Source organism: Neolamprologus brichardi, chromosome 15 (genome assembly GCF_056152115.1).
Source record: "Neolamprologus brichardi isolate AB-2024 chromosome 15, ASM5615211v1, whole genome shotgun sequence".
Lineage (NCBI taxonomy): Eukaryota > Metazoa > Chordata > Actinopteri > Cichliformes > Cichlidae > Neolamprologus > Neolamprologus brichardi.
This window is the reverse complement of record NC_142118.1, coordinates 18,041,162-18,185,340: the sequence shown is the minus strand read 5'-3', so window position 1 is coordinate 18,185,340 and position 144,179 is coordinate 18,041,162. Positions and strand designations below refer to the sequence as shown.

Genomic DNA, 144,179 nt, shown 5'->3' with positions numbered 1-144,179 from the left:
GATAGAAGTAACTAGTAATGTAACTAAGTTACTATTTTAAAGTAACTTACCCAACACTGATTATTAGTCATTTCTTTTTCTTCCCCCCACCCCCACCCCCACCCCCTCTGTCCCGTTTGGTTCTTTTGCCATCAGAATTATTGTCTAAAGGCCAAGAAAGATGCCTGATTTACTTTATCAAATGGACCATTCCAGCCTTGCCGTATTGGCTCATTTACCTTTGTTTTTATTGTTTATTTTCGTTTATTTTCAGCTGTTACATATGGGACAGACATGACTGGGGGAAAGGAAAGGGAGAAAGAAAGAGAGGGGAAGGAGAAAAACAGCGGGGGACAAAAAAAAAGGAGGTGGGGGGCATAGATATATAGATATAGATAGATCAATATATAGCGAGAGAGAGAGAGAGAGAGAGAGACCTTTTTGACTTTTCACACAACTTTATTTACACCGAATTAAACAAAACAAAAACAAAAAACTAACACAAAAATGCTACCACATAATCAGTAACATTCATTGTACACTAGCCATTAACTAAAGTACCCAGCACACACACTTAAAAGTTAAGAACGAGTGTCCCATCTGCTCCTACTGAACACAAAACCCATCCAATCCCCCACATAGTTTCAAAGGAGTCCAGACTATTAGTCAGAGAGTAAAAAGCATGCTCTACTCTCAGACGGGATGCCAACAGGCCTTTTAGACTTTGCACAACATCAGTCCAACCCTGACCTAGCATCTGGTTCTTCCTAGTCTTCCATATTCCATACAGCTTGGCTGTACCAAACAAAAAAATAATCAGAACCAAGGTCCGTCTTTTCTGCACTGAATACTTAGGGCCAAAACCAAACAAAGGTACAGAGAAAGTCTCCCCCAGAGATTCCACCCACTCCTGCAACAAAGAAAATAAACCCACTAGCCACGGACAACAGACCACTAAGTGCTCCAGCGTCTCCCTTTCTGAGCAAAAAGGACAACCCTCTCCAGTGCTTGGGTCCAGGTGGGCTCTGTGTCTGTTTGTGGCTATTGCTCCATGTACAATTCTCCCCTGGAGGTCAGCCATCCGTTTTTCAACACGAGGCTTATACAGGACCCTCCACCAGCCTTTAGGGGTAGAATCCGAAGCAAAAAACTCAGTCCATTTTGACTCCCTGATTTCAACCAGAGAGCGGAAATTCAGCACCTTAATACAGCATAAATAAAGCTGCTTCTTCCCACAAGAGCTGAAACTATCCAGCACTGGTGTCCCCGGGGAGAGAAGCATGCCACTCCCCTCAGGCTGTTCCTCAAAGGCAGGACTGACCATCAATGAAGGAAAGACATATTCACTGTCATCAGCCCATTGATCAGCTAGGACACAGTCTCCAGCAAAGTCTCTCAGTGATGGTGACAGAAATTGCCTAATTTCCTCCATAATTCTCTCCAGCACTCTGTAGGAATTAATGCCTGTGACACCACCAATTGCACCCATTGACATCCTTGTAAGATGACCCAGTTTGATAATGCTAGCCTCCACAAACTTGGTCCTTATTGTAGCAGAAGAAAATATAGTGCTGGGAAAAAAGTCATTAAAAAACAGCGGCTCCTCAAAAAGCCACATCTCAGGTCTGGGGTCAGGAGTACGTGCGACCTTCAGCGTCCGCCAGGCGTTAACCACCGAGCTGTAAAATGGTACAAGTCCAGACAGATCCACTTGATCCAACTTCAGAAGAAAGAGTTGTTTATCCAATCCAAGCCGGCCCGCTCTCCTAAGCAGCAATTGAGCAGAAGTCATCCAGCTGTGACCACAGCCATACAGCAGCCATACAGCAACCTTTAGACTACTGTGCCGTCTGTAGTCTAAAGGTTGCAGTTCTGGACAAAACATCTATTAGGCCTTGTCCCCCCTTCCGCCACAGGAAGATACAGGGCCGCCGCACGAAGCCAATGCTGTCCCGAACAGACAAACTTCACCAGAAGCCGCTGCACCTCTTCCAGAAGACCAGGTGGTGGCACTAAAACAAGCAATCTGTGCCATAAAATGAGGCAACTGGATTGTTAGCTATTAGAACTCTACCCCTGTAGGACAGGTAGGGGAGCAACCGGTTCCATTTAGACAGCTTAGCCTCCACCTTTTCCCGCACTCCCTCCCAGTTCTGCTTCACAAGGTCATCACTCCCCAAGTAAACCCCAAGAGTTTTAATACCCCTTTGACCCCAGCAAAGGTTCCCAGGAAGCTTGGGAATAGTCGACAAATTCCACTGACCCACCAAACAGGCCTCACTCTTATCCCAATTAACCCTAGCTGATGAAGCGTTTCCATACAAAACCAAACATTCCTGCAATTCCTGCACATCCCTTTGATCCGTAATAAAAACATTAACATCATCAGCATATGCTGACACAACGACAGGAGGGCTCTGAACCAGATCTGGCAAAGAGAAACCCCTCAACTTGCTTGTCAGTCTACAGAGAAAAGGCTCAATAGCAATGCTATAAAGCTGTCCAGAGATAGGGCAACCTTGTCTAATCCCTCTCCGAACCGGCACAGGACAACTCAACCCTCCTCCCACCTCCTCCCACCTTCACAACACAGCAAGCATCGCTATACAACAGTTTCACCCAAGTCAGAAACCCCTGCCCAACACCAAAGGTCTTCAAGGTGGAAAAAAGAAAATCATGGTCCACACGGTCAAATGCCTTCTCCTGATCAATAGATACGATGCCAACATTAGCATTGTACACTTTACAAATATCAAACACATCTCTCATTAAAAATAAGTTATCAATCATAGACCTATCCGGAATACAGTAAGATTGATCTACACCAATCAGCAGCTCAATGACCATTTTCAGTCTGTTCGATAAAACCTTGGAAAGAATCTTGTAGTCTGCACATAAAAGGGCCGCTGGTCTCCAGTTTTTAAGAAGGGTTATATATAGTATCCCTTCTATAAAACATTCCTTAAACACGTCCAGTAGGTCCCAACCCAGAAGACTCCAGAAGTGCTTAAAAAAAGTCTGATGGTAAACCATCTATTCCTAGAGCTTTGCCTGAAGCCATCTGAGACACAGCTGCAGACAGCTCATCCAAGGTTATATCCCTGTTTAAGACGTCCCGATCCCGTGGACTCAGCTGAGGAAGCCCCTGCAGAAGTTCCGAAGCAGAATCCACATCCAGTGTTGGGGAGTAATGGAATACATGTACCGCCGTTACGTATTTAAAATACAAAATATGAGTAACTGTATTCCGTTACAGTTACCGTTTAAAAAGGTGGTATTTAGAATACAGTTACTTTGTTGAAATAAATGGATTACACGGCGGTACTTTCCTGTTTCATATTGTGGCGGGTCAGGACTGTTTGGGTTTTGTTTGACAGCTACGTTCTGTTGTTCCAGGAGGCAGCGTTACGGTTGCCATGGTTACAGGGTGACGCTCTCTCTCTCTCTGCGTGTTTCCTGGGTGAGAGAGCGCCTGTTGTTGTTGTGCTAAGCTAATAGGCAGAATGCTACAGGTATAGCTCTAAAGAATGTAGCATCATGGGCAGTGTAGTCCGTGCTGCAGGGAGAATGGACTGTCATACACGTTATGTGTCTGTGAGCAAGGGAGGGAGAAAAAGGAAAAGTACGAGCTGTCATCGAGCAGAAACGGGAGCTGGAAGCATGTAAATATAATAATAACCACTGCAGCCAAAAAGAGTGCCTGACGAGCCCAGTTGTAAGTAAGCTATTAAGACTCGACTGTACACCGTGTTCGTGTTTTCCTCCGAAACAATAAGTTCCGTTGGAGCAGCCTTTCAACGCCTCTCTCTGTCTCTCGCTAGCAAAGTTGACCCAGACAACAAAGTAAAGCTAGTTTTCAGCTACGAGCCGACACAGAACCCACAGTATTAGCCAGAGGTCCCTTTACTACGGTTCGGAGCCGCGGACCTTCAGTAACAGTAATAAATCACAGCAATAGTACATTCACGTAGTTGTAAACAGCATGATAATATATTAAGTAATCCAAAGTATTCAGAATACGTTACTCTCATTGAGTAACGTAACGGAATATGTTACAGAATACATTTTGGGGCATGTATTCTGTATTCTGTAATGGAATACATTTTAAAAGTAACCTTCCCAACACTGTCCACATCACAGCTATCCGCACTAAACAAGTCCGCGTAAAAGGCCACTGCATGCCTTCTCATCTCAGCCGGATCTGTGGTCACCTTTCCATCCGAAAGCTGAAGACACACCATTTGCTTTCTGTGAACCACAGATTTCCCTAAATTAAAGAAAAATGTGGTTGGAGCATCCATGTCCTGGAGTCTGGTGAAACATGCTCGAACGAAAGCTCCTTTAGCTCTCTCATGTAAAAAATGGTTAAGCTCTTGCCTTTTAGAATGTAGACAGTCATTATTCTGCTGACCTAACTGTGAACCAGAGACATTCTCCATGTGTGTTATCTCTTTTTCAAGTTCCTGCACAGAAAACTATATTGCTGACAAAACACACGAGGTAGGGCCTTTCCTACCTCCCACCATTGAGTAAGGGAAACAAAATCACCCTTCCTTGATCTCCAGTAAACCCCAAAAAACCTAAAATTGTCACAGAATATCCGATCATGCAATAATTTTATATTCATCCATCCATTCGCTTCCGCTTATCCTTTTCAGGGTCGCGGGGGGCGCTGGAGCCTATCCCAGCTGTCATAGAGCGAGAGACAGGGTACACCCGGGACAGATCGCCAGTCTGTCGCAGGGCTAACACACAGGGACAGACAACCATTCACACTCACATTCATTCGCACATTCACACCTAGTGACAATTTGGATTATCCAATTAACCTATCCCCACAAGCTGCATGTCTTTGGACGGTGGGAGGAAGCCGGAGTGCCCGGAGGGAACCCACGCAAACACGGGGAGAACATGCAAACTCCACATAGAAAGACCCCGGCCTGATGTTGGAATTGAACTCAGGACCTTCTTGCTGTGCGGCAACAGTGCTAACCACCGTGCCACCGTGCTGCATAATTTTATATTAAACCGCCAAAAAGATTTAGATTTTCTGGTGGTAGATAGAAACAGCTCCATTAAAACTAAGCAATGATCTGTAAAAACAACAGGAAAACACTGACAGTTAATAATTCGAGCAGTAATTGAAACAGACACATAAAACCTGTCTAATCTCTCTGCACTAATTCTGCCATCAGTCACTTTCACCCAGGTATACTGCCTGGATGAGGGATGCTTTATCCTCCACGCATCAACCAAGTTAATTTTCCGTAGGACATCTGATAAAGCAGATGTCCTACGCCCCAGTCCTATCCAAAGTAAAGTCAAGACAACAATTCCAGTCCCCACTCAACACAACACAGTCCCCTTGAGCAGCACCACTTAATTTTTCTTTTAATGTTTTAAACAAAATCTCACGCTCAGACCCTAAGGTTGGTGCATAGACATTAACAAAAGTAAAAATAAAACCTTCAATTTCAGCGTTCACCAAAAGGACTCTGCCCTTTACCATCTCCATGCTGAAAATAATATTTGCATTTAGAGAAGGAGAAAATAAAATAGCAACTCCTGTGCTAAAATTTGTCCCATGGCTAAGAAACTTCTGCCCTCCCCAGCACAGATCCCAGTCTATTTCATTTAAACTGTCAGTATGTGTTTCTTGGAGAAAGACTATATCTAATCTCTTCTGTTTGATCACCTCAGCTAATAGGGCTCTTTTATTTGCATCCCTGCACCCATTCACATTCAAGGAGGCCACCCTCAACCCCTGCACACAAGAGGAACCGATCAAGAAAGCAAACAGAAAAACCCAGCAGAGATGAAACACCCAGTGTTGTATGATCATAACGTTTTATCTTAAAAACTTTATTGTCTCTATCGATTCAGACGCTTCAACTGTTTCCTCAGACCAGTAACATGTTTCTTCAGGCGATAACGCTTTTTACCATCCAGTAAGTCCAACCCCACAACTTTCTGAAGAGTCATAGCTGACCGAATGAATTTCTCAACATCAGGGAAATATTCCCTAACATTCACCTTTTTACCAAAGGTGTCATCCAGAAAAGCAACGATTTCCTCCAAAGAATACAAATCCGCATTTTGAGAGACAATGTCTGCTACAGAAACATTATCAGAGTCAGAATCACACTCCATGTCATTTGCGTCGTTACCATAACAACCAGCAGGCGTCCTGCTCTGCTGCTCCTCCACCCCTCCTTCCCCCAAGTCAACAACACACTCTACACCCAACTCAGAGCTCCTCATTTCATCCCCATTCTGTGCCGTACTGACCGCAGGTCCAGCCTCCACCCTCTCTTTCGACTTGGTTGTAGTCATGCAATCACTCACCTCACTCCACACATGTTGAGAAACGCTGACCTCACCTCGCACCGAAGGCGCAGCATCCTCTCAAGATAGGGCAGTTTCACCACGCGCTGGAGGCACAGCTCCAGCCGGGTCAACAGCGGCTTCGCCCCGCACTAGAGGCACAGCCTCAGCCGGGGCAACAGCGGTCTCACCCCGCGCCGGAGGCGCAGCCACGTTTAGCGCCTGCTGCCCGCTAACCCCCTCCCCACTATCATCCACAGCAGGTCCCACTGCAAGCTGCCTGTGAGGACACATTATTTTCTTATGACCCACATCTCCACACTCAAAACATTTCATGTTCCCAGAACTAGCATACACCATGTAGAACCCTTCTTCATGTTTGACACGGAAGGAGACATCCAGTGTCTGTGTGGGGGAGTCTAAAAACATGAACACTTGCCTCCGAAGGGACTGAACATGCTTTAACTTGGCGTCCTTACAGCCCAGACTCACTGTCCGGAAGCCACTTGCAAATCTCCCAAAGCGCTTCAGCTCTTGCTCCAAAGCCGCATTGGGAATAAACGGAGGCACCCCCGACACAGTGATCCGAGTGGAGGGCACTGCAAGGGGTGAAACCTGCATAAATTCATCATTCAAATACAGGCCACTCTCTATAAGCTGATTGACAAACCCCTGCTCTTTCAAGAATATGACAACCACTTTATTCATACATGAAGCATACGAAATGTTTTCATGTCCCACCCGCTCACCTACAGCCAACAACACCTGCTCGACAGTGGTGCTTGGCTGCGTCATCACCCTGACTCCATGCTTCCAAGACAGGGTTAGCATCCCTCTGGACGCCATCCCTGTCAAACTGAAATACAAACTACACAACCACAAACAGCTATGAAACGATCATACAATAAACACAGCGAGAAAACAGGGGGAAAAAAGAACATTCAGTGAAAAAAATCACATACTGTCACTCAGACACACCAAACTCACCACCATCAAACTCCCAGCATGCAGTACTATATATATATATATATATATAGAGAGAGAGAGAGAGAGAGAGAGAGAGAGAGAGAGAGAGAGATCTATATATACAGTGGGGCAAAAAAGTATTTAGTCAGCCACCGATTGTGCAAGTTCCCCCACTTAAAATGATGACAGAGGTCAGTAATTTGCACCAGAGGTACACTTCAACTGTGAGAGACAGAATGTGAAAAAAAAAATCCATGAATTCACATGGTAGGATTTGTAAAGAATTTATTCGTAAATCCAAAAGGCCGCAAGCAGCAAACCAGTGTGTCTCATATGTTCAGAAACCGTGGCACTGATTAAAAGTGGCAATGTCTAACGCCACTATGAGGCAAAGCACAAAGCCTTTGAACAATCATACCCACCCAAGTCTGAACTCAGGTCCCAGAAAATTAGCAGTCTCAGAGCCCAATATGATCAATCCACAAGGATCTTAACCAGTTCTTTCACCGCCCAACAACGTGCTCATGAATGTTCCCTCAGAGTTGCTTGGATTTTAGGTCAACACAAAAAGCCCTTTACAGATGCAAGTGTTGTCAAAGAGTGCCAGCATCAACAGCCACAAAGAAAAGTGAAATATTAGCTCAGGATGTGCTGTCCCAGCTGGAAGAAGCTATTCATAAGACACCATGTGTAGGCTTGGCTGTAGATGAGTCCACTTATGTGTCTGACAATGCTCAGCTGTTAGTTTATGTAAGGTTCTTCAACAACGATAAAGAGTTCTGTGAAGACCTGCTAGGTGTAACTTCCCTTCAGAGCACTACAAGAGGAGAGGATATTTACCTGGCCATTAAGGAAATGTTAACAAAGCGAGGCAGGGCATTGGAGCGATTTTGGTCCATCAGAAGTGAAGTAGCAGCTTTCTTGGAAGAGCTGGAAAGTCAGAAAGCAAGGAGACTATGCACACTTCCCAACAGTAAAGGAACAGGTTCAGGGACAGCGAGATGTGTCCTCTTTTGTTGACTTTGTTGATAAGCTGATTGAAAACTTCAGCAAACGTTTTGATAGCTTCAGCTTTGGACAGCAGCTCACCATGTTCATAAATAACCCATTTCTCATCACTGATGTCAGAGGGTTCTCAAAGGAAGTCACACAGCACTTCAAGTGGGCAAATGCTGGGCCTCTTCAAATGCAACTGGTTGATCTCCAAACAGATGTGGCCCTGAAAGAGCAGTTTGGAAGAACTGAACCTGCCACTTTCTGGTTCCAAATGGTCTCTGAGACAGCTTTCCCAAATCTGAGGAAAGTTGCCCTGTACAACTTGACCATGTTTGGTTCCACATACAGCTGTGAGGCAGCTTTCTCCACAATGAACATAATAAAAACTATCGTTCCAGGCTCACCAATGAGCATCTACACATGTGTATGAGAACGGCCCTGACACCATTCCAGCCCAGATTTAAAATCCTAGTAGAGCAAACTAAAGCTCAATTCATTTTAAACAGCAGCCCTATATCTAATGTAGGCCTACTGTGTGTTTCAGTGTTAACAATAAATTTTGTTGAAATGTTTTGAACTTGTATTTTCATTGATTTGATAGTCTATTGTTCATACGTTCAGATATTGAAAAAAGTCTGCTTCTTTATCAAAATCATAACACAAGTTAGACATTATGATGTCCCGGACCTCTGCTTGAGAAAATTTTCTCCAACCGGACCTCCTCAAATTTTAGTTTAATACCCCTGACCTACAGGATGCATTGAATCATAAAGAGAGTTCAGATGATGAGGAGCAGTATGGGTCTCAGAGAGTGAGGCACCACCACTGCCAGCCTCAAGGGGATTCGATGGTGTCTGCACCTGCTACTGAACCTTGAAAAGGACCTTCAGTGGAAAAGCACTGAGCTTAGAGTGGACGCGGAAGAGTTTCAAGCAGATACGGTGAATGGACAGGATAACACTGAACATGACATCTCGGTGTCATCCCCATCCCCAGTGTAATAATAGCTGAAATAAGTCTGTCCCTGCTTTTAAAGGCAGTTAGATCTGCAAGTCATCTGCAAAACCGTGAAATGAAAGGTTGTACAGTGAGAAAATAGACCCCAGTGGCAACATATACAGTGCAAATAAGACAGGGCCCAGAATAGAGCCTTAAGTTAAACCATAATTAAGAGACGCTATGTTGGAGGTGTGGGGCCTCTGTTGACATTAAAAGTCCTTCCAAATAAGTAGGTCTGAAACCAATGAAGAGCAGACCCTTTTAGGCCAGGATGTGATTCCAGCTGTGATAGGAAGATATCATGGTTGACCGTGTCAAAGGCTGCTGTCAGGTCCAACAACAAGAGGGCAGCAGGGCTGCCAGAATGCAGAGTAAAAGGAACATAATTAAAACTTGTTAAAAGTGTCGTCTCAGTTGTGTGTAATGATTTGAAACCAGATTAAAAATTTTCAAAGATCTCATTAAGATCAAGGGAGGCCTGCTACTGTAAATAGACCACTTTCTCCAGAACTTTTGAAAGAAAAGGGAGCTTTGATATTGGCCTGTAATTAACCAGGACAGTTGGGTCCAGATCGTATTTTTTAAGAAGAGGCTATAGTTTGTTTAAAACATGATAGGACACAGCCTGTAACAAGGGAAGTGTTAATTAATCTCTGGATAAAAGGCCCAACAGTATTGAAAGTGTTTTTAAGCAGTCATGGGGGAAGACAATCTCCCCATGACATGATGTTAGGTAATAAACTACCACAGACAATTCACTCAGGGAAACAGACTCAAACTGCTTCAAGATAGTGGGTGACGAGACAAAAGATCTAATAGCTAAAACTTTGTGGGTAAAAAATGGCAAAAAAGTTATCACATATACTTGAAGGTACAGCTCCGACATTATCACGTGTACTAAAAATATGATTAAAACAATCAAAAAGTACCTGAGGCTTGTGACTATTTGTGGACACTAGATTTGAGACAAACTGAGTCTTTGCAGTCTTTACAGCCTCTTGGTAAGCAGAGAGACAGTTCCTAAGAATCCGTAAAGAAACATACAGCCTATCCTTTTTCCATCTCCTCTCAGCACGTCTGCAATCACGTCTTAGGGTGCGCGTATGTAGCAGAAGGGAACTACTTATTTATAAGTTTAAGTTCTCTCTTAGAAACCAAAGGATAAATAATGTTATTAATGAAGTTATTAAATGGTACACTAAATATGGTAGGTCTGCTTACCAAAATAAGACATATAAAATAACTACTTTGTTACACTGTGAACTCTGATCCTCATCATACCATTTCCAGAATATCATTTATCTTTTATGTGTTTGGGTGGCTATTTATATGTATTGTGGAATGAATTAAATAATGTTCATATAAAAAAATAAAAACTAGAACATCTCCCAGTGTTTTTTTTTCTTTGTGTCATGCTTGTTTAGCTCACAGGGCTGTAGTGAGTACATGCTTGCATGATTGTGTGGCATTTTTGGTCTTATCAAAGCAATGATGATGCAAAGTCCTTGCTGTATCAATATTAAGAGCTTGGTTACTTCCCCATAGTCTATTTCCTCTGCTCTTGCAACACAGAAAAACCAACAGTGAACAAGTCAAAAATAAGACAGCCAAAAAAGGGAAATAGTTGTTATTAAGTTTTTTTTTAACTTAAATATTAAAACTTTTTCCACTTTAGAACATTCTTTAATGATTTAATTAAAAATCTGTCCCACATTTGGATTTGTCCCATATTCCTAGAGGCATATTGTTAAGTGATTTTTTTAATCTATGGTTTTAGAGGTTCTATACTTTGTACTTTTTTTCAGTTCTTTGGCCACATTAACATTCTCCCACTCAGGTGAAATACGGGTACTTGGTGGAAAAGTTGAAAAATGAATGATGTACATTTCAAAGAGACAAAAAAGCAGCTTATGAGCAAGTAGTAGTACTTCCTCGGATGTTTTAAGAACTTGATTGGAGTCCACCTGTGGTAAATACAGTTGATTGGACATTTGGAAAGACACACACCTGTCGATATAAAGTCACGTAGTTGGGAGTACATTTCAGAGCACAAACAAAGTCATCATGTCCAAGGAATTTTCTGTAGATTTCTGAGACAGGATTGTATCCCAATGAACAGAGTGGCCTCCATCATCCATAAGTGAAAGAAGTTTGGAACCTGTGTGGATTCTTCCTAGAGCTCAACTCTTTTGCTTGAATGCCAGGGATCATGTCGGGAAGAAACCAGTCACCACTTATCACCTGGCCAATGCTTTCCCTACAGTGATGCAAGGTGGTGGCAGCATCACGTGCTCTGGGGATCTAAGGAGCTTGGAAAGAAAAGCATCTGGACTACTTTAAGTTTCGTTGAAGATGTTTCACCTCTTATCCGAGAAGCTTCTTCAGTTCTAGGAGCAACAGTTGGAGAGTCCCAGATTTTAAGCCCTATGGGAGTGTCCCCAAGAGGGTCACGGACCCCCTATTGATCCTCTACCTAATCACACGAGCCAAGATATGAAAATGGGTGTGGGTCACAATCAGCCAAGGTTTCGAGTGAACCCATTGTGAAATCTAGCTCCACCCTATCTTGTGATTTTTTTCTGAGGTCAAATGGCCCAGGATGTGAGTGGGTGTTAAGGCATCTGGGAAGGGATCTAGATTATAGATGGCAGACAGGTGATGTCATAAGCCACTGCCTCTGTTCAATCATGGTTGTTTACACTGGACATAGTGGACATACCTATGAAGCCTTAAAACAAGACCCCACAAGCATTTACAAAAAGAAAGTTATCAGTTGCCTTCAAGAACTTGAAAAGGACAAAATCATTGGCCAAGGGATTCTTTTTTTCTATGCTGCAGTACCATACATTACCCAAAACCTAACACTGTGCACTCACAATATAGTTAAAACTATAGTTTGTCAATAAATGGCATATTGAAGAAAATTACAGGGAAAAGTAGAATATTCTTAGTCATTTCTAAGTCTACTGAGAAACTCATAGCGTATCCTCTCACTACTTCATAATTCAGCGTGTGCCTTGTTCTCTGATTAATTCGGGGTTTTTTTGTTGTTTTTTTCACCTGTCCCGTTTGGTTCTTTTGCCATCAGAATTATTGTCTAAAGGCAAAGAAAGATGCCTAACGGATTTACTTTACCAAATGGACCATCATACCATACGGACCTTGCCGTATTGGTCTATTTGATTCACCTTTGCTTTTATTGTTTATTTTATTTTCACTTGCTACACATGGGACAGACATGACTGGGGGGAGGGGGGAGGAAAGGAGAAAGAAAGAGGGAAAGAAAAACAGCAGGGAAGACGAATGGTGAAAAAGGGCAAAAAACATAAACCAACAAAACAAACAGACAAAAAATACATATATCAATCACCTGGATCACCTGTTGAGAAAGAAAAAAGAGAAAACAACCAAAAAAAAGAGAGCAATATAATAAACAACATCATCGCGATGATCTATGTGAATATAACAGTAAATACTAAATATTGAATATTATTGTGAATGGTAAATGGTAAATGGCCTGCATTTGTATAGCGCTTTTCTAGTCCTTAAGGACCCCAAAGCACGTTACACCACATTCAGTCATTCACCCATTCACACACTGGGGATGGCAAGCTACATTACATTGTAGCCACAGCTGCCCTGGGGCGCACTGACAGAGGCGGCCCCAGCGCACAGTGTGTTATGAGGTAGGAGCCAAAAAGGGTGTAGTTTGTGCCTGTGAGCACCCTTGTGTACACCTGTGAGCATGAGCGCGCTTGTATTTAATAGGTTCCTTCATGTAATGATATGCTAGATGGTGTGGGGAGCCATAGCCCCGTCCTCCAGGGCATGAAGCAGGCATGGAGGAGATCCAGGCTCCAGACATCCAGAGGGCCTCAGAGCACAAGAGACCAAGGAAGACCAATGGAGGGGCAACCGTGCCACTCTCCTGGAAAGAGCTGAGGAGAGCTGCAGATGAGGGGGAGATAGCCCTCCATACCTTGGAGGGCATGAGATGTCCCTAGAGAGGTGGCGTCTGATACCCGACCTGACATACAGACACAGACAAACAGGCACACACAGATACAAACATCCATTCCCACCCTCATGCTCTCATATGCAATTACTCAGCACTCACCCAACATGGAGACAAACATAAATAGACACTACACACAATCACACTCCCCAAACGTACTCTATACCCTAGGTCTAGGTACCCTTGCCCCTGGAGGGGGAAACTGCACCCAGACCCAGGTAGTGTTACCCTCTTCCCTGGGTTGGAGAGAAGCAGACCGCCCTGACTCTGCAGCAGCAGGGAGGCCCCACATTTCATACCCCAATTGGATGGCCAACTCCTCCTCCCAGCCCCCCCGCCCAACAGGCAACAGAGAAGGCGGGGGGGGGGGGGGGGGGGGGGGGGGTGAAGACTCCAAACCTATAGGAAGACTCCTATATGTATGTGTTGTGAGAATGTGACTAATGTGAATGTCTAAATTGTGAGATAAAATTTAGGCAAAGGCAGCCTGAAGGGGACGGGGGGGGGATACCTCCCCTGCACCCTGGTGACACACCTTTACCCCAAGGCTATGCATGTGTGGGTGATTGTGGTGGAGCGAGAAGAGGGAGGCAGCTGGAGATGGGGAGGGAAGGAAGGGAGGGGCAAGTGACTGTTTAATTCCTTTAATGTGGTGTTGCAGCAGTGGGAAGTGGTTTATTTGCAGTATTGTTTTACGACACTTTCACCAGGATTGTTGCCACACACAGTACATGTAGATGCATAGTGTAGTCATTGGCGCATAACTTCAGTCATTACTATAATGCCTCATTCACTGATAGTAACACAGTTATTGAGCTAACTTTGCGATTCTCACCTTATTTTGCAAAAAGACTTTAATACAAGACACAGAAGAGGTTTTATCATGCTATAAGCAAAATTTATTTAGCAACTGACATGTGACCAAATAGAAAGCATAAAAATTTCTTCAGCAGTAAATTTAAGTTAAGCATATTTTCAAAGATGGTTGGATTTTTTTCCCCCAGCACTTGTTTTGTTATGTTCAGATAAAGAGCATTTCTCTTCACACACACATCTTCAGAGAAGTCTTGAATCTAGTCAAATTCACGTAGATGTAGGTCACGTTTGTAATTCTGGAAATCAGCCTCCAGAGCTTCTACCAACTGTTTGGCTTCTTCTTTACCCAAAATCCTAGTGAAGGGAAAACGGGTTCCGCATCAAAACACACACACACAAACACACACACACAAAGATTATTTAAATAATGCCACAAGTTTCAAAGATTTTGTGATTTTAGCATTTTGTAAAATAACAGCAATTTTCTTACCCTTTTGCACAGCGGAGAAGAGCTAAATTTAAAAAAAAGAGAAGAGAAATTAGTGAACAGCCAACAATATTCTGTTAAGCTGGGCATACTCTTTGGTCCATTTTATGACAATTTTTCAGTCGTGCAACCGTTTTGGGGATTGGACCGAGTTTCACCTTAGTCATGTGTCGTGCATCGTGTAGTATAAATGGGGTAACAAGAAGCGATTAACACCTCACGACCAGCTCCCGATCAACAATCGTATGGTTGCAAGAAAATCAAACCTGTTTGAAATCCTGGTCGCCCCTCATGAGGGTATAAATGCAACCTCTCACACTGCGCAAGTGCAAACACATGGAAGTGAAAAAGACGGAGTAGCATGGCGGAGTAGCATGGCGGTGCAGCGTGTGATCTAGACACAAGCGATGGAGGCTCAACTTGTAGAACTTTGGTAAGCTCATCCGAGCTTTGTCAATGTGGCCTCATAAAATTATCACGCCCACAACAATCTTGAAAAGAGTTGGATCGACATTTCTGCTCAGTTGCAGCTACCTGGTCTATGTCTTTCATTAGCAAGTTAGCAAAGTTGATGGTAATGGTGTGTGTGTCTGTGTGAGTGAAAGACAGAGAGTGAGAGCGAGAGATAGATATTGTATAATAAGCGTCATGTAATGGATGCACAGTGTGAGCACTCAGGTCGCATCAGAGCATCGGGCTGTATAGTGTGAGACCCTGCATCGTGACCTACGAACTTGTAACCCCTGCGAGTCAATCGTACAGTTTGAGCAGGAGCTGAATAGCACGACTGAAAAAATTGCAGTGTATGCCCAGCTATACAGACTTTGTAATAAAGGGTTATCAGCTTTCCTTTTATCTAGTTGTGCCAGACTCCCCCCCCCCCCCCAAAAGAAAAAATCAAGCACTAATCAAAACAACTAATAGTACCTTTTTTTAAAAAAATCTTCCACAAAATACACTCTCCCTGTTCAGCCATCATTACAACCATGGATAACACAAGAAAGATCACAGCAGACTTCATCCTGCAAAGAAAAACATATAATCATTTTTGAATCTCTAACGTCATTTGCGCTTGAAATATATTGATTTCTTACCTTTCCAGAGATTCACAGCCAAACGCTATGGGTTGGTGGAGATATTCACCTGTTGTGTGTCGGTAGTCTGGTACATCCCTTTATATTTATACAGGAGAAAGATTAATAATTGTGTAATATTTTGCTCTATTGCAAAATATATGGTCGTATTCGTGCCATTCTAGTCTTTATCGTGAAATCAGAATAATTTCAGAGGGTTCCAATCCCTCGCCACTTCTGTGTTCAACGTTTCAGTTTAACCCAAGTGACTTATTGATTTGTCAATATTTAATTAAGCAAACAGTAATTTGACTTCTTCTTTTCTTTTAATTTTTTTTCTTGTTCTTTTTTTCCTGCCTGTCCCGTTTGGTTCTTTTGCCATCAGAATTATTGTCTAAAGGCAAAGTAAGATGCCCAACGGATTTACTTTACCAAATGGACCATCCCGGCTTTGCCGTATTGGTCTATTTGATTCACCTTTGCTTTTATTGTTTATTTTATTTTCACTTGCTACACACGGGACAGACTCGACTGGGGGAAAGAAAAGGGAGAAAGAAAGGGGGAAAAAAAAACAGAGGGCAAGAGGAACGATGATATAGGGCAAAAAACCATAAACCAACAAAACAAACAGACAAAAAATACATATATCAATCACCTGGATCACCTGTTGAGAAAGAAAAAAGAGAAAACAAGCAAAAAAAAAGAGAGCAATATAATAAACAACATCATCGCGATGATCTATGTGAATATAACAGTAAATACTAAATATTGAATATTATTGTGCAGCACGTAGGATCGACAGAGCACAGTGTGCTTTGAGGTAGGAGCCAAAAAGGGTGTAGTTTGTGTCTGTGAGCACCCGTGTGTACACCTATGACCATGAGCGCGCTTGTATTTAAAAGGTTTCTTCATGTAATGATCTGCTAGAGGGTGTGGGGGGCCATAGCCCCGTCCTCCAGGGCATGAAGCAGGCATGGAGGAGATCCAGGCTCCAGACATCCAGAGGCCCTCAGAGCACAAGAGACCAAAGAAGACCAACAGAGAGGCAACCGTGCCACTCTCCTGGAAAGAGCTGAGGAGAGCCCCAGATGAGGGGTCAATCAGCAGCCGCGAAGCAGAAGCCAGGGGGGGTTGCAGTAACGTGCCCGTGAGCTCCACCGGCAGCCTGCTGTGCAAGAGTGACCGAGCCCCAGGCCAAGAGGCCGAGGGCACCCCACCCCCGAAGGGGCCCGAGAGAGCCCCAGGCTCCAGGCCCCGACAAGCAGCCACCAGCAGTGAGCTGGTGCGTACCTGGACGCCCATCCCTGGACACAAAGAACCACCAATGCACTGATGTCTGAGGGCCTCTGCCACTGGCAGGGGGAGTGGTGGGGGGAGATAGCCCTCCATACCTTGGAGGGCATGAGATGTCCCTAGAGAGGTGGCGTCTGATACCCGACCTGACATATAGACACAGACAAACAGGCACACACAGATACAAACATCCATTCCCACCCTCATGCTCTCATATGCAATTACTCAGCACTCACCCAACGTGGAGACAAACATAAATAGACACTACACACAATCACACTCCCCAAGCGTACTCTATACCCCAGGTCTAGGTACCCTTGCCCCTGGAGGGGGAAACTGCACCCAGACCCAGGTAGTGTTACCCTCTTCCCTGGGGTGGAGAGAAGCAGACCGTCCCGACTCCACAGCAGCAGGGAGGCCCCACATTTCATACCAAAATCGGACGGCCAACTCCTCCTCCCAGCCCCCCCCGCCCCAACAGGCAACAGAGAACGGGGGGGGTGTGAAGACTCCAAACCTCCCTCCGCCCGCTCATATGTAGTGTTGATGCATGTGTGTTCTAAGGTGCATTTAAAACCCAGGAGGGCATGGAGCTACCTGCCAGAGAGCAGCAGGTAAGCGCATAGCCCCTCCTGATAGCCCTCAGTGTCTACGTGTATGTAAAATTGAGAGGTGGGGAACGGCGCCAGGGGTGAGGTATACACCCTGATGGTCTTTTGGAGTCCGTGTAGCGTGCCCATCCCCAAGATCCTATATGTATGTGTTATGAGAGTGTGAGTAATGTGAATGTCTAAGTTGTGAGATAAAATTGAGGCACAGGCAGCCTGAAGGGGACAGAGGGGGGGATGCCTCCCCTGCACCCTGGTGACACACCTTTACCCCAAGGCCCTGCATGTGTGGGTGATTGTGGTGGAGCGAGAAGAGGGAGGCAGCTGGAGATGGGGAGGGAAGGAAAGGAGGGGCAACTGACCCCTCCCTGGGGCCAGCTCCCCCGCTGACCCCAGTAGGCACCCCCATACTCCGCAACCTGCCAGGGAAAGGGGGCCCAGGCCCATCCGGACCGGGGCCCAGAACAGCAGCGCCGCCCGGCCCCACAGACAGGGACAGCCCACCTGACCCCACCACAGAGAAAACTGCACCCACCCCGTCATCCACTCATCTTCCAGACTACACAAGACAATAGACGCCCAGGCTGAGATCTTCCTCCACCTCTCCTGTATCTCCCCCTCCTGCAGAGTGAGTTCCTGAAGAGAGGAGAGCTCCTGCAAGGTGTGAAATTAATATTAAATAAATTCTAACAACAGCTGATCAATCTTAAATGTGCTGCTGTTATCATTATTATCAATGTTGGCAAAAATCACCACAGGAATACATGCATTACACAGCATTATGTTAACTGGTGTAAAGGCAGACATCAAAACCACAGCTAAAATGGTAAAGCAGTGTTGTGCAATGACTTCCCCAAACAAATTTAAATGTCAGTTATGAGGTCTAACTCTTTTAACCAGCTGCAATGACTTGCTAACTTTGTAAATTAATTTCCCCAGAAATTCCCCAAAACTTTGCATGCTTACAGTACAGTTAAAACATACTAAAACTGTCTATATATATAATGAAAGGAGTGTTAAAATAATTACACAGAAAAGTAGAATATTCTCATTTTTGAGAAGCCTGAAAGTGAAATGTTTCAAATAATTATGAAGTAATTATCAGTTAATTATCAGCTTATCTGCTGTTTCAGTTGAACTCAGCTATACTAGTACTAGCTTAATGTTTAACATTTTAAAAAGTCCTAATATCATTTACATGAAAATAGTTAAAAGTATTCCCTTTGAAATATAGTGAAGTAGAGAGTCTTATGTAAAATACTGAAATCTAATATGTACTTGTGAGATTATATTATTGAAATCAACTATCAACTAGATATTCTTTTGTTTGTTTGTTTTTGCCTAGAATTGCAGCATTGGCTTTGCTCTTCCTACAATTAAAAAAAAAACAAAAAAAACAACGGAATAAAAAAAAATCTTAAAAAACTAAATTTAAAACTAAATTAAAAAACTAAATGACTACTAACTCATCTTCCTCTAGCCTTACTATCCAGTGTTAATTTGCTGCATTTGGTTTATGACCTTGCAATGAAGAAAACAAGCACTTCACATGAAATCAGCCATGAGTATGTCTAATGCTTTGTTAAGCATCACAGGTTAGTGAATTTAAGAAAGAAAAGGTCTGGTTCAGGTAATCATGTTACAGTTTGGTCTGAACTGAGTTTTGAGCTACTGTATGGGCTTGAATTCCTGTTGCATAGAATATGCCCAAGATTTAATAGTGACAAATATTTATTGAAAATCTGAAACCATTCTTGCCACTGTTATAGCATTTTCCACTTCTACGCTGCCTTTATGCTTCCACCTAACATATCTGCCTTGTTTGTACTTATTAGATTAGTTAGTGCAATTAGAAGAGTCATATGGTCAAAAAATGACTTATGGGTTCTTATGGGTCGGGTCATGCCTCTTAGGTTGTTATTCTCAGGTTTCACGCATATTACATCTTGTGTGCAAATGCCATTTCTACCTGGTAATAAAAGATAAGAAACTGCATATTCAGTTAACAAAGCTATATCAGCTGGTTATGCTAGAGTTTGAATGGTGTATCTTGTATCCAGACATCTACACATGGAAATGACAGACATTATGGACAGCCTGAGTGAGTTGTTTGTTGACTTTCTCTGTCTTCCAAAGAAAGTTTTTCAGTTATCGTTGTTATTGTCCCCAGCTCTCTAATAACAATGAACTATCCAGCACACTTATGGAAGCACACTCCTGTGCTCTTGTCCTTTCATTACAGATGGAGTAGTGACTCTCTGCCTGCTCTCAGCTGGGTTTTAGGGTTTCTGATGCCACTCACTGGCTATTGAATAATGACCCTGAGAGACCTGGCTTTAGGCTAATCCCTACTTGAAAGCTAACCTTATCTTATCTTATCTTATCTTATTTTTCAACTTTAATTTATATATTTTATCTTATTCTTTCCCAGTTAAATTTACCCTTCATTCTAATTTGTGTTGTACAGTTATCTCATTCTTAACTTAATTTTTTATATTTTATTTTATTTTATTCCTTCCTGGTTAAATTTACCCCTTTTTTATTTTCGTATTTATTTATTTCCTATCTTATTCATAGCCTTTTCTTTTTTTCTTTAGGTCACGAGCAGTTGTCCAAGCATTTCACTGCATATCGTACTGTGTATGACTGTGTATGTGACAAATAAAATTTGATTTGATTTGATTTGACCTTCCTCTAATTCAGGGGTCCCCAATCCCAGTCCATGAGGGCCGGTGTCCCTGCAGGTATTGGATCTCACCCTGGGTCAACACACCTGAATCACATGATTAGTTTATTACCAGGCCTCTGGAGGACTTCAAGACATGTTGCGAAGGTAATTTATCCATTTAAATCAGCTGTGATCGATCAAGGACACATCTAAAACCTGCAGGGACACTGGCCCTCGTGGACTGGGATTGGGGACCCCTGCTCTAATTCAATCCCTCTTTAACCCTTTAAAACCGATCGGAGCGGGCACGCTCTGTTTTGCGTAACTATTTTTAAATCCTGGTAGCTCTGCAACCACGTAAGCTAGTGCAAATTTTTTTTTTGCATATGAAACCGGAGAAGTTGTACTTACATCTTATGCCATCAGCTTGTCCTCGGTCACAGTTTCCTTTCACATATAGCTTTGCAAAAACTGCATAAAAACCACTTGCAGCAACACAAACATAATATTCCAGAAACACGCTTTGCCGATCCGATCAGCTGTTTGTAACACTTCCTACGTTCATCAGCGTGAACTATCGCATGTCCGCCATGTCCTGCCCGAAACCAGAAGTGATGTCATTTTTGCGGAAATGTAGTCTTTTACCATCAGGGCCTCATGAGCCTATACTGGTGTTTTTAAAAGTTATGTTTGACTTTATGACTTTCTGTGTCGTTTCTGGGATGCTTAGGACTCATATTGCACTGCTGGAAATAGTTTATTTTGATGCATATGCTGCTTTTTTGCAAATTTGCACTATAATATTTATTGTCGTTTTTCCTGCAGTATATAAAAATTGGTGTATTTCAAAAATAAAATTATGAAGACACTCAAAATAAATTTCCTGTGGTGGGAAACTATTTTTTGCAACTTTTTTGTATTTACAGTTTTGAGGGATAAGCCTCTTACATTTCTCTAACTAGAAATATATGTTAAAAAAACAAAAACGATTTTCAATTTTTTTGTAGTTTACTGCACTTTTGCAATTTATGTAATTACTATGAACTTAATGCAAACATATTATTAAAATCTGGGCTATAATGGTTGTATTGATGTATAGCAACTTGAAATGCTCCCAAAAATGGCTCCACAGCATGTAAAAATATAATATAAGCTCTGGCGGACTTGGTTCTATGGTAGGTCTTAAAGGGTTAAACCCTCACTGGAGAAAGACGTGTGGCTCATAACACACATACACACCTGGATTAATGCAGCCAGACTTGACCCACTGTTCCAGTACCACAACAGAACTGCATAATGGCACAGCTGTCAAAGAAGGATGTTACATTTAAAACATGAAGGACACGTCTTCTGTAGGAATTACATTTAGCCTATCCTGCTGTTTAATTTGACAATTTTGAAACATTTTAGTTGATTATAATAAATCCTTAAGGAAACCATAGATATGTGGCTTCGGTCCAATTTTATTGTGTATTTATTTCTTGGTCATTGGGTGTGACCATTAAGAGTTGTTTTTAAATGACAAAAGGTAAAGCTCACAGTAAGGGTGGCAAATTGTTTCTCATTTCTGGTTTATTTCTGGTCATTTGAGACAACTGAACTTTGTACTGTTAGATATAATGTGTATGGTGCATGCCCTATGTTGTTACTCACTAGTTCTGGGAATTTTAACATTAGAAGCTATTAGATTAATTTGCATTTGGAACCCTCACCCTACTGTTAAGCTGGCTAAAACAGAACATTAGCTAAATTAACAGTCTTAAAATGTTTAAAAAGAACCAACAGAGACTCAATTTGGCATTGTATTACACTAGTGAAAACTATGAATATGTCTCTGTATTATCAGAATAATTCTAGCTTCCTTTAACTAGAAATTTGCAAGTATTTAAAAATGCTGTAAAATATAAAATGTGCTTTAAACTTTGCCAGACCTTCCTGTTTTATCCAAGAGTTTATTCTTTCTTATATTTGGTCTTTATTATTTTTTGTGGAAGGACAGTAGAATATATGAAAGAAGGAATAGAGGGCAGGGGGCAGTAGCCCAGGGTTGAAAGGGAAAGCCCTAGCATTAGACTTTCAGCATATAGGTTGTCCGCTCTATCTAAATATACAGGCACCCCCTGGAGGTTATTCAGATGTAGAGCATTTACATGTTACATACAATTATGTTGGAATTTTTGTGAAGTTAGTGATCTTTTGGACTACAGTGGCTGTCATTTGTTCATAAAGTTGGTCTGCAATAGTTCACTGAGTAGTGGGTCATTTTTAGCTCATTCCACACCAAACACTATGCTTGTGAGTGACTTTCACAGCAACTTCAGGCTGCACAGATGATGAACAGGAAAATAAGACAAACCATTCAGAAAACAATATGTAGGTTAAACGAGATGAAAATACTCGTTTATGACTCAGCTGAACTAGGTGCCAAGATTTAAACATCAACCCACTGAGATCTTAACACCACATTTTATAGAAACAATAAAACTAGATAGAAATAGAAACAAGATGCTGCTGTTCAAATAACCTGACATGCTGGAAACTGTGAAGAGTGCAATAAAACTATCTCAGGAATGAACAGACTCCAATATGTGTCTTTGGTTGCCCATGACTGATGGGCTGCTAAGATCAAAAGATACTGAGATTAAACAAACACGAGAGATTTCTGATGCTTTGGGTGAAAGTATGCTCCTGTCCTCTTAAATTCTCGCTTACTGCAACATGGGGCAAAGTGAGCAAGGCTGGATTTTCTCTTTCTCAAATGATGTCACTTGCAAGAAAATCCAAGAGTTTTTTTTGACAACATCCTGTTGCCACTGACATCAGATCTGCTACAGAAACGTGAGGGCTTCCTTCGTTTTTAAAGTCTGTGACATCCAGTGTTGGGCAAGTTACTTTGAAAAAGTAATTAATTATAGTTACTAGTTACTTCTTCAAAAACGTAACTGAGTTAGTAACTGAGTTACAAGATTCTAAAAGTAATTAATTACTTGAAAAGTAACTATTGCGTTACTTAAAAAAAAAAAAGGTTTAAGCCTCTGGGGTCCAAAGTATAATTGGCCATTTTAACCACTTTTGATTTTACCTCGACATTTCACCTTTAAAAAATATTTACATTGCCTTGTTTGGTCTCATTCTTTTCAGCACAACCTCACGTGTCTGAATTTAGAGTTATGTTTTCATTTTGACATACTGTATTAACACAATTGATCTAAAATCAGACAAAAAACATAAAATCAGAGTAGAAAAGGTTATATTTTCACTGTAACAACCACAAACATGTTCATTGAATCATATTCCATAACCTTAAATGAATGCAAATATAAATTGTGAATTTTAAAATCCTATGCACAAGTTAACAACAACAAGTTATTTGCAGCCATTTACCTTTTACTCTTTTTTATAACAATTTCAAACTATTTACAGAACAATCAGCTGTTCTTCAATAAGATGCCACACAAATTATTTGTGCCACTCCAAAAAAAAATAATTTCTGTCCACTATGAAGGAGAACATCACTGCCTGATACCTGCAGGTCTGACAGCAGCAGGTGTATCACTCCTGTTTTCTACCTGGAGACAGCAGTCACCTCATTGTTCTGACACACAACACAAAACTATCCACAACACTACACACTAACTACACAAGACAACACATGAACTACACACTCCAAACACGCTAAACGTCACAAATCTCTCAACATCTCAAAACTCGCTCTCTCTCTCTTTCTGCTCTTTCTTACTCGCTTGCTCTCTCTCTCTCGCCGTCACTCCTAAAACGTCCCCTCTTCCCTAAACAACCAAATGTCATGTCGCCATATAATTTTTTGATTGGTCGACATGGTGCATTTTCCACCAACACGAACAGGCGTTTTTTTGTTTTGTTTTTTTATTTTTTGGTCATAAGCAGAGATTGCTTGCTAGCGCTGTCCTTAGACAGCAAACGTGATGAAAATATTGAGGAAAAAGCACCGCATATATATTGTTTATCATGACTCTGGTTTTACGTGGCCTATCAACACAATTTAAAAACTTATATATATCACCTTGTTGCTTTGTCATCTTGAAGTGGTCCTGTGATTAGCTTACCACGAATACTTTATTCTTCCTCAGTCAAACAGCAGCACTCATGCGATTGTTTTCCCCCTACCTCAAGGGGGTTGTGCCAAAAAGTGATTTGTCTACCAGAAAGTGGTCGTGTCCCAATTCATGGGCTGCATCCTCCCGAGAACGCATTTGTAGACCGATTACGTCACAGCGATGTGCCGAAGGCTGTCCAAATTCGTAGACTCCTCCGAATGCAGCTGACAAATGCGTCATCCTTTTCCCCGAATTTGAAGGATGGGTTGGGTGTGTCCTTTGTGGCCTACCATATCCCAGAATTCATAGCGTGGCCCAGCCAAACTCCAGTTTCCGGCAATGGCGGCCAATACTAAGTTTTAAAATTACCTTTATTAATCTTTCTGGGTCACAAAATAAACTTTTAACATATTTTCAGGAGAGAATGTGGGTGTGTAAACTTCAAATATCTGCTCGGTTTATCAAGATATCAAGATATAAGTGCTTCGACGTTTTCGGAGACGTCTGTTACCCACCAGCTCGATAGCTAGCCGAAAGCTCGAGGGTCACTAGAGCCGCCGAGAATGGCACAACTCCCACATCGTTGCACATCATTTTCAGATCACCGCGGACTTTCGCAACTCAGGTTAAACGTAATATATAAAACACTTAGACAACCTAAAAATGTTATTGTTACAGTGTTTTATTTGTTCGTGAGTAAATCGGTTTGGCTGAGATTAAAGTTATTAGATTAGATTAGATAAAATAAAACTTTATTAATTCCCCGGGTGGGTTCCTCCTTGGTTTTCACACACCTGAATAAACGTCAAAAAGAAAAATGATTAAACAGAAGTGTGAGACGGTCGAGAATTTACACCAGTGTCCTGTTATATTTTAGATAGCAAGGAGCAGACCGCCGAGTTTATTAAACTCCACCGAGACAGCGGTGACGCTAATCAGAAGGCTAGACCGTCCAATTTCACAGTCGTTTACTTCCGGCCTACCCGACCTTCTGAGGACCCGGCCCACGTAGACCGCGAAGGCCGGGTCCTCAGGAGGATGCAGCCCCTGAATTTGGACACGACTAGTGATTGCCGCCCGCAGGAGCCCGCGCAGCTGCTTAAAGCTGCAGCACTCAGATTACTTACAGCTACTTCCGCGCAACTGATATAAGATGCGGTAACCTGAACACAGCTTCAACCGTCTGTTTGTTGAAAAACAGTAACGCAACTGCACCGCATTTTCTTGTTAGAAACGGTAACGGCATTGTAAAGATAGGAATAGTAATTCGTTAGATTACTCGTTACTGAAAAAAGTAACGCTGTTAGTAACGCCGTTACTCCCATCACTGGTGACATTCATATTGAAAACAATATCAAAAGCTATGCCAAACGTGAAAATAACAGATCCCCTCCATATATTTTTCTAGGTCACCCTTTGCACAACCCTTTGGTGTTTACACAAAACCAAATACATTTACAAATGCCCTCAGTTGTCGTTTTTAAGTACATTGTGTCTTCACTGACGTTTTTATATTTTTTGTTGTTCAACTTCATTATAGTTTCAGATTGAAGGTTGTTGTGTTCCTAAACTTTATGACAGAATTTATGTTATAAAAACATATATTATATAACTTAGAGGATAGCTGAAAATTAGATGACTAAAAAATAGTTGTTGTAGTTTGTAGTGATAGTTTAATTGTAACAGAAATAATAAATAATCATATAGGTTTTAACATGAAGTTTGTCAGTGAGTGTTATCTAACTTAAACTACTCTGTATTTATACAGTGTATAGGCTCCCCCAAGAGGACAATATGTTCATTATTTTAGGCTATGAATGAGAAAACAACTGCAAAGCAAAAGCACAAAAAATGTGGAAGTGGTTGTAGCTCAGACTGCAAATTCATTTACAGATACTTACGTAAAAATAGTTACTATGCTGAAAATGTTAAATTGTTTTATTGCATGTTATTGAATAAGATAATAACTTGAAAAGCCTTTGGTTGTTGATTCTAGTAATACATTTTAACCCTGATGCACCCGCCAGGGGGAGAGCGTCGGGGTCGGGGGATGCGGGTCCCCCGCGGAGGGACGGAGGGATGGAATGAGGAGGTCGGGGTCGCGAGATTCCCCCCCCCCCCCCCCCCCCGAGTGGATGACAGAGAGAGACAGAGAGAGAGACAGAGAGAGAGAGATCGGTGGTCGAGAAACACCCCGGCGAAAGCACAGCGTGACGCGTGGCGAGACGATAAGAGCGTGGATGGCAGGTACTAAGTGTGTCGGGGTTTGGTTACGGAGGCGGCATCCAGGCGCGTGCTGTACTACAACAACAGCTCTGGCAACAAGGTGCCAACGGGAAAGAAGAAGAAGAAGAAGAAGAAGACAATGTCACGCACTAGACCGTGGGAGCCAAAGAGCACAAAGGTCGGTACAGGTGGACCGCTTTCACCGGCGGTGTCATCATCGTCGTCCTCCTCCTCCTCCCGCTCACCATCACCGTCGCCGTTGCCATCACCATTGCCATCACCATCGCCATCGCCAGCGCGTTTGGCGTACGCGGGGTGGGCTGCGGTCGCTCCGTTGTTGCGACCGGCCACGTTTCGTTATCGAGGGCTAGGGGTCGAGGAAGACCAAGAGCAGCAGCAGCAGCAGCAGCAGCAACAACAACAAGAGGAGAACTTGGAGGAGGAGCAGGAGGAAGAGGAGCAAGAGGCCGAGGGGGACGACACGACAGCCCGAACGCTCGCAGACGAGGAGCGCTACCGGGGGGATCGGGAGGAAGAGACCGAGGAAGAGGAGCAAGAGGCCGAGGGGGACGACGACGACACGACAGCCCGAATGCTCGCAGACGAGGAGCGCTACTCGGAGGATCGGGAGTCGGACGAAAACGATGAGGCGGCGGACCACCAAGGGTACGCGGCCACAGAGGATCACGGTTATGAAATGCCGTTGCAACTTTGCCAGGACGGCGGCTCGCAAGGCGAGCCAAAAGGCCGAGAGGGGGACGAAGAAGAAGAAGAAGAAGAAGAAGAAGAAGCAGGCGCCGAACCGGGGCGGGGGGTTTCAGAGCTTTGGCAAGAGGACGCCGGCCGTGCCGCAGGTGGCGTTCATGATCGTGGGCGCCACGGCGCTGTCGGCGAAACTCGCGATGCAGATGTAGCCGATGATTATGACGAAGAAGAAGAAGAAGAAGACGACGAAGACTATGAAGACAAAGACTGTGGAGGAGGAGGAGCAGGAGGAGGAGCAGGAGGAGGAGAAGAAGAAGAAGAAGAAGAAGAACAAGAAGAAGAAGAAAAAGAAGAAGAAGAAGAAGACGACTTCGACCCGCAAGGACGAGGAGGCCCCACTGAAGAGGCCGTGGCGGCGGCGCGAGACGAGGCCTCCTCGTTCATGGCCTACTTCCCGCCGGAGATCGAGGACTCGGTGATCGCCATGACCAACCTGGAAGCGGACAGGCGCAGGCCCGCCATCGACGGATGGAAACCCATGGGCCGCGTCGAGTTCCGAGCCTACGTGGGGCTGCTCGTGCTCGCCGGCGTGTACAGGTCCCGGGGAGAGGCCTGCGAGAGCCTGTGGGACGCCGAGAGCGGCAGGTCCGTGTTCAGAGCCACGATGCCGCTCAAGACCTTTCGAGCCTACTCGAGCGCGCTGCGCTTCGACGACAGAGAGACCAGACCAGCCAGGCGAGGCGGCGGACGAGTGGTGCGCAAGGTTGCCCGCCATGTACCACCCGGGACCGGAGGTCACCGTCGACGAGAGGCTGGTGCCGTTCAGAAGGTACGTGGTGTGTGTGTGTGTGTGTGTGTGTGTGTGTGTGTGTGTGTGTGTTGCGTGTGTGTTGCGTGCGGATGAGAGGAGGAAGAGGAGCGGGAACGACGACAACACTAGCTTTCTGCTATTGTCGTCGTCGGGTTCTGCGTTTCTGCTTTTACATGACTTTATCGTCCACGCTTGCACGTGTGTTCTCTGTCACACTCACGTCTCTCTCTCTCTCTCTCTCTCTCTCTCCCTCCCCATCTCTCCATCTCTCCATCAGGAAGGTGTCCGTTCAGACAGTACATGCCCAGCAAACCGGCCAGGTACGGGATCAAGATATGGGTGGCGTGCGACACGCGTTCCAGCTACGCATGGAAGATGCAAGTCTACACCGGCAAGCCCGACAAGCGCGGCCCTCCCGAAAAGCACCTGGCCACTCGAGTGGTCGTGGACCTCACCGAGGGATTGACGCCGGGACGCAACGTCACCTGCGACAACTTTTTCACCTCGCGCGAGCTCACCAACAGGCTCTATCGCGAAAGAGGCCACACCGTGCTGGGCACTCTGCGATCGAACAGGCCCGAGATCGGCAGCGGCGGCAGCGCAAAACCGCCCTTGGTGCTGCATTACAACCGCACCAAGGGAGGCGTCGACAACCTGGACAAGGTCGTGAGCACGTACAGCTGCAGGAGAAAGACCTGCAGGTGGCCCGTGGCCCTTTTCCACAACATGGTCGACGTGGCGGCCTACAACGCGTTTGTGCTCTGGAGGAAAATTCACCCCGACTGGATGGCGGGCAAGCTCAACAAGCGAAGGCTCTTCCTCGAGCGACTGGGCAAAGCGCTCGCGCGCCCCATGCTCGAAGCCAGGGCGTTAGCGCGAGGAGGAGGAGGAGGAGGAGGAGGAGGAGGAAGAGCCGCGGCCCAAGGTGCTGCCGCCGAGGCCGACGCGGATGCTCGTACTACACGTGCCGCCGCCGCCTCTAATGATAATAATGCTACGCCACGCGACTCCTCTCCGGTCAAGAGGCGAAGGTGCCGCGTGTGTCCCAGGAGCAAAGACGTCAAGACCAAGATCCTGTGCCACGAGTGCCGAGTGCACGTGTGCACCAACTGCGCCGTCACGTACTGTCCCAACTTCTTCTTCCCGCGCCGCCGCCGCTCCCCAGACGCCACCAACGTCGTAATAACACGAGCGCCCCACGGGGGGCCCTGGCGACCCCAACCCTATCATGATCATCATCATCATCATCATCCTCATCCTCATCATCCTCATCATCATCATCATAACACACATATGCCCCGAGGGGGTCCTAGCGACCCCGACCCCATCATCATCATCCTCATCCTCATCATCCTCATCCTCATCCTCATCCTCATCCTCATCCTCATCATCATCATAACACACATATGCCCCGAGGGGGTCCTAGCGACCCCGACCCCATCATCCTCCTCCTCATCCTCATCCTCATCATCCTCCTCATCATCATCATCATCATCATCATCATCATAACACATATGCCCTGAGGGGGTCCTAGCGACCCCCACCCTAATCATCATAACACACATATGCCCCGAGGGGGTCCTAGCGACCCCGACCCCATCATCATCATCCTCATCCTCATCATCCTCATCCTCATCCTCATCATCATCATAACACACATATGCCCCGAGGGGGTCCTAGCGACCCCGACCCCATCATCCTCCTCCTCATCCTCATCCTCATCATCATCATCATCATCATCATAACACATATGCCCCGAGGGGGTCCTAGCGGCCCCCACTCTAATCATCATAACACACATATGCCCCGAGGGGGTCCTAGCGACCCCCACCCTAATCATCATAACACACATATGCCCCGAGGGGGTCCTAGCGACCCCCACCCTAATCATCATAACACACATATGCCCCGAGGGGGGTCGCCAAGACCCCCCCCCATCATCATCATCATCATCATCATCATCAATACCATCCTAATAACAACACACACGCCCCTTGGGGGGGGGTCACCACGACCCACGCCCCGAGAACAGGCGGGCGCACAAGGGTTAAATAAATGATTAGCGGTAATAAAAGCCGAGGGAGGTCGACAGTGATCACTGACTGTTTTAGGAGCTTTTTGAGATTAAATAGAAGAAAATATAAAACATTAAACATGTTAACAACACAAAAGCCATATTAAACGCAGACTACTTTAGGCCCGGAAGCAGGATTCGTCACGTCATCACTTAAAAACCGGATTCAAAGTACGCATCAAGCCGAGAACGCGAAAAAGTCCCGGATGTGTTCTCGCTGTTTTATCGAGCATGCATCGGTGGCAGTGTTGCCAACTCCTCTGTAAGGAAAATCGCTATTGGCTGTCCTAAAAGTCGCTAGAAGTCGCTAAGTGACGTCATTGCCCAATTTGCATAATTGGTCATGCCAATATAATTGTAACCTACGTTGTTGGAGAGAGAAATAACATCGTGGAAGAGACATAAAGTGAGTAAAAAACGTCCTAAATGCATTTAGAATTTATTTAGAACTACAAATTAAATTTTTTTTTAGCAATTATTGTTCTTTTTAATGTCACAATTCCAACCCTGCTCCTTTACCTGGGCTTGGACCGGCAAAAGTGACCCGAAATAGGCACTCTGGTGGAGTTACTTTGTGTGTGTGTTTATAAGTAGTTTTAAACCTTGTGATCCACAAAACAGCATAACAGTAAAAGAACTGACTGCATTACAGTCAGTGCAGGAGCAGCGGCTTCGCTCATGTGCGATTCATTTCCAGTTCGGACGCATAGGTGTGAACATCTTCTGCCCTGATAGCAGCTGGGGGAGGACTATCTTCTGCCCGTGAGCGCTTTGGAACGGGCGAGGTGCCCACGGCAGCAGCCGCTGCTTGTTGAGAATAAGAGCGACGCGCTTTCACGTCAAAAGGTCGTCTTAAATAAGTCTCCAATAACACCAGAAAAAGTCGCCACATTTGTCGCTAGTCGCTTTTTAGAAAAAAGGTTGCTAAGGGTGTCTGAAAACTCGCTAAATATAGCGCCAAAGTCGCTAAGTTGGCAACACTGATCGGTTGTGACTTGTGTGGACTTGGAACAGCTAAATATCCCAGAATGCATTTCGTCCAAAACTCAAACTGATGAGCGCGGCTAAAAACTTTTAAATATTACTCTTTCTGGGTCACAAAATAAACTTTTAAGTTATTTTCAAGCAAGAATGTAGCTGTGTAAACTTCTAATATCTGCTCGATTTATCAAGATATCATATATTTCCAAACGTGCTCTGACGTTTTCGGAGACGTCTGTGACTCACCAGCTCCATAGCAGACAGCAAGGTCGAGGATCACTAGAGCCGGCGAGAACAGTGGACTCCCGGCACATCGTTTTCAACCCCCCCGCGGTCTTTTCGCTACTCAGGTTAAACAAACCCCAAACCCCAGCAGCTGTCTATTGTATTGAGTGTCCACTAAAATAAAAATAAAAGCGTTCTAACATCTCACCTGCTTGTTTTTATTAAGGCATACATGTACACTATTTTTATTATTAGACATTTTGCTACTGAGGTTAAACATGATATATAAGTCTAATTAAGAGGGGACGGCAGTAAAAACGCCGGACCTGTGACATCATCAAGTACGCTGGTGTTCCAGTTGTACAAAGTCCGTGCTCGCGTTCTCGGCGAGTCCGGTCTCGCCGAGAACGCGAGTACGTACTCGTGAGTGTACGTATCCTGTGATATTCGCGTCTTCTTTACGGTCGGATTTTCCAAAAAAGTCAACCAAATGGACGAATCAAGTGGCGATTTACATTTCTCAAGATATCTTGGGCATTTACCAAATATATCTGTAGATGACGTTCATCGACTTGTCGATATTTTTCCCTCGCGCCTCAGAGCAAAAGAGAGAAAGGGTTGAAATTTCTCAGTATTTGTATATAGAGTTCCTTCGTTTATCGTGGGTGTTATGTTCTAAAAATAACCAGCAATAGGTAAAATCTGCGAAGTAGCCAGCTTTATTTTTTACAATTATTTTAGATGTTTTAAGGTTGTAAAACTCGTCACTACACACTTTATACACTTTTCTCAGACAGGCATGAACAGTTTCACACATTTCTCTCTTGTTTACAGTTTTTTCTGAATGCTTAAACACTAACTGTGATTCTTATAGCACAATTTCTAAAACTATTAATACTTATAGCAAAACCACTCACTGAGTTTGCAAAACTAAAAGCACAAACACTGCTTTGCACTCAGTTTGCCATTTTGTAACACACACTTTGCAAACCTGTAGCTACAATCCACTGCACAGCACTCTTTTTGCAGAACTGTAAACACAACTCACTGCTTTACACTCAATTTCCAAATGATCAACACACTCCTAGCAAAACTATACACATTTATGGCTATTATTTACACTATTCTGCCAACTGTCTGGCACACTGTCACATGTAAAAACTTTTTTAGATAATTAGTTCACTTTGCAATCAGCCCAAGCACTATAATACAGGTAAGCTCTGTGTGTGGAGTACAATTGAGGGAGCAGGAAGAGTGAGAAGTAGAGGAGGCCGAGGAAGAGGACGTGGAGGTGAAGAAGTAGGATGAAGAGGACGACAAGGACATGGAGGAGCAAGAGGAGGACGAGGAGGGGGGAGAGGAGGAGGAGGGGGGAGAGGAAGGGTTAGAAGAGTAAGAAATAGAATTGCTGATGACATCAGAGCTACAATAGTGGACCATGTAATCAACCGTGGAATGACCCTGAGGGAAGCTGGCCGACGGGTTCAGCCTAACTCGAGCCGCTACACTGTAGCAAGCATCATAAGGACATTTTGAAATGAGAATCGGTTAGTACAGTCACTTTGCACTAAGATTTGTAGCACTGCCATATGCTAATGAGAAACACAACAATACCATAGATGTAAAAATACTGAAATTGTTACTTTACAGAATTGCTAGATGACCAGATGCTGGGGGCAGAGGACGCATGTTCACTGCAGACCAAGAAACCCATATAGTCAACATGGCGATTGCAAATAATCCTATACTTGGAAATAAACACTTGTGTTTGTTTTGATGTGTGTAAATAAACACCAGTACTTGAAGTTTGGATCCCTCCATGTTTACAGACCTATGACAAAAGTATGAGCTCAAACTGACATGGCCTAGCTTGTGCACAGAGAAAGCAAAAGCCAGATGTGTTTTGTATTCATACCATGAGTGTGCAGTTGGCGCATTGTGTGCTTAGTAGATGATGGCTTGTGTGTACTGTTTGATACGAAAACACCATTTTTACGAAGGTGTGAAGAGTTAATCTAGCTGTGTTCGCTTTTGCAAGAGAACTACAATGTTTTGATAATTGGGTGACAGGTTTTCTTATTTGTGTGTAGAATTTTGCAAAAATAGCCAATAGTTACAAAAAATGTGCTTAAGCAATCAGAAAAAACTGTAAACACTCTCAAAGTTCAAACCTTCTTTAAAGAAAAAAAAGTTTTCTGAGTGTGTGTATATGCATGTGTAGACTAGTGATGGGAATTCCAGCTCTTTTTAGAGAACTGGCTCTTTTGGCTCAACTCATTAAAAAGAACCGGCTCTTTCGGCTCCCAAGTGGCTCTTAAGGTTGTTTTGTTGCTTTAATTTATTTATTATCAACAACAATATATAATTATGCACAAAAGGAATTACTAATGTAAAAAAATGTGTTTTTTCTTTATATGTTTATTATATAAATATTATTTTTATTTATTCACACCACACAAAATGTAAAAAAATAAATTATGAAATACAAAAAACTATTTAAATAAATTATTTACAATTCAACTTTTAACTGTTGAAATTTTCAGATTTTTAAACCTTGCTTAACTCTCCAAACCTTCGTAAAAATGGTATTTTTGTATCAAACAGTTAACACAAACCATCACATTAATAAGCACGCAATGCACCAACTACACACTGATGGTATGAGTAAAAAACACATCTGGATTTTGCTTTCTCTGTCCACAAGGTAAGCCATGTCAGTTTGAGGTCATACTTTTGTCATAGGTCCGTAAACATAGAGGGATCCAAATTTCAAGTACTGGTGTTTATTCACACACATCAAAACAAACACAAGTGTTTATTTCCAAGTCAAAACAAAATAGTAATTTCACTGAGGAAAAAAAAGAAATCAGTCTACATCGTGTCGTCTCTCTGGGTCCAGCCACAAAATTTCGTCTACATCACATGCAATGTCCTCTAGTCCAAGGCACCGGGGAAAATATCTTCTGGAATGGTGTATCCAGGCCTGACATGATGCCTGGTCAATATCCCCACGTGCCTCCTCCATTGCCTGTTAAAAGGGCTATGCGTTGATGGGGATGACGATCATAGACCCTCCAGCACCAGGCAGAGAAGAACTCTTCAATTGGCTTCAAGAATGGAGAGTATGGGGGGAGGTTGAGTACAGTGGGTGATCTGTAAACCAGTTGCAGACCAAAGCAGCCCTATGGAAACTAACATTGTCCCATATGATGACGTATCTGGTCTGTTCTGGTCTCTGAACAGGTCTCTGTGTGCAGTGTTATATGGGCCCAGGGTTACATGATGGTGAACAACACCATTTTGACTTATAGCTGCACACATAGTTATGTTACCACCAGGTTGTCCTGGGACATTGATTATGGCACGGTGTCCAATAATGTTCCTGCCACGTCTCCTTGTCTTAGTGAGGTGAAAACCAGCCTCATCCACAAAAAGCTGCTCATGACACATGGCATCTGCCTCTAGCTTCATCACTCTCTAGACAAGACAAAACAAATTCAGCACAGTAGGCACATGCACAGCACTACAGTATGCACTTCCAGATTCAGTACCAATGATACTATAGCTTACCTGTACATAGTCATATCGCAGCTGTTTTACACGTTCACTGTTTCTTTCAAAAGGTACTCTGTAGATTTGTTTCATTCGGATTCTGTTGCGGGCAAGTACACGACCTAATACAGAAATGCTCACATTTTGTATGTTCTGGAAGGTGGTGTCATTCTCAATTATGCACTGCTGAATTTCGCGCAGCCTTATGGAATTATTTGCAATCACCATATTGACTATATGGGTTTCTTGGTCTGCAGTGAACATTCTTCCTCTTCCCCCAGCATCTGGTCGTCTAGCAATTCTGTAAAGTAACAATTTCAGTATTTTTACATCTATGGTATTGTTGTGTTTCTCATTAGCATATGGCAGTGCTACAAATCTTATTGCTAAGTGACTGTACTAACCGATTCACATTTCGAAATGTCCTTATGATACTTGCTACAGTGTAGCGGCTTGAGTTAGGCTGAACCCGTTGGCCAGCTTCCCTCAGGGTCATTCCATGGTTGATTACATGGTCCACTATTGTAGCTCTGATGTCATCAGTAATTCTATTTCTTAATCTTCTCACCCTTCCTCCTCTTCCCCCTCCTCGTCCTCTTCTTGCTCCTCCTTGTCCTCTTCCTCTAACTTCACCTCCTTCTCCTTGTCGTCCTCTTCATCCTATTTCTTCACCTCCATGTCCTCTTCCTCGGCCTCCTCTAATTTTCACTCTTCTCACTCTTCCTGCTCCCTTCATTGTACTCCACACGGACAGCTTACCTGTAGCTTATTTATAGTGCTTAGGCTGATTGCAAAGTGAACTAATTATCTAAAACAGTTTTCACATGTGACAGTGTGCCAGACAGTTGGCAGAATAGTGTAAATAATAGCCATAAATGTGTATAGTTTTGCTAGGAGTGTGTTGATCATTTGGAAATTGGGTGTAAAGCAGTGAGTTGTGTTTACAGTTCCACAAAAAGAGTGCTGTGCAGTAGATTGTACCTACAGTTTTGCAAAGTGTGTGTTACAAAATGGCAAACTGAGTGCAAAGCAGTGTTTGTGCTTTTAGTTTTGCAAACTCAGTGAGTGGTTTTGCTATAAGTATTAATAGTTTTAGAAATTGTGCTATAAGAATCACAGTTAGGGTTTAAGCATTCTTTCATTTTATGCATAAATGATGGTTAATAAATAGTTTATAGCTATGTTCATAATTAATCTGTAAATGCGTAACAAACAGTTATTAATAGTTTATTATGCATGAGTTAAGGGTCAGAAATAGAGAAACCTGACCAGTTTCTTGCCAAATAGTGAGCCAAATGTGTTCACCTATATATTTCATCTAGAGTTGCTATATTAAACATTTCAGACTAAGTTACTATCTTGTAAGCACAATAAGCATTTGTAAACATATTTTTTAGCATATAAAATTGTACTTTATAAATGCATTATAAATATTCACAACTATCAATCGGAGCTTTGTTGTAAAGTGTAAAGCATAACACCATTTATTAATGACTAATGAATATCCACAAATGCCAAATGGGAGCATTATTGTAAAGTGTAAAGCACAACACCATTTATTAATGACTAATAAACATTTATAAATGCCAAAAGTAAGACTTAAATGAATAGCATCTCCATTTATTACACTTGGACCTAAATTACAATCAGTGCTTGAAATAACATTTAACTACTGTCAAAAATGGCAATGTATAGCAAGAGTACCACATGTAACATTAAATATGTTATTTAAAACACCAAACAGCCACCCCCTCCAAAATAATTTCATGCCAGACTGGTTCAGACTGGAAATATTTTTTGTACATCCTTGAACAAGCATCCCAGTGGTCCATCAGGGTGCCGTCAACCAAGCCAAGATGACCATTCAAGAACCATGAGGTGTTCCTCCAGCAACTTCTCAGTACGATTTCCTCTTAGTCTACGGACATGTCCTTTGATGGTCATCCAAGCTCTTTTGATATGTTGTGTATGACTGCCAGATTGAGGATCTACAAACCACCTGCTGTGATTTACAGTGTAAGCACTCTTGTAGGCTCTCCACTCGTCACTGATAATATCACTACCTGACTTAACATGCTGTCTGATCAGAGGAACAAGGTGGCGCATTGATTGTTTTTCAGCAGGTTTTAACATGAGCCTTCGCCTTTTGCTTTTAATTCCCATCAGTCCAGATACCCATTTCTTCCTTTTCCATGCATTTCCAAAGCGTTCATTTGCATACTGAAAACAAAAAGAATAAAGTTAAGCAGAATATTTAGAAAGAAACATTCAAAAAGTTGGTTGCTTCTTAAAATTTTAGTCATATTCCTGTTATTTACAGTTTTTCCCAATTGTTTACACACAATTACTTGTACTTCAGACACAATGACTACAACATGTAACTGGTGCATCAACCTCCTGAACCAGTTCTGCTAAACCGCAAGCACAATTCCTGCTTCACACTCAAATTGCAGTTTTAAAACACACTTTTTTCAAAATACTACACACAATTCTCTGCATTTGGCACAATTTTTATGAAGAAAATCTCTTGTTTGCACAGGAAACACACTGTCATTCAAAATTGTAAATTCAATTGTGTTTTGTATACAAACATTCTGAAATCTTGTACAATGCACTTATGTAGACCTATGTACTGTCTGTAGTAAGTGTAAAACTGAACAAGAGGCTTACAGTAAGTCATGATGACTGGAGAAGATAGTGTTTTAGATTAAGCACAGTGTTCAACTGGTTCTTATAAATGTCTATTCATGTGATGGTTTGTGTGTGTCATTTGAAAACAAAATGGCATATTGACAAGAAATTACATTGTTTTGAATGTAGAGTTTCATTTTGCAGGAGAATTGAAGGGTTTTGCCCAATATTTTGAAATGGGCCAAGTTCAGACGTTACTTCTGGCACCAGTTCAGTTTCAGTACTGAAAGCAAAGAGAATGCAGGTAAACACAATGCAGTTTCTAAAAAAAGTGAGTGCCCCCTAAACTTAGTAACTGGTTGGACCACCTTTAGCAATAACAACTGCAATCAGGCATTTGTGATGACTGGCAATGAGTCTTTTACAGTGCTGTGGAAGAATTTTGGCCCACTCATGCAACCATATTCAAGGGTTTTCGAGCATGAACCAGCTTTTTAAGGTCATGCCACAGCATCTCAATCTGATTCAGGTCAGGAGTTTTACTAGACTTGAAAGTCTTCATTTTGTTTTTCTTAAGTCATTGTGAGGTGTACTTTCTGGTGTTTTTTGGATCAGTTGGATCAGAGGCCAAGTGCGCTTCAGCTTGAGGTCACAAGCAGATGGCTGGACATTCTCCTTCAGGATGTTTTGGTAGACAGAAGACTGTTGTTACCCTTATGCCAGATGTAATGACACACACGCCTTCCAAAAAGCTCAACTTTGTCTCGTCAGTCAGCTTTTTCCCAAAATCTTAAGGAACATCAAGATTTTTTTCAGCAAACCTAAGATTAACCTTTCTGTTCCTTTTACTCAGCAATGGTTTTTGTATTGCAACTTTGCCACGCAGGCCATTTTTTCCCCAGTCTCTTTCTTATGGTGGAGTCATGAACAATAACCTTAACTGAGGCAAGTGAGGCCTGCAGTTCTTTGGATGTTATTTGGAGGTCTTTGTGACTTCTTTGGTTAATTTTGGTCTGCCAGCCAATCCTGGGAAGGTTCACCACTGTTCCATGTTTTTGCCATTTGTGAATAATGACTCTTGCTGTGGTTCGCTGGAGTCCCGCAACTTTAGAAATAGCTTTATAACCTTTTTCAAACTCAGAGATGTCACTTACTTTGGTTCTCATTTCTTCCTAAATTTTCTTGGATTGCAGCATGATGTCTGACTTGCAGGTTCTATTTAAGTGATTTCTTGATTGACAGCAGGTGTGCCAGTAATCAGGCCTGGGTGTTGCTAGAGAAATTGAATTCAGATTTCCAAAGATGGGATACGTCATAGTTAATTTATGCTAAATTTATGGGTGTTGGGGTGGGGGGTCACTTTTCCACACAGGGCCATGTAGGTTTGGATTTTTTCCCCCTACTACTACTTTTAGAAACTGCATTTTATGTTTACTTGTGTTATATTTCTTTAATATTTAAATTGTTTTGATGATCTGAAACATTTAAGTGTGACAAACGTACAAAAAATGGGAAATCAGGAAGTGAGCAAACACTTTTATTATCACTTCATTTGTTCATTCAGACATAAAATGTTTTATGTATTTAGTGTTGAAACAAGGCAACTGATCCATGGTGCTAACTTCTGTCTCCAAACCACTCAACATGAGTGGCTTGAGTTGTTTACAAAGTTATAGGGGCATGACAGCAATGGTTTGGACATGTACAGAGGAGGTATAGTGAATAGCAGCTCCATATTCAGCATACAAAAAATGCTGAATATGGAGCTGCTAGTCAGGAGAAAAAGAGGTAGACTGCAGATATGAACGATGATGTTGTGAAGGGGGACATACAGAAGGCTGGTGTGCCAGATGAGGATGCAGGAGATGGAAGACAGAGGAGATGAAAGCAGGTGATTTGCTGTGGCGACCCCTAAAGGAAGCAATCAAAAGTGGAAGAAGATGGGACACAACTCACTTTGTTTTATTACCTCCATCCAACAGAGGGCGCTCGTGTACAATAGGTGAGTGTCATCATCTTCACCTCGCAGCCTCTGTCCCAGCTGCTCGGCAACTTCAGCTGGAGTTTAGTGATGGTCACATGACGTTGTTATGGGTATATTACCCCAAAATGTCACAGTTTGCGCTCCACTACGGAGCTGCTGCCTGTCTCCACAGCACTGACAGAGGCTGTGCATGTTCCAGTACTATTAGAAACTTTACCGATTACTTTTTGTTTTGTAGTTTTTATTATTTTTTGAGAGCTGAGCCACTGAAAAAAAGGAAGCGAGAGCATCAGGACGCAGAATTTTGAGGGCAATTATGAAAAACGCGGAGCAGTGAATTTTATTTCCCGTTGACAGTTGAAAAGGTGAGACAGGAGGACTCATGCTGCTTCTCTCCTTCAGGATGTCGCACAGGCTTAGCATTATCTGAGAAAATATGTAACGAATTTTGACTTAAATATGCATCTGTCTGGTCTGTCATTCATTTGAAAAAGGACATCATGCAATGTGTACATGCAGAGGATCCCTACTATAAATCACTTAAGTAGGCTCTCGGGAAATCTGCGTAAGAGTAACAGATTTACCAAGGCTTGGTAAGTTAATTAGTGCGTTCATAGGTTAATGACGTTTGTCCCTCATCTGTAAAACCACCAACTGGGCTGTTTCGACCTTTGTAGAGTTGCTGATTTATTGACATGTGTTCCACTTTTATTGCTATTAGACTATTAGGCTGAATTGCTGCATACAATTTATTGGAGCTCAGCGCTACACAAGGACAGGAAACCCACACTTAATGGAACTCATCCTCAGAAAATTGTTGCTTTGTGTTTCCGCGGTCATGGATGAAGTATCTCTGCTAATTAACCGAGAAAAATGGGTTAATGTTGCACACGGATGACTGAACAATGGCGTGGTGTGTTTGCCTTACTGTGACGCTTTCAAGGGATCCTCAGATTTTATGGAACAAACTGAGCTGTGAGCTTTTGTTTTGATCACAGGGAATGTTTTTGATAGTAGTGATTTTTTTTTTTATTGCGTATTGAAAAGCAGTTTGACATTGGGTGTTATGTAATGTTTTGGAAATATATATTTATTCCAATTACACATGCACTCATTTATCTCTGTCGATGTACTTAGATTGTCAGGAGAGACCACACGCGTAGTGTCCCTCTGACCTCGCAGATGATCAGATTCTCTGCTGAGGGCAAATCTCACAGAGCGACAGTGCATGACAAGATAATTGCTTCCTCTTATGCTACTAGAATTGAGAGCAGTCCGCATGCTGTGCTGAGTGAATTCCCATTCACTCTTTGTGCATTCATCTTCTGTGAAGTTGACCAGAGCAGAGATTTTATAAGAGACACACAGAGAATCCTGGATTGAAATCTATGGAAAATCAGCAAAAATAAAGATGGTGGAAGAAATATAACTTCCACGGGTTCAAGTAAGTAAATGCTTTAAGTGGTGCTTATCATGTTATTTCAATGGTGATTCAATACAAATCACAAAACACTTGAAAAAAGGTAATTAATTAAACAGTAAAGGTAATTTATGTGTTGTTTCAAAATAAATGTCCAAATAAATCCCCTGGCTGTTGCAGAGACAGTCATGATGGTAACTAGATTTGTTTCTATTACCTTTATCAGACCCAACAATTTGCTATTAACAGCAAAGCTTTTCTTTTTCTTTTCATTCAAACTGTGGCCAGTAGGCATGTAATTAGTGGTCTCTTTACATTTTGTTGCCAGGTGCATTATAGACCAAGAGCCAAAATATTAGATATACTATAGTGATTATGACAAACCAAATGTGCTTTGGAATCTGCCCTGCAACCAATCACTTAAGCAGGTACTGGTCACTGTTATGACACTACAAAGACAGTTTTTTTTGTATTGGTTGAAAGAACTTGCTGGATTTGAGATTTTTTTAATGCAAAAGTGCTTGTCTAAAGTGGATTTATAAGATCTTTGTAGTTCAAAATGAAAAGCAGTATGATTATCCTGTGGGAGCTAACATCTTTTCCCCCAATATATATCTACTTAAATGTAAGATGACTCCCAAAACAAGTTAGCCTTTTCACTCATAATTGTGGATGGTGTTAGGAGGATCAAGTCTGTGTATTGACTAGATGTGCCCCTGATCCCAATCTCATGGAGCACCAACATGGTTACTACTTGAATTTTCTCCTTTTGGGTTAGATCTGTGCCCTGCCTCAGCAGAATGTGCAACAGGAAGTAGACAGGACACCAATGTGCTTTGCTACTGTATTAATTCGCCAACAAGTACCCGCACTGTTCTCACATGGACTAAGTCAGACATCAAACAGACTTTGCAATTTGGAGCTAACAACAGGAGGGCCGCGACAATGGCCATTTTTGACGTTAGGAAATTCTCACATAAATCTCTATTTGGGATTCTTTGATTGCTGTTTCTCTGCTCTAATTTCTCTGTAATTACCTTGTTTGTGTACCACAGAACTCTGAAAATGTGTCTTTTATATTACTATAATACACAAAATCTTTGTTGGTTTGCCTATACAAGAATGTCAGGAATCAACCAATCAAAACTGGCAAACAAGCATGTTTTAGGCCACTGAAGGTTCTCATCTATATCAGATATGTCATCACACTGTCTAGCAACCACCTATAAATGAACACCTTATGAAAGCATTGTAGCCTTTTAATTTCACAACACTAACATCTAATTTGTATCCACTGCATGTTTATATTATAGCATCATTTTGTTGCCTAGCAACCACATAATCAGCGATTAAAACACACACAGTAAACAAAACTGTAGTATGGGCATGTGTGTAGCTATCTCATTCATTTCATGCTTAAAATTCTCTAATATTCATGTGGTGTTTATTTTAATTTATTTTTTATGATGAAGTCCAGAAAAAACAAAGGTCCGTAGTTGCAGAGCTGGAGAGGTAAAACACTAACTGCTTGGCTTTCCCACCATCCTCTGTTGGCACTGAGCGATTAAAAGTGTTATATCCCACCAGACGCAGTGTAATTAGAAGATAACTCTCCCCACACGCACAAACACATGTATAGGAGTGTGGAGTTTTTAGTGGAGTCACCTAGCAACCCTAATGGCTTCTGCCTAGTCTTAGTCTAAATGTCAACCTGACCCCCTATCCTATCTTTAATGAGAGACTTGACTGAACGCTTTTTAATGACTTTCTCAAACACTCACAGATCTGCCACTAGGGTTTGTGGAAGTTTAAAACCCACAACTCCTTACTACAGCAGATTTCATTTTATCCCTCCGAGGTGTCTGACATAACCTCTCTATCCATGTCTTATTTGTCCTGTGTTTCCTTTTATATTATTCATATTTGGTTTGCATTATGTATACTGTGGGAAACCCTGCCCAAGCTAGAAAAGTAAACATGCTCGACGTAAAGTAAACAGTCTGGTGAACGAGTTCATGCTATTAGAACTTAAACATGCATGCTAATAAGTTCCTCGTTTTATTTAAGTCCTTAAGACTTAAATAAAATGTAAACCTCTGTGTGCTTTTATTAAAACTGAGTTCAAGAGGTCATGTAACTCAGCTGCTTGATGACACTGTCAACCTGGTGCTCAAGGTGGGATTACTGCTTCCAAGAGAAGGATCTACTGGAATCCATAAATTAATCTGTTAAAATGCTCTGCATTCCTCACCTTGGGTATTTGAGAGAAAATATAAAGTCAAACAAAATGTGGTGATGAATTTTGCTTATATAAGTTTTTACATTTCACAGTGTTAGAATTTTTTTCTTCGCATTTTCTTCTTTTTTCCACCAATATATTTGGAAATATTGAGCAGTCTGTCGGATTCTAGTTGTTCATTAGCTCAAAGATACACTTGAGCTAATGATTAATTAAATCATTTATTTTTAATGTTATCATAAGTTATTACTCTTCAAATTATGGCTGGAATTTCAAATTAGAAATGGTACTGTTCATATGATGTTAAACTGGCTGTAATCCCCAGCTTAGTTACTGGTAATTAAGTCGTGTTTTTAATCAAGGGTTAAGTTGGAATTACAACATAGATCCTTCTCATTCCAAGTACTTGTGTTTACCTAGGTGTGTCTGGAAAAAATGCATAATTAAACGGTGATTATTTACTGGTTACAGTATTAACATGTAAGCAGTGTTGGGGAGTAACGGAATACATGTACCGCCGTTACGTATTTAAAATACAAAATATGAGTAACTGTATTCCGTTACAGTTACCGTTTAAAAAGGTGGTATTTAGAATACAGTTACTTTGTTGAAATAAATGGATTACACGGCGGTACTTCCCTGTTTCATATTGTGGCGGGTCAGGACTGTTTGGGTTTTGTTTGACAGCTACGTTCTGTTGTTCCGGGCGGCAGCGTTGCGGTTGCCATGGTTACAGGGTGCCGCTCTCTCTCTGCGTGTTTCCTGGGTGAGAGAGGCCTTGTTGTTGTTGTTGTGCTAAGCTAATAGGCAGAATGCTACAGGTATAGCTCTAAAGAATGTAGCATCATAGGCAGTGTAGTCCGTGCTGCAGGGAGAATGGACTGCCAAACCCGTTATGTGTCTGTGAGCGAGGGAGGGAGAAAAAGGAAAAGTCCGAGCTGTCATCGAGCAAAAACGGGAGCTGGAAGCATGTAAATATAATAATAACCACTGCAGCCAAGAAGAGTGCCTGACGAGCCCAGTTGTAAGTAAGCTATTAAGACTCGACTGTACGCTGTGTTCGTGTTTTCCTCTGAAACAATAAGTCCCGTTGCAGCAGCCTTTCAATGCCTCTCTCTGTCTCTCGCTAGCAAAGTTGACCCAGACAACAAAGTAAAGCTAGTTTTCAGCTACGAGCTCAACACAGAACCCACCGTATTAGCCAGAGGTCCCTTTACTACGGTTCGGAGCCGCGGACCTTCAGTAACAGTAATAAATCACAGCAATAGTACATTCATGTAGTTGTAGACAGCATGATAATATATTAAGTAATCCAAAGTATTCAGAATACGTTACTCTCATTGAGTAACGGAATACGTTACAGAATACATTTTGGGACATGTATTCTGTATTCTGTAATGGAATACATTTTAAAAGTAACCTTCCCAACACTGCATGTAAGTGAAAACTTAATTGTCTAATACAATCAAACACAGTACATTCCCATGTTTAAAACTTGCGTTATCACATGTTTAAAGATATGAAAACTGCATATGTGTAAACTGGAAATCTCTCAACAGTAGTATCCCATCTAACCAAAAATTCAACATCCAGAAAGTACAGAGCAAAAACTGCTTTTTATTTTTGTGGGCAAAATTTCTTATTCTGCTGCCACTGCAGACTCAATATATTTCAGAAAGTGGTTGTTAATTAGATACACTGTTCATCAGATAATTTATAAAACTGAGTATGGCTACCAGCTCTATATTTGCTCACTTACCATTTCCACTTGGGCTGACATTCAAATACTCCACCATGTTTTGGAAAACTGGCACAGAAGTTAAACCAAATTGCATGAGGAGCAGAAGCCACTTCCACACACTGCTCACTGCCAGTTGGTATGAAAGGTGAATATCTCCTTTTCTCATGGCCTATGACTGACCTTTCATAATGTTTTATGTGTTTTCATTCATACTTTTCTAAATGTTGCTTTCTAAAAACAAAAAGACTAATGTAATGGGGCTAAAACATGACTTCTCTCCATCTCTGCTGGCTGAGGAAACAAATCACATAACACTGGCTTAAAGACTGCCATATCATAAGCATTTCCTTCTGTTTAGCTTGGAAATGTGTGTTTATTGTTGTTTAAAGCCGATCAGTGCTCCCACAGCTTCTCTACCTCATTTGCAGTAATAGAAGGCAGTAGATCACACTTACTTTTTAAGGACCACCTGTACTTGTGAGACACTGACAGTGTGGACTGTGTAGAAAGAAAGATGTAGCTTGAGGAAGAAAGATGGAAGTTGAAGTCAGATTGTGGAAGTCTATGGGGGGAAAAAAACATCGACTCCTTTGATTCATGCCCTCAGTAGACAGTTTGCTGTTTACTTGTAGTGAAAAGGTATGATAAAGAATGGTCTGGTTTTGTGATTGCCTACCTTGTGATTGACAAGTCAATCTTGTATGAGCATGACTCTTTTAGTTTCCTACTAGCAGAAATGCACTCTGGTTTCAACACACAAAGGTGGCAACAGAAAAAGCTTCCCACTGGGACTTCATTAACCAAAATGTGACTCTAAGGTGGCTCTGCCCATATTTTGCATATAGACAGTGGTTGACAGTCACTGAAAAAGTACATTCAGTAACTGCAACCATTGCAGTCACAATGTAAGCAGTGAAAACTGTACATTTAATCCTCAGTTAAAATCGCACGCTGGTTTTAGGATGAAGAAGAAGCTGTGTCTCTGCTTGAACATTGTATAACAGCATGGTTTCTGAGCAGATCATTTTAAATATTAGCATTTGAGGCTAACCAAAATAAAATACTGAAATGTAGCTAATATACAGGAAGCGGACTGATCCAGATTTTGGTTTCCATGTGCGTGTAAACTCACTCAACATTAGATTAAACTTTCAAATATTTATTTTTGTTTTAGAGAGATTACAATCCTAAAATAAGCATATGTATTTTCTCTGTTCTCTCAGGAGGAGATGGAGAACAAGGCCATGTATCTGAGCACAAATGAAGAGAGAGAGAACGTCTCGATTTATGAAGAGGCCTATGATGGACACAACTTGTCCAAACTCAACCTGTGTGATGAAGGTAGGAGGAATAACTGAGCTGTGAAAGTGCTGAGTTGAACACAAGGCTTGCTGCTTTAGTTCTTTTAACTAAAATGCAGGCTTTTTCCAAAGGAACAACCTCGATTTAACCTCCCAGCACACCCACTGCATGTCCTGCTGCAATAAGTAGGTGATCACAGATGTTTGTAGTGAAGGTTGTTCTCTAATGACAAGGACAGCTCTGAAAACTTACCGGAATAACCAGGAAACAAAATGGAAAAATAACTGATTTTCAGGATCTTTTATTCATATATACAAAAGCCACCCACACGCTGATAACAAAGACAGGATCTGTCAAGTGCGCTAACACACAGGCACAATGCTGTCACCCTTTGGCTCTCACGCTGCTCTCACTGTGGTCATCTATAGAAGCCAGAAATATCCAGGAGCAACATCTGTATATGTGTGTAAATGCAGGTGCAGCTGAATGAATCTGCAGTTGACCCTGTGGTGGTCTCAGGTTTCAGTGCAGGAACGGCCAGTTTGTTGGGAAAGACTTATTAAATGTTAACTTAAGAATTTGTTGACATTTTAATGGAAAGTGGACAATGGCCGTACAGATCAGAAACTGTCCTCGTCCACTTTTACTAATCCAAGAACATTTTCACACCTCATTCAATTAAAGAGAGCATTTCTACCAAACAGTTTTAAAGCACAAGACTCTGACAGAATTTTAAAAACAGAGGTTAAATTAACCAGGCGGATTGCCCAAAACTCTAGTTTCTCAAATGACAGCTTTAGACTAACTGCTACACACTTACATGTTAAGATGCCAAACTTTTACTGAAACATGCTCTTTGGCTGCTACTCTTGATCTTTGTTACAACTGAACAGGGGGTGATTTGTCTATCACACACCTATTTAAGTTTCAAGTTTGGCTTACAGTTAACATTAGTAAGGTGTTGTTACTTTTGTAGTGAAAACCAAAACGGGCAGTTGTAGTTGTTAGCTGTGTGGTAAGCTTCACCTCAGCTTATTTATTTAAGTCACAGAGACCTAGAGATGGTTTGGTGACTCCTGGCAACCACCAGTGACTAGGGGAAAAATGTCTATTTCCTAACTGGCTAGTGAGTGGTTGCTTTAGGTTGCTGGCTGACTCCAGATAAAATTAGTCACAAAAGCTATACAGTCTTTTGGCTTCTCTCTTTAGGGGTCACCACAGCAGATCTGCCTCCATCTCACATTATTTAAAATATCCTCCTCTGTCACAATAAACATTTTCCTTTTCTGTTAAAACTACATTCATGAACTCTGTGGTCTTCCTCTTTTTCCCCTCCCCTCCCATGACATATTTTGTTTGGGATAACCACCATCCCTGCTCTGTACATGTCCAAATCATCACAGCATTGTGTCTCTCTCTCTCTTGATCTGAGCTAATCTCGTCCCTCATGCTCACTCCCAACTAGCAGATTGCTGCAGTCACCCATAGTTAGACACTGACTGGTCTGCAAACACTTGCCAACTGCTCACTAAGTGCTAACAAAACTGTGAAGAGTGTGAAGCCACTCAGAAACAGGGAATGTTCACTTGCAGTTAACATATATCAAAAGTTACATCCTCTTTGTGACCAATTTCACCCACTGACAACAACCTCCAGCAGCCATGGAAATGCAAGTGGTTGCTGGAGGTTGGTGATTGCCAGAGATACACTAACCGGTCTCTATCCCTGTGTGACTGAAGCCTTACAAAGCTGGATAGAATGTACTCATGTTTATTGTGACAGAGGAGGATATTTTAGATAGTGTGAGGTGGAGGCAGATGATCTGCTGTGGTGACCCCTAAAGAGAGAAGGCAAAAGAAGAAAACAAACGTAAAGATTTTGTGACTGATTTTATCTGGATTCAGCCAGTAACCTACAGCAACCACTCGCCAACCACTCAGGAAATACACATTTTTCCCAATTTTTCTCTGTGGAAGGCATTTGAAACATTTGTTAATGTAGTTATGTGATAAATAATATATCTTGTTCTATCATTAATTCCACGAACAGCAGAGCTGATTCTATCCTGTCCTCCAACCCCTGGGTCAGAGTGTTCCTGGGTTATCAATATCTGTGATAATTATCTGGGCACAGAATGCCAGAGCGTTCTCAAACATAACTTATTTATTTCCTATCAATTGTTTAATTTCTATTACTTACCTTAGTCATATCACACTGTGTTGTTTTTTTTTTAATTATTGTGGTTTAACAATGATGCACATAGACAAATAGTCACTTGTAGCACATAAACTATTGGTTTTAAAGGGACCATAATGATAACGCTGTGGAGATAACACTGTGGGTTATCGCCACAGGCTAAAGATGGAAAAGTCATCAGCATCACTAATGGAGCAAATTTTGCTGACTGACTGGCCAGGTTACATCCACAGATGACTGGTGTACTGGACAAGAATTTGAGGCTAAATTATGCTCTGTTTATTTGCTGTTTATGTATCAGAATAACTATTTACTACATTTTAATACTTTTGAGAGATATTCCCAGATCACAAAGGTAAGATAACAGAGGCTGCAAGTATTGGAAAGTCTGAGTGCTCTTAATTATGTCATAGTTTGGCTGTTTTTGTGCACAGCTGGGATTCTAGGTTTGTGTCTTTGGCCGGCCTTATCTGTAGTTTGTCATATATAAGAGAAGCCAGTGTGTCACTGCTTCCCCAGTTAATCAACAAAATCATCATCAGAAAGCTGAGATGCTGGGGTAAAGTGAAGATTACTAGGGGTTTAATCACTAAGAGCACCGTAAGCACAAGCCAGCAGGGCAGTGAGGAGGGGACACATCAGGCTCGAGACCAGAATAAAGCAACTGAGCCTAGCGCGAGTACACCCTAAAACTGGATTTTTTTTTTTAAACAGCACAAGATCTAGCAGCAAATTCTCTACAAAAAATACATAATGCAAATATGATTTACAGAGAAGAGTCAAAGTTAACACAGTTTACCCAAGCAAATGGAAAATGCTCATTTTAAATGATGTTGTCATTCATTGAGGGAAAAGGTTATCCAAAGCTACCTGGCTCTTTGTGAAAAAAGTGTTCGCCTAGAGGGAAATAGCAAAGACCCAGCAAGAACCGCAGTCAAGCAGGAATAACTGGAAACGCATATTTTCACATCGCTGTTTTGGCCCACTCTTATATGCTTGTTTTAATGAGTCCAGCGTTATTGGAAGGTTTTCAAGGATGAACGACCTGTTTAAGGTTACACCAAAAAGCATCTCAACCTGGACTTTGACTAAGCCACTCCAGAACTGTCATTTTGTTTTTTGGAGCCATTTGTTTTATTATTGTTGAATCATGAACCTTAACTGAGGCAAGTGAGGCCTGCGATTCTTTAGATGTCATTCTGCTTTTTTTGGGACCTCCTAGATGGGTTGTCGATGTGGTCTTGGGGTAATTTTGGCAGGCCCGTCACTCCTTGGAAGATTTGACACTGTTAGAAGTTTTCTCCCTGTGTATAATGGCTCTCACCAATGTTTCACTGAAGTCCCAAAGCCTTAGAAATGGCTTTGCAATCATTTCCAGACCGATAAATGTCAATGACTTTGTTTCTCAGCTGCTTCTTTAGATGATGTGATGCTTTTTGAGGTCTTTTAGCCTGCCTCATTTCATCAGACAGGATCTATTTCACTGATGTTTTGATTCAACAGCTCTGCCAGTAATCAGGCCTGGGTGCAGCCAGTGAAATTGAGCTTAGCTTTCCAAAATTGTGGTTAATTATTTAATTCATGATTCAACAATGCGGACAAACCCTTTTTCACAGCACTGTAGCTGCATTTTCTTTTCAAAATTTGCTCATAATCTATAAGCACAACTTAATCTACTTTTATCCAGTCATAGAACAGTTATAACACCTCCACCAGATCGACTCAGGAGACATTATGTATTTGTGTTGGAGAGTCTCTTTTATTTTGGAAGAAAAATCCTTGCTTGGTGGTCTTATAATTTAAAGTGTCATTAAGTCTCACCTGTCAATTACAGAGGCCTACAGAGTGCCAAATGTTTATGGAATCTGTTATACTTGCCAGACAGCATGTGTATTTGATCTGGAAAGTTACATTTAAAAGAACAGCAAAATTCAGCCATTTTACCCAAGCGCATGTACATACCCAGACTCACACTGACTCAGCTGGAAACAAACAGATTCTGTAGATTTGACAAAATCAGTAGGATTTTTTTTGTTGCTTCTCCAAGTTTACTAATAAAGGAAAGCTCAAAGTTTGCTAATTCCAGTCTAATCTGTTTATTAAACAGTGCTGTGTGCTGGCAACATATCGCATAAAACAGCCAGTGCAATGTTATCATGCTGAAGAAAATCATAAATGTAGGAGTTTTTGAAAGACAGTGTGGTAAATAAGCTTAGCTGTCTTTTTTTGGTCTCCACTACCTGTGCTTACAGTAGCCTGTGAAGCTTGTGAAAGGGGGCAACTAGGCTAGCTTAGTATAAAGACTGCGGGAAAAAAAATCTGGCTGTCCAGTTTAATTATATGCCTCCTACTATCTCTAAACTGTTTATTTAAGTCATACAAGCCCAGTTAAAGGAGTTACAACTCATTTCTTGCGGGGAAGAAAACGTCACATATTCAATTTCCAGTGTTTATGCTAAGTTAATCACCTCTCTCGCTCCATACTTGCATAATATACACACATACACACATGTATGCCATGGAAATGATTTTCTCATCTCGTATACATCCCAAACTGTTAAAGGTCCAGTAACGCATGTCTCACAGTCACGCTGAAATGTTTGATAATGTTTCCCTTGTGATACATGTTGTTATGAAAATGTTTGCTGAGATTAAAGAGTGTTACGTGTCATTGTTTTCAGTTTAGTATTCCAACATTACTTAAAGAGGCAGACTGGCTTAGAGGACCATTTTGGTTTCTATACATTCCAACTATGTGACACGTACACACATCTAAGCCAGCTGTGTTTGTCTAATGCTGGAGGTGTGTGTGTGTGTGTGTGTGTGTGTGTGTGTGTGTGTGTGTGTGTGTGTGTGTGTGTGTGTGTGTGTGTGTGTGTGTGTGTGTGTGTGTGTGTGTGTGTGTGTGTGTGTGTGTGTGTGTGTGTGTGTGTGTGTGTGTGTGTGTGTGTGTGTGTGTGATGGATTGTCACGGTCCAAATGAAACCCTGCTGCTGGGAGGCTGCAGAATCAGTGTTTTTATTTAAAAGTCAAATTCAAGCCAACATCATGACTGTTAACAGGAAGATGGACTCTCATTATAAACTCGTGTGAGATTTTTATCACAGCGTTCATGTTTTCCCTCAGATACCTACGGCCTTTTTCCCAAGACATTTCGGATCAAGCAAGATTGGTGGAAAGCATGCCTCTGTACCCTTTGGAGACTGACTGATCCATGTATTTGGTACAGTTATGTGGTCAAATGTATTTAGGTAATCAGATTCTGAGAAATCAAAGCAAATTAATCCCATTAAAGAGATCAAGATAATGTTAACATTTCACATTTTCCATGTGGTTTACCTTAATAAGAATGTTTAATATTTAGCTGTAGTTTTCCACTTTCCTCTTGATATGTAAAACAGCTTTCCACAAATAGCTTTTCCCTCTTGATAAGAGTTGGAAACTTAAGTGCATTTGTAAAACGAAAGATATGCTTTATTATACTAGGCTTAACTATTATTTTTTACTGTAAATGGAAATTGCTTATATTTTAAATAAGGCAATGTAAGCATTGTATTGTTTATTTGTCCATACTAGTTGTATTTTAGAACCTTTCTAATTTACCAAACAACTTTGTGTAATATTAAAATTAATTATTCAGACAGTGAACAGAAATTAAGAGTAGCTAGCTAGTTTAATTTAATCAGTTCAGTGCTGGCCCTCAGTGGCTTTAATTCTTCTTTATGAAATCAAGAACTTCTTTTCCAACAAAAAACAAAAACCTTACATTTCAAATCAGAAATCTTGCTTCTGTATTCTGTTCAGAAAGCTACTTACAATCATAGCCACTTCACTGGTTGCATCTTTCTAGTACTGAGTTGGACAATCTATTGCATAAATGCGTGCTAACATCACACAGTAGCTGCAGATTTGTCAGATGCACATCATGATATGAATCAGCTGCTCCAAAACCTCCCAAAGGTTCTCTAATAGACTGAGAATTGTTGACTGTGAAGGAGTGTGCATGATAGCCTCCTGGAAACTACTATTAGAAGTAGTGCTCATAAGCATTAGCAACAAAAAGTCACGTATGCTGTGACATTTAAACAATGCTAAATTGGTACTAAGGGACCCAAAGTGTGGGACAATATCACCCAAATCACTAAATCACCATCAGCCTATAATGTCAGATGTTGCTATAAGGCAGGATGAATCAGTGTGTTTCCACTTTTCTGACCCCACTATCTGAATGTTGCAGCACAAATTAAGATACACAAACCAGGAAATGTTTTTTCCAATCTTCAGTTGTTCAACATTTGTGATTCTTTGTGAACTGTAGCCCCAGTTTCAAGTTAGTTAACAGGGGTGACTTTAACCCTGTGTACATGTTTAAATACAGTGAGTTACTGCCAAGCATTGGCTGAACAGATATATTCACATTAACAAGCAGTTAAAATTAGTGGTGCAACGGATCACGGTTGATCCGAAATCCGAACCAATCCCACTCCACGGTTCGGTCCGAAGATTCGAAAAAGAAAAAAAAAAGTATGTGTATGGTGTGCGTGGTGGGTCTGTCAAGTGATAGTTATGGCCAGCGCTAGTGGTCCAAGTGGCGGAGCAGAGGAGTTTGCGGCATTTAAGCAGCCCTTTGCTGCCCAATCCGACCGGGCTAAAGCTATTACAAAAGCCATTGGGGTGTTTAGTTGCAGACAGGAGGCCGTATTCCGTTGTGCAAAACAAGGGGTTTAAACTGTGATGAACGTGCTTGAGCCACGCTATGATATCTCGTTGCGCGTCCACTTCAGTGTGACAAGATCATTCCAAGCATGTATGAACAGGAGAAGTATAGGCCCTGTCTTAATATGCGTACTTGTGCGTACTTGCGTACTCATGATACGTCATCAGTCGGAGACCAAGTACTGTTCCAATTCAAAGTACACATCAAGCCGAGAACGCGAAAAAGTTCTGGATGTGTTCTCACTCCGCCTGTTTTATCGAGCATGCATTGGTGGTGACTTGTGTGGACTTGGTACAGCTAAATATCCCAGAATGCATTTCGTCCAAAACTCAAACGCGGCAGTGGTGGACGAGCGGGGCTGAAAACTTTTAAATATTACTCTTTCTGGGTCACAAAATAAACTTTTAAGTTATTTTCAAGCGAGAATGTAGTTGTGTAAACTTCAAATATCTGCTCGATTTATCAAGATATCATATATTTCCAAACGCGCTCCGACGTTTTCGGAGATGTCTGTGACCCGCCAGCTCCATAGCAGACAGCAAGGTCGAGGATCACTAGAGCCGGCGAGAACAGCAGACTCCCGGCACATTGTTTTCAACCCCCCCACGGTCTTTTCGCTACTCAGGTTAAACAAACTCCAAACCCCAGCAGCTGTCTATTGTACTAAAATAAAAATAAAGGCGTTCTAACATCTCATCTGCTTGTTTTTAAAAGTTATGGCTGAACTGTCCCAGGCATCTTCTGTTGCCCTAACTACAAATGGGTGGACCTCCAGGGCAACGGAAAGCCATGTGACCGTGACCGCTCATTATATCACAGCGGAGTGGTAGATACAAAGCCCTGCACTGCCCTATAGATTACATTAGATTAGATTAAACTTTATTTAACCCTCGGGTGGGTTCCTCCAGGAAATTCAGTTTCCAGTAGCACAGCACCGACAGAAGTTGCAGAATGTGAGCAGAAATATGCCATATGTACACATATATAAATACCGAGTATACAAAAGGGATAAATAGAATAAATAGGAATAAGAATACAAGGGAATGGCACATTTCAAGTATTGTGAGTCTATTACACCGTTGGTTATTAACAAAAACTATTGCACAGTGAAAAGGCACTACAGCTTACTTGTTCCCCCCTCCTTTGTCCCCGTTTCCCCTCCCTCTCCCCTCCAGCGAGGAGTTAAACAGTTTGATGGCGTGTGGGACAAAGGACTTTTTAAGTCTGCTGGCCCTTGACTTTGGGAGAAGCAACCTGTCACTGAACAGACTCCTCTGGTTGTTTATGGCCGTGTGCAGAGGATGCAGAGGATGCCCAGCACGGTCCATAATGTCCATATTGCACCTTAATTTGTTTTTATATAAGTGTGTGGAATGAGTCTTCAGTTGAATGTTTTTAATAGGCAAAAAATACTTAAATAAGTAAATGGCGAGTCGAATTTTTGTCTTTTTTTCTATTTTTGCTGATCTGAAAATTGATCCGATCCGTGACTTAAAACCGTGATCCAATCCGAACCGTGAGATCTTTGATCCGTTGCACCACTAGTTAAAATGGTGTAGGGGAGACCGGGGATAGTTGTAACATTTTTGACATTTCTGTCTGTAAATTGGAGCTCTTTTAAGGTAGTGGATTCAAAATGTAATGCAAAGTATTTACATGTCTTCGCTATTAAATAGTGCAGCTATTTTCTCTGCAGCACAATTACCCATTGCATGGTATGGTCTCAAACACAAAGAGTGAAATGTTACAATTAACCCCATAGTCTGGGTTAGTTGTAACATATCCTGGGGTGAAATGTAACACAATGAAATAAGGGTACTGACAAAACATTAACATGTAATCTTTGTTTATTCAACACATGAATGCACTTAGAGCCATTTATGTAACTATGTGTGTGTGTGACAGAATGCAGAAATCTAGCTTTTGAACATATGCCAACCCCCCAAAAAAGACAAATTATGGAATTTTCTGCAACTGAATATTTCATTAATTCTGGTTGGTCTTCCTTGAGTTTGGCCTCATTGGCTCAGTGGGCATTATAACCTACAACTCTTGCACCAATTTTGAACATAACAATGAAACTGAAAAAATGTAGTTGTGCACCAGCATCGCAATTCCATTACTTTTTATCATGGCTTACCTTGGTGTGGTTTGCAAAGTGCTTCAGAAAGATGAGGAAATCTGTTTCTTGCACCCATCCTGATTTATTTCCACTACCAATACTTTCTACTGGTCCATCTCTGACAGAGTGGTCTGCATAATGTATGTGTGGGAACACAAACAATGGAGGAATTGTGTTGCCAATGGCATTCACCGCATATACAAATGTGACCAGTGAACCTTTCTTTGCTGATGTCATATCCCCAACTTGTTTAATATAAGTTAAAGTAATAGTGTGGTAAGTTTTAACATCTGCATTATTGTTACAACTAACCCAGACTGTTGCTGTTACAACTGACCCAGACTCCTATAGCCATGAACTAGCTAACATTACAGCCAACGGCTAAAACATTAGCACTAAAGACCTACACAGAATATATCCCCATAGACATACAAATAACATAATTTAAGTTTGATGAGTTTAACTGCAAAGCAGATAATGCTATTAGAAATTGAAATAAAGTAGAAAAACAATTACGTCTTGTTGTTTCCTTGAGACAAAAATGACTTTATCTGTGTGTAACACAATAATCTTTGAATTATACGTTTAATGTCTGAAAAAAACACATAATTCTCTTTTCTATTCCAATATATGATGAAGAATGTGACTCCTTAGAAAATCTCTTCCCATCCTCTTGACCTAAAAGGAATGTTCCCATCAGCAACATCAACTGCCTCATTGCTGCCTCCTGCCAAGCTGTCTGACACACACACAGATGTAGAAGGGAAAAAAAGTTCATTACTCATAAACGGTGCTATGTCAGTTTTATTAAGACTAATTCTCAAACATCTGTTTGACCTTGAGAGCAGTGCTAAGTGCTGACATGCATTACAGCAAGAGCTCCTTAGTGAGACCATTTGTGCAGTTCATGCTGTGTAACATAGTCCAGTCAGATGAATTCCCTTATAGGAAACTTTGTGATGTATGTGTGTTATGATGTACTATAAGTTTAAATTTATTAACTCTTTCCTTTGTAATAACCCTGTTTCCAGATATGATATGAGGAATATACAAGTAATTTCCATCAGCGTAACTTTGTGCTGAACATTGGGAGATCAATGTTCAGCACAAAGTTATGGTGATGGAAGATCAGATCTCTGTATAAATAAATAATAAATTCTGGATAAATTCCCAGATGATTAAACATGCAACTATTTTGCTGGTAATAACTGAGATGAGTAAAGAAAATCAACAGCCTTTTTATGCAAGATAATTCAGTATTTTATGGGGGGGGGGGGGATATTGGTTGGGTCTGATTATTGGGGGGGGGGGTCATAACCCCCCTAACCCCCCTGAAAATTACACCCCTGGTAATTTCCAACCAAACTTAAACTTGTCATCATACAATTAAATTGTTTTGTAACCAACTTTTTTTAATTGTTACTTAATACTACTAAATATCACTATTTTCACAATTTTTTGGGCAACTTTTTGCTTGGTTGAACCTTGAATGAAATAGAGAGCAGCTTTGTTTTTCTGTTTTTGCACAGGCAATATTATTATGGAATATTATGCAAACGTGATCAAATACCTCTTGGGTTCAAAGTGAACTTTCAGTTAGCGTGCTTGTTGAGTTTTGGGCGTCATTCAGAAGTTCAAAGAGGGAAAATATGGATGTTGGGAATCTTGGATTTTCTTTTACAATTATTATTCAGCAATAAATCTGATTTCCATTATGTTCGCTGACTTTTACCTCTGTTCTTTCACAACGTAAGAGACATTTAGCCGAATTGTTGTTCTTACTAGGAACAACTCATGGTTAATGATTTCGTTCAGAATGCCATTTGCTGGTATTTATAGTAAATCCTTCTTTTCAGTTTCTACAAAGCGTCGCAGGAAGCAGGACCAGTGTTGCAGCCATCTGAACTCCCTCTCATCTATCAAGTACGCCATTGTTTTCCTCTACATCCTGGTTCTTCTCACCATATTTGGACTTTGCCTTGCAGGTAAGGTGTGTGTGTCAGTGGATGACTTTGACAACCATAAAATGTTTTTGATTTCCACTGGAGATTTAGGTGGTTTTGGAGGAATGAATGTTATCTTAGAGCTTAGTCATAAATTGTAATTTATGATGTTTAAGGAGCTCTTAGGAGCCTCAAAACAGACACTGAACAGTGATCTAAGAGAAATCTTTAAGTCAAAGGTTCAACTTTATCTCTTATGAAATCAGTTCAAAGCTATTAACTTCAGTTCAAGCCACTAACACTACATATTTTGATAATCTCCTTATATTTTTGATGAAAAATATAACAAAAAGAATGACATAACGTGAGAAGAAGAGCATCATAAAAAGGAGCTATGTCCATATTTCACACATTCTTCTGCCTCTGTCTCACCCTACCCTTTATATCCTGTTCCTTCACAGCAATCCTCTGAATGTCCTCTCTAACAACATCCAAACATCTTCTCTGGTGTATGTAGTCTTCCTCTTCTCCTCGAGCCTGGCAACCCCACATTCATTATTCTTTGCCCAATTTATCCAATATCCCTCCTCTGCATGTGGTGCCCTATTCTACAGATACTCAAGATATTGTGTTTATTTGGAAACTCTGTTCAGTTGGAAAAACTGAGAGTTTTTCCTGTGGAAGTTGAGCAAATCTGCACTCCTATAACTCCTGCTGTGCTTTTGTTCTGATGTTTTGCTTGTGTGCATGAAACAAGGTGTTTATTTAAAGTGAAAATCGTTTAAATAACACAGAGAAGGCAGTTTTGTTTGTTCAGCTCGCATGAACAAGGTTTGTGACTGACTGGATATCAAATGATCTTTCAGCTGTTCTGGATCAGTTTTTCCAAATGCCTTTGCCAGCTGAATTCAACTACACTTTTGCACCAACCATTATGTTTCAAATGCAATACATCCTCATAAATGGCAAAACAGTTTGTTTGTTTGTTTGTTTGTTTGTTTGTTTGTTTGTTTGATTGCCTTCACATTTGCAAAAACAGGATCTCTGCTCTGTATAAAAACCTGCAGAAGTCAGTTTTGATAAGTTTTTACATGTAAAAAAAACTTGCTTTCTTTAGTCACTGAGTAATTTGTTAATTTGGGTAAAAATAGGCCATCTTATAACTTTGATGACTTAAGAAGACCAACCTTTACTATGTTTAGTTGTTCTTCTGTTTTCTTTGTCACGTGGAGTACACATCTGCTTCAGAACTTTCTGTAAAGTCAGATTTTCTTTGCATATTTTCATTATCATTATCATCATGCAGCATCAAAGTCATAGTAATACTGGGCTTTTAATCATTTCTTGAACAGTTATTTTTCCAAGAGACATAGAATGACTGTACACCATACATCTTTATATATTTAAAAAAACACGGATTGGGTGCACAGGAATTTATTTTGGAAATCCGCAGAGGTTTAAAAGTAAACATACAGGGTCAAGCATATATTGCCTACTAACTTTTTGTTAAATTTTCCTTAGAAAACTACTCGACCGGATGTTTTGCTAGTCATCAGTACACTTCTGGCATTATTTTTGGGGGATATTCTGACCACTCTTCTTGGCAAAATTGTTAGTTAATTAAAATTAGTCTGTGTGCTAGCAGACCTGGCTTTTGCATAGTCTACAAAATCTTCAACAGCTGTGAGGATTTGGGAAGCCCATTCCAGAAGCTTAATGGGCTATTTATTAAAAGGAAAAAAAAAAAAAGGAAATTCAAGCATCATCACCACTTTGCCAGGGTCATAAAAAGACCCAATCAGTTACACTCAGATCAAAGAAAATTTCTTAGGATGCTCAGAAACAATGCAAGAACCATCAAGGCTAAACCTGCCATGAACTGTAAACTGCTGGAACACCAAACTAACTAGAATGAGTCTTTTGTCACCGTAGCCGACCACGAAAGAAGCCCCTGCCGTAAAAATCAACATCTTAAAGCTTGACTGAAACACAATTGGCTGCTCCAACAGGACAATGAACTGACAGGACACCTATTAACAATGGTTTTGGAAACAAATAGCTTGTAAAAGTTGGGTCCATGCCAACAAAGATCAAGTATTCAGTCAGAATTATGCCAGAACCTTGGTGATAGCTCACAAAAGCATTTGGTCAAGTTGTAACTGGTTAAATCACATTTAAATAAATATGAATATAGAAGTTTTTGTGTTTAAAATGTTAGTACCAATGGCAAGGTTGCATTGGTGTTTACTTGGTGTAGCGAGGTGGACATTTCAACAAGTATGCTGTTTGCATTGAATTTTTTGCTTATAGATAATCATTTACCCATTAAATTTGATTAGTTTTCAAACACACTAAATTGGTATTACATAGTGAGTCACTATTTCCATTGCTTTGTTTGCTTGTTTTGTTTTTTCATATTAGATGAGCCACTCCACAATCTTCCCTTTGTCATCTGGTAACTGAAAAAGTTCTGCAGGTTGGGAACGGCTGCTGTAGATGAGACACATTTATCCTCAGAAAATCTGACAGAGAGGAAGAGAAAAGTAGAGCGTAACAAAATGTGGCTGTAATGTCTTGGACACATGAAGGAAGTGATTTTATTGTCCGTCATTTACTCTCTGTCATGTAGATTTAAGGTTGAATTATAATGTAGGACACACACACACTTACACACTTACATCATAGAAACCCATTTAGTTAGCTTTAAGTAACACTTCGGGATGCAGTCTGAAACTACTCCCTCTTAAACTGTCTGATCTTGTTAAGAACTGATAACATGCACAAAATGAATGAGCAGTCATTTGAAGTACAGTCAATGTCCAACAAAGTCATGATGCTGATTTTATTGCCTTAGTTCATTTGACAAAATTAGATTTTTATTTCACTGTTGCCAAGTTTGTACAAATGTTTTTCTGCCAAATATAGTACCAGTCTCTATAACATTAATGCAACTTTTTCTGTCATCTTCTAACCAGAGTTGTGAAGTAATTTTTTCAAATGCAATATAAAGTTGATCTTTTGCCCTCTCTGTCATCTCTGTTCCTACTGCAGAACTCGACACATTTGCGACAGGTTTAAACCTAATTCCCACATGTGACAGCTCTTCTAAAGAGATAAAGCAAGACAGTGATTTCCTTTGACCTGTATGGTTCCCATATTGCCATTAATCCACAGCTGTGCGTTTGCACAGGACTCCACTATATATATATTCTGGGTGATGATAAACAGCACCACCTTTGAACTGGAGTTTCAGCTTTTCTGAGAGAACAAGAGTTTGTTGTTTTATTTATGACATTGTATCCTGTTCTTAGCTGGCAACTGATGTGGTCTTCTGTGGTAAAATGTAATCTTACAGCAAACAAGGGAAGTTTAATTTTACCTCAGATGTTGCTGGATCTCATTTTCTTGAAACTGTAGGTTATTGTGCTTTTCTTGGAAGATAAACTCATGCACAAGCTCGGTGCTGTTCTGTAGCACACCAATTATCAAATTTACTTAAAACGAAGAAGTTGAAACTAGAATCCCAAACGTTTCTCTGGCAAAAGGCTCTTTCATGTTTCTTCTGATGAACAGCCAGTGACCATCATTGGTACAACATGTAGCGATGAGGAGAGATTAGTCATTCCCTTACTCACCAAAACATCCTCCAAGCTTACAAAGCTAGAATTGTCTTAAAAGCATAACATGTTTTGATGATCGGCACAACATAAGCGAAACAGAACAGTGGAAATTTGGACGTGTGAATTATGGGGGAAATTAGCATGAGCTGTTGTGACTTCATATCAGGCAGTCCTGTAATAAATTCCAGTATCTTCTGAGCTGTAGTTCCGCCTCCTCCTGGTTAATTTGCAGGTGGAAAAAAAAAACAACCCACTGGCATTGTGCCACAGCAGTCACATGGCCAATTCATTTGTATGTGTCCGTGAATGAGACAGCCTTTAGAGGTGTGTCTAACTTTATGACTGTTACCTTCTGTGAACCCTGCTGTGGCCTCCTTGTAAATGTCAGCTCAGCCATAACCGGAGAGGAAGATACAGACAAACAGAGACTGAAAGAAGTTGTGAGTGCAGAGAAATAAGGGGAGATAAAGTAGATAAAGAAGAAGAAGCAACAGATCAAGAAGCTTGCTGTCTGGCTCCAAGTCAGCAGGATCCTGGCGGAATCGACTGCTCACACTAATCCTAATTTCATTTCAAGGCACTGCTCTCTCTGAGCCACCCACTCATGCCGTAACCACACAACTGATGCCATTTAATGGATGTGGCTCTGTGTGTATTCCCAGGCACAGGGATGTAGTTAAGAGTTTGGAACTGCTTTGCTGTTGTCACTGAGGTATTTAGTTATTTAAAGCTTTTAGATGAAGTTGTTTTAGAAAAGCAATCAAACCAGGCTTTTCAGACGACCTCTCCTAAATTAAATGCCGCCATCCAAAAGCTAAGTGGCTCCAGCTAAGTGTACGGGAGGCCCCTTTGCAGCACACATACGCCAAGTGCACGTACAGACACATTCAAAAATGCTGCCAGTTTTCTGTGCAGTCCACATTCTCTTGTTGCTTGAGTTCTCACTTGACTTTGGCTTCTCTTTTTTTTCCAGCTCTTATGTTGCCTTCTTGGCCTTTTCCCTCTGAAACAAAAAGCCTCCACTGTCTCCTATGCATTCAGACACATTTATATTTGATTTTCTTCCGGACTCATTATGCATTATGCCTTGTCATTGAAAACATCTGCATTAATGTCATAAGTATAATGTAGTATCTTCTGTGTCAGCACTTCTAATTGTAAATCTTAGATTTGGACAAGTGAATGATGGAAGGGTCGTAAACAGAAACAGAGTCGAGTAAAAGCCAAATGAAACAGGATAAAAGAGCCAGATGAATCCTGCTCCATTTATCATGTGGTGAAGAGCTGCCTCGTCAGTCTTTTACTCCTACAAGGTTATCTCCATGCAGATAGCAGAGACCTCTGTCCCCGCAGCAGGAGAGAGATGGGTCTGCCAAAATGTCCAAAGTTTTAGCAGATCAGAGAAGTATGTTGGAGAAACCTTTGTCTCTGTGTAGTCACTTATTTTGACTGACATGCTTCAAGAGCAGGGTAGATTCTTGAAAGACATGCTTGCCTTTTATACACTTGTGCTGAACTTGGCTACTGTGAATGTATGTCACTCTAAATGGTGCCAAGATGGGAATTGATTTTTAAGACTTTTGTTCCAAAAAGTCCAAAGAAGAGAGGGTTGTGGAGAAGTGGTTCTCAACTTGGGTGATGTGACCCTCGGCCAGATAAATTAGAGTGCTTTCCACATCATTAGCAGGATACTAAGGAGAAACTTTCTCTTTCATGCATATTGCAACATTTAATTCATTTTGACTTATTTCCTGTCTTTCTTTTTAGGTTCTCATCTGTAAAATAAAAAGTGTTAGAAAGTGTCCAGGTGAAAATGTCTCACCTTAAATCCCACACATACAGTAAAGCTTCGTTAACAGTTTAAGAATGCTTAGGAAACACAGTTACTCTTAAAAGACTTAGTCCTCGGTAGGAATTGAAGGACCCTAAAGCAAACAGTACTGTGGTAGTATCTTAGAAATAGACCCATTAATGATCCTTACATGACTTTGAGAAGCACTGATTGCATTTGTAAGTTTTCAAAAGATAAAAAGAATGAGAATGAACATAAAGCCATCTTGCATTCTTGCAAGTTTTTAATTGTCTGACATGTAAGACATAGGCAGCATATATCCTCAGAAGAACCCCTCTTTCCTCTGTGTGAAGGACTGGAATGTTTTTGGTTGCATTTTGGCCAGACAGTGCAGCAAATACTTTGCTCTACATCTGGAGTCAGTTCTTGGCAGACTTCAAATGCACCTAACAAACACATTTAATAGCTAGAGATTGGCCCATATATGGACTTGCAGACAGAACCTAAGTTGATAACTGTCAGGGTGTTTGAGACAAGAGTGTTATGCTTGTTATGCATAATCTCTGTTTATGAGCTTGATACGACCATGAAAAAACATTGCAGAACTGCTATAATAAATATAACTGCTATATGGCATATTTCTGGGTCATTTGATTAAGGTCAGTTTATAATTTTATTGCATGCACTAGTTCACTATTGCAATATATACAACAGTTCCTACAGCTGTAGCATTTAGCATGTACTATATGATGGAGAATTGGCATAGATCATGAAAACTGAGTCATGTTTTCCAGTTGGTAAAAAACATGGAGCTCATAGGTTTCGCTCCAGTGGTCCCGTTTTCCTTTGCTAGTTAACTGCTGGAAAATATGATGTTATGTTTGTTGTTTTTTCTTTTAAGCCATGAAATCTTGCAACAAGAGTTAGAGTTTTTTTGCTGATACTGTTGGTACTACAACAAGCATGTTCTTGGCAAGTGGAAATGGGCAATAGGCCTCATGTCCTGAAACAGCTGTGGTTTATTTTGGTTTTTCGCCTTCATATTAATTGGGTTTGGTCATGGTTATGTTATCATAATTTTGTGTTTTGCATCAGTTTTCCCTGCAGCAGCTAAATTGTGCTTGGCCTTAAAGAAAGTAGATTATTGATGGAAAAATATCAGCTGACAGCTATGACCTGCAAGCACAGGTTTGCCTTGGAATGAACATTGGAAAACTGGACAGAATTTATCATGATCATAAATCAACAATGTTAAAAAATTTTGTATTTTCATAAAGTTGCTTTTCACGACAGAGCGACTATCCTGTATAATCATAAATCATTTCATTTAAGTTTCATGTTAAAAGTAATGTTTTGTTTCTGTGTTATCCATGGCTGTGCGAGATCACAGATACAAACAGTGGAAATGAGCCTCCTTCAGAGAGTAGCTCAGCAGTCCCTTTAATGATAGGGTGAGGAGCTCAGTCATTTGAGAGGGACTTGGAGTAGAGCTGCCAATCATCTACATCAAAAGGAGCCAGTTGAGGTGGTTTGGGCATCACCTCAAGTCCTCCCAATGAACTAGTGGAGGTGGCCAGGAAGAGGGAGGTCTGGGCACCTCTGCTTAGACTGCTGCTCTCTGTAACCTAAACCCAGATAAATGGCAGAAAATAAATTGACTACTTTACCTGCCTACTTGCCTGTCTGGGACATCTGACAGTGGTTACCAAGCTGGAGTACAGAAACTAATACCAAAATGAAAACGTCTTTGACATTACCTCGTTTCATTGTTTTAGTGTAATATATGATATGATAAGTTAATATATGATATAGATGTCATAATCATACTGCTTGTGAAGATAACTCAATTTTGATCAAAGTCACTGTGTGGAAATATTTTTTTTCTATTCTACTAGCTAGCATAGTTTAACAACACGGTTTGTGGAATACTCACAACCTCCAATATGTTAATTCATGTTTACAGGCATTAATTTAAATTGTAAATTAAATGTTTATTGATTTTTCATATTCATGAAAACTTTTTTAATCCACCCAGTGTTTTATGTAATAATTCATTTTTGTGTTCACAAAATTAATACTTTCTATGTTTGAAGTGCAAACACAGCTTTATGTTGAGCTTAATTATTTTATCACCACACCTGAGACCACAGTTCAAGTTACAGCAGTTAAGACTTCTTTTCAAGCTCTGTTTTATTCGTTGCCCCACTAACCCATCCCGTCTGGGCAAAATATTTGCTACAGACAAGTCATATTGTCATGGATTTGCTGTGTGCTAGGCAGGACCCAAACGCAAGACTCATAAACGAAAGGGCGAACTAAAAGAGGCAGCTCTATTTTGTCTGTAAATAACCCACTTCAAATACAAAAAACTAAACTAGAAAACAAACCAGGAACAGTAACTAGGAAATGGCTGGAAACACAGAGGGAAACGCACAGCACTGTGAGGGTTAACAACACGACGACAAGCAGGGGAAGACTAAGGACTAAAATACGCAGGCAGGATAACGAGAGGATGGGGAACAGGTGGAAACACAGCTGGAACTAATCAGAAATAATGAGACAAGGGGAAAGCAAAACTAGACCCACTACACACAGGACAGGGACTATCAAAATAAAACAGGAAACACACGGCAGGAACAGAGGCATGGACTTGACACTGAAACGTCAGGAACAGAGGGAACACGGAGCACAGGGACAGGAGTCACAAAGTGCGACATGAGACACGAAGACTGAGGAACAAGAAAATAAACATGAAGACAGAACTAAACCTACACTAAACATGAGGGGCACACGAACAAAACTCAAGGGTCATCGACCCAGGACCATGACACATATACATCCTGTTAAAATACTTTATTTACAAAGTAGTGCTAACACAAAAAAATACATGGCAATTTCTATCCATGAACCACAAACGTATACAAATGTGCCTTCTCACGACTCTATTTGATGTTACAAATATTTTAATAACATTCAAGCTCCTGTGATAGTTGCTGAAAGTACTAGAATGAGTTTAACTGTGATTAAGGATTTCTTGTGTGCTTTATCCAACTCACATTTTTCTGTGTTGAAGGTCCCTTTCTATTCTGTTTATAGCCACATGTTTTTAAGTCCTCCATATGAAGATATTTTTGCCCGACTTTTTCTCCTGCACTAACATAAATTGTAATCTGTGTGACACAACTGAGGCACAGGATGCCAAAAACCTGACCGTTAAAAAAAGAGGAAAAAAAACAAAACAATGACTGGCTCTTTTTAGCCCAACCACAAGCTTTAGATTACTTTAGCTCTTCTGAGGATATTTAAAAGACACACACGTAATCTTTATTATTCAAGATTTAAAAAAAAACTGCCTTTAATCTAGACCATATGTGTCAGACTAAGTTGGTCAGTATAAAAACTCTGAGGGTAAATCTGACACCACAAACTGCCACTCCTAGCAACTTTAAACACAAACTTTAAAGGTCTTAAATCCCTTTCTTGTGGAAACAATAAGCATTCTGGCTGTGGAAGATGAGGTGTTTCTGACCTCAGTCTGTTTGTTTTACACACGTAAGACATACTGTTCCCAAACACACATCGCATGTAGGAGAGTAAAACCTCCATCACATTGTACATAGTGTAGTTATGACCGCAAATAACTACATGAGTAGAAACATAGTAAATTTAAATATGTAATAAACTTTATCATAGTCATAATATAAAAAATGCATAATCTTTCCAAATAATACCACAAACACATTGGGATATAGAGTACTATACACTTACAAAAATGTATGCAGTAACTAGTGTGTGTGAAAAAGTGTTTGCCCTCTTCCTAGTTTCCTAGGTTTTTGCATATTTGCCACAATTACATGTTTCAGATCATCAAACAAATGTTAATAGCGGACAGAGATAACCTGAATAAATGCAAAATGCAGTTTTTGGAGGATGATTTCATTGTTTAGGGTGAATAGTTATCCAAACCTACCTGTTCCCGTGTGAAAAAGTAACTGCCCCTCTTGTTAAATCATGAATTAAATGTGATTAACCAGAGTTCAGTTTCACTAAACACACTCAGACCTGTTAAATCAAATATCTAGGAGGTCGCAAAAAAGTCCAGAACAACATTAAAGAACAGCAGGCTTCACAAGTCTCAGTTAAGGTCTGATTTCATGATTTAACAATAAGAAGGAGACTGAGCAAAATTGGCATCCATGGGAGAGTTCAAGGAGAAAACCACTGAAGAGCAAAAGGAACAGAAAGGCTCAATTTACATTTACCAAATAACATTGTTATGATCCCCAAGGGTTTTGGGAAAATACTCTGTGGATTGACTTTTTAGTAGGTTTTACATCTGGTGTAAAAGTAGTATTTCAGAAAAGGAACATCATACCAACAGTATAATATGGTGATGGTAGTGTGATGTCTGGGTTTGTTTTGCTGCCTCAGGACGTGGAGGACTTGTTGTTGTAAATGGAACCATGAATTCTGCAGTCTACCAAAACATCCTGTGGGAGAATATCCGTCCATCTGTTGGTGACCTCAAGCTGAAGCACACTTGGGTTCTGCAGCAGGGCAATGATACAGAACACACCAGCAACTCCACCTCTAAATGACTTAAGAAAAACTGAGAAGTTGTGGCATGACCTTAAAAAAGCAGTTTGTGTTTGAAAATCCTTTGATGTATCCGAATTACAACAATTCTGCAAAGATGATTGGGCCAAATATCCTCAACAGCACTGTAAAAGACTCATTGCCAGTTACTGGAAACACTTGATTGCAGTTGATGCTGCTAAGGGTGACCCAACCAGTTATTAGGTTTAGGGGGCAATCACTTTTACACTTAAAAATAAACACATTCATTTAGAAACTGCATTTTGTGTTTTCTTATGTTATCTTTGTATGATATTTAAATTTGTTTGATGATCTGAAACTTTAAGTGTGACAAACATACAAAAAAATAAGAAATCAGGAAGGGGGCAAACACTTTTTCACACCACCGTACGCATGTATCTGGGATTTCCACACACTCTGGGTGCCCTTAAATTGACTCTAAGAACATAAAGCCTTGTTCTAATGAGTTGCTGTTCTCTGGCCATGGCCCTTTCTGAAGAAAAGAGTCTGGATATGTTCCAGCATTCTCAGTAGGAGTCCATTATTGAAGGAGCACGCACACCCGCACTTGTTCAGACCAAAGAAGAAGAAAAGTCAGTCAAGACAAGAGGAGTCCAAAAAGTCAGCAGATGACCTTATTCAGAGAGTCAGACACAGGCCATTAACATGTCAGGGCTAATTGGACCAGATGTCTTTCTATTCTGTGTCCTTTCTGAATACTGCAAAGAACTTTTTTTTAGTTTATTTTGAGGCAAATACAGCCAAGAAATCCAGCAGTAATGATTACTTGCATAGTTGCATCGATATTAATTGGTGGGGTGTAAAATTACTAAACAAATTATATTTATTGCACTTTAGCTCATTTGTTTGCAAGTTTTGATTTCATTTTTATCATGAAACATGGCAAACATTACTGACAACAAAGATAAATCTGCCAGCTGCAAGTGAGTGTCTGTGATATGCTCTTCTGCTAAAAAAATTAAGGAAACATCATCACAGTATAACAAAAGGTCAGTAAAATCTGTTCAGTTAGGAAACATAAACCACTGTGATTCGATTTTGCCTGCTTTGGTGCAAATGAAAATGGCAACACTGGAAGTGTACTTTTATACTGAATAGTTTTTCAGGCGATGATCACATCGAGATTTTCTTTTTGCCTAGTTCAGCTTTTGGCTAGTATCCTTGTCATCCTTGTTATCCTTGTCAAATGGTACCTGCAGCCTATTCAGATTGCACAGGTAGTCCAGATCCTGCTCTGAGTGTCTCCACACTCTTTCATGTCTATCACATGTACTCACAAATAATTGTGCTGCACCAGTGAGCTCTAACAGAATAGCAGTAAATGACTGGGATAAGAATATATTAGCATTTCTGTGACATCTTAGACTTACTATATAGACACACATGTTATATAATATTTATATTGTGTAAACTTACCTTCTCACAGCATCAGTCTTGTTTCATTTTTTGTTTATTGTGTGAAGCTGCAACTCTGTTCATGTTAATTTTAAACAGATCTTCTATGAAGTATAAGGTTTTCATGGTGGCCCTGGAAATGCAAATGCACTGCAACTTCAGAAAACAAGAGTAAATACAAAAGTACTTCAAAAGTAGAAGTTGAATAAAATACAAAGGAAATAGAAAAAAACTGCTACAATCACAAAACAAAAAGGAAAGTGTTTTGGGGAAGGATAATGTGATCAAAATGAGCTATATTTTTCTTAAATTATACTTTTTTTTTTTATTTAACATTTGATTTATTTTCTATGTTCTCCTGTATGTAAAATATGGATTTGATATTTGCAAATCATTGTATTCGGTTTCCTTTAACATTTCCATTAACTACACAGAAAATCTTTAAAAATCATCTTTTTTAATGATTAGTTGTTCAGGCCTTACTGTTTTTATCTTTTAGAAATCTCCAGATGTCATGTCCAGATGACAATCTCTCCTTGTAAACAGGTAGAACTTTACATGTTTACAGTTCAGATAAACAAGGTCGAGAGATGCAATAAAATGAAACACCGCAGTGTGTAAGTGACTCCAACACAAATAAAAACACCATGCCTCACTCCTGCTTGTCTCCATAAACAGCTATAGGGATTTTATAAATCTGCTGCAGTGGGAGGGGGGGGGATAAAGCTTCAGGGATTTCAGAGTACAATAGCAGGCATCCAAATTAGTCTTCTACATGTCTTTTTTCTGTTTTACTGGCAGACTAATTAAGCAGCAACAGATTCCAAATAGTTTTATGCTCATAAACAAACACACTGCACGGGTTTGATCTGTCTAAATGCATGCTGGAGCTGATGTCCAAAGAGGCACACTTTGTACAGTTATGAGAGCTGGCACCCAAAAACTGAGTAGTTATTAGTTTCCACTGTGTTTGGTTGGGCGATAGCTTGGAACTAAAGTTTTAAACAAAGGATGGAAAAGTGAGCAAAAGCAAGTAGATAGCAATGTCTTTAAAGTTGCAATCCACAAAATTTGATGTTAGTTTGTTATAACCAGAGACTGTATGGAAAAGGTGGATTTAGCCACCATGATGTAAACCAATGGGGCTTCACTGGAGCTGGAACTGACTATATTATGATTAGGGGGTTAAGTGCTAAGTTACAAGCTAATGCAAGAGGGGAAAAAATAACTATACACTTGTTCCAGCACCCTGGTCTTCTATCAGTCACATGTCAAAGAGCAGAGGTCTATCACAATGTGCGTGAACAACCAGAAAACCAAAAAAGAATAGTAACCTCTCAGTTTGAGAAACTTGAGTTATTGTTAACTGGATATACATCCTCCTAAAACATAGGCCCTGTACAGATTCCAGTGAAGCAAAATTAATCCTGCTTCCTGATAGCCAACTGGGGCCACAATAATAATAATAGTAAGCTATAAGCTTTATGACAATGCTGTGTGAGATCAAAAGAGAGAGATCACTTTCTTTGGCATGTTTTATGATTTCTTTTTTTAGATTTCACTAGGCAAGCACTGCCTGCCTTGCTTGCCCTGATCGGATGCTATCTGTCTTACCTAGTTTGCATGCTGTTAGGACTTTTCTTCATTCATGTAACACCATGTTGATCTGAAAAATAACACTGATCTGTTGGCAAGAGTATGTTGATAAACTGCACTCAAAGCACACTCAAACCTGTCTCTCTAACAAACAACTCTAATGTTGACCACAGAAATGCTTGAAATGTGCTTGTTGTTTGGTTATCATACCTCCCACTTTGTGTTTCAGTGTGTCTTACGTTTCCTTTGTTCTAAACTGTTTACTGCCAAACATTTAGTATTTAGACATTAAATCTGTTTGTGCAGCTTTCTGGAAAATAGCATTAAGCTTTTTTTCACATTAGTATTTAGAATCAAAGCAATTGCCCATGAAATGAAGTATTTTTACTGCTTTGTTTGCATATATGCTTCAGTTACATACATTTTTTGGCAAATGTAAACCAGAAGAACTGAGACGAGGAAACAGTTCTTGCAGCACAAACCACAGTCAACTTAGTGGTAAACTACTCAGAAAGGAAGAACATCAATAAAATATCAATAATCCCTGTCAGCTGTGCGACTAATGGGGATTAGTGATTAGTGGCAAAGCAGATTTCAGAACTTGGTTTGTCATTTTTAAGAAATAGCACTTGAAATGTGTCAGACCTTCAAAGCATTGTGAAAAAATTTTTGGATACTAAACTGAGAAAAAGTTACTATAATTAATTAAGCCACTTAATATAATTACAAATTCACAAAAAATGCATGGTGGAGCAGTGAACTCACAATGTCAACAAGGCATGTGGATTTACTGGAAGGATAACAGCACAATTTTAATAAACAATTTTTTTGGATAAAAACGTGTATACAGTATGGTTTAGATGGCACCACGCTGATGAAGGCCTATCCACCAACAGCCCTGGATTTATCTGTACTGTTCATCATTGGACATTTTATGTAGACTCAAAAAAAGCAGTGTGGTTTTCAGCTTTCAATCCACTTTGTTAGGTAGGCCTGTTCAATTGCTCATCAATGTAACTGTATAATTAGCCAATCATATGGCAGCAACCCAGTGCGATTAGGCTTGCAGAGTGGGGAAGACAGGTAATTTAAGTACATTTAAACACTGCGCCAGGCAGGCTGTTCTGAGTATTTCAGTATGCAATGATTTATTGGGATTTTCTGAAACAACTGTCTCTTAGGTTTACAGACAAGGACTGGAAAAAGGGAAAACATCCCGTGATGCCTTGTTAATGGCAGAGGTCAGAAGGAAATCTTCAGACTTCTTTAAGCTGATAGGAAACCAATAGTAGCTCAAATAACCACTTATAACCAATGTACACAGAAGAGCATTTCTGAGCATACAAGATGTTGAACTTTAAAGCAGTCTGGTTACAGCAGAAGAAGGCCACAGTGTTGCATTGTATTATTAATCAAAAGGTTTTTAAGATTTCTTTCTTTTTTTAATAATAACTCATTTAATCCATTCAGGAGGCAAAAACAGGTACTTCCTTTGTACGCGCACTCACAGACACACATCCATTAAGTAATTTGGCCTTTCACAGCAAGAGCTTCACTTTGATGTTTGCCACATCAGACAGGGCCCACGCTTAGAAATCAAACAAACTCCACTGCTGTCACTTCATTTGGACATTCCTGCAGCTGAGTTACAGCTGGCTGATTTCCACACAATCTCCCCCAGAGAGACACTTCAACACAACTGCGGAGACCAGAGACATTGTTAGTGCATATCAAAATAAATAACAAAAATCCCACAAAATTAGACATTTATTGGACGCATCTCCCACTTTTAAGCTCTTGTTTAAAGATTTGTCAGATTTAATAAACAAAGTTAAAAGGCAAGTGTTAAGCATATATATTTTTATTGCATCTATTGTAAACCTGTGATTTTACTATATGGTTTACTTATCAGCAGTATGGCAGAACTGGGTCCTACCTATAAAAGCTGCAGGCATGAAAGGATCTATGGATCTAATATCATGACTTTGCACCTAATTATATAATTTCAACCATAATATATACATTTGTAACTTTATCTATTTCAAAATTAAACGTGACACTTGTTAATTGAAAATTAGATGACAAGAAATCACTGACAGCCTGTATGAAATAAGTGGTTTTCTAAAATAAGCAAAACAGTTCCCATAAAACTTGCCTTCTTTGTCTGCCATGTTTAATTCCTCTGCTGTTTCTGTCAAAGAAGATTACTTTGTTGATAGTTATTTTCTTTTTCATCAGTCTATGGTACCAGTAAGCCAAACTTTTAAAGCTTTATTTCCATTTGCTTTCATAGACCAGTGTCCCTTGCAGCAGGTTTTCCACCAAACTGATCTTAGCGGTTACACAGTGTTGAAATAATCAATAAATAAATGAGAGCAAAAGCTGTTTGTGTACCTTTAAAAGAAAAACAAGGACAATAACAAAAACTTGCAGTTATGTTAACTCTGTGGTCTGTTTTGGTTTTGTTTTTTGACCAATGGTCAGAAAATCAGTTGCTCTTTGTTTTCTCCTTTAAGGAGCTTTTGAGCTAAAGAATTGTCTGCTGCTGAAAACAAGGTTAGTAATATACCATAAAGTGCGTTTGTGCATTTCTGGTCCTAAAACCAAAACAATGACCAAAGAGATGTTAAGTATGGCCTCATTTCTGCAGTTAATATATTCATTTGATTTACGATAACATGGCTTTAAACTCTGTTTAAAGTTGGATATGCTGTATGCTGAAAAAGAACAACATAGTGCCCAGTAAACAATCAAAGCCCATTTCTTCCCTGCAGCTGAACTCTTTGGACTTGTTGATGTTGTGTCTGGTGTGGGATGTGGTTTGTGTACTGTGGTGTCCAGTATGTGGTGGAATTATTTATTCGTGGCGACCGACCGTGGCTGACTGAAAATCTGATTCAGATTCAACCCCGTGATAAAGGTTTGAGCAAGAAACATAAACACAGTGAAACATGATGAATTTACTGTGACATTCCCACATATTTTATATTTTAATGTGTCATTCTAACGTTTCAGTGTAATGTTTGGCACTATTGTATATCACCTCATTGGAACTCAAGCTGCTTTTACCTACATTTTTATTCAAATTGTTTTAATGCTTTTCTTTTACTTTTTTGTTTGTTTCATCTGCACCATTTCCAGCAGCAGTAATTTTCTGTGTTTATTGTAGCTGATGTATTGATGCACATTTGAGGCTGAACTCATTTTAACTTCTTTAATAATTATTTACATAGTAAGAAATTGCCATTACAAGTACCCAGCGCCTAAAAAAACACCTTCAGTGTTTTGTTAAATCATCAGTCCAAACCTCAAAATTATGAACCATAAATTAAAACTTCATTTAAAAAAATAAAGGCAGCAAATCTTCACATTGAGAAACATGAATAATGAAATCTGGGACATTTTGCTGTATAATAAATTCTGTGAATAAATAAATCAATGTAGCAATGTTTCACTTCTATAGACATTTGGTTTATTTGTAAACTGATGTATTTTGTATGCTGTGACAGATGAAGCCTAATATCTCCTTCTGGGAATGATGGAAGGAAGAAAGGACAAAAAGCATTGTTCCAGAGTGTCTTTTGTCCCGTCTTCCACCCCTAACCGGTCACGACAGATCGCTGCCCCTCCCACTGGTTCTGGCTGAGTCTCTCCTTCCCAGTGTTGCCAAATGCTTACTCAAGGGGTCAGTTGATAGTTGGGGTTTTGTCTGTATTATTTTAAGGTATTGTCCCGAATTCAAAAATGTGGCACAAAAACAAACCAATGGAGGCCCAGTAGAGTGCAATCAGATGAAGAGTTTATTAAGAACACACGCGTGGGAAGAAGCACACAGCATCACATCAGCGGACTTCTTCGCCCAAAATACACAGACAATGGCTTTTTATAATGTCAGGGTTAACGCCCCTTCACGCGTTATAAGAACATTATTTGCATCTTGGCGATCGTGGCTCAAGAGTTGGGAGTTCGCGTTTGGAAGGTTGCTGGTTCGAGCCCCGGCTTGGACAGTCTCGGTCGTTGTGTCCTTGGGCAAGACACTTCACCTGTTGCCTACTGGTGGTGGTCAGAGGCACCAGTGTCTCTGATCAGAGGCGCCAGTGTCTGGCAGCCTCGCCTCTGTCAGTGCGCCCCAGGGTGGCTGTGGCTACAATGTAGCTTGCCATCACCAGTGTGTGAATGTGTGTGTGAATGGGTGGATGACTGGATATGTAAAGCGCTTTGGGGTCCTTAGGGACTAGTAAAGCGTTATATAAATACAGGCCATTTACCATCTTGAGAACATTATTTGCATCGTTTGCAGACAATGATCAATTTTTAGAGCTAAAGGCAGACACAGAAGTTCCTCTTTTCCAGCATTTTCCAGCCTTTTCCAAATATGGCGATGACTTCAGGCCCTGAAGGCCCCCGTGGACTTGTCCTCCTCTCTGACACATCTTCTGTCACCTGTTACAAAGCAAACTCAAATGCAACAGGTTGCTGAATACATTCAGGCCTTTGCTCAGGCCTGTTTCTAGATTGCATGTATTATATGTGTTTTGCAGGCGTGTATGCAGTTTTAACCTTCTGTAGCTCCAAGTCACTTACACAATAGATCGTCCGGACATCGCTCATATAGTTAAGGGTGGAGTCCTTACTCCACCCTTAACTATATGAAGTTCAAGTATCTCAGGTCATGAGTGAAACAGGAGACTGGCAGATGAATACAGTTTTGCAGATGTTGTGGTGAAGAGAGCTGAGCGTGAAATTGACTTTATTTTTTGATCAATCTATGCTACCTTGATCTATGGCCATTATCTGTGAATAGTGACTATAAGAATGAAACTTAAGAAACAAAAAAGCTTCCTCCAAAGGGTGACTTTGACCACCTTCAAAGACAGGTTGAGGATCTCAGGCATTTGGGAAAGTCTGACTAAAACCACTAACCCACTGAGCTTTTTTTGGAAACTTAACATGATGCCTCCTGGATGTCTCCTCGGTGAGATCTTTTGGGCATATAAGAAACTTCCAGGCAGACCTAAAACACACTGGAGAGATTATGTCTCTTAATCAGACAGATGGCTGGGTAGAAAGAAGGCTTGAGATTTGCTACGCCCATGAACCAAACTCATGTATACTGTTAAAAAGGAATGGGTGGAGTTTCCTTCTGTCACTACTGCAGCACCAAACTACACACAGATATAGTTAGACCTATACTATTTGGACAAAAGTATTGACCACACCTTTTTGAAGCCGGGTGCTTTAAGTTTCATAGTAACAGAGTGTTTAAAATCTAGCCATGCAGTCTGCCTTTAAAAACATTTTTAAAAGAGTGGGTGGTTCTAAAGACCTCACTGAGTTTGAGCACAGTAAACGAGTCAGTTTGTGAAAAAGAAATGCCTGGAAAGAATTTCTTGATGGGGTTTCTGGTTTAGCTGGGCTGTGAATTTAACAATCATGTTTTTGGTCATGCATCAAGAATTTATACAAAACTATGTCACAAATTCAGGATCGTGATAACATTTTATATCCAAAGAGTCAAAGATCAACTGATTTTACTCAAATTTGCCAGTAGATGTTATATGTAGTGATAGTAATTTTAGTTTCCTTGTTTCTTTCTGTTTATTTTATTCTGATTCTCTGCAATTGTTTAAAAAAAAGAGCTGTCTATTTTAATCTTTATCACACTCCAGTTTCATCAAAGCAGTAACTAAGCTTTACTCCTGATATTAATCCAACCTTTTGTTTTTCTTCCTCTTCAAATAAAGTAATGTCTGTCTTTTTGATGTGAGCTTAAAGAAGGCAGGTTGTTCACTTTCGGATTTTAAGGTCCTGTAATTTCATTCTCATTCACTGCTGGAAGGCTTTCAGGTCTGCAGGTCAGTAAAAGACTCTTTCTTCTTTATTTCCTTCCCTCTTTCCTGCGTTGGCATCCCTTCAAAGTCAAGAAGGATGTTGGTCAGTTCTTGTCTGACTACTGGCCGGTCTTTTTTAGTTTTTAACACATGTGAAAAACAGTGTTATACAATAACGTCTGAGTTTGTGTTTTAGACACACTGAAAATTGCCTATTTTTAGGTGAGAAACAGCTGTTTTAATGGTTCTCCAGTTTGCTATTTTTCATCTGTCTCGCAGGTCAGATCACTTTCATTGTTGGTTGGTCAATTATGAAATCTGCACCAAATTGAATTTCTGTTTTAGAGCTACATTATATGGTCTGTGAATGTTGCATTAGTTTAAGTTGTCTACTGAAAAATTGTGTCAATATTTGGTTAATCTTTTTTAAAGAAAATTTGCATCTCTGCCAGCTTGAATGTCTCAATAGCTAAAATGTTTTCTCAGTTCTGTTTTGATTTTTTGAATGAATAAACCAGTTCCAGCCTCAACTTGATGGGACTGTTTGTTCTGGCCCTACAGTGTTGCTGTATTTGGGTTGGATAACTGGTGAGCCCGGATATGATTCAAACGCAGTGCTCTGGTTAAAGTCAAGACAACACCTTCTCCACATCGGTGACTGATCAGATGTCTTTCCTTAAAATGAAAGTCTGTATGGAGATGGAAAGGTCACCATCACAGAAGGAGCAGACAAGTGGAGGCTCTGAAGTTTTGTCACAACTCTATCTGCCATGTCTGACTCCTTCATGGAGGTCCACTGATGAAAATCTTGTGAGCTTCAAACTTTTGCTTTGATTTTGCTTTTATTTATAGTGAAGCATAGGTCTGCATAATGAATAGGTGGACGGGTATCATCATAGAGATTATATTTACATTCCTACTTTTATTCTGTGGGCAACAAAAATCACACTTGTGATGAGAAGTTTGAACAGAAAACTCAGAACCTGCGTATTTAATGCCACACACATGATCCCAGACTGACCAATGTAGTGTATACAGAGACCACACTAACTAGGAACAGTCGAAGTTGGTGTGGTCTTTGTATACTTAGCTTCATATGCACTGCAACTACAACTACCTTTGTATATCAAACAGCCTCCAGAAAGCAACTCAAACTGATTCTGGGGCTATAAAATAATTGACATGACATATTGCAGCTGCGAAGAAAGATAAACAGTACAGAAAGAACAATGAACTCTGCTATAAGAAAAAAATTATTGCTTGTCTGACAACTTCATTTACCTTGTTTACTCGTGTGTGTGTGTGTGTGTGTGTGTGTGTGTGTGTGTGTGTGTGTATGCATTTGTGCATATGTGTGTTTGCATGTCTGTGTGCTGGCATTCATTACCAAACTGCATCCAAACATTTGAGTATGTTTATTTTTATGGATGATTGTTGCTGGATTTTCCAAGCCAGAAAGAAGCTGGAATATAGGATCAAGGGCAAAATAGTACACAATGTATATGCACTGGCTACTTCATTAGATATACCTGTTCAACTGCTCATTAATGTAAATATATACATCAGCCAATCAGATGGCAGCAAGTAAATACATTTAGGCATGTATGGTCAAGAATACCTTCCAAAGTTCAAACGGGACCATCAGAATGTGGAAGAAGTGAGAGAAAGTAAGTTTTACTAGAATATATATTATTTAGCTCAAAAAGTTAAGACCAAATATACAGATTTAATATTTTGAAAAATTGTAATTTTTTGGAAGCAAAAAAAATTGTAAATAACATTTGTAGACAAACCTTTTAGACAATAAAGACGCAGTATTTTGAGAATAATGTGGTAAAAACTGTGCGCTGTGTACAACTGAAACAAAAAAAGCACTATTGAAACTCAGTTGTTTGACTATTTGGAAATAGGAATCATTGCTAATGTTGTTCTCCAAAGCACCCTGAAATATCTCACCATGTTATACAAATTTGTACAAAAAAATGGATTTTGTACAAAATCCATTTTCATTCACTGAATCTGTTTGTAATGGTCCTTAAAAGAAGCTGCTTTCATTTCTTTGAAACACACACACACACACACACACACACACACACACACACACACACACACACACACACAGAGAGAGAGAGAGTGAGAGAGACTTCCTGTGTATTAAGCAACTTTATTAAAAAGCCTGTGAGAGAGCTAAACAGGGAGATTAGTAACCATGGGTGCAGGCCAGAAGACAGAGCACTGCAGGACATTTGACTTGTACACAACAGAGCAATGGATGATAAACCAAGTACCAAGTATGGTGACATGACAGAAAAAGACAGCAGCAGAAAAACCTGTTTGACACAAACGTGAAATGGGAACTGTTAGCCTTCAGAGTAAAAGTTACAAAAGGATGGCTTGCTGTGATAACACAAAACTTTTACTTCAAAGGTGAACAGTCTCCGTTTCCAGTTTGGGTTGTACTTTTTCTAGTTTCACTAGCTGGTGAACACTATAAACAACTTCTTTCACCATGTAGCAACTGCCAACAATCACTCACCAGTCAGTGAGGAAATACACATTTTTCTCTAGTGACTGAAAGTTGTTGATGGGCCGCTGATTTGTCTCTAAGCCTATGTGATGAGGCCTAAAATAGACCAAAAACAGACCACCAAATTAGGAGGGCGTGTAGTTACGTTAAGATAGTGATGCACGCCAACTTTAGTTGCCTGCTGGAAGTAGCTTGGAGGCTTCACTTCATTCACTGGCTCTGTTGTCAGTGGCGCACACCCATATAAAAGAAAAACGCACCAAAAAAGCAGAAATTAACAGTGCAAATGCTTTATTAGATCCAAAGTAACTTTTGGTTCTTTTGTAGCAAAACATTTTGTGGATGTAGTTTGACACCAGAAATACTGAAGCATGTTTCACAAGATACAACGTCTGTAATTTTAGCACATTCCACACAGAAAACCCTGAACTGTAACTTCAAAGATGGCTTTGCAGGTCTGTCTCAACATCCCAGAATATCTTCACTATCCAAATAATGCCTTCCCAGTTTGAAACCTCACTGTTCAGTTTAGATTTCAAAGCGGAATTGGAAATGATCAGAGATCAAAATACCTTTCGAGGCCAAAGGACAGACCTATAAGCAATCAGAGCATTGAAACACTGATGAGGACTGAGAGATGGAAACTGTAAATGGAATACAGAGATGTCAGCCATCAAATCAAATACAAACCATATCAGATAAACAGTTGTGATTGGCTCGGCAAAAACGAGGCCAGGTCGAACTATGTTTCAACAGGAGAAGAGCCAGATGGATTCTGCCAGAGCAAAGGAAACATGAGCTCTCAGATTTGACTGATTCTCAGGCTACCAAGGTCGAAAACTCAGATCGATCACTTCACAGGACATTGCACTGACTTAAGTTCATTTCCTGCAGACTTATCTTGACCGTAATCACCACTGGCCAAAACCTAACTATTACGTTGATGTTGGATTTTGTATCCAAAAGGAGGGTGAGTAACCATATATATGTTATAAAAGTATGCACACACACACAGAGGATGCAGATAAAGAGATAAATGAAGGCAACATGTTGGCTTTGGCTTTGCTCACACAGGAGTGCAACTCTGATAGACCCCATTCTGTCTCCCCTCGCTGTCAAACAATGTCAAACAATTTTCTTTGTTCGTGGGTGTGTGTGTGTGCGTGTGTACATAGGGAAATACTTTAGGTTTTTCACGTACATGTACAAACATTTAGAACTTACCACTAGGTCTCCAAGGTATCTACGTGTAATATGACACATAAGTTACAGGCAATAACAAAGTTGCCAGATATTCACAAAATCAACACAGCCTCTTATTTCTAAAAGTACAATACTTTTTTTTTATAGGACAAACACAACATCTTACACCCATCATCGTCCATACCATCACTGTAAGTGGTACGCAGCAAATGTTGTGATGCAGTATTGTCTTTGCCTTTAAGTTCCTAAGACCCAAACTCTTCCACGGCATGCATTTTTAATTTCTTTTTGATATTTGGGCTGGTTGGGTCCCAATGAATGTAAAAACAAAGAATTACCAGATTTTTTTTTTTTTACCTAATTTCTGATTCTAAGAAAAATGAGAGCCACATATGAGGATATTCGTTTAAAATTTTGATAGAACAATAGCAGTATAATGTCCTCGTAAGTGGATATCAGGCCCTTGTAGAGCAAGATTGAATATTTTGGTCTAAATAACCCAAAATGTGATGTCCACATATGTGGACGCCAGGTCCTAGGAGGTTAAGTTCCTAGTCCTCTCTGATCACCCTGCTTTTGTATTTATAGATATAACTAACATGAAAGTGCTTCTGTAGACTTGCATGAATCATAACTGCATTGCACACAGTCTTTCCACTTCAAGTGATTTTTTTTTTTCACTTCCATTTTTGACCAATTTGTTAAAATCTGAACGCCCCTAAATCTGTTTGGTTTTGATATTTTAGAGCCCATAAACGCTCAGTATAGTCTTATATCTTATCTTATGCCTATTTTCAAATCATCTGTTGCACCTATAAGCACATTAAATGGGATGTCATAGTGCACCTGTACATCACTGGATCAGGGCTAATGACATTTTTAGGGATTTTGAAACCTAGTTTATAGTTATCACATTGATTGTGTTGTGCACCAATGTTACCAAAATCCTGTCATCACTTATACTGGTGCTTGAGGTGTCCCAAACTCAAAGCCTCGGTATAGTAAATTTATGTACAAGGCCTCTTTTAGCTGTGGACCTGGATGCACCAGGTCATGGCATTAATAAGGCAGTTCTATAATTCCCAGTTTGTGACATTTTAATCCAGACCATGATCTTTTCCTAAAGTAAAAAGCCAGGAGGGGAATGTGTACACTGTACTAAATTCACATATGTATAACCCGTGACATAAAGAGAAAGAGTTTAAAACCAATTCACCTGCGCAGCCTTACTCTAGTGGTGACAGTTACATCTGTAACCTCACGCTGGTTGTTTCTTTTAAACGAACCATCTAAACAGGCTTTGCTCAGAACAGGGTGGTTTGCTTCGCTGAATGCAGATGATACCTCAGATCATCTGCACATTCATATGTACTGACAAAGTGGGACTCTTCCACATTACACAGAGAAGCCCAGCTGTTGAGCTGGCCTGTGCTCCCAGCATTTGATACATGAATGGATCAAGTGTCTGCCTCCTCTGTGTCTCGACAGAAGAACTCAAAGACCATGAAGCTGTCAATATGGGGCTAATCTGTTTTGAATATTTCTGCCATGCCACTGTGTGTGTGTATGTGTGCTTGTGCTCTTGTGTGAAATACACAGCAAAGAATAGAAGGGGGTTGGAAAAGAGACAAGATGACTTTCCCATCCTACAGAGCTGAGCTTTAAGAGCTTTGAAATGGATTTGTCAGGCGTATGTCTCAACTTTCAAGCCATTTCTCATCAGCTTTGCCTGAAGTCACACCTTAAAAACTGAGAGGACCTTAATGATTGGGGTTAATGACTGAAAGAGATGTACAAAAACAAAAGTCTTGAAACACCCTTCATTTCTTTCTATTTTACTTCCAAGGACCAAGACTTTATTGTAATTTTTCAAGCGGTATTGAGCACTAGTTCTCCAGGTTTTCTTAATGCCTCTCTTTTTTTCTTGTTTTTTTGGACATTTACTGCTTAATGTTGAGAGAATTTGTTTTCTGAAGTCAAACAAAGAAAAGTCTTTGAATGAATAAAGCAAAAAACAAAAAAAAAATAAGCAGAAGAACTTTGGCACTTTGTTTCTAGCACCCTGTAACAAAAACCCCTCATTTGTATCTATGAAAAATATCAATGATAACATCGTTTGACAGATAGAAACTTTTAGACCAACAAGTTCATTCCTAAAGAGCTATTAGCTGAGAACTTGGTATATCTCAGCATGGTGTGCAGTGTGTTCCAACAAAATTGAGAAAACTGGACAAGTGGAGGATAAAAAGGAAATATCAATCCTAGAAAACTGAGCAATATTTAAAAGTCACATGCTTAATAAGGGTAGACAGAAAAGACCTGACAAAGGACCTGAGACATGCATCTGGACCTTTAGCCAATCCATTTACTGCTCACTGAAGCCTCATCAGCAATCGTCTCAGTGGAAGGATGGCTCTCTAAAAGCCATTCTTCATAAAGGGAAATGGGAAGAAAGCGCTGAGGTATACTAAATTACAAACTGGACTGAAAATCCATGACAACAGGTCTGAGGGACCAGTGAATCCAAATATCCGCAGCCATGTGTAAATCACTGTGAAAACTCTGTTTGGGTCTGCATCTCAACCAGTGGTGTTGATGAAATCTTCATGCCATATTTTTCATAGCTCATTAATGGAAGGATCCATTTCCTCAACACAGGGCCACAGGTCAGACAGATACCCATCCAACTGCCATAAAACACTGTGGCATTATCTGGACAGGTCACCAGTCTAGGGTCAGCACACAGAGACAGACACCCATTTGTGCTCATATCACAGACCAAACCACCAGTTAGCCTAACATGCATGTCTTTGGATCGTATGAGCTCTGTAGAGAGAACCCACATACACACAGGGAGAACATGCAAGCTCAAACCCTGGACCTTCTTTGTGTGACATCATAATGCCTGAAACCATAAGACAACATCCAAGGTCCTGCAAAACATGTGTTGGCAGATCATGTTAAATTGCAATAATAATATTTATTTATAGAGCACTTTCTAAACTCGCATGTACACAAGCAGCATAGAATAAAGTAAACAGTGACTGACAGACTGTAGCGCCTCATTCTCTGAAAGCTGCCCAGTGGAGCAGAAACATTTGGTCTCAACATGCAACTGTTGCTATGTCAGAAGAAATATTTATGCACCCTACATTTAGTTAGCTGACAGCTAATGAAAACTATGTACAAGCTACCAAGGCCCTTGTCAATATGTTAAGTTTATGCCACATCGTTCTATAGGCTTCATACTGTCAAAATGATTTTGCATAATTTATAGAAACACAGCAGCCTGAAAATGGCATTTATATATTTGTTTCATCAGTGTCAACGTACTTGTTGCAGATGTAGTTATAATGAGTTTCGCCCTTCTTCTTTCACGCACATCTTTTTTTTCTTTTGACTATATTCAAGTTTCTGTCTGTCCATTTAAATGCTCAGTGTTTCAGTTAGAAGTATGTAAAAACCTCCAGTTATCCTGCTGTCGTTAGTCCCGCTTTACTACAGCTTTTAAGCTATTTTAAGTTGTTTTACCAGTAGATGGAATTGGCAAGGAGACACCTTCATGCAAACCAAAGTCAGTGGAGAAACATAAATTGTTTCCTCCTTCCTTTTCCCTCTGGTCCTTTAAGCAAATATGACAAAGCCAAACACAGTTTAAAGTAACAAGTCAAAAATCCAGTAAAGCGATGCAAGGTTCTCAGATAGCTTGTAAAGAAAAGGTTTAAAAACACCAGTGACTCTGTTGACCTGACCTATTAACACGGGTAATTTCCCAGCTTCCCAGCTGTGACCGGAGAAGCTGTGTTACCTCAAGCTTTTAGCTTCACCTCAAGAGTAGATAATATATAAATATCAGGCTTAGTACAGACTTGTATAAGATTAAGATGTGTATATAACATTAAGAGAGAAACTCTTCACAGTCTGAAACAGTTTTTTAGTTTAGGCAGGTGAAGAAGAGTGGAGATGACTGATGTCTAAAATAGTCTTTGAAAGATAATAACGATTACATTTTCAAAATAGTTTTAAGACGATACAAACAGTAACTTTGTAGTGTATACACCAACATTTTTTTTTCTTCTAACATTCTCAGTGTTTTCAAATGGGGAACCGTAACAGGCTGACGTCTACATCTGTCATCATTCAAGCGTTTTTCTGATCATGAGAACCAAACTGTGTAACTTGAGCTTTGCATTTCTACTCATGGTACCTGTCCCAAACAATAAGCACAACTGCAAACAAGATTTGCCTGTGCGATTATCCTTCTCCTTCTTCCTTTGCTCTATTTTTCATCACTTTCTTTCTTACCTCCTCTTCTTTTTCTTATCCTACAGCTTCTTGTTCATGTTTTCCTTTCTTTGTTTTCATGTACTGATACGCTCCATAGTGTCAGGTTCTGCTGCTGCTGACAGACCATCATTTAGCAATTAAGCACCCTGTGTAGTGGACAGATTGCAGCTTATTTAGTTTTTCAGGTCATTAGGAATAAACCTAACACACATAATGAGATGAAATTCAGATGGTTTGTTTGCAGTGCTGCGGCTTTGCAGCACTTTTCTTTCCCTGAAGTCATGCTGCTGATTTCTGGCCACAATGCAGGAACATGAAGCCACACATGCAGAAACACACTGCTGTCTTAGATTCATGGTAACGGGAATATTCAGAGTGTGTGATATCGAGCTGTTAGGGGCATTAGCGTGTCGAGGAACATGTGTGAAGGGAATAATCTGCTTCCTCCCATTTCCTCAGTTTGTCCTTTTTCTCCTTTTGAAGGTTTTTCACACACTGGTCCTGTAGAGAAGAGTTTGCCATCGTGGCACAGCACTGAGGATCTGGTTTCAAAATATCTGCCAGGCTATCAAGCTGTTACTATGCAGCATGCTTTCAACATAACATAAAACCATGTTGGTTTTTCTCATTAGATACGGTACAGAAGAGAGCGAAGGCTAGAGAAGGGACCTTTATGCAACAGGAAAATGCAAGACGAGAAATTTTCCTCTGCGCTTTAACCATCATCAAATGCGATGTTACAGCTAAACAGCCACTACTTAGATTTAACCATGTCTCCAGAATTGAAATTCATTAATAGAAAGGATTCACTTTGGTTTTATGTTTAATGTAGAAGGACAAAAAAAAGTCTCCTCGTCCTCAATTTTGTACTATATAACCCTTGTAGGTGTTGATGTCAGAACACTAGGTAGACGGTTAAGAAGGAGGGAAGTATGTTTGAAATGGAATTTTTATCATAGGAAGTCAATGCATCATACCTGTGAAACAAAACTCCAAGCATTGGATAAATACCGGCATGCAGAAGCCAACTTCAGCATTACTCAAAATGAAGGCAGAATTTCCACAATGTCATGTTATATATGCACTCCAAGTAAAGAAACTCGTAAAACTATTTAGGTCTTGACTTAACCAAACAATACATTCAGCATAAATAGACAACCAGAATCACAGCAGGCGCCTGACTCAACATCTGCTCTACATTACAGTGCTGGCGAGCGCCGTGATTGATAGTAAATGAAACTCGATTTGGGGACTTTTGCTTTAGCTGAGGGATCGTTGCTTCAACACTTAGAACAAATCTCTGACTCTCTTCCTCACTCTTTCCCTCCCCAGTCTCTCGCTCCCAGGTGTCTTCTCAGCGGCAGGAGGTGCTGACGGAGAATGCGACCCGGATGTCAGAGCGCTCCCAGCTGCTCCAGCAGACCCTGGGAGAGGAGTCCAAACAGGCTGACCTGCTGGAGAACATCTGGAAACTGGAAAACCTCTTCCAGAACCACAGCAACTGGCTGCAGAGGCTGGAGATCTTCATCAAGGTACAACACAAGATATCTGGATGCCCCATTTTATTGTATCTTAAATGTTTATAGAGGAAAGCGTGATTAATGAAGGTGGCCCAATTTAAACAGGAATACTCAGAAATGGTTCACCCCAGGCATCATTGAGTGTTTTGTTACTTTGATCGTTAGAGACAAGCTCGTCTCCCCCATTTGACCAAAGAACAGATGCCCAGTCACCCTGTAGTGTTTTCAAGAATACTCTTTGGGGCTCTTCTATTCCACACCTCTGCTGTTAGCAGGAGCCTAACGGACTGGCCTGGGATCTGTAGCTCACTTGATTGGGTTCACAGTAGGCACAACAGTTGGTGGTACTTGACCTTTTTTTGCTTATGGATCTCCTCTGTCTGATCTATCCGGGAAACAGTGATTTAGCAAAAACATTTCTTTTTTTATGCCTCTGATGTTGACACCAGATGTGTTGGAGAGTTCTTTTAAGAATCTCTACTACAACCCTTTCTCAACCTTCAGCTGCCAGTGGTGTTGCATTGGTACGGCCACTGTTCGGAGGCCATGGCTCAGTTAGGGGCTTCTGCAAACTGGCTAGCTGGTGAAAAGAGAAGTGCCAAAGAGGAAGCATTGAAGGGCAACAAACCAACAATCCATGCTTAATTAATTTAAGTTTAAGGTTGAAAAATAAAGGCTGATGATAGAAATACTACCATTAGTCCGAGTCCTTTTCCTTGCAGGGCTTGGAGGTGGAGCTGAGGAGCATGCAGGCTCACTCTCTACAGTCAGAAGGCTACCTGGTGCAGTTGGATGACAGGTTGTCCTCGCTAAGCAGCTCCGCGGGTCGGAACCTGACGAGCTTGAGTTCGGAGGTGGCCCGAGCATCCACGTGGCTTCGTGATCATGACGTCCTGCTGAGGTACACGTTTAATACAGTTTTTGTAGTCTACTGCATTTAATAACATTCAAATGGACTTCTGTGGGATTCTGATTTACTTTAGGGAAACCTCGAGTCATGTGAGTGACCTGAGGGAAAAATTAGACGAGGTCAACTGGACAGTGGGAGCTGTCAACCACACCTTCAGCAACGATGTCAGTATTCACCATTTGAAGATACGTGACTTACAGGTTAGATGTTCGTAATAGCTTGCACAAAAGTTACCTCTACATCAGACCTACTTTTCATAAACTTCATAAAGAGTCATAAACGTCCCACATTCAGATCCAGATCAGCAACATAACAGAGGACACCAGCAGTTTATGGGTGACCCATGTCCACACGGAGGCTCAGTTGAGGAATGAAATGGAGATTCTGAACACAATCACAGAGGACCTGCGTCTGAAGGACTGGGAGCACTCCATGGCTCTGAAGAACCTCACAATATTAGAAGGTGAGCAAAAAGATGTTGATGTTTGTTCTCATCGGCAAAATATGAATAGGAATGAAGAAGAATAGTTGGAGTATAGCGTTAATAGAGAATAGAGAAAACATTTATACTTTATTAAAAACTTGAAAGAAGACCTCTAAACTGACACGCAACACGCAAACAGGTCATTTGGTTTAAATTCTTCAGAAATATGTGCTGATAGATTCAGTTAGTAACTAACTAAGTAAGTAAAATGCATTTTATAGTACATTTCACAGATAAAAATCACAAAGTGCTGAAATTAAAATATGACACATCATAATAATGTAAAAACATAGAACATAAAAGCATTAGCGAGAATGGCTTACATGGTACACTTACTGAATTTGCTGAACTTGCTAAACATCTTACTAAAGCTCTTCTGTAGAATTATTCTGCTACATTGTCTTCTGTGATCACGTAATACCCCATGACTTCATGATATTGAGACTGTGGCTCTATAGAAGCTGCACCATCTGTTGCAAAACTCCTTGTTCTTCATGTAACTGCGGCTTGCTTTTCATTATTATCATTATGGCTGAACAGTCAGATCCCTCTGAGAACCTAGAGCTTTTGCATTGTACTGTAAAGCCAGCGTGACCTTTATAAAATAAAATGTACCTTATATATCAAGAGAATACATTAAAAACATGCAAGAACATGAGAACTTTACATCATAGTATAATTAATCCCTTTGGGTGGACCTTAATGCCCCAAAAGATTTTTAACAACAGCACATCTGAGCCAGTGGATGCTTGTAGTGTGATTAAGTACAAGTGACCCTAGCATGCAAACATGATTTTACATTGTGGGAATATTGCCCAGGGCTTTTAAGCAGCTCTGAATGTTCTTCCTCCAATTTGTGCAGAACTGATTAGTCCCGACGTGGTATGACTCTCGCTGCCAGTGCACCAAATGACTTCTCTGGCTTGTTAAAATCAAAATAGGTATGCCATGATGTAATGCTGGCAGGGGACACAGCCCAAGCTGATTGATGACAACTGAAACTGAATGAGACCCCTGATCTCGTGTCTGTTTCACGTGTGGGTGGGATGCCATTTCTCCTGAGCCTGGAAACAATTGTGGGTTAAATTTAGACTCTACATACAGAATGAAAACTCAATCACTCTGCTCTGTCATTGGTTTTTGCTCTTTAGCCCCATTTGTTTGTTGTTAGCTCTCAGTCACCTCGGCCAAAAAAGGTTTTACATCTCTATCCATGTTTACCCTCCTTTTTGCTCTCATCTCTTTCCTCTTCTCTTCTTATTCAGTTCATTTGTCTTTAATTTCTCTGACTCGCTGTGATCTTTGTGCCACACATGGTACTTGTTGTATTAATAACAATAACATGAGAAGTTGTTTAAAATATCGCTCCGCGACTTTTTTTGATGACTGATGCAAAAACTGTATAACTTACGGTAACATCTGCCTGCTAAGGGTAAATACACCAGATGATTTTAATTACGGCTTCCATATGTTAGTTCAGCCAGACAAGTCACATCTGAAATGATTCTTTCGTTACAGCAGAAGACTACGGCTAGAGTTCGGTGTCCAGGCACCAGAGCTCATCACTCCACTCAAATACGATATACAAATTGAGAAGTGACAAGTAAACATCCCATCAAAGCCTACAAATGGATGGTTTGGTTCATCCATCAGGGTCAAAACAGCATGGTCAAAATAGCTTGCCAAACTGGGAGGTTGTGTTTGGTAAATGACGTGAGGCATGTTATTGTGTCTGATGCAATGCAGCTCGAGTTGCTTAGTGAACTGTTTTGCAATCTTCCATCCATCCATACATACATACATGCATTCATGCATACATACATAAATACATACATGCATATATGCATAAATACATACATGCATAAATACATTTTCTTAACCACTTGTCCAGTTGAGGGCCATGGGGGTCCCATGAGTATCCCATGTAAAGTGAATCATGGGATACACTAGACAGGTCATCTGCTACTGAATACAGGTAACCATTCACAACCACATTTCATATGATGTAGTGTCCTACAACCCTAACCCAATCTTTGCTGCAGGGGTCTTGCTTCACAACATGTTCTCACTCCCAAAAACTAATATTTTATGCTAGGTGACAATTCATCAACATATTACGCTTCCGGGCACCCAACACATCCCTAAATGATGAGATCGGAAAAACGAGGAAACATGAAAACCGTTTGGAATCAATCTACACGTGTTCGTTCATTTTACTTAAATCCTTTGGAAAACACTGTTTAACGTCATTATAGTGCTGGTTAAGGCTAGGGATAAGGTTATGATTAGCACTAGGGACAAGGTTGGGGTCAGGGCTAGAATACATGGCTGGAACGTGTATTACCGCAGGACTGTGATTGTACTGGATTTCACCCATAACTCGGCACGTAGCATAAGAACGCGGAAGGTCACCTTTCGCGTTCCTCAGGAACGCCGCAGGACTTGACAAATCGTCGGGATGTTCAACTTGGGAGTGAGAACGGGCTGTGCTTCAGGGTATGGGTTGCCAGCCAAAGAGAAAGCTCAGGCCCCTCATTCCAAAGGTATCCCAATGGTAGAAATTTGGATTTTAATGTGATAATGGCAAAATTATTCAAACTAAATTCATGTCTTTACTGATAACTGCAAAATTCTCCTGTAAGAATGTCTGACCTAATGTAAGGAAGGTCTAGCTGTAGCCACACAGTCTTTAAGGCTGATTTGATAACCAACAAACCACAGCAAACGTCACTACAATGAAGCGAATTCCACAGTTTGAAAAATGTAAGTTAAGAATTTTTGTTAGGCTGTCAGTGTGTGGTAAATCTACAGCTCATTCTTATTCAATAATCTGATCTAATGTGATCTTTAAGATTGATCTGACTGAGCTAACCCAAGATTTGCCACATGATACAAAAGGAACTAAAGACGAAGATGCTTTTTTTATTAAACGGTATTTTCAAGTTCAATAATGAACTTTCAGTATTTACTTCAAGGTCAACGTGGATTCAAGTACGAAGGATATGGAAATGTGGAATCTATATTCTTGTGTTAATTCTGTTTTGATTTCAATCATACGAAACAACAGAATATTTGTAACATTTCAAAACATCGACCAGTCGAGCTTCTGATTATTGTTCCTTCAAACTAGGTGTAATATGTGGAGTTCAGTGAAGCTGAACCTGATGGAAGAGAAAGTTATGGGAAATATGATCAAAATTTCTGGTTTTATTTTTGCCATCTTAATTGATTTTGCAAGAAAAAGAGGTCAGTGCAACATCAGTACACAGACATTTTCCAGCTATTAAATCCAACAGTTAAGTCAGAGATTTTTTTCTTTTGTTTTTGCCAAACAAAGCAGCAAAAATCAGGCTGGGAAGTTTTTTGTTTTTTCTTCTCATATTCATTCGTCAGGTTTAAAAATATTGAATCCTTCAGTTTGCATCATGTAACTTTTTCATTAGTAAAGTGTGTGTAATTGTGTTAAGTGCATAATTCTTTGATACTCCACAATCTCAGCTTAAAAAATGCTTTTCTGTGAACACGTTTCAGTATTTAAACCTGATCTGATAAGAATAATTGTAAAAAATGTCACTGGGACTTATCACCACATGACTTTCAATCAAACAACATACTGACATTTAAATGAGTTACATTTCTCTCACAGATAATTCATTTATGGTTATACAAAGACTCCTTGATCACAGCTATCTGTGTTTAATTACAGTTTTAGGATTTAAAAAAGAAAAACTAAAATTTCTTAAAGGTCACATTAAAACCTGTCTGACTTTTTTTTTCACTGTTATGTGTTAAATATATTTTTATAATCTGTATGAGCTCATAGGTCTGTGGAGTCTCCACCTTAAGAGATCTAAACAACAAAAATGTAAACATATGTCTCAGGATTATAAAGAAAATATTCTAAGATTTGTGCAATGACATAACTTTATAACAGCCTGTCTGTGCCCTTCAACAGCGGCACTTTCCTCTCTTTTTTGTTTTTTCATGTTTTTTTTCCATGTTTTTGTTCCTAATCCCTCCTCTCTTGCTGTGTCATTACAACTTTTCTCCACTCTCTGTTTCTGTGTATGTTACCATGTATTCCAGCCATGCCAGTGTTTAATTGGCATGAAGCAAGCGTTGTCTACTCGGGTTTCATAACTATCTTTCACTGTGACAGCAGTGTGCATGTATCTTTGTGTGTTTTCACATGTTACCTATTTGACTTCACTCTGTTAATGTGTGTGTGGATCGTTGCTGCTATTCATGAGCAGCCCCACATTTTACTGTTTAAATGAGAGGTCATTTGTAAAAGCCACAATAATGTGACTCACTGTTTTCTGAGGTGCTGGTACTCTAGGCCACATAGCGTCTGTAGTTTTTTATTATTATTATTAATATTTACTTACATTTAGCTAGCAATAGATCACCAAAAGACTGTTCTCCTCAGCATGCCAATAGATGTTGTCCAGCATTGGATAAACATACTCAGGATCTGAATGGTTAGTTGTTGTTGGGGGTCTTTTTGTTTGGGTTTTTTTTTAATCTATATAAATACATAAGCTTTGTGGCAAGGTGCCAAAATAGCAGTCCAACAAAAAATGTCAGCCAAATCTGTTTGTTTGTTTTTTCCTGTGTTTTGGATTAAGATCTTGTTTCCTTTTCAAATTTTTTCACTCTCACTTTGTCCTTCAAGGCCCGTGTACTAAACATATGTTCCAGATAAAGTAGGAATGATAAAATTTATGAAGCTCCATATTCTTGATGAAAAGTGTGATGAAAGAAATTTCCAAATCAAATTCCTTGTTTCCTTCAATTAATGTTCAACATAAAGCAAGCATGGGAACAAATAGAGAAGGCTCATTATTCATACTTGTATTAAATTCATTTATATTTTGTACTATATCAGTGTAGTATCACTGTGCAATAGCCTAGACACTGTATAGAAACACTTTGGCTCTAAAGCCTCCATCATGACTCACTTCTTATAAAATAATCCCATCTACTTACATCCATACAGCCACTTTCTGCAAACATATCTGTCTGTTCTTTGCTACAACATCCTGTAAGGCAAGGCCAGTTTATTTACATAGCACAATTCAACAACAAGGTGATTCAAAGTGCTTTACAGAGACATTAAAAAACAAAAATAAATAAAAAGCATGATTTAAAATTGATTTAAAAAAACAGTAGATAGAATCAGTAGTTAAAATGTAAGTTTTGAAATTTAAGCTTAAAAGTGTGGATTTGGTGTTTTATTCAAATGCAGCTGAGAACAGGTGAATTTTCAACCTGGATTTAAATAAACTGAGTGTTTCAGCTGATCTGAGGCTTTCTGGGAGTTTGTTCAGATATATGGAGCATAAAAGCTGAATGCAGCTTCTCCGTGTCTGGTTCTGACTCTGGGAACTGATTAAAAAAAACGGATCCAGATGACCTGAGGGATCTGGAAACTTCATACTGGGTCAGGAGGTCACTGATGTATTTTGGTCCTAAACCATTCAGAGCTTTATAGACCAGCATCAGAACTTTAAAGTCTATCCTCTGACGGACAGGCAGCCAGTGTAAAGACCTCAGAGCTGGACTGATGTGGTCCACTTTTTGGGTCTTAGTGAGGACTCGAGCAGCAGTATCTGAATGAGCTGTAGTTGTCTGACTGATTTTTTTAGGTAGACCTGTAAAGATGCTGTTACAGTAATCAAGCCTACTAAAGATGAAGGCATGGACTAGTTTTTCCAGGTCCTGTTGAGACATCAGATCTTTTATCCTTGAAATATTCTTGAGGTGATAGTAAGCTGACTTTGTTATTGTCTTAATGTGTTTTTCTAAGTTTAGGTCTGCATCCATCACTACACCCAAATTTGTCGCCTGGTTTGTGGTTTTTAGGTGTATAGATTGAAGTTCTCTGGTGACCTGTAATCGTTTTTCTTTGGCTATACAATTAATTCGGCGGGGCGTGATTGCGGATGCCGTGCAGGTGCGTCCGCCTCCTCTGCACGGCACCGCAGGCCACGCCCCGCCACATAGTAATGTGTTGTGGTCAACAGTATCAAATGCTGCACTGAGATCCAGTAAAACTAAGACATTTCCACTGTCTGTATTGAGACATATGTCATTAAACACTTTGGTCAGAGCGGTTTCAGTGCTGTGGTTCTGTTTAAAACCTGACTGGAAGGCATCATAGCAGTTATTCTGTTTTAAGAAGTAATTGAGCTGTTGAGAAACTGCTTTTTCAATGATCTTACTTAGAAATGGGAGATTTGAGATCGGCCTGTAGTTGTTCATTGGTGTCTTGTCAAGATTGTCCTTTTTCAGTATAGGTTTAATTACAGCAGTTTTTAGTGGTTCTGGAAACACACCTGACATTAAAGAAAAGTTGACAATCTGTAACATGTCTGACTCCAAAGTCTTTGAGACCTTTTTGAAAAAACTTGTTGGCAGGACATCTAAACAGCAAGAGGAGGAGTTCAGTTGACCTAAGATGTCCTCCAGGTCTTTGCTGTTAACAGGGTGAAACTGTTTGATTGTGTTTAAACAGTTTTTCGGTGGACACAGTACATATCCTGAATCTGCTGTTGATGTACCAATTGCTTGTCTAATCTTTTGGATTTAGTCTGTGAAGAATTTGAAGTCATTGCAGGCCATGGTCAAATGAAGTTCAGCTGCCACTGACACAGGAGAGTTTGTTAGCCTGTCAACTGTAGAAAATAAGACCCGAGCATTATGACTGTTTTTGGTGATGATCACAGAGAAGTAGGACCTCCTTGCACTCCTCAGTTGTAAATTATAATTGTGAAGTTTCTCTTTAAGGTGTCATAATGAACCTGGAGGTTTGTTTTTCCCCATCTGCGCTCAGCTTTCCTACACTCTCTTTTTTTCATTTTTCACCAGTGTGGACTTTCTCCATGGAGACTTCTTCCTTCCAGAGATAACCTTCACCTTAATGGGAGCAATAGTGTCCATTACATTTAACATTTTAGCACTAAAGCTATTGACGAGTTCATTGACTGAACCTCTGGACAGGTCAGGTGTTAATGGGAAGATCTGGTTAAAGATCTCACTACTGTTTTCAGTTATACACCGTTTTGTGATCACTGCTGTTGATATATTTGTGTGGGCTGAGATTTTACTTTCAAAGAAAACACAGTAATGATCAGACAGGCCCACATCAGACACAGTAACCTTTGAAATGCTCAGGCCCTTGGAGATCAGTAGGTCAAGAGTGTGTCCTCTATTATGTGTGGCCTCTGTTACATGCTGAGTCAGCCCAACATTGCCCAGAGTGTTACTCAGGTCTTTAGTCCCTTTGTCCCTGAGGGTTGTCCACATGGATGTTAAAATCCCCAACAATAATTACACAGTTGAAATCAACACAGATCACAGTAGTTCACTGAGATCATTAAAAAAGTCTGTGCAGTATTTGGGAGGCCTGTAAACATTAAGAAACACAACTTTGGATGGGGCCTTCAGCTGTAAAGCCACATACTCAAAAGACTGAAAACTTCCAGGAGATAGCTGCTTACATTGAAATGATTCATTAAATAAGACAGCAACCCCTCCTCCTCTCCTGCTCACCCTGGCCTCACTGATAAAACTGTAGTTAGGAGGGGTCGTCTCGATGAGAACAGCTCCACTGTTGCTTTGGTCCAACCAAGTTTCAGTTAAAAACATAAAATCAAGGCGGTGCTCAGTGATTAAATCATTAATTAAAAATGTTTTCCCAGCAAAAGATCTAACGTTTAATTAAGCCAACTTAAGTGTTTTAGAGGTATTACTTGTCCCCTCATGTTTGGGAGCAGTCTGTGGCACACAAGGTATGTTTACTATATTTAAAGATCTTTTAGAGTGCAGCTCTCTGTGTTTTGACCAGGCCACATGTCTCCTTCTGTCACCTCAAAGTACAGAAATTTTAAAACCTTCTAGTAAACAGGGTCCCAGCTTCTCCTGGGAAAAGTCACCACTGCCATAATCCTCGTAGCCCGGACCCTCCACACATCACACATCAGACTGCGGAGACAGGGCATGAAGGTGGTAAGGAGGAACTAAGGGGGGCGAGGCTGGGCAATGTAACTTCGATTGCTCTGTTGAGGGTGGGGCTCGATGGCGAACCTTTGGCTGCTCTAGTGGGGGGTTTATGGGGGAAAAAAAGGGATTGGGCCGGGGGGTAGATCTGAGCCCAGCACTGACCCGCTCCATCATCTCCTCAGTGAATTTCAGGTGTGGGGAGGAGGGAGAAAGGGAGGGGGAGGAGGGTGATGGCCTGTCAGGGGTTTGGGGGACTGGGGAAGGTCGTGGTCCCTGGTCCTGGTCGTTGGTGTTGTTGAGAGAGTTGGAGGCAAATAGGGACCCCTCTTCTTGCCTCTGATGTCTCTCCTTTCTGAAGCTCTCCTGGGGTGGGGGCAGATGAGGCACCTCCTCAAGGTTTCTGCTGGGCTTTGTCTGTTCTTGGAGTACTGTTTGTTCCTCTTTATGAGATAACTCCTCATTTATCTCAGTCTTGGCACCAAGCACAGATGGATGACGTATGGAATAAAATAAGTTGGAGGTGACCAGTTTCATCCCTGACTTGTTAAAATTAAATCCATTTGCTTTAAACAGATGCCTGCGTTCCCAAAAATATTAAAACTTCTTGATAAAATGCACTGAGTGGTCAGTACATGCTGATATAAGGCATTTATTCAGTGCAAACAACCTGGTGAATCTCTCGTCCCCTCCTCTGACGGGCGGTACAGGTCCACTGATGAATACAGCTGCATTCAGAGAGTTTACAGTACTTAATAATCCAGTAAAGTCCCATTTCAGAACCTCCGACTGTTGTTTGGACACATTGTTTGACCCTGTATGCAGAACAATGTTTGTCACAGTTGGATATTCATCTACAATTTGAAGAATTCTCTCCTTCAGGTTGTTGACCATATCCTTAGGAAAGCAGAGGACTTTAGTGTTCTTACCGCACATCCTTTGTACATCTTTTACGGCAGAGTCACACACAATCAGAGTTTCAGGCCTAGCCTTTAGCTTTTCCTGTGGCCTTTCACTTTTCAACAGATTTTCAGACCTTACTTTGCTACTTTTAGATGGATGGTTGTCCGATATAGATCCAGGGTCCTTTGATAGTGGAGCAAATCTGTTCTGCAGTTTGACATTCAGTTGTTTTGGAGGTTTGTTGTTAACCTTCCTATTCACGGTTGTCCAGTCCTGTTTCCTCCCGTATACAGAGGTAGAAGAGCTTCTCTGTGTCATAGGAAGTGAAGGCCAGTCGGTTTCAGAGATTTCAGCTCGCTGTGCCCTGCCTGTGATACGTCCTCCCCCTTCCAGGAGACATGATTTATGTCTTGGTTTTGCACCAAGACAGTCCAAGGGGGGGTTATCGCTTGAGGATTTATTATAATGCATGAGGTCATGTTATCTGTGCTCCTTAGCTGTGTACTAGCTTGCTCATCGCCATTGTTTTGAATCAAAGGCAAGGTTGTTTCATTTCCACACAGTCCATTTACCTCCACGTTTACTTCTAAGCGATGAATTTTTGTCTCCAGTACTGCAATCTTCTGCAGGAGGCTGTGGTAGTCATCTGTGGAGAGGGAAGGCATCTTGTTGCTAGTTAGCCTAGCGGTTAGCACCTTTCCAGGCTATTGAGGCTGTTCGGTGCCCAGACACTGTAATCAGGCTTCAGCTGTGTGTGGGCCACAGACACACGGAGCGCTGAAGATAAGGTAACTATAAAAATGTTGCTGTTTCTGTTAAGAACACTTTAGTCCTAATGATCTATAAGTGTCCAGTGTCCAGAAGCTATCGCAGTAGGCTCATACGGGAAAAAAAGGGGAAAAAATCAGCATAAAAATAAATATCAATAAAAGAAGCAAAGCATTCTCAACTAACATCAACACAGGTGATGCCTTGTGTCATTTGTTATTGTGGTAAATTAGATGATCTTTTTTCTGGACTGCACATGTGTAGACAAGACAAAACAAAACGAGCTGTTGCGCCACACTTCAGATTTGTAACAAGACTGGATATTGGACGGAGGCGCCTGAACTCTTCACTGGAATTGCATTCTTGGACCGAGCTGTTAGATGTTTTCAGGCTGATCCAGGAGGGGCCACTGGGCTTGTTATTGTTGAAACCCTGTCAGCTGACTAGTGTCTCCGAGGGCCAGAAGATTATTAATGTGAAGCTCTGCTTAAACAAACTTTTACAGACCACCAGAGTAAAATGTCTTCTCAAAAGATTAGGCTTAAAAGCCAAAAGCCTTTTGGCTGGTGTCAGTGCATTTTTGTTACTATGAGTGGATGTGATGGGGATTCAGACATGAGCAGCATGTCCTGCTTGGATGTACTTCCTTTCAAATGCATTGATTTATTGCTTACTAGCCGCAAATCTTTCTATCCCTATGAGGTCTGGGCCATCATATGTAATAAACCTAAACTTAACCCAACCTAGAAAGGCAAAACTGTACTTAACGTGTCTCAGTCATGTGAAAAACAAAGTTTTCACAAGACTATACAGTGAAATAATCATTTATAACATCTTTTTAACATTGCTTTAGTTCATTGCCATTGCAGCATCAGTTTATGCAAAGCTCTCTGAAGGTCCTGCTATCCCTATTTTCAGAGTGGAGATCTGGACTGTGGGCCATTGCAACACCTTGATCCTTTTTATCTTTTAGTCATTTTGTTGGCGATTTCTTGGGATCAATGTCCTGTTGCTGGTGTCGGACAGTTGGCCTCACATTTGACTCTGGAATTCTTTGGCATGTAGAGGAGTTCAAGATTGACTCAATGACTGTATCCAGGTCCTGGTCATGTGGTTGCACAACAAGCCCAAAACTTCCCCTCTCCACAGATCAGTTAGCCGATTTTTCATCATTCCAATTCATCATTTGGTCATCTGCCTGTCATGACCATTTTTAAAATGCCTGATGTGTTTTTATCAACTGTAATCAAGCCAATTTAATTTATGTCAGTTTTACGACTAATTTAATGGTGTCAAACTCATTTTGGTTCAGAGGCTGCACAGTCCAGTTCGATCTAAAGTGCACACGTCCAATTAAACTATTCCCTAATAACCTATTAAGAGGTTTAAGTACTTTTTAAAAACATTTACATTTCACATGCAGAAGGAAATTCAGACTCTCTTGAGATGGAAGTTCAAAATACATGTCCTTCTTGGCAATTTTCACAATTTAAAAAGCCATAAAGTCGACTCTTTTGGCCACGTTTGACTTTGCTGCTTTTGGCACAGCTGATAATGATATTCTAATTAAGAGACTTAAGCTCTTAATATATTCGAATATATCAAGAGCTTTTCAGTTGTTTCTTCTAATTTTGTTTCCACTTTTGTAACTTTACTTTGCGGTGTGCCCCAAGGTACGGTTCTGGGGTCTGTCTTGTTTGCTTTGTATATGCATCCACTTGGACACATCCTGAATACCTCTGAAGGCATCTCATTGTTACTCAGATAATATCCAGTTGTACATTTAATTTAAACCCCAGAATGTAGCCAAATTTTCTGTCCTCCGGACTGCATCCATGTTGTAAAGAACAGGATGGAAGCCAAACATCTGTCTTTAAATACTAACATAAGAACGGAGGTTCTTATCTGTGCCCCTGACAACTTCATTTCCACACTGATTGAGAATTTTGGACGCATTTCATGTTCAGTTCTCCTGACTGTGAGAAATTTGGGTGTTACTTTTGATCAGGCATTGAGTTTTGATAAGAATGTTGGCTGTATTGTATAAATGTGTTTTTATCATCTGCAGAACATTGGCAGTATTAAGTATATTCTGATTACACATACTTTTATTTCATCATGCCCTAATTATTGTGATTCATTATTCCTATGCCTGCAAAAATCATCCCTGGATCACTTACAAATAGTACAGAATGCTGCTGCAAGTCTTCTCACCAGGTGCACCAAAAGCTTCCATGTGACACTGATTCTGACCTCTTTATGTTAAAGTTTAGGATTCAGTTTAAGATTTCGAGGATCACATTCGGTTCTGTCCCTATATTAGTGAACTACTACATCTATAAGTAACTACTAGGTTATTCAGTGCTTGTTGCTTGTACAAAGGTCCAGGTTAAGGACAAAAAACAGAATGCAGGTTTGTGATTGTGACTCCCTAGTTGTGGATCTCGCTCTCATTGGACGTAAACTTCTTTTTAAAGGTATCGACTGTGTCCACAGATCCTAAGACTAACTTCTGAAGGCTTGCTTTTATTTAGTTTTATCCATTTATACTGTTTTAATTGTTGTATTTTATTTTATTTTGTGTAGCAATTTGTCATAATTGGGAGACAAAAATACAAAATCCTCAACCCACTAGTTGAGGATTTTTTTGACCATGCTTTTGCAGTTTATACCTAATCTTTAAATCAGAAATCTGCAAATTAGAGTCATAAAGGATCAGAACCACAGGACACTAACAGGTCCTCAGATTTCTCAGCTTTCCCACAAGCCAAGTTCTGGTCCACCTTGTTTAACATGTGGTTTTCATTGTAGCCAGATCTCTCCTCTCGCTCTCCTTCTCTCTTTATTTGATTTTTCTCACTCAGTCTCTGGAGTCGTCCAAGTATAACAAATGCTTGGACCGAAGCCCTAGCCCAGTTGTAAGACCCACTTTGGCCTTTATTTGCCAGATATGTCACTTTTTGTGTGTGATAGGCTCTGTAATAAATATAAATATAGTTTTGTGACATGAATAAAGTTATTGTCTGCCTGCATTAAAGGTCTGGTTCCATGTATTAACTTTTCAGGGGATAATCTACATGTTCCTCATCCAACATGCTAGATAATAATAATGAAGGCACCATAAAACATACTTTTAATGTATAATTAACCCTAATGCACTTTCTATGAATCAAAAAGCTCTTATTTAATCTCCAAGAAAAGATATTTCCTCAGCAGGTCATCAATAAAAAAGTTATTTGTAGCCTTTTCCAGACCTCAAGATAACAGGTGACTTATTTTCATTTAAAGTTCTGTTATATCTTTTAGTAAAGCTACAGAAACATCACATATAGACACAACATGAAAAGCATTATTTATATTACTTAAATCTATGTTTCTGACTCAACATCATTACAAAATAGTTCTGTTTTAATTGGGATTACCTTTGTTTGCATAAAAACATAAACATAAAATCTCTAACAAACTGATGATTTGTCTCTTTGTCAACATATTACTTAATTTTACATTTTAAAAAAGAGAGAAAAGCTTTAAAGAAGTGTGTCTCCTATTGAAGACAAGTTGTCTTGCAGCATTCAAGTTATTTATTACAAAATATTTTTTTTCTTCTTTATACAGGACCTCCAGGGCCTAAGGGAGAGAAAGGGGACACTGGAGAATTGGGCCCCCCTGGGGTTCCTGGTTTGACTGGCTTGAGAGGTGAGTACAACCAGTCATTTATTGAGAAACATTTCATAGTGAAGTTTTCAATTACAGCTCCAATAGAAAATTAGTCCCTAAAAGGTGTCACAAATCCCATGACGATTAAATAACTTGATTCCGTGATTCCAGAAAGTTGATTCTGTTTATTTGGACGTAGTGTTTTCAGTGGGAAAAAAGTTTGACTTCTTCAGGAGACTGAAGAAGTCAAACTGAAAAAGTCAATTGAAAACACATCCAGATGAACAGAATCCACTTTTTTGGGATTTCCTTACCTGGATGATTGAGCAGGCATCCAAACAACTTGATTCTAATGTTATATTTCTCTGGCCGTTTGGTGATTTTCCTACATTTTTTTTATATCCTTTACATCCTTTTGTCTTGACCAGCTTTTCTCCACATAACAAGTTTCTAACCTGAGTCAGATTGATAAACTCTCTCTAAAAGCACATATTGTATATTCATTTTGAACTGTTTAAGCATTTAAAATAGCAACTCAGAATGTGGTGATTTCAGGATGTTGAAAAACATTTAAACATGTCTGTGAACAAAAGCAGATAAAAAAAAATGTTCCCTCATGAAGATATGTTGAAGTTTATTTTTTATCTAGTTAAAATAAACTTATCTAGTCCTTATCTGTATTTTATCTAGATTAATCTTCCTTCAAGTAGAAGGTATAGAAATGTAAAAAAAAAATAGATGGATTTAAATGCTACAATACTCCAAACCTTCATCCTGATCTGCTTAACTTGTGGGAGTTGATGTAGTTTCCCAGCTTTGGAAGACACGTGCAAATTATCTGAACACAAAAAAGAAAGGAGGGTAAGGAAGGGTCTTGGCGTGAAGGTTCCACAAAAAAAGGTTCCATATGAGTTATAAAATATAGCTAAACTATATACATGAATATCTCAAATTTAAGAGATACAAGACTTTTTTGGAATACCAGGATTTATGTTTGAGTGACACAAAAAATGAAAAATTAGACACTTTCTGTTTTTAAGCTCCCTATGGTTATGTTACATGCAGTTTCATTAATAACACTATGAGTGGGAAGAATTAAAGGTCATATAAAGCTGCTTAAGAAAACAAAGTGCAGACTTTGGGTGGGGATTTATTTTTACACAGGGCCAGTGAGACGTGTCATCTGTCTTAGTCTTGCAGGTAATTCCCCCAAAAATACAGCTTAAACCTTCATGCATTCACAGTGAGCAGCTCCGAAACATGACATGGCTATTTTTCATCGATACGGTGTGATACAAACAACAACAGCATGATTCCAGATGTTCTGGGTCCCCCTTTCAGCTTGGTACCTCTTGAATCATCACCCCTCAGGTTGTCTCCTGTCATCATCCATCCACATTCCCTGGCTAAAAATGAACATTTCCAAGAAGCATTATCTTCCTGTTGAAAGGGGACCCTTCCCCCCTCCCATCTCAGCCCATAGTTCCAGGAAAATGTGAAAAAAAAAAAAAAAGAATTGCTAACGTGAGTATTTACAAAGGCCTAACTTTTGTAAAAATCTAGCAAAGTGAATGGAACCAAACCCTCTGCAAGACCAAAACAAAGACAGAAAAATTAAACCCCTAATGTTAACTTCAGTGAAAAAGGGCTTTTTAGAGGGGAGATGGTTTTTAATCAAAACAGTTAATGGCAGTAAGTCTGTTTGGGTTCAGCTGTTTTTGTTTGACTCAATTAAAGCTATTTTCCTTAAATTCTTAACATTTCTAACAACCAAGAATTCCTGCAGGTCATACCAGACGACACTAAATTAGTCTAAGCAATCGTAATACGATGTACAGCATAAAATGGAAAAACATATTAATTCAAATTTAATTGTCCAAAGACATAAAGACAGGATGAGAGCTTAGCAATACAGCCTGCAGGTGGTTTTGACTGAATATGGAAACTGGTCAACTGAGAAAATATACTACGCTACTACTATCCTGCTACATACAATGATTTTACACAATTTTAATCTGTTATAGGAGTATGTGTTTTTGTCTTTTATTTATGTTCACATGCTTCTCAATGTTTGGTTTTGTTGATTAATCTAATATTGTATCAACCTGTCAGACTATAGATGAAAATTGGCTTGTGTGGCTAAATTTGACATATGTGCATGATGACTTTAAGTGCTTGTTAACATGCATATCCTTTTTTTTTTTTTTTTTTTTTAAATAAATACAAACCTAAAGAAACTTACAAAAGACTATGAAAATCCAACCTGAACAGACCAAAACAGTGTGGGAACATCTTCACCAATTAAAAGAGGACAGTTAACTTAACATGCAGTGTTTCTTACCGAAGCAGGCTCTTTGCATCCCTGAGGTCTAACAAATCTACTGAATACATTTTCTGCCTCCCGCTGTGTGAGTTTGCTGACACGTTACTTCCTTCCTTCATGCGTTGCTTGGACTACCAATTAGACAAGATGACTGTCAATCAGCCTTTGTTAATGTTAGCAGTAATACAGCACAAAACAAAAACTACAGTTTAATTGTCATGAATGACAGTTTTATATTTCAACAGATGGAGTGGTATATGAATTATTCTAGTTCCCAAAAAGAATGGTTTGCAAGTGACATAAACCTATATGTTATTAACAACAGAACACAGAAAACAAATCAAATGTTTAAGCTGAGAAAATGTGCTATATTTTTATACCACTTCCTTACATGTTTTGCCATCAAATGGAAAGTGACTTTTTTTTCTTAAAATTTTAGATTTACTCAAGCGAAACATTTGATATGTTATCCGTGTGAAATAAATACTTTCAGTACATCCTAAACCTGCCATTAACTCAAATTAGTTTTAAGAATAAAAATGAATAGCGGGAGTTTTATTCACAAACATTATTATCAAAAACAAAATATATACAGTAAACTTAAGTCAACTTACAGCTTAAAATTTATTTTGAACAATTTCTGATTCATACTTTATGATTACTACTGTAGCACACAGTCTACTGTAGCACACACACAATCCTGAAAAACTAGAGATCATCTTGAGTAAATAGACAAACCAGTGGCCTATACATAAAATCATTGCTGTGTAGCACTTCTGGTGGTGAAAACGGGGTATTTTAATCATCTATTTCACCAAACAGTCCTAAAACACACATTTTCTCCCTCCATACTATGAAAATATTTTTTATGCATGTGACACAATCGGATGTCAAGTCTTTATGAATCCCATTACACACATTAGCTCTTTACAGGAACTTGGTGTCTTGTAAACTGAAGCTTCCCATAACCTTGAATCTTGGTTCAGTTCTGCTTTTCTTGTTTTGGGCATAAAGGACAAACTGCATTTGCCATCACATTCATTGTGTTGAAATGTTAAAACACTTTGAGGACTCTGTGTACAACACGACGTGAAATGCGTTTACTTGTATGTTGGTGCGTCTCTTATAAATCTAAGTTATATATCTTTTTACTGTGTCTACCAAGAAGAAAGTCAACCACACAACCTTACAGGTCCAATTCTGAGGCTGTTCTTCCACTAGGAGAATGTTAATTTTGATAAATACTTTCGCTTCTTCAGTCAGATGCAGTACTTTCTAACTGTAAATGTATTAAAAATACGTGACAAAAATATTTTTAAAAATTATTCACAAAGATTATTTAATATGAAGGCAATAGGCAGAATGTTACAGGTATAGCTCTAAAGAATGTAGCCTCATGAGCAGTGTAGTCCGTGTTGCAGGGAGAATGGACTGCCATACCCGCTATGTGTCTGTGAGCGCGAGGAGGGAGAAAAGGGAGAGTCGAAAAGTACGAGCTGTCATCGAGCAGAAACAGGAGATGGAAGCATGTAAATATAATAATAACCACTGCAGCCAAAAAGAGTGCCTGACGAGCCCAGTTATAAGTAAGCTATTAAGACTCGACTGTACACCGTGTTCGTGTTTTCCTCCGAAACAATAAGTTCTGTTGGAGCAGCCCTTCAACACCTCTCTCTGTCTCTCGCTAGCAAAGTTGACCCAGCCAACAAAGTAAAGCTAATTTTCGGCTACGAGCCCGACATGAACCCGACTTATTAGCCAGAGGTCCCTTTACTACGGTTCGGAGCCCCAGACCTGTTTTATATATGCGCGAAATAGTTTTCTATAGGAGATCGCTGCAAAACGTGCAGCCTTAACTAATGTCCACCCTACTGTTACTCATTTTATATTAAGATTTAAAAATCTATTTGGTATTGGTATGGCGAATATCATTCAGTAATAGTAATAAATCACACAGCAATAGTACATTCATGTGGTTGTAAAAAGCTTGATAATATATTAAGTAATCCAAAGTATTCAGAATACGTTACTCTCATTGAGTAACGTAACCTTCCCAACACTGCCTATTATTCAATTTTTTTATTTTGCCTATTGTGCAAATTAATGACCTTAGCAATGTTAGTTTATGTTATCTGTTTATTTTATGTTGACTGTTGTTTCCAGTTCTAAAAAGAATAATCAATTCTAATAACCTAGATCTACACATTGTGTTTATATTGCGCTACATGGAGTTCTGTTGCTCCACTCGCACTGAAGCCAAAGGAATGTGTCATCACATCCAGCAGGATGCTTGACATGTGGAGCAGTCCAGTTGGACTCGCCTGCAGAACAAAAAGAACATTTCTGCCCTGGATCCCAATTATGACAGATAGCATTTTCCCAGTGGGTTTTTTGAGTTGAACTGAGTTATATGGCCTCATCCATCATCGGTTTATTTTGCGTTTCTGGCTCTAATGCCTAATTATTTTATTCTTATTTCTGAACAGTCACAACAGTGTAATCAGAGCGTGTCAGAACACAGCGACATTTTAAAAAGATTTCTCTCACCTCAGCGGTGTAATCAATAACTCATTACCACACTAATTTTGAGACATTTCACTGTGCTTATTCTAAACAAATGTTCTCATTGTATGCCACGGGGTATGGAGTGGATATGTTTTAGGAGCAAAACAAAAGATGTTTTTCGTGTATTCCAGATGGTGGAACATGAGCAGTACTAATATTAACAGGACTTCCAAAACCTTAATACACTTTAAAGAATAGACTGGGACTGGGAGACCTGATGACTGGACCCTAACAGAAATTCAGTAATTGTTTATTTACACCACGGATCCGCATTACAGCTAATGAAAACCATGATTAGATCAAGTATGTTCCAGTCTAGTTCAGTTAGTGTTGACACTCAGGCGATAAAATCTTCCCTCCCCTCTAGAGTTTACAATTCTTTTCATCCTCATCCATTCTTCCACATCTTTTCTTTTTCCACATGAATTGCAGTACAGATCTGCAAGCTGAAGAATCAGTATGTCATCAAGTTTGCCTGTCTGTTGACTCAGTAGCTCCATTCTGGCTGCCAGTAACAGAAGAAAGTGTACAAAATAGTCCATATGAGTGGGGTCTCTGGCCTTTTTAGGCAGTTGCAAAATACAGGCAGGTTTTGTTTTTGTTTTTTTCATGATTGTCTGTTTGTGTTTCAGGATTTACCGGAGAAAAAGGCAACCAGGGCCCTCGGGGAATTAAAGGGTCTGGTGGGGTCGATGGCATGCCGGGAGAAAGGGGAGACGTTGGACCTGCCGGGCCTAAAGGTACATTTGTGGTGCGAGTCGTGATACTAATAGTTTGGAGTTTAATACTAATTAACTTGGCCTGATCTTATGAGCTCACTGATATTTATGCATGCAAATATGAGAAAGCAAAGTACTGGAAAAGCAAGAGCATACAATACAGAGCTGCTAGAAGGTTGCCGTCCCTTCGCAGGTAACTGTGAGGGTCATATACCAGTCAGAAGGTCAATAGATTGATATTACTGACTACTATCGAGTGGCCCCTGATGCCCCCATGTATGTGTTTAAGTACAGCAAAAAGGTGAATGTGTGGAAAAAGGTCATTCCAAGCATGACACAGAAAGAAAACATAGGCAAGTATCAACAAATCAGAGAGAGAGATTCAAATCAAACAATTAGATGGTGACATTCAAATCCACCATACCTCATCACTTTTCATTGTTGTGTGTGAAGCAGCACTTACAAAAACCATAAGTTACCACTTTCTTTGTCACTTACTTTGAAACAGGCTTGGCACTCCTCTCTCAAAACAGCTTTTAAAATCTGAATCATAACTCATATCAACCTGGTTTAAAAACCCTGAGCATCCTGAAAATCTTCTCTGCAGATCTGTGTTTATTTTTGTTCCTACTTTTTTTTTTAAAAGTGAGTCAAAAGAAGTAGTTAATGCAAGAACAGCTAAATGGCACTCTTAGTCAAATGTGTACAGATCAACCAGCATAAGGTGTCTGCTTTTAAAAAGACATTGTTTGGAAGAAGATACATTTTCCTTCAATTTTATTGTCAAATTATTCCTATACAGTAAAAATCGTGGGCTTAGCAGGTTATTTCTGCTTCTGGTTAATCTGTTCGTTAATCTGTTGTCCAGAGAGAAATTTTTTTTTCATTACAACAACATAGATTGCAATCTTTGCTTTAAAACAATGTAGGCAGTTGTGTGTTTGTGGAGCAACTGCAGTAGCCACATTAAAATAAGTTAGTCATACTCTCACACAGCAGCTCATCAGTACGGATGTCCTTTTTCTCCCTGTAGTCTTGTGTAAATCACAAATTAACTTTAACAACACTTGCCTACTGAAAGACTCAGTCCTCAGATGACTCCTTGACTTGTTGACTTTTATGTCACTGAAAAAGTTCCTTACCAGGATTTATCAGGAACACAACACTTCTTACATCACCAACAGGTGCTGCTGTTTGCTTTTTGTCTTTAGCCAGGGGAGCTATATTTGCTTATCCTCTCCCATTTATTCAAGCAAAACACCTGTCTCTACTTATCTAATAGGTTTTCCATTCAATGAAATGCAAGAAATTATTGGATGTTACCAGAAACCATGATTATCAACTAAACAGCTGGAAAGCAACATTATTTCTATATTATTAGCTCCAATGGAACAACTGTCAGAAAAAGAGAGGAAAACTTGTTGATGCGTGTGTACATACTCATTTTCCAGTATGCACTAATCCAGCCAGTTTTTCTTACTGCCCCCATCCATCATGTTGTCATGACACAACCCCTCCAAATCTACCATGGAAATTAAGATCCAAGAAGCATGCACTTAAACAAATTTCAACCACATTCTGACACAGAAACCCGAATAACATATTTAAAGGTACTTTTGAATAGAACCCACACACCTTTATCATTATAATAGGATCATATTTTATATGTGGCAAAATCCATAATGAAGAATTAATACTGTCTGACAACTCAGTATATCACTATATACAGTCAAAGGAGCTTGCAAAGAAAAGCGTCTGGACTTCTTTAAGTTGCAACTTCAAGCAACTTAAAGAAGTCCAGATGCTTTTCTTTGCAAGCTCCTTTGACTACGATGACCTGGATGACTGAGAACCTTCACAGACATCACTATATACAGTGTGGGGAATTTACCAGTAGTTTTCCATTCCACTCTGTAAATGTTTTTACATGTTTTCCACAATGTGAGAACAATGATAAATGCCATCTTTAAGCTTGGATAGTGTCCATTATGTCGTTATTTCTTATTTGCTGTCTTTATACTCTCTCATCATCTCTCTAAATCTACATAAACCCCATCGGGGGGCTCGACAGCGCCAATGATAACAAACACACACTGAGATAAACACAGCTCTGAATTAATCATAGCCGTGACTAATATGATAAGGCACTGCAGTCTATGCGTTTCTTGTGTGGACATGTCACTGTGTATGTATGCGTGTAATGTGTCTTTAGCCGACAGCTGTTGCCAATCAGATCGGGGTTTGGCTGAATTGTCCAGTGTTAAGTCCCACAGTCCAAATGTTGGCCGGTAGCTCTTCAAGTCTTGGACCTGTTGTCTCCTGCACTTAGCAGTTATGACTCAACTCTCCCTTTTTTTTAGGCATTTATGTAAAATAATGTGCCTTTTCATGCTCATTTTATACAAATGTAAAAAACTGTTTTTATTGTGTTTACTAGAAGAAAGATGCTAAAGCACTAGGAGAATAAGAGAAAATGAGACAAAAACCAAATATCTGGTGGCAGAAGGGTCATAGTGTGGGGTCTCCTAATAGATCCCATTGTTAGGACTAATTCCTGGTAGAAAATTTGAATTTGAAAGCACCGGACACTTCATCAGCTTGAATTATACCACAATGCAACACAATAGTGATACGGATAATGGATATGCTCGATGGCAATCGAGGAGATCTACCTTCAGTTCTTTAAATCAAATTTATACTGAAGGAGGCCATATGAAGAGGATGCTAGGGAAAGGGCACATAATGCTGTTGTTACTCCTTAAGGCAGGAGTGGGGGAACTCCAGGCCTCAAGGGCCAGCGTCCTGTGTTTAGATATCACCCTGGGTCATCACACCTGAATCAAATGATTAGTTCATTGCCAGGCATCTGGAGAACTTCAACACATGTTGAGGAGGTAATTTAGCCATTTAAAACAGCTGTGTTGGATCAAGGACACATCTAAAACCTGCAGGACACTGGCCCTCGAGGCCTGGAGTTCCCCCACCCCTGCCTTAAGTGCACACCAAAAGTATTAGCAGAAGAAAATGTAAAGATGTAAATCAGGGGTAGGCAACTCCAGGCCTCGAGTGCCGGTGTCCTGCAGGATTTAGATGTGTCCATGATCCATCACAGCTGATTTAAAGGGCTAAATGACTCCTCAGCATTTCTTGAAGTTCTCCAGAGGTCTGGTAATGAACTAATCATTTGATTCAGGTGTGTTAACCCAGGGTGGGATCTAAAACCTGCAGGACACTGGCACTCGAGGCCTGGAGTTGCCTACCCCTGATGTAAATAATCTCACGGGCAATCGTGGCTGAAGAGTTCGGAGCTTGCCTTGTAATCGGAAGATTGCCGGTTCGAGTCTCGGTCGTTGTGTCCTTGGGCAAGACACTTTACCCGTTGCCTACTGGTGGTGGTCAGAGGGCCCGGTGGCGCCAGTGTCCGGCAGCCTCGCCTCTGTCAGTGCCCCCCAGTGCAGCTGTCGGCTACAATGTAGCTTGCCATCACCAGTGTGTGAATGGGTGGATGACTGGATGTGTAAAGCGCTTTGGGGTCCTTAGGGACTAGTAAAAGCGCTATACAAATACAGGCCATTTACCATTTAATCTTTGGTCAGAGGATGAAATCAGCAGTCATATCAGATTAGAACCATTATTTGTTTTTCCATAGATTTCAGGAGTGCCACATCTCCTCATTATGTGATGTCTCTTTAATATAATCTATCTGTAGTGGTAGCAGACATGTTCCACTACTGTTTTACTGTAAAAAGTGACTCTATGAAGAGTCCTTAAACATGGGTTTCACAAAAGCTGTTCTTATACAGATAGCGCGTCATATTCTACCACTGCCAGTCACTCATGTCTTGAAAGTAGAGGGAATTATAATTTATTGCTAAACATGTCCTGTATTTTAATAGTATGACATAAGCCTGATTGAAGCCATTAGAAGAAAACTCACTTTACACCCATTATGACCAAGCAGGCGTGAAAAGATTGTCAACTACAAAAACTCTGGCATTGTCTGCATCATTTGCTTGACAACTTAGTTATGTAGCGAGCAATACAAAACATCACACCAATAACCATTTTACACAGAAAAAACAAAAATTAAGGTAAAGTGAAGGACACAGGAAACTTCAACTCTAGATCCCGGTAGTTTGTAGCAGTGTGTATTTCTGCTTTACGTGTCTGTGGTGGAGTTTCAGGTTTAACGGACCAGTGAAGGAGGAAGGCTTTGGAGAGACTCGGCTATGAATGGGGCCTCAGTATAAGACAGTAATCCAGGAGGGAGGAGGGAAAACAAAAAACTTGTAAAAACAGCACTGTGAAGTCTCATGGTTTTTTATAGATGAACGGTAGGAAGAATATATAGGGACTGCAGAAGGTGTTGGCTGTTCCTTTGGTTGTCAGATCAGTTGTGGTTGCTGACAGTGTTTTATGGTATTTCTGGGTGCGTAAAGCTGAACTTTTTTTAGCCACTGGGGGACAGTAAAAAACTGACAATTCTGAAGTGCTGTGACATTGTGAAGTGTTTACTGCTAACATGTTAGCAAACCGTTTAACACATAAAGCAGACACAAAGCAATTTTAGCAATTTGGCCCCTGGAGAGCAACTTCTTTCAACTCTACTTTGGTTTCTACCAACACTTACGGAAAACCGCTTGGGTCTTTAGTCTTATGTTTTTTCATATGCTAGATGTTATTTTTGTCTCTCTGTGGCTCTCATGCTGTCATACCTTTTCAGATTTACAGCTGGCCAAAATTAGTAAAGAGCTGTTGTTAGCTGATCATACAATTAAATAAATAGAAACCTTGCATTAAGAGCAGTTTGAAGCCTGACCTTTATAGATTTATCTCAGAACTTTAAAACTTTTGGCCTTGTTTCAGGCTTATATGCAAGTAACCTAATGATTCTTATTAGTCTATAGTTCCCAAAAATGTTTCATTGCCATATCAAAAGATGATTTTAAAAAATTATGTTAACCCTCTCGAGGCAGGCGTTGCCGATTTGCAACAGTTAAAAACTAACAACCTGATTACCCCACATACATATTTTATGAGTTGTTTTTTTTGACAGAAGTACCACTGCAGGACTTGGTTGTGCATTAGCACCAAAAAGTTTAATTTGAGCCTGAGAGGGTTAATGCATAACAATATTTTCCCTGTCTAGCTGATATTTGTCTTTGCTGTATGTGCTAACTGATTTTTTTCTTTTTTCTTTTTTTGCTGATATACCATACATTTCTTTCCTTTCATGCTGGTGGAAAGAGGAAAAAATGTATACCACAAGGTAAAATTAAAATTACTCAGTGAGGGTTTAAACTCGCATCCTGTTTCTCCCTTATGCTACATTGCTAACTGTGCAACACATGGTTTATAAGGCTGACATAAGGGGGCAGTCAGACATAATGCTTTTAACAGTCTGACATGTTACTGTAAGTTCACCGTACAACAAATGAGACTGTGGTCATACAAATAAAAAGAGTTTAAAGGTGCTTATATAACACCTTTCTCCTCAGTTGACCATTTAAAGTACTTTTTAGTAAAACTCAACCACCTGAGCCACAGCCAACCCTGCACAACATTATGTCAGGGTCTCTTTAAGCCATGTTTGCTGGGATTATGGCATCTGTGCCTCTATGAATTAACCTTGTGGGAATACCCATATTATTTAAATGCATCATTGACTTGCACCTTAATCCACTGGCCAGTTGTCACTAGGCTTGAGAATTTTTCTGACGTGAACATCTAACATTTTAACATTTTGACAAAAAAATGAAAACCACAATGGGTCACATTGAACATAAACATTATTAAAAGTCTAGAGCCATTACTTACTGGAATGCAGTGATAATGAATATACTGATCTTTAGTAGGTGTTGTGTAGCTGTGACAGTGGACCATATTGGTTTAGCACACTGGAATGCTTGAATTTGCTCATTACCACAAAATAGTAAATACAACTGAGGCTCATTTGTTTTTTATTAAAGGTATTTGTTCATAAGCCAAAAATATAAATTAAGAATTTACTTGCTGTTGGCACTAGATGAAAAGTGTGATGCTAATCAAAGTTATGACAGTTTATCCTGAGGGTTACCATAAATATTGGTACTAAGGCTTCAAATTACCTTACAAAATTCCCCTCATCTTACCCTTTGCTGCCTTTCAGGACCACCAGTATGCAAAAATACTCAGTGAGGGTTTAAATCAGATGCATCTGTTGTCTCTTGTGGCTCAGCAGTAGCCCACCACTGTGTTTAGGTTTTCCCTGCAGTGTTATTTAGTGTTAAGGATGTGGTCAGGATAGAAGTGACAGTGACGGCTGAGGACGTCACGTGCAGGGTGTGTATAAAGCGTTAGCTGCCCTGCTTAGACACACGCACAGGCTGTAACACATGTGGCTGAGGACCACCACAGCTTGCACCTACACTGTGGTCAAATTAAAGGTGGGATAAGTGCCCATTCAAAGCCGATCCTCTCGTTGCTTCATGACAAAAACAGACTTGTGGTTTTTAAACCTCATGGCTGAGAGTTAGCAACTGGCACTGAAACTGAAATGCTCTCCAGCTTTGGATGGCTAATTCATGGGAATTTGTAATAACATTATATTTTGAAATGAAAACAAATGAGACATAGTCGTATCCAAGCTTCTGATTGGGGAGAGGTGTCGTGCGTAAATGTACTGTAATTTTACACAAACCACAAATGCAAGGATTTTTACTTGCAGTAATGTCGCTGTTTTGTGTCCCATTAACTTTTCCATCCATGTTGTAATAGCCTAAGCAATTACCTTAAAAAGATTTTTGTCAGCGCATTTTCATTTTGTTTTTCAGCTCTTCTCTGCATTAATATTCACATATACACCACAATGTTTAGAATTTATTTAAGAAGAGGATTCGGGGTGTAGCCACGTGTATGAGAAGTCAATTACAGGCCTCATGATTTAAGAGACATTAGCTAAAAATATACAAATGAGAGGAAATGATTGCGAAGTGAAGAAAAGGTTCAGATGTTTTAAGACTTCTCAGTGGTTGAGCTGCTCTCATCTCTGAGGGTTATGGCTCTTGGTCCTGCTTGTTTTTTCACCTCATTTCTGCTCCATTTTGTGCTACATTGCGGTTGGCACTGTGTGTAATTCAGTCTTGGTTGTGTTCAGTTTATGCATAGCTTGCTTCCCTTTTAACTTTAACCAGGATTTCACTGGATATTATGATACAGACAACTCTCCTTCCCTTTTCACAAAACCAAAATTTGACAAAAAACACTGAAAATGATTTGATTTGTTGTTTCAGTTATTCAGAGATATGAGTTTCCCTAAACTCATATCCCTGGTTTCTGTTATTTTGTGTAAAGTAGGATAAAAATATGACAAATATCACTCAGTCTAACTGAACAAAAAAAAACTTAGGTATTTACCATAATTTCTATTCGTAATGACAAATTTACTAACATATTGGTTCTCTAAGAGATCAGTACAATGACTGAATTTATACGCTCAGTACTAAAGTGTGTAAAATTTAAGAAAATACCCCATGTTAGAATTTGATGATAGTAACACATCCCCTCTGCATTTAACAACAGTCTGTAAACATCTGGGAACTGAGGAGAACAGCTGCTGAACTTTTGGGGGAGGAATGTTGTCCCATACTTGTCTGATATCTGGTTTCTAGCTGCACAATAATCTTAGGCCTTCTTTGTCATGTTTTTAGTTTCATGATGTGCCAAATGTTTTTAGTTGTCCTGGACTGCAGGGAGGCCACTTTATCACCAGGATTCTTCTGCTATGAAGCCATGCTGTTGTAGCTGCAGTATGAATTTAGCACTGTCTTGTTTAAATACGCAAGGCCTGTTGTCCAAATTGGAGCACATATTGCCCTAACATCTGTATATACCTTTCAGCATTGCTGATGCCTTTCCAGGTGTTCAAGCTGCTAATTCCATAGACACTAATGCACAGCCATACTATCAAAGATGCAGGCTTTTGAACTGAGTGCACATAACAAGCCAGCTGGTCCCTTTCCTCTTTAGTCTGGAGGTTGCAGTCTCCATGTTTTCCAAACAATTTCAGATCTTGATTCATTGACAGAAGAACAGTTTTCCACTTTGCCTCTGACCATTTTAAATGAGCTTTGGCCCAGAGAAGCCAGAGGCATCTGGATGATCTTCACATATGGCTTCTTCTTCGCATGAAGGAGCTTTAACCTGCATTTGTGGATGGCACAATGAGCTGTAATCACAATGATTTCTGGAAGTGTTCCTGAGCCCACGCAGTGCTTTTCACTACAGATTCATTCCTGTTTTTAATGCAGTGCTGTTTGAGGGCTCAGAGATCACAGGCATCCAATAACTGATTTTCAGCCTATTCCCTTATGTACAGAAATTTCTTCAGATTCTCAGAATCATTTGATGATATCATGTAAAGTAGATCCTGAGATAGTCAAAGTTGCAATTTTATATCATTCTTGTTCCACAATTTGTAGATGCTGGGTTTTTTTTTTTCCAGATTTTTGAATTTCTGCCCACTTTTACTTCTGAGAAACTCTGAGAACTCTACTGTGAGATGCAATTTTATACCCAATCATGTTGCTGACCTGTTACCAGTTAACCTTTTTTGTTGTAAAATGTTCCTCCAGCTGTTTCCTTTTAGTACCTCTTACTGTTCCAGCCTCCTTTTTTCCTTGATTTCATATTTTATCTAAATGTTCTATACTACATCGTGCTTAATCATCATGTACTGTGACATAAAACTCTTTAAAGTAATCATCATCGACATTGTCAGTAAATCAGTTGTCTCGTGCTGTTTTGTCCTCAGGTAACCGAGGAGAAAGGGGTTTCAAGGGAGAGAAGGGTGAACGGGGTGAGCGAGGAGACAGATCAGGTGAGAAAATGATGGCCAAGTCCAGTCCACAGTGTGCAAGGGACAATGTATCACTTAGCTGTTTGTAGCTAATATTAAATACCCTAAAATGTTATATGTGATATCATTCTGCCTGTTTGTACCAACTCAAGTAGTATGGCTGCAAAGAACCGATCCATACAGGTTTATTTTATCCTGATTTGTATAGTTTTTAAAAGCATTTATAATATTTTTTTTCACACTATCATACCGGTTTTACAAAAACATATTATACTCCTTCTGTTCTTCTACTCTCCTTGTTGATGAACAACTATGAGAATAACAAAAGTTGCAGACCTGCAACTGTTTTATTTGGCCCCAAAATAATAACTTCCTTTAAGTGATTCTTTCTTTTTCAGTAAGTTTCATTAATGTCTTATTGGCAGCAGTAACTGCAGCTTCAAAGTTATTAGATGACCACACATGCATGCAGGCAAACTACTACAGAAACAGTAAAAAAGGGAACATGGTCTGCTAAAAGATTCAACAGGCAAATTAAGTGTTTTATAGACATCACTGTGGACAGAATATTAGATGTACAGTAATCTACCCACTAATTAGTAGCATAACAAACTGCAGATTATTCCAATGAGACTTTTTTTCCACCATCTAATCCAGCAAAGTGTTTTTGGTTGCTTTGTTTTTAAATTAAGCACTTTACTTTCTTTGATTTACATTCCTGTTGTTATGTTGATGACTTGTAATTTAACCAAACTTTCAGACACAGAAATCAACAAGGTCAGTATGAAGCTGTAAGCCTTGACCAAGATCGATTCCCTCACCATGCATGCTGAAGGATATCTGTATGGAGATTAGTGTAGCAGTACCCAACTGAGCTGATTCTATCCATATTTAACCTTTAAATGGTAAAATGCTAAATGGCCTGCATTTGTATAGCGCTTTACTTAGTCCCTAAGGACCCCAAAGCGCTTTACACTACGTTCAGTCATTCACCCATTCACACACTGGTGATGGCAAGCTACATTGTAGCCCACAGCTGCCCTGGGGCGCACTAACAGAGGCGAGGCTGCCGGACACTGGCGCCACCGGGCCCTCTGACCACCACCAGTAGTGGGCAAACATGGGGTTAGGATGTTTGGATATTTGGCCTGGAGCAGCCTGGGATTGAACCACCAACCTTCTGGTTAGTGGCTGACCTGAAGATAAACAGACAGAGTTGTTCTATAATAATAATAATATAATTTTATTACAAATAATATAGTTTTATTACAAATGACGTTAACTTAAAGAGCTGGCAACGCCGTTTTACCAATAATGCCAAAGAAACAAAGGAAACACTCGCAGCAACAAAAGAAAAAGCTACCAAACAAATAAGGGAGGCACTTCCCACTTCATATTTTACTTCTCGCCACAGGGAGACACTTCCAGGGCCCACAAGCCCATCTACTCACTGCTCGCAAGGAGGCTGCCTGTCCAAAACCTAGCAGAAAAATGCGTAGTGCCACAGAGGGGAAGAACCCACCTTGCTCACAGCTCATCCCCAGCTTAAATAGCCTCAGAGGTGATTGCTGACTGGATTCAGGTGGCAAACGAGGCTTATCAAAAACAGCTGTCCTGGGGAGAGAGAGGAGAGTGAGAGAGACAGAGAGGGTAGGAGTGGCAAGAGAGGAGGAGGCGGAGAGAGTGGGCAAACACCCCACCCACACACTCTCACAGCCTCACAGGATGTAACAGCTACATATGGAGATCATTAGGTGATTCCAACCAAAGTATGTTGGTTCAAGACGTGATCACAAATAGAAGGCCTAAGCAAGTTTTGCATGTACAGAAATGTTTAGCAAACTTCTGAATTATTTCATTTTTGTAAGAATGTACTTTGAATATTGTAATGTTTCATTTCAAATTTTGTATGTGTTTCACAGTCACAGGAATGAAAGTCTTAGTTGAGTACCTCACATCTATTGGTGCGTGTGATCCAAAATCAACCATAAATTATGACGTGATAGCTTTATGGCTTTCATTCATCTTTGGTTCATGTGATATCAATCACATAGAGCTGAACATGGTTTCAAAGGCTGGTAGGTGTGCATTTGTTTTTAATGTAATCTCAAAGTGTACATCAAAAGGATTTCAAAATAAGTATAAGTCCTGTGGTGGTAACCTGAACTCGAATGCAAAACCACAAGGTAGAAAGAAAAAGGTCATTACATCTTTTTTCCATGCTTGTATTTTTCTTTCTTTTTTGCATCATCATGACTGTTCTGCATGTGCTGAGTGATGGGGTGGTGTTCATGTCAAATAATCCTGATCCCTTGACCACATGAATGCAATTTCTGCCCATTACAGAGCCGTCAAAGATCAGTTCTTTCCTCACATCATTTACGCGACGCGGATGTTTGATGTTTCAGAGAAGAAAAGACAGACTGAGCCCACATGCTGTTGGCTGTTAGAAATTTCAAATCATAACGTCGTTTGTATTTCTGTCACAAACCTCATGCAGCCGACTTATTGTTGGACGCGTGACTTGGATTGTTTTACACTTTAAAGCAAACAGTTCATACCTGTGTAATCACTTTTCAGAACAAGCAAAAGTTTGTGAGGAATTAGTGGGAAAACGGAGCGTTAGTCCACATGTGTTGGGTATTACCATAAAATGAACCTGCTGAAGAGGATGTCACTGACAGAATCTAATGCTTAGATTCCTCGAAGCATGAGTGATTGTCTCTGAGTGAAAAAGAACAAATGGAGTCCAGATTGTATGTATTTCCAGCAAAATCTTATGTCCAAGAAGACAGATGAGATTTTTTTTTCTACTGTATCAGAACAAAACAAATAGAAAGAGTAATGAGGCATACCAGAAAGAAAAAAGGTAAAGAAAAGAAACAACTGCTAGAAAAATAATAAACACATTAATTTAGTTTTGCACTGATGTTATATGAAAAACATTCTCATGTATCTTGCTATTTATATAATGCACTGCACCAGTCTTCCTGGTTTTTGTAGGTAATTTTTTGTTTCTACTATATTTGTGAATGCAATGGTAATTTATCCAAATCCTGCATACTGCTGGGTGTTGACTGTATTATTTACTCTTCATGCCAGCACCGTTGAACGCATGCTGTCTTGTAATTGTTGTTTTGCCCATTAGGCTTTAAATTTAAAGGGCAGCACAGTGGCACGGTGGTTAGCACTGTTGCCGCACAGCAAGAAGGTCCTGAGTTCAATTCCACCATCAGGCTGGGGTCTTTCTGTGTGGAGTTTGCATGTTCTCCCCGTGTTTGCGTGGGTTCCCTCCGGGTACTCCGGCTTCCTCCCACCGTCCAAAGACATGCAGCTTGTGGGGATAGGTTAATTGGATAATCCAAATTGCCACTAGGTGTGAATGTGCGAGTGAATGACAGTGCGAATGGTTGTCTGTCCCTGTGTGTGCCCTATGACAGCTGGGATAGGCTCCAGGGCCCCCCGTGACCCTGAAAAGGATAAGCGGAAGCGAATGGATGGATGGATGGCTTTAAATTTTTTTCTTTCTTGGTTGATTGACTACATTTAATTAGCATTATTTACATAAAGACATTGCATAAAGATCTCTTAGATTTACTGGGTTAATTAGGCTACATGCATAGATCCCAAACTTGGAACACATGGAACTCACTGTGTACCATCCATTTTTCGCAAGACGATTCATCTTTCCATCTCACATGTAGTGATTCATGGCCATGTGCACAAAATTGTGGAGCAATTAATGTTGCTGCTGACACTAAATGTTTTTCATACTTGATTAATTTTTGTTTGTTTGTTTGTTTGTTTTAATTTTGATCATTTTTAATTTAAAATTTTATTCATTAGAAATGCATGGTTTCATTAGTTGGTAAATAGTAGATGGACTGATTCTTATACAGCACTTTTCTGTTGTACTGGAGTCCTCAAAGTGCTTTAGGATAGATACATTAGGTTTGAGCAATAAAAAGAACTTGATTATGGTAAGGGTGGAAAGGTTTAGACATTAAATCTATTGTTATGTTTACAAAAAGATCTTTAGGTTAAAATATGTCAGCTTTTTTTTTTCCATAACTTTTAACCAACTTTTTCTTAGTTAGTTAGCTGCCTTTTGACTGGCAATGACAGTCGCTCTATGAGCTGGCTAAAAATATGCCGCAATTTGTAACATGAAAGAAAATGACTATTTTAAAAGGTACAGCACATTTTAAAAGCAAGGATATAAATGAGTCTGATTGTTTTTACATTTTAGTGTAAAGCTACTTATTTTTAGATGTACTAAAGAAAATGTAAAATCTTGGTCTCTGTTTGATTGCTTGGTTTACACACTGTAAACTAGTGTTGAAAACAAACATTTTCAGTACTGTGTTTTCTGTTAATCTAAATTCTACTGAAACCGATTATCATAAATAGAAATTTCTCACTTGTTTTGATTTTCAGTATTGAGGCGGTGAAAATGCCAAACATTTGCCTGTTATAAATCCTTTGAGATATTTTCCTATGGGCATGTAACATGTAACAAAATGTTCTTTTCATGTAGAGGTCATTGCCAACATTGATGTAATGTTTTTTTCTTGACCTCACATATTACAACAGCCATAAAATCTGGCAGTTTGACAGCTGATCTCAGGACTCCAGCATTAAGTGTAGTTGTTTTATTGTTTGTTTTTCCTGTGCACATCAGCAGGTACAGAGATCCAAACATTAACGAGTTCAGATTTCTGACTTGAGCTCATGAGAAACCATGTAGTTGAATGTGAAAATCAACATGAAGGAAAATTTTCATTTCTCGTCAGTGTGGCCTTCCAGTGTCAAAAAATGAGATAATCCAATATCAGAATGTACTTCTCCATCTAAAGCAATGGACAGTGCACAAGAAAGGCGAAGAAGAGAGTGCAGGAAGGGTGGAGCGGGTGAGGAAACAATCAGCAAGAGTGAAAGGGATGTTTTACAAAAAAGATAAAGTTAGAGAGGCAAAGTTGAGAGGGTTTGAGTGATATTGGACATACTGGACAGAGGATGTTGAATATGGAGCTGGCAGGCAGAAGGAAACCAGTAAGGTCACAAAGAAGCATCAAGGAAGTATTGAAGGAGGACGTGCAGAGGGTTGGTGTGACAGGATGCAAGTAACAGGGTGAGCTAGAGGCAAATGATTAGCTGTGATGACCCCTGAAGGGAGCAGCTGAAATAAGATGTTATGAACAGATGGATCTAGTTAGCTGCTGTCTTGGAGCCATGTAGTTCGATCCAGTACAGATTCTTCCTGCCTGCCAGAAAAACATTAGTAATACTCTATCACTCCATGTTCTGGTCTTCATGTTGTGGTTGCTGCAGCTTCTCTGGCCTCAGAGGCTTGAACCACTTGGAAGGCCCCCAGCAGTTGAAGCTCATTTGACTAGTATTCACTGAACAGAAACAGTCATTATATCTCTCAAAGTTCATTTTAATTTCCTTACTTTTACAGAAGCAGTACACGATTTATGTCCAGATTAGATTGCCTCTGTTTTATGATGAATCACTTTGCTGGCTGTCAAAAGTGAATGTAAGAGAGAAGCTGTTAGGCTGTACCAATGGCATAAGTTAGAAACCAGGATATTGACCTTTGGTTTAATTACTTTAAGGAATTTGAGAAGTGACTTTTGTCTCTGTGAGCATGTGTCACTAGAAAAAGTCATTAGTTATATAAAGCTGAGGGCTTAGTGGGAAACACATTTCAGAGGACTTTTGTCCACCAATAGCTACCTGTTTCCACATATTCTGATCCAAAGTGTAATTAGTGGTTATGCTGACATGTTATTATATCTAGACTACCCCACTTTTTATTTCACCAAATAATGTATTGCCCCTAGTTACTTTGGCTAAACCTGTCAACCTTTCTGTCCTTGTATTGCTCAAAATTCCTAATGACTTAACAACATGTCCTCAGTGTCAGGCAAATATTTGCTTCTTATTTCTAGTCTACAACCATTAACTTTATAATTTCAACAACTATCTGTGGCATATTGTTTGTATATTTTTTACAGCCAACTAGCTATTTAAGCTAACACTCAAAATGCTAGCATAGCATCTGGCTGACTCATTTTAAAACAAACTTGTGAAAGGTTGCAAAGCTGTCTACATGAGTCATAAAAACAAAATGATATAGACCAAAGCATACAAGTAACAGATGTTATCTCTTATCCTATTCAAAGTGTTTGAATATTTAACTTAGTACTGAGTCCCGTGAACAGGACACACACTAAGCTAAATTGTTAGCATGTTTGTTTGGATGATTCAAACAAACTAGTGAAAGTCAGATTAATCACATTTCTCAAAGTTTAGTCTCAGAGCTGCCTTTTGACATTTGTGTATTCAATTTTGTTTTGGGATTCAAAGAGACAACCCTTAACTCCTAGGCTCTTACATACCTCAAATCCTCTGAACACAGCTCTTATTATAGTACAAAATATGAGCACATCTTAATGACCAGTTTTAGCTGAAAGGATACTATTACCAGTAGATAAACAATGAGTGTGATTACAAATGATTAGGTGATCATTTTTGAGGGAAGTGGTTAATGTGCAGTCAGGTCTTGTTTTTGTTTGAAAGCATGTCCAACTCTTGCCGTTTCAGAGGCTGCAGTGTTGTTCACTGAATGTTATTCATGCATTGCCTGAATTCTACCAATTTTTTTGTAACCACACACACATGACGTTGTTCAACTGAGTTCAGCTGTCCAGCTCTCCATAGACTGAGATATAAATCCCTGTGAAGCTTTGTTGTATGGCTCAGATTAGTCTACATGTGGTACCTCCAGAGCGTTTCCTTTCCTTTATCTTCTCCCCAGTCTCTCGTTTTCTCCATGGGGATTCTCAAGCTCTTCGAAAGAAACTAATAAAGAGCTGAAACAGATGAACATTAGTGATACTCTATCACCCCATAGAGTATAGTAAGAGAAGGAGATGAGAAGATGGTTTTTCATGTTTCGGGTTTTTCATGCATGCATGCAAAGCTAAAAATGATGCAGCATTTAAGACTTGAGTTACTTAACATGTCGACCTTGCTCCATTAACATGCAGTTATTAAAGGAAATGACACATTCCACAAATGTCATTGGCTGTTCTTGGTATCAGGACACTCTCATACTGTCAAGTGAGCTGGAAACGTTCCTGTAAATTGTGGATGATGTTGTATTATGTCATATAGTAAGAAAAGATCTACTTTCCATTAGCATGTGATTTAAGTTTTCATTTCCAAAATAGGCATAGAAATGTAATATTTATCAGACTGCATGCTGGGTCTCTATTTGGCTGAGAAGAGCTTTAGGATATATAGTAAACTGTCTGTTTAGAGAAGTACTAAACAATCACAAGGGCTATTAATCAATGTGATCATTTTTATATGCATGGCAATAGCAAAAATTATTTTATGTTATTGTTTGATGAGTGAACATAACTGTTTCAAGTAATTCAAATGCTTGACCCTAGCTGAAAACGAAACATGTGGTGCTCTACTCTTAACAGTTTGTGGGGTAGAGTTGCCTGAAAAAACCTCCTGCAGTACAAAAGTACAACATAAGGTTGAAATAATATTTAATTTCTGGTTTGAATTTGCTGGTTCTCAGGAGAGAATATCATACGGTGCAGCAGTTATGACAATATAATAATACAGCAGATATTAAATTATGATGGGCTAGTGAGTGCAAAATACTTGACTGTAATGAGAGTTAAATGGTACACAGTTAAAATGTATGATGGTCTGATGAGACTAATATCCTGTCTATATGTCTTTAATGTGTCTGGCTTTACTCTGCGGCACTTTGTCTTAACAGTGATGAGCAGTCCAGAAAAGTGTAGCTGCGAGTGTGTGTTTACCTCTTCTTCTTATTTCCTCTCTGCCCTCTGAAAGGTGATAAATCAAATCAATTACACGAGAACAGCTGCTGCATACTTTGAGGAATACCAGATGAACTGCAGAGCCATGAAGCTTCTGCTAAAACAAACACACTCATTTACACACACACTTGTTCTGTAAGCTCTTACATGCAAGTTTGTGGACATGGCACCCCTGAGCAAGGCCTTCCAAGCCTAAATCCATGAAAATGGGGCATCTCTAGTACTTTTATTTACATGCATTCCTAGAGGTTTACAACTTTAAAAACTAACCAGCTTCCTTCAAAAAAGGATGATCCTAAAATTCCGCCCTGTGATAGCTTACACTCCAGGGCCCTGCGACCTTATTTCAACCTTTTGATTTTTATTATAGTACAGGAGCCAAAATACTCTGTCAAACCAGAACAACAACAATAATACAGAGATGGTTGTTGTGTCCACCTCTTTTACAGAGACTGTGTATAAAAGAATGTCATAAAGTGTAGTCGCAGTGTTAGGTTACATTTTGAAGCTTTAACATGAATGTTTTGCCTAATTCTCTGTTAGGTTTTTTTGGGGAGCCAGAAGTTACCATGTTTGGACCAGAGCACTGCTGTATCCATTGACCTTATGGGTGCAAGCATATCTGCTAAGTAGTGTAAAGAAAGGACTAATAAAATGCTAAAAGTTTTTGCATCAAAACCGAAGTACAAACATGATCGACATTTGACAGATAAACAAATTAAAATACTTCAAAAGCAACAAATAGCAGAAACAAAATGGAGCCATCTCAATCAGTAACTTAAAGCTCCCAGTGTTGCCTTAATTCTCAGTCAAATTTACCACACCCCTACCTTTACAGTTTTTTTTAACAATGTTATAAAAATGTTTTGACTATGCAAAACTCTTAGCCTGTTAGCAGTCTACTTTAATTCATCCCTTTGTCTCCTTTTTTACTTCTCATCTTTGATGTCCACTTACAGTTTCTATGTCTCCTTTTATTTATTTACTGACTTTCCCTCCTTTCCTCAGTATTTTTAAGCAGCTGGTAGTCTTTAGTGCTCAAATAAGCTAAACTGGATAAATGCTTGCAGATGCATACTGTGAAGTTCCAAAGTAGGAAGTTATGAATTTCAAAACCCTTCAATGGATTCGCTTCACATCCGTGAGATTGTTGCCATATTATAGGCTTTACAATCACAGAAAACAGTATATTCAGAAAGAAACTTGCGTCAAATGTTTTTAAAGAGGGTTCACAAAAGAACACAAAACGTTTCCAGGATATTTTTATTTATTGTTCTTGTTAAATCAGAGTGTTTTTCTGTGGTTTATGGAATTTTTATTTTTCAGCATGTCAAAAAAAATCCCATTCATCTCAGTTTGTTTTCATATTGATGTGATTCACAGAGCTTCATTAAACTTATAAACACAATGAATGAGTCCAAAGCAATGCCAGCATTGCCAGATAAAAATGAGCAAGGGCCTTTATTGTTGTCTTTTTGGCATAAATAACAATGGAATGCTTATAAACACTCTGCAAACACACTAAATAGTTGCAGCAAAATGTAGGAATCCCTCTGCCAATGCATTTGTGTATCTGGATACAAAGCTTCTGTTTTGTGTGTTTGGTTTTCAGTGGAGGAGACCTTGGTACGGTTGGTGAATGGGTCAGGTCCTCACGAAGGCCGTGTGGAAGTTTTCCATGAACATCGCTGGGGAACCGTGTGCGATGATGTCTGGGATAAAAAGGATGGAGATGTAGTCTGCAGGATGCTGGGATACCAAGGAGCAACCGAGGTTCATAAGACTGGACGTTTCGGGCAGGGTGCGTAACACTCTTATTTCATTGGTGTGTTTAACTTAAATCTGTTGCAAACCTTGTTGTCATTCAGTTCATGTAACACTTACGTGCATTTATTCAACCTCATATTGTGCCAAAGGATGTAATAGGTCGACTTGGTCCACCATGTCAGTGTTGACAGAAACACCAAATAGGTGCCCATATTTTTTGGCTGTGGCTTGTGTGGTAGGTTAGGCCATGCATTAATTAGTAAAACAGTATGCCAGTTGAAACTAAAATTTCCAATTTTACATCTTCCAGTCTTATATGTATTTATGACATTGTGACACCAAAATGTCAAATCTGAATGGTGAAAGATATGTTCCAGAATAATCGGTAAAAGCAGGCTCAGACCACCCCTGGTAAAAACTTTGAATCTATTCATAAACTTCCAAGTGATCCTTTAAATGAAAAAAACAACAACAAGGATATAACCTCCTTCGCAGAGGTAACATAAACAAGATCCTCTTCCTTTTAGCCTTGAATTTCCCAGGAGATTTTGTATTCAGATCAGTATAGTAGGCCTTATAGAAAACCAAACAGAACTGCAAAGGATTTATTAATTTGTACTCACTACATTGCTCAATCAGCATTTACTGTATAATGATTTAAAAGGAGTAGTTTACTATTGCATGTTGACCATCCTTTACATCAATGGTGTGATGTGACAAGACGCACTGGTGGGCCTTGAGAAAAGCCAAGATTTGCTTTGGCTATATGCTATTATTGCAATCAATGAATTCATTCGTTTAATGCAGCTACACTTGCAAGGTGGGAATTATGAGACTGCAACTCATCAAAGGCCCTTTTTGACAGAAATATGGTTAACAAAGGAGGAAACACATTACTTTCTTACATGTATGAGTCAAAGAGTCAGGAAAAGGTGGCTAATGCTATAATGGTGCCAAGCCAGCTGAGGAGGTCTTGAAAACCAAACATCCCTTTGGAGAGAAACTTGGTTCATTTCAAAATAGTGTTTGGATCTGAACCAGAGGCAGCAAAACTGCTGGACCGAGTTTAAGTCCTTTAAGAAGATGGGGGTGGGATATGTGTTAGTGCATTCACCGTTGAATACAAATTAAAAAAAAGAATTGAGAGTGATTTGAATACAGGTGGGGTTTTTATATCAGATTAAATCAAATCATAACGTTGACACAGTATCCTGCAGTGGACCAGCGAACACATTCAAAGTCTTAAGGCAACAGAATAAACTGGAAATGTAGCTTTATTTAAATAGATGGAAAATTAGTCAGTAGAGGAATCCAATAATTCAGGCAGAGAAGACACAAGAACCAAAAACAGACACTGTGACGATGACTCAGGGGAAGACACTGCTATATACACACAAGAAAGCATTTAGGGGAAGTGAACACTGCTGCTGTGCTATTGCTGCAGCAATGAGGGTGAACAGCATTGCCAAAATCAACACTTCCTTTCAGAGGACTTAGACTTAGGGGTAGCAGGATCTGGCAAACAGGTGGCTGTCATTGTAGCAGGTGGGTGACTAGCAGGTTGCACAAATGCACACTCTTATGCCAGTCTTATTTTAAACTGGTGGAAAAACTCTATATAGAATGAGGAAGACATCATATACACACAAGAGGGCAATTAAAAGAACTGAACACAAGGGGGCAAATGAGGCACAGGTAAACAGAATCTAGGTAACTAGACAAGGTAAAAAAAAAAAAAAAAAAACTATTTACAAAAGACAAAGAAGTACCAAAATGAAGCAGGACAAAACAGAAATGAAGACTTAATGAGAAACAAAGAGACACTGGGGGTGGCCATACTAAACTGAGTCACAAAGAAGTGCATACAAATCAACAATTAAGATGTAAAGAGAACCCACATTACACATGTAACCAGAACTTAAAAACTAAAGCCCTAAATGATAACCAAAAATACAAAACTCAATGAACCATAAACTTTGCAAAAGTCAAAACATTGGCTCAGAGACTCGGGACCATGACACTATTAACCACTGGAATTTTAGTATAAGGGCATCACATTGTTGTTGTTTTTTTCTTGTCTTTTCATCACAGCTTTATTGTTGTCATGTGGTAAAGCAGTGCTCATGTTTCAGGAAATGTTAGAATATCCACAAAATGCATGTTTGGTTTCAGCTCTTCTGCCAAAGTGTCTTTAATGGGTTTTGGTTTGCCACCATCAGCATGTAAGTGTGAGTGAGTGCTGGGGTGAATTAGAAGCACATTATAAACCATTTTGTGTCAAAACACCCATATATCAATGGACCAAAACCTTATGGCATTATGTTTGTTGGTTACTTGCATGCTACTGCCAAAACAGCTCAGATTCACCAAGGCATGGACTCAGCAAGACCTCTGAAGGCAAACTGTGGGATCTGGCACCAAGTCAGGCTGTTCCCATTTGAACCAGTTGACTAAGTGAATAAACCTTTCACTTGTTGAGTCTGATGTAATAGCAATGTAATCGTCTTTTCTGAGTTTTTAAGCTCATTCTTTATAGGTCAGCGCTCATGATCTGCAATGAGGAACATGGCAATCATTGTTTTTATCTACAATACATATCCATGGTGAAACTTAATGATGGAAGTCGCTCTGATTTTTACTAACTCTGCCTTTTGGATTTGAGTGGCACAACAGTACCCTAAAATGCTGCAGGGATTAATATTAAACTTTTATGGTGAAAGTCGTGCTAGCCAGATGTCGTCAAGAAAGACTCTCAGGGGTCATATCCATCTGTTTCTTTCCCCATTTTATTTTATTCAGCAGTCAGCCTGACATCATTCAGAGCCTCTGTCCAGGCTGAGTTGTTACCAATGAGTCTGGAAAATTGAGGGAAATCATGCTTTTGTTCCAGGGGACAACCTCAAGAAAACAGCACAGGCTAACATCATGGCTGGATTCAATTTTAAACTATCTGGAATTCACATACATTTTCAGATGACTCACTAACCTTTCTGATTCCGTTTTAGCCTTTGTCTTACTCATAGCATCTGTGAAAGGACAGAACAAAATAAAATGACTTGATGAGAAAGCCACTCATTTGCCTCCTGACTCCCAAAATGACATAAAGTATGTGAGTGTTTGCAGAAACGACAGGTGAGTTTTTCCAGATCTACACAAAATCAGGCACAACTGTAAAAAATACATTCAATTAGCAGTCCAAAGACAAGTCAGGTTACCTTTCATGCTTCATCCCTGCTCCAATAAACAGACCAGTAGTTTTCAGTTACAATTTTCCATCTTTGATTTTAAACAAATTTGAACTGGAGACTTTCTGTGTAATCTCTAAATACCCTGCTTAAACTCTGTACACCCTTTTAACCTCCCAGCTTTCCGTTTTAACGTTTGCCCAAACTAAAACTAACCAAACTTTTTCCAAACTTTTATATTAATTTCGGACATTACAAACCCTGAATTTCTTTAGGAAATACAAAACTGTCCTGAGCTCGCTGTTTTTCAGTCTGCTCACACATGACTGTACTGCCAGACTCAGCACTAACCACATTGTGAAGTTCGCAGACGACACAACTGTGGTTGGTCTCATCACTGACAACGATGAGTCCACTTATAGATTGGACGAGGAGCAGCTTGAAATGTGGTGTAGATCCCATAATTTCACCATCAATATGGACAAAACAAAAGAGATGGTTGTCGATTTCAGGAAGTCTGGCAGAGATCACCACACAGACCTCACCATAGATGGATCTGCTGTGGAAAGGCTCAGCAGTGTTCCTGGGTGTACACCTAGCTGATGACCTGTCCTTCTCCATTAATACCACAGCAGTTATCAAAAAAGCACAAAAGCGAAACTTGAAACACTATTTTTCAAACTTGTAAAACAAACTATGGACATTTCTCAACTCCTAAAATCCTCACCTCATTCAGTACGTACCCTAAACATATTCAAAGAAACATCATATCGATTGCTAATAATAACACACAGGAGTGTTTGTGCTTAGAAAACAGTAATAAAATTTATATTAAAGTTTATATTATGTATGATGGCCCAGAGAAACCTGAACTCCGGCCAGGAAACTGGGGTTTGTGTCATCATAATTGCAGTAAAAATAAACCTGTCCACAGCAGTGTGAAAAAGTCTTGAGCAACTCCTCATTTCATTATGTTTTGTTTATAAGGTGGCAGACTACTTTTTCAGGCTATCTGAAGGTCTTTTAAAGTTTTTCTTTCTTTACTTCAATCCTTGTACCGGACCATTTTCAGAAAAAGAAAGGGTTTTTTTCATTTTGTTATCCACTGACCTTTGAGTAATTCAAAAAAATAGGCATCTAACTCAAGGGATGAACCAGTGTTTTTTCTACACGTAACGGATACCTTTGAAAAGAACCAGTTTAATATTCTGTCTTTAGGCACTTATTACCAGCCTTATAAAAAAAGAAACACATAAATTTGTACCAAGAGATATCAACACCAACATCATGAATCCCCTTTTAGCCAAAAAGCCAAAAAGATGCAAAACAGCTGATGAGCAAGATCTGAAAGTCATGTTCCTGAGAAACAGGAGAAAATCCAGCAAAGGCCTGACACATGAACTGAAAGATGTATCTGCACCTTCAGTTGATCCATCTACTGTTCACTGAAGCCTCATCAGAAATGGTCGTCATGAAAGGGTTGCTGTCATGAAGCCACTCTTTAGGAAGGGAAACTGTCCCGTTTGTAGCAACTGAAAATAAATACAATAAATCCGCTTGGCATCTTTCTTGGCCTTAAGACAACAATTCTGATGGCTAAAGATCCAAACGGGACACAGAAAAAAAAAAAAAAAAAGGTAGGGAAACAGGGAGAAAAGGTTGTGAAGAAGTCTTATGGTACAAAGGAGAGTGCCTACACTAGGGCTGTTCGATATAACGATATATATCGGACGACGATATAAAAACGTCTATCGTTTCATTTTACGCTATCTTTTGTTTCGTGATGTCGCAAAATAAACTGTTTACGGCAATATTTTTTCATCGTTTAATTTCTTAAAGTTCTCTCTGTCTCTTATATTTAATATAACCACACTACGAACAGACAAGTGACTGCTTTTATGCATTGTCGTTAGCAACAACGGCGGTAAAACCATCGCGTGGCTCCACTGTCCCCTTGTTTATTTTCCACATAAACCTTTCACAATAAAGCTCGAGATCCTGTTGAGACTTTTCAAAATATACTGAATCACGTGAATAAGTATGCAGAGTGTTTACGGATGAGAAGTTTAAAAAAGCATCGTTAGGTGCTAAAAAATAAACCTTAGACTCAAACGTTAGAACAGGCTTTTCCCCGGGGCACGCCGTGTAATAAATACTCACAAAGAAAACGGCGGCTGTTACAACTTATGTCTAAAAATGTATCGTTTCATGCATCAGTTGAAATACTTGACTCCAGCTACACAACGCCCAGCTGGAAACACTTCAGGCAAGTCGAGCTGCCCGAGATTCATAGAATTTACAGAAAATGTTAAATTTTTGTGATTAACATCGTTGCCGGGACGATAGATGTCTTATATCGGGATATGAGACTTTGGTCATATCGCATAGCCCTAGTCTACACCCATCTGTAATACACTTTGGAGGCTCTGTCATGGTGTAAGGCTTCATCACAGCCAGTGGTGTCAATATTGATGGATTTATGAGTGCAGAAAAGTATTCTCAGATCTGGATCCACCATGCAATACCAACTGGGAAGCTTGGAAAGTGGACTGGAAGTGTATAAATTTTTCAGCATGACAGTCACCCTCAACACAATGCAGAAAAAGCACGCCTGGATTTAAATAAATAAATAAAAGACTAAATGGAGCACTACTTGACAGAGAATTAAACAAAATGCAGCCAACATCTATAGAAGCTTTGAATGTCCTTATAGAAGCCTAGAGAACTATTCCTGAGGACTATTTTAAGAAATTAGAGAGTGAAATAAGAGAGTTCAGGCTGTGTTGAAGAATAAAGGTGGCCATATTAAGTTTCAAGCTTGTTAGAATTGTACAACTCTGAAACATGTTTAAACATAAACAATGTACCTTTGCTATTTACATAGCAAAATATAAAGAAATGAGAAGTGTATAAAATATTTGCAGAACACTGTAGTAGATTATAAAAAGATTATAAAACTTAAAAAAAAAAAGATTTTAAAAAGATTAAGGGTGTTGACTTCAACTTTAACCAAAAGTAAGTCACCAGTTTTTACTTGCACTTCTTCATACAGCTGCATTATGCATTATGCAAACTTATGAAAACAGTTTGCACAAATGACCTATCAGGTCACGTTCTAGATATGGGAGAGGTGGGGTGCAGGATTGTAAATAAGTACTGGCTTATATCTGGCTCCAGCTTTAACAAGTGGAGCCAGAGTACAGTACTCTGTACTCTGTCAGGTACACTAATGGGAAAATTAACCTGGCCTGTTTTTGATTAATTCAGATGAAACCCATGCAAGTAAAAGAGAGAAACTCCTAAATCTATGCAGAAGTGCTCTGATCCAGATTCGAACCTAGAAGCCACTGACTGTGATGCAACAGGGCTACATCAAATATGAATCATAAGCTAAATAATTATTATGGTGTGATGAAAAATATCTGTACAAAAAAACACTGAACTTTCTATTAAACTCTGAAAACAGAATTGAAGGGGGCATAATTTTTTCATTTAAAGCCTTTTTTAATATTTATTTTTAGTTTTGAATTAGCTACAAGAAAAACTGTTTTGTGTTGTTTTTATTCATAGTTAATCTTTATTCATCTTAGACTGGTCCTGTGTACAGTCGCTAAGTTTGAGTCTGAAATTAGATGTTTTAGCTCTTCTCTTTTTAAGTTAACTTTCTTCTGGAAGAATACCCTTTGAAAACAGGAGTCCTGAACAGCAACCAAAAATGATATGTCAAAAACTGGCCATATTTTGAGTGTCTGCTCTTATTGACATCAGTGGCTTCACACTGTAGTTGTTTACACATTTGCCTAGCAAGCAAGGATTCACAGTTTGTTTCTGACATCCAGAGCTACCTGCTGTGGTCATCTTTAGCTTTGCTTGTAGCTTTGCTCTTACTGACATCATGAAACATTTAGAGATGAAAAATAAATATGAAAACATTTAGAGCAGTCTGAAGCCTGAGTTTTTGGGTCACAGAGATTACTTGTACATGTGCTGACCTTATTATTAAGGTCATAAGGTGCTATATTATTAAACTTTGGCCATATTTAATATCCACCACTGTGCATATACATATATGGCAGAAAAATAACATATATTATTGTTATATAGGCTGTGTGGCTAGCAGAATTGGACCCAAAAACAGGACTTGGAAACACGGGGAAATAAACTAAGATGGTGGTTTAATTAAACACCAGGGAACACAGCTAAATGGAATCAGAGTAACAAGAAGAGGGGACGCAAAATTAAACATAGCACACAACAGACAAGGCACTATCAAAATAAAACAGGAAGTAACAAACACTGAGACCGGAACTAAGACATGTGGTCTAATTTACTAAAAAGTGCTTGTTGAATAGAAACATCAGAATTCTCTGTCTGAAACACAGCTATTATCATTAATTTGGACAAACTACATTCCACAGAAATAAAATTTGGCTTGATTCATTTCTGCAGACAGCATTGCTGTTTTTTGCCTGATTACACAAAACGTCTACTTTTCCGTCTTCTAAATCTCTCTCTTGGGTGTTTCCCTCAACTCTCACACAGTGGTTTGGTGATTCAACTCTTGTTTGTGTGAAGTGTCACAAATTTGGCGTAAACGGACAAAACATCGGCGCGCACACAGTGCTGCAAATGTGTGTTGAGATCCAGAGTAAACGGCTTAAAGGCTCATGTCCGTTAAAGTAAACCCTCAGAAGGCTCAACCGCAGAACAGCTGGAGTATCATGTACAACCACAATGGACCAACTACCTCTGAAGCCTCATGTGTTCTTTCCCCTCTACATACCTTATTTCCACCTTGTGCATGCCTGCATGGAGACACGTGTGGTTATGGGGTCATCCTGCTTTCAGGATGTCAATGCTGCAGCAAGTTTATCTTTAGAGCAAGAATGTAGGAGGCATGCAGATTGAATCAGATAGATGTTTACCCTTATTATCCATTATTATTCAGTAATGAGCCTTTAAATTAAACTTTTGACATAAAAGAAATCTATATCATCCTGTGTGGATGTGCACTTTAAGGTGCAAAGTGTGAGTCGTGGAAGCCTGGCACACATAATACACTCATTTCCAAACAAATATATTTTACAGGCATTTCATTTTTAATTTTTGTGATTTATTTAAAAATTGTCAATGAAGATAGAAGATAGTGGGTTAAAATATCATATTTTATAAATTTGCAACACCAGTCAGCTTTTGAGTCTAAGACGCTACCAAGGCGAAAATTTTCTCCTTGTGTTTTTTTGCCTGAATACAGTCACATTAGAGCACCACTGAATAATTATGTTGAAGTTGAAATATTTTAACTCAGTGTTTAACTTTGATTTTAACTCTCTGTTTGGATCACCAGGTTCATCTCAGTTCACTTCATTGCAAAAGTTACAACATTGAGATGTTTTTATATATAATTAGTGCTGAGAGATGAGCCGTACTAATTAGCAATTCTTTGATTAGAAAAATTAATAATTTTTTGTACCCTGTATGTAAACTGACTGGCGCAGTGTGTAACAACATTCAGCACAAGCATTTGGATGTTAATCTGGCTGTTGGTGCCAACTGAAACTGATCTGGCCCTGTGTGTTTGTTATCCACAGTTCAAAGAGCTACAAGATTTGAAATACGATTTAATTACTGAAGAATGTGATTAACTCTTCCAAATGGCTCTTACATACACACATAATATTTGTATAAACAATGTTTAGCCTTTTCCATAGAACTGTAAACAGTTTTGAATTTTATTACCCATACATTAGTCAATTTTTTTCCCTCCTGTCTTATCCTGTTTATTAAACTAGTCATCAAGAACATAGCTTCAAGTGAATATTTAAATCTTTCAGAACTGGATAGAAACCAGTTCCCACAACCAGTCAGGGAACTGATTATATATAATACATCTTTCAGGCATAAAACATATACAGTTGTGATTAGACGTTTGAATACACTTATTATTGGCATAAATTTCATGGTAATTTGGGGGTTTTAATGATTTCTTTGACCTGTTCTGATGATTGACCACAACTGGCAGTTTCTCTTTTTCCAACATAAAAAGAATTTGTTTGACAGCACTCAATGGATTGATCAATACCCAGAACAACGGAAAGGTCTAGGGGACAAAGTGAAGATCTAAGAAGGAGAATTGTAGATGTGCACAAGCTGGGAGGGTCTCTCGGAGCTATTTCTAAACAACTCCAGATTCCAAGATAATCAGTTCAAACAACTGTATAGCAGCAGAAATACAAGTTATTCAAATGAGTCACCACTTTTCCAAGAAGACTTCAACTCTTCTTTGTTAGGATGGTCAAAAACAACCCAGGATGCACCAAGGCAATGTCAAGCCGGGCATGACCTTAGAACTGCGGCATCACTGTCCACAGTGAAACAAGTTTGGACTGAGAGGGTGTCATTCAAGAAACAAGCCCCTGCTCTAAAATCAACACCTTCAAGCTTAACTGAAATTTGCAGCTGCCCACTTTGAGAAGCCAAATGTCTTCTGGAGAAAGATTTTATGGCCAGAAAAGAAAAAGATCGATGTCACTGCTGGGGCAGCAGTCGTGTGCTGTTGTGAAGGAAGACCCAAGTTGCAGACAACGGTGGTGATGCGAGTGAGTTTATTTACAGTGAGTGACAATAAACAGAAGTGATGACAAAACTAAGTCATAACCTAAACTGGGGTAAACTAGGGAACAAACCTGAAATCATACAAACACGGGAAAACGGCACGGAGAATGTAGGGCAGAGAGACACTGAGATACACAGACGAACTGACGATGAGCACAGGTATACACACACTATAAATACACACGGAAGGGAATGAGGAATGGCCTAAACAGGAGGGAGACACAGCTGATCCTAATTGACATCACGAGACACAGACTTTCAAAGTAAAACAGGAAAATTACACAGACCGCGAACAGAGGAAACATAAGGGCAGGAATGACCCGACACTAAACAGGGGGGAGCACAAAACCTAACTAGAAAAAGCTTAACAGAAAACAACCAGAACACAAGATAATATTTATTAATACAAAAACCCTGAGTCACAGACTCAGGACCATGACAATCGAGGTGTTTGGCTAAATTGACAGGAAGTATGTTTGGATAAGTAAAGGTGAAGCTTTCAAATGTAAGAGCAATGTACCAGCTGTCAAGCATGGTGGTGGTAGCATCATGCTCTGGGGCTGTTTACAGTGATACTGGTACATTGCCGAAAGTGGATAAAATAATTAAGAAAGAGGATTACCTGCAAATTCTTCAAATTCACCTCAAATCAGCAGCTAAATGGTTGAAACTTGGACACAACTTGGACAATGATTCCAGTCATACATGAAAACTGGTTTTGGAACAGATAAAGCAGGCTAACATTTTCTGGAATGGCCATCCCAAAACCCCGACCTCATGTTGAAAATTTGTGTGCTAGGCTTAAAACTCTGGTCATGCCATAAAACCAACCAATTTAAATTAACTCTACTAATCCTGTTAGGAAGAGTGGTCAACTTGTGGCTTGTTGATGGCTAACAAAAGCATCTGGTCGAGGTGCAACTAGCGAAATCACATTTAACCAAATATTAGTGGGAGTCTATGTGTATATTTGAGCTTGTATGTATATTTTTGACCCTGTGCATACATCAAAATGAACCTATGTTAATTACAGAAAATCCAAAATAAACTGAAATTTACGCACTCTGTTCTTTTTAAAGCCATATAAGATACTGGTTTTTTTTTCCATCCTCAAAAAAGCAATTGTTCAAAGAACCAATAAAAATAAAAAACACAACTGTATGCCCGGATCTCAGTGTCTTTTCCATTAGCCTGATATTCCATTGATCCTGTAGTTTATCTTTCTCCTGAAGTCTGGGTGTGTTTCTGTGAAAGCCTCCTGCTTCTCAGCACGACTTTAATCAGGCAGCAAAACATAAAAAATGTCAGAGGAAGAGGAAACTGGCAAACGCTTTCTCTGCATGGACCTGTTTCATTTATGCACGGTCCATCTGATAAATCTGTGTCCATGCATCGAAAGTGTTCCAGATGAAAAGTGGGAAACAGGCAGTTTGACAGTGTTGTGAAAACATCGGGTTTGCAGACTGAACTGTTATTTTCATTGATCATATTGAAGGTCATGTAAAACAAAAGATAAAAGCAGAATGTGGTATTATGACAGCGCTAATAAATTCAATTTAAAAGCATAATTTAACAAATACACTGGTCCACAATGGAACACTTAAACCTCATGCTGTCATGTTAGTCCTACCGGCATGAAGATTTTTTAAAAGAAATCACGTACAGCATATAAAACGAATGCTTCAAAGGCTATAATGTTTTAAAATGAATGAGCCCCTTTTGTTTTTGATCCTTAGTTTGCTCACTTTGAATATCCTATTCAGCTAAATCATCCTGAGACTTGGCATTATTATTTCAGTATATTTAGCATTATAGATAATTAATGTAGAGTGCAGCTCCCATACTGGTTTGAAGACTGTGACCCATATTTTCCTTTGAATTGTAACTGAGAGATGACTTTTTCACCTAAAATATAGGGCAGGAATCGGACATACATTGGGGTAACAGCAGATATCATCATAACATCATAGTCCTATAAAATCTTCTTGATCTTAACAAGCCTTGAACTACTTGGCAGGTTTGAAAATTGACCAAGTGGGATTATTAATGACCAAGTTATATATATATGTTATGAGCCTTTGTGATAGTTTTAATCATAAACAATAAATTTGTCGTGTAACTTCTCCAAAAACCTTTCACAGTTTTGGCCAGGTTAAACGGAAAGTTGTGTGGTCTAATTTCTGAAATTATAGCCTTTGAGTTTATTATAATTTTCCACTTTTAATCACTGCATTGTGATGTTTTCTGTGACGATTCACAGATGTCCCGGAGTACATGCAGTTTAACAGCCAAACAATCTAAACAGACAGGCAAACCATGGACCAATATGCTGCTTTCAGGGACATTTGGACAGTGTTTACAGCCCAGTTACCCAAATACTGGCTCTATTGTCATGATCTGTGTGGGGATGAACAGCTGGTAGATTTCAGATGCAGGGGCAGTTTGGGGCAACACATCTCCTTTTCTAAACAAGCAAATGTGGCATAAACACCTTTTTGCATGACTGAAAATCATAAATCCATTTGATCATTATAGAATATCTATCACAGATAAAGGAACCAATGGAGCCATTAAGAAAAAAATCTTCAAAAACATAAAATGACTTTCAGGGTTTAATATGCTGTTCAGATAAACTGCGCAGAGACTTGTCATTATTATTTCAGTATATTGAACATTATAGATTATTAATGCAGCTCCCATATTGGTGTGACAGGACTGACCCATATTTCTAATTATGTTATGACTTAGTGATGATGTTATCACATTCACTACAGGGCAGCAGTTTACAGTCAGCTTCATATAGTTTTCACACTCTGATTAGTCCATAAGGTGAGAAATAAATTAGGGTAATCACAGTTTTATTATCCTGTTCCCTTAATTTATTCATGCATATTTTAAAATTTAATCTCCAGCTGTCTTTGTCTTGTCACTGTCTTGACCTATTTTCCTGCTGTAAGAAAGAAAGGGAACGTTGGAAGTATGAAGGTTGCCTTAAACTTGTTTATTTATTTAACTTTGGTGTTGTGAGCGAGCCGTCCTGAACCTAATTATGTTTCTGTTTTATATCAATTCTGTGCTTGTTTCAGTGCACAGATGCAAAGTAGAGGTGCACATATTTATAACAGAAAATAATTTGAAGATTTATGCCTCTTGTTTTTGGTTCTTATGGTTAAATTGCATCCCCATATAGTTGCTTTGTGTGATTCTTGTTTATGGGTTGTTTTTTTTTACAGTTTTGTGTATGTTTGCAGTTATTTTGTAATCTTTGAAATCATTATTTAAATTTATTTGGGGTCACTTTCATCTTCAGTCATCTCCATAGTTGTTAGTGCGAACCCAGCGAGGGTCGCCAGTGAGATATTAAGGAGGCTGCTGACTGATTAGCTGCTGTTATTTGGAGCAAAGTATCAGTGATGACAGCCATTTCCCCGTCCCTGGATCACGCATTAACAGTGATGATGAGTGAACCATTCAGATGCCTTAAACCTTTTGCCAAATCTTCTCTCAGGAACCTTGGGATGACTTTTGTTTAATTCTGACCGTGGATGCTCACATTAAATCTCTGGTTCACTCTTGCTTTTATCAAATAGGACTTATTGCAAAGTCCAGGTCCACTGTGTCATGCTCTGAATTGTAGATTGCTATTCATGCCTTTAGTTCATCACCTTTGGATTTTGTGTTTAAATCTCTTTCAACTTTTTAAAACATTTTATCTGTATGTTTTTAGCATTTTAGTTTTTAAATTTAGCTTGAAAGATGCCCTATAAGTAAATATTTTAGTTACCTTTAAGTTTAAATCATTAAGTTTGCATCATAGTGCAATCAAATGTTCACTAACCCACACTTGAAGCCGAGAACCTCCAATCGTGTACAATTGTTGCAAAACTAAAGCATCTGGGACTTCCTGAAAGCTCCAGCGATTCCAGTTTTGCAAACAGGAACCGAAGATTATAATGTAAAACAATACTGCCAAATGGTCTGCTTACCAGCTGGAAATGTCTATTCTATTACCGGATACAAACGATCTCATCCACAGTTCTGCAAGGAAGCAGTGTCAGTACTTTGTGTTTCACAAGACACGAATACAAACCTCTTTGGATTTGAGTGATTCTTTGGAGATGAGAAGAATTTGATTAATCCCACTTGTCTGTGAAACTTTTGACCTTCTAAACTTTCTAGAATTTGAAGCACAAACAGATACACAAAGCTGATTTGCAGCACTCACAAACTTCAGCTGGTGATTTAAACTCAGAAGCACAATTTGTTCAGAATTTGTTTGTTGTTTCTACTCTTTGGCTCCAGTTGTATCACTTCTAACACGTGCACATAGACAACAGGGAAAGTGGTGGATAAATGAACCAATCGGAGGTGCTCTGTTGGTATTTGAGTCCAGATGTTATTTTTCCTTCTTCCAAATATATGATTACGTTCAATCATAAAACCCATTAAATTCCAGGACATGTTTTCATGTTTTCTTCAACTGATTGCACATCTTGACCATTTTTTATCTTAAAGTTTCTTCAAATCTATTATTTTAATTCTTCTCACAGCAGTATGAGGAAAACAGAACGGCTTTATAAAAGCAGGTCAGGAAAAAAAGACAACAGGAGAGAAGAAAACCGCAGAGACACAGTTCAGAAATTATTAATCAAGCATAGCATTAGTTCAGGCAGTTCATGAAGTTAAGCTCAGCTGCAGTCCCAGCAGATCAGGTCATCCCAGTGCCAGCCTACATTAGGTGATGGTTTGGCTCATAAAATTCTACATATCCATTTGTGAAGTCTTATTTAGAGCACCATATTTGAGTTGCTTTACATTGCCCATAGTTGCTTTGTTTTGCAAACCGCCTCTGCCACAGTTCCTCCTTTTCATGTAGCGTCTGCATTAATTCATTTCATCTCTGATGTCACTGATGTTCTGTTCTGTGCTGGGAGTTTTGTTTCTGCTCTGCCCTTCAGTTTTCCCCACAGGCTTACAGAAGGTCAGGAAGGTCTCACAGCAGATCCCTGCCAGCAAATGTTACTTACATCAGATAAAAACATCAGTCTCCTTTCTGGATAATTTTTGAAAACATGTCTTTTTTTTGTAATGCTTCCTCTTCTTTTCTGTGCAGGTACTGGTCTGATCTGGATGGATGATGTTGCATGCGCAGGGACAGAAGACAGTATTCACCAGTGTAAGTTTTCCGGTTGGGGCAAAACCAACTGTGGCCACGTCGAGGACGCTGGTGTGACCTGCACCGTCTGAACTTTCAGGATCCCAACACTGCTGCAGCTGCCAAGTATCACCCAAACGCTGCCTTAAACTTCAAGTGCTGAAAGCCCTGCCGTGTGCAGCAAGAGTGTCATATTAGTAGTATGCTGCCTACTTACCTATGAAAAAAGTGCCAACTCACCTGATGCATGAACTTAACCTGCAGCTTGGTTAAGTGTTCATGACTAAACATATCTATATGAGCCACGGGATTGAATCACAGTGCAGCTTTTGCCAACATAAAAGTTATGTTTTCATTAACTCTACAGTATGAGCTGAAGGATGATCACATGACAGGATGCTTCATGAGGCTGAACTAAAGGGCAAAGGTCAGGAATGGAGGCTCACCACAGACCAAGTTTGCTGCTTTGACATCCACGAGAGGATTGTCGGATCTGACAACTTCATCTACATTTCCACTTACTAAAGAGCTGAAAAGGCATGCAATGGAACTGACAGGACAGTCTCTGAAGAACTGGTTTTCATATGCAGGCAGCTGCTCTTCACAGTATTATTTAGCAATGGCTTTTGCTCAGTATACCACAGTGTTGCCTTATTACACATTACAGCAATGCCCAAGTAGGTAACTGTTTGGTGGTTTGCAAACCAGGCGATGCCACAAAATCAAACTAATTGAACTTTTTCGTTGTTTCTTTTTTTTCTTTTATTTGAATGCAAACTAAAGTACTTTTTATATTCACCATTTCTCAACAAAGCATGCTTTTCTTTCAAATCTGTTTATACCATTCCATTTGTAAAACAGCTGCAAAATGAAATTTTGAATTATTCTAAATTAAGTTTTGTTTACAGCATCCTGTAGATACCCCTCTTTCTGCACTTAGGGTCCAGTAAACGATCAGAAGTGCTCGTCACATAGTCAAAAAGTCTCTCCACTTTCATGCTTTTCCAGTGTATAGTTATTGAGGGCTGCGTCTGATTATTTCAGATCCATTGATCTATGACATTTACACTTGCTTGTGGCCATGACTGACTATCTGTGAGGAGATTTAAGTGGAGTTTAAGGCTTAAACCTTTTTGTATTTCTGTCACTTTTTATAGTCCTTAGTGATTAAAGCTCCATCAGGTACTAATAGTGATTTTTTTCTTTTTTTAAAGCTTAAGCATTCTATCAAATCTGCATTCTGGCAAAGATTTTTAGCTGATTCTTTGAGCTTAAGTATTCTTTTTAGCATCAGCATCATTTCCAGTTGCATGTTGGTAGCTATTTTTATCCAAAAAGCCCAACAAATGTTAAACCTAACAACAAAGAGTAAAACATAAATCAAACAAAACATTTCACAGCTACAAAGTCCTAAAATATTTCCTTCAGGAGTTTGTGAATACCAAAAAAAAAAGCTAAAATCAACACACAATTTGGATGCTGGACATTTACTCATCAGCTGAATGTTGCTCAGTAGTGGTTTGTGTAGCAAACAAATAAGCAATTTTGAAAGGCAATAATATACAAGCAGGATCTGTTTTTGAAATGCACAAAGTGCCAAAAAATGTGTTTGTTTCTTTCATGTGTGCATCCTTTAAACTGCAAATCACCAACCTGTGCTTACCATGGGCTTCTATATTTATGCAAAAATTATAATAATGTCATTAAATAACAACTTCTGGAAAGAGTTAACAGTCACTCCTGTTGACAGATGAAGTGATGATGAAGAAGAACAGATGAGTATAAACAGATGGATGCATGGAGGCCTGCCCTGTATGATTTATAACTGTGGGTCTGTCAGTGTTTACTGCCAAAAAATTGGCTTGTTTCAGCAATAACATGCATACACACAACCTCACTCACACCAAAACATCAGACCAACCACAATGGACCTTTCTCCCACATTTTACCTCACTCTCAGTGGAATTTCAGCTTCACGGCTGCTTTCAAATCCAAAAACTTTGTACCTCCCAGGTTTCCTCCTCATTGCTTCGGCGCCAGCAGAAGACATGGAGCGGCAAGCTGGAAAAGAATACACGCAGAAACCTGAACACACCCATGTTTTATATTTGAAGTTTGGAAAGTTTTTTTTATGCACCTTAAAAATCTGGCAATCTCACAAACCTCAAAAGACTGAAGTTAAATTCTCTCTGGCCTTAAAATCTGTGAGCTGTCTTAGATTTGTCCCACTCTGCCCCATGTCTAAGTGCCTTGGTGTTTGTCGAGGTTTGCTTTAAACCGCAATCCTGCCACAGCAAAAAAGAAATGACGAACAAAAAGAGGGAGTCTGGGGAAAGAGAAAATGAGGTGATAAACCAGATTCAGCAAACTGATGTAAGTGAGAATGGTTGATGTGTTTTCTTTTACATTTTTCTGCAAGTATTGACAGAGTGACTCAGGACTCGTGCATAATCAGGTTATATCAGTGTCCTTTGGCTAGCTGATCACATTAAATCATCACATGTCACATCTGCATTACATTACATACCTCCATCGTGTCTGCATAATAGTGAAAGGCAATGAAAACTCTGGGCTGCTGGGCTTTTTTTTTCATCATTACTTTAATATATGCAACAAGGATTAAACATCTGTATTGTTGCTCATTCTATTTAATGATATAAAACATATTAGAGGTCAAATAGTTTGTCAGCTAATCAGTACATTAACAAAAACTCTTCACATTATCTTCTTAAACTTTCTGTGTGACAGGATTTTGTATTTTTTAATATTTTATAGAAGAAACAACAACAAAATAATCATTAGATAAATCACTAATGCCAATAAATGTTTCAACAATACAGTGTTCAGACCAAAGTTTTGCCTTTTGTATCTTTCACAAATACAGTTACAACCAATAACATCTTCTTTTGTTGTTGTTGTTTTTCTACATTAAAGCAAAGGTAAATCTTTCAGCTGCAGGTGTGTACAAGCAGCAGTAAGTTTGTACTGCACACAGGCTTTTACTGCCAAGCATGATGGGGTTTTTTTTTTTACCTGTTCTTAAAATATTTGAAATATTGTATTTGCATCACTTTGCATCTTTGACTTTCTATTTACTCTGTATAAAATCAAAATTTGCATAAATTTAATCTGGAAAGTAGACCATTAGATTATATATAAAAGTGAGCATTGTGGCCAGTGGCATTACTGTTTTGGTGTTTTTGAAACTAGTCATGAAAAGCATGGGAGGATCTGTCTGAGAAACTCAATGCTGAAGAAAGAAGCAAGCCAAACACAGGCAGGCCCTGCTTTACTATTTTATTATCAATGAAACTACAATTTAGAAATTAAAGATTGTGCTATATTTAAAATATTCCTGGTAAAAAGTGTTCACTGAAGATCTGCAAATAGGCTTGTAGGCTTATATTTCCACCCCCTGCTGGCCATTAAAAAGAATGCAGGTTTAAGACTTTCACTTTTTCAGGCTATGTCACTGAATCCAGTCTGTGATTGCAGCCCTAAGCCACACCCACACAAACACTGCCTGCATCGATATCGTATAATGGAGATATTTTTTTTATTGTAGAAATCTCCATAAATAGTTGTGTGTTAAAGAGTAAACCCCTGGCTGAATTTTACAGCAGATTATTTCATTCTCATTCAAATTCTTCTTAGACATCAGGCAGAAGGATATGTGGAAATTCTTTTTGGAGCACAGAAAGCGATAAAGCAAAATGTGACTGTGTGGCGGCCAGGCCTCTGAGTTTGGTCCTGATGTCTCTCATTTATCTTCTAGAGGCGTCAGATTCAGTTCTTTGGCTGCAGAGTTATTACTTCCTTTGTAAAACAACAGCCAGAAATAACACCCTTGACTGCTTCCATATTTTTTCTGTTTGTTTGTCATCTCCTTATGAAAAAACCGATATGTTAAGTTAACCATAAAAACAAGCAAAAGCAGGTTGAATTTTTTTTTGTAAATCATTTTGTACTGGCATTAGTTTTTTCAAACATAAATGGCGGTTTGTAGCATACTATAGTATTTATACATGTTTTGTTATTTGTAATTTTAACATGTTTCTTTAATTAAAGTTACAGTATATCATAGCATCCAAGTGGCAGTTTCTTCAGCTTTTGTTTCCAGCTTAAATCTTGTGCCATTTCATTTCCAACTTAACAAACAGGAAGTAAAGGGACAAAAAAATGCAATTTTTTTAAAACTCAGTGAATGTAAGACTGAATTGGGGGGGAAATTGATTTGTTCAGATCATATTCTCTGTATTTTTCATCAGACTTAATTTCTTTGGACATTTCTAAATAAAAAGAGCTGCAGATTGGTGACAAAATAAATTAAAAAACACTGAACCCCATATAGTGAAAGGATCTGATTGTTCTATTATGCATAAGGGGCCATTGTGCTGCTTTTTCTTTGGTTCAGAAAGCTTGAAAATCACAAATGTAGGTATGTTGTGAGAAGAAGGCAGGACCCCCAGACATGCCAGAGAAAACTTGGAGGAGTGGCAAAGGTGAAAGGAGACCCACGCTTTCTTTGTACCCGAAAAACTGAACATACTGGTGAACAACAGCATCATATACTTTAGTTCAAGGGAATCAAACCGTGGGTGTTTATATAAGTCCTACAAATGATGAGAGTATTTGAGAGCACTTTTTAAAAACAGGTTGAGGCCTTCCAAAAACAGCAACTGCAGAGAAGAGCTTAAATTTACCTCAGATGAATCTAATCTGCTGGTGAATACATTGCAGGCTAATCATACACTACTACCTTATGGGTACAATTTATCAGGCAGAAAATGTAAACCAGTGTCTTCTACTGTGGGCTTTCTTTTCTTGGTTATGTTTATTTTGACTCAGTTCAAGGTAACTGGC

The 144,179-nt window shown here is 39.6% G+C and overlaps 2 protein-coding genes across 3 annotated transcripts; one reads left to right on the top strand and one right to left on the bottom strand.

Moving 5' to 3' along the window:
* Positions 1–39,651: 39,651 nt before the first annotated feature.
* scara5 (scavenger receptor class A, member 5 (putative)) lies at positions 39,652–139,742 on the top strand. 2 transcript variants are annotated; one of them, XM_087852083.1, is made up of 12 exons: positions 39,652–39,854; positions 46,113–46,230; positions 57,083–57,211; positions 85,370–85,569; positions 86,280–86,458; positions 86,541–86,667; positions 86,762–86,930; positions 100,239–100,319; positions 105,801–105,908; positions 114,679–114,744; positions 124,207–124,395; positions 139,275–139,742. In XM_087852083.1, exons 2-12 carry the CDS (start codon positions 46,119–46,121, stop codon positions 139,406–139,408), a joined length of 1,494 nt encoding a protein of 497 aa, XP_087708209.1. In that variant the 5' UTR covers positions 39,652–39,854; positions 46,113–46,118; the 3' UTR covers positions 139,409–139,742. The 2 variants fall into 2 exon arrangements, with proteins under 2 accessions (XP_087708209.1, XP_087708210.1); XM_087852084.1 differs by lacking the exon at positions 39,652–39,854 and adding an exon at positions 40,865–40,933.
* On the bottom strand, positions 94,926–95,888 carry LOC148098440 (uncharacterized). The gene is made up of 2 exons (XM_087852085.1): positions 95,623–95,888; positions 94,926–95,532 (listed from the first exon to the last, which is right to left on the bottom strand). The coding sequence occupies exons 1-2, from the start codon at positions 95,886–95,888 to the stop codon at positions 94,926–94,928; spliced, it is 873 nt and encodes a 290-aa protein (XP_087708211.1).
* Positions 139,743–144,179: the final 4,437 nt, after the last annotated feature.

Coding starts and splice junctions, on each gene's coding strand:
- scara5 (XM_087852083.1), top strand. CDS start 46,119: ATGGAGAACAAGGCCATGTATCTGAGCACAAATGAAGAGAGAGAGAAC. Junction 86,459..86,540: donor GATCATGACGTCCTGCTGAG/GTACACGTTTAA, acceptor GATTTACTTTAG/GGAAACCTCGAGTCATGTGA. Junction 105,909..114,678: donor TGGACCTGCCGGGCCTAAAG/GTACATTTGTGG, acceptor TTTTGTCCTCAG/GTAACCGAGGAGAAAGGGGT.
- LOC148098440 (XM_087852085.1), bottom strand. CDS start 95,888: ATGTGCGGTAAGAACACTAAAGTCCTCTGCTTTCCTAAGGATATGGTC. Junction 95,533..95,622: donor GGGGACGAGAGATTCACCAG/GTTGTTTGCACT, acceptor TTGGGAACGCAG/GCATCTGTTTAAAGCAAATG.